General features: G+C 39.5%; 3 protein-coding genes across 6 annotated transcripts; all 3 read right to left on the bottom strand.

Annotated features, from left to right (window-relative positions):
* Positions 1–640: 640 nt before the first annotated feature.
* TMEM237 (transmembrane protein 237) lies at positions 641–21,976 on the bottom strand. Its single transcript, XM_061147982.1, has 12 exons — positions 21,609–21,976; positions 20,333–20,364; positions 18,786–18,842; positions 15,705–15,842; positions 10,753–10,873; positions 9,812–9,969; positions 7,470–7,593; positions 6,986–7,177; positions 5,604–5,677; positions 4,863–4,956; positions 4,321–4,442; positions 641–2,280 (listed from the first exon to the last, which is right to left on the bottom strand). The coding sequence occupies exons 1-12, from the start codon at positions 21,974–21,976 to the stop codon at positions 2,219–2,221; spliced, it is 1,542 nt and encodes a 513-aa protein (XP_061003965.1). The 3' UTR covers positions 641–2,218.
* Positions 21,977–24,082: 2,106 nt separating this feature from the next.
* On the bottom strand, positions 24,083–60,325 carry MPP4 (MAGUK p55 scaffold protein 4). The gene is made up of 21 exons (XM_061147947.1): positions 60,238–60,325; positions 59,080–59,201; positions 57,582–57,659; positions 54,746–54,826; positions 52,747–52,878; positions 51,399–51,480; positions 49,870–49,955; positions 48,076–48,147; positions 47,429–47,625; positions 44,242–44,306; positions 42,281–42,298; positions 41,584–41,622; positions 39,677–39,697; positions 35,688–35,702; positions 34,524–34,565; positions 33,218–33,388; positions 31,706–31,786; positions 28,110–28,203; positions 27,406–27,514; positions 26,024–26,158; positions 24,083–24,274 (listed from the first exon to the last, which is right to left on the bottom strand). The coding sequence occupies exons 1-21, from the start codon at positions 60,323–60,325 to the stop codon at positions 24,083–24,085; spliced, it is 1,920 nt and encodes a 639-aa protein (XP_061003930.1).
* An 11,147-nt stretch (positions 60,326–71,472) lies between these two features.
* Positions 71,473–130,299, bottom strand: ALS2 (alsin Rho guanine nucleotide exchange factor ALS2). Of its 4 annotated transcripts, none has more exons than XM_061149001.1 (34): positions 129,824–130,283; positions 118,859–118,934; positions 117,459–117,613; positions 113,673–114,610; positions 110,189–110,546; positions 108,665–108,833; positions 107,699–107,795; positions 104,596–104,673; positions 101,699–101,881; positions 99,828–99,999; positions 97,547–97,727; positions 95,729–95,794; positions 92,557–92,719; positions 90,993–91,124; positions 90,250–90,378; positions 89,814–89,884; positions 89,357–89,423; positions 88,818–89,020; positions 88,632–88,697; positions 87,528–87,626; positions 86,620–86,784; positions 84,947–85,058; positions 84,652–84,729; positions 82,704–82,837; positions 81,614–81,781; positions 78,106–78,223; positions 77,045–77,202; positions 76,088–76,210; positions 75,394–75,570; positions 74,640–74,685; positions 74,362–74,423; positions 73,638–73,787; positions 73,453–73,549; positions 71,473–72,801 (listed from the first exon to the last, which is right to left on the bottom strand). In XM_061149001.1, the coding sequence occupies exons 2-34, from the start codon at positions 118,876–118,878 to the stop codon at positions 72,763–72,765; spliced, it is 4,974 nt and encodes a 1,657-aa protein (XP_061004984.1). In that variant the 5' UTR covers positions 118,879–118,934; positions 129,824–130,283; the 3' UTR covers positions 71,473–72,762. The 4 variants fall into 4 exon arrangements, 3 of the variants coding, with proteins under 3 accessions (XP_061004984.1, XP_061004986.1, XP_061004987.1); XM_061149003.1 differs by having other exon boundaries at positions 81,614–81,778; XR_009693878.1 differs by lacking the exons at positions 71,473–72,801; positions 74,640–74,685.
* Positions 130,300–131,336: the final 1,037 nt, after the last annotated feature.

Here is a 131,336-nt window from a genome sequence, read left to right as displayed (position 1 = left end):
CTCCCAGGTATTTTTGTTGTTGTTCAGTCACTAAGTCTTGTCCGACTCTTTGTGACCCCATGGACTTGAGCACGCCAGACTTCCCTGTCCTTCACCATCTCCCAGAGCTTGCTCAAACTCATGTCCATTGAGTCAGTGATGCCATCCAACCATCTCATCCTCTGTCATCCCCTTCTCCTCCTGCCCTCAATCTTTCCCAGCATCAGGGTCTTTTTCGATGAGTTGGCTCTTTGCATCAGATAGCTAAAGTATTGGAGCTTCAACTTCAGCATCAGTCCTTCCAATGAATATTCTCAGTTGATTTCCTTTAGGATTGACTGGTTTGACCTTGTGAGGAGACTTGCAAGAGTCTTCTCCAGCACTCCAATTCAAAAGCATCAGTTCTTTGGTGCTCAGCTTTCTTTATGGTCCAACTCTCACATCCGTACATGACTACTGAAAAAACCATAGCTTTGACTATATGGACCTTTGTTGGCAAAGTGATGTCTCTGCTTTTTAATAGGCTAAGTTTGTCATAAACTTTCTTCCAAGGAGCAAGCATCTTTTAATTTTATGGCTGCAGTCTCTGTCCGCATTGATTTTGGAGTCCAAGAAAATAAAATCTGTAAAACTCACATTCATTCAAAAACTTATACGCAAATTTTCATAGTAGTTTTATTCATAAATAAAAAAGTGGAATCAGCTCAGATGTCCTTTGACAGGTAAATGGTTAAGCTTCAATACGTTGCAATGTAACTTTGCAATAAAAAGGGATGAACTATGGCCTTACAACATGGGTGAATCTCCAGGGGATACATTGAGCAGAGTAAAGCTAATCCCAAAAGATTACATATTGTATAATTCCACTTACTATTGAAATTATAAGATTTAAGAAATAGAAGACATTAGTAATTGCCAGGTCTTGGGGTAAGGGTTACAAGAGATTCTTACAGCTTTTAGACTTGGTAGAGACACAAACATACACAATTGATAAAACTGTATAGAACTTAATATACACACAGACATACACACACGTGACAGTGGGGGGATTCCCTTTTCAGCAGCTCCTGACAGCTGGAGAATACCTTACAGACAGGCAAGATATTCCTAGTATGGCATGTGTATCAAATTGAGACCTATTCTCAGAGCCACCCAGCTCCACCATCAGCTTCTCAGTCCTCTACTGTTCCACAGCATTCACTGGGTTGCTCATCAGGGCAGGCTCAGTTTCACTGAGGTGCCCAAGAGTCTCTGAGACATCTTTTCCCACAGTGAGCCTTAATGTCTTGAGCTCTAAGTCTCATATCAGTTGAGGCACCAATAGATACAGCTCTGAAGAGATCTCTTCCAGTGCAGGACCCACCTGAAGAGTGGGATTTCCCTGAAGGTCAAAGATCTCTCTGACAAAGAACTTGGGAACAGGTATGGTGAATTTCTACTCATACTTCTTGTCATTTAAAAAAAGAGGCAGGGGATAAGGTCTGCAGAGGTCAAATGAGTGTTAACTTAATAAGCTCACAGGCCTCTCCTTTACTCTCCCGAGCTCTTGGCCAGCTTGGCTTCTCTTTTGCTATATATGTTTCTTAAAGCTCCCTAAATGATTCTGATGTGCAAGCAGATATGGGAGCTACTGGTATAGGTCTTAAAAAAAAAATAAGCTTTTACAATTATAAAACTTCTCAAACAGAAGTTACACTTCCTTCTTATTAGCCATCTTTCAAGCTAAATTACATTTTACTTATTACATGATACACAACCACTGAACCAGTTTCAAAAATGACAAAATTCATATTTCAATTTATTCAGTCAGGAAACATGAAAAATAAATAATGAAGGTCCTTTTCCTCCCCTTCTTCTCTATTCTCTAAATTTATGTTTAAACCTGATAGATATTTTGTAACACTAAAGTTATGGCTTTTTAAAAGCACTATATTACTGCTTTTAAAGATAATGATTATAAATGCAACTAATCTGAAAAAACAGGAAATAAACACTTTCACCTTGTTGGTTTCTAGTTCATTATCTCCTTTGTCATAAAGACAATAATGCTACAGAAATTAATGTTTGGGTATAAATTGCAGATACAATTTTAACATTTTCCATAATCCTGAGAAATGTTTCAGTATTATATAATCAAAAATCAATTCCAAATACATCTGTACATATATAAAAATACATTTAAAAACAAGAATGGGAAAAATTCTAAATACGAGGTCATTCCTCAGAAGGTGAGTTGGCACTATGAAGAGGCTTTGATTCCTTTATCAGGATATTCTTCCACATCTGAGGAGAACATCAACTCTGGGAGAGAAAATGAACAAATCATACTTAAAATGATTTCCCAGCATCTCAAAAAGTTTTATAACTTACGAATGAACAGTTTTAAAATATTAACATATTATATAATAGAATTATAATTCTTTATGTTATAAATTATTGTTATAAATTCTTTATATTATATTATTATTATTATATTATATAATTCTTACTTGAGTACAAGTAAGATTTCTTGATAGTGAACTCTGAGTTTTAAAAGATGAACTATTGACAAATGTACAAGTTTTACATTTTGAGATTTACAAGTTTTTAATGCATTGTAACTTCTAAAAAATAAAATATATATAATAGAGACAATATAATAACTCATACCAGGAAGTTTAAGTCACTTAGCGAATCCAGGATCATTAAACGGCTAAAGAAGTCTAATTCTGTAGTGATCATGAAAACCTAAAATATAGGACATAGACATAGAGGAGGACCTGGAACTAAGATTAGGTGTGTGCCAGGAAAGCTTAAATATGTGACCCCATTTAATTACCATAAACTCCCTTTAAGTGAGTATTATCTTCCTCATTTTATATTTCCTTTTTTTTATCCATATGGAAATGTTATTTGACTCATATAGCCCTAAAAGAGAACAGGATTCTGGAAATATAAGTAACATACACTTTGTAATTAAGACTGAATACTGCATAAGCCAGCTGAATGTAGCTTCAATCCCAGTGGAGAATGTTATTAATTGGCATTTCGACATTTAAACTATCACTAAGCATAGTCCCATAGTTTACTAAAATACCAAGAAATATTAAAGAAAAAAAGAAAACCTTAGAAATTTAGTAAAATAAAGTCCCGATGTAAACATTAGATGAAAAAAAAAATCTTTGAATGATGAAAAACTACACCAAGTTAAAGAAAAACTACAAACTACCTAAAGCCTAAGAAGATTTTTAAAAATATTTTAAATATATCGAAAAGGAATAATTAGTAAATAACACAAGAAAAGGTACATTCATGAATGAAAACACACAGATTACATTTTTTGTCTTGGTTTTTACAAATGGAAATGTTGAAGATTCTCAGTTCCAAGATTTCTGAGACATAGGCTGTAATCAGTTGATCAAACTGTGGTTAAATGCTTTAACAAATCAAGAATAAAATAATAGCCAAAGTCCAGAAAACAGCAAAGAGATTCAAGGGTGAAACTGTAGAACATCTACCAGGAAACACAACTTACATATTAAGCTGTTCTCAGAGCAATGCTGAAAGACTGGCAGTTTGCAAAAGTGATTCTTCTTCAGGTGTTCCAAAAGGGGTCTGAGGACTACAGATTAGTAAATCTCACTTTACTCTGGGCACACTAAAGATTGCTAAACACTTCATTAGACAATGAAGGGTTAAGAATTTGTGCCAAGTAGAGGAGGAGGTAAGAATAAATTCACTTGAATATGTGTCTAGCAGAGGCTAACAGATGAAGCATATGATTTATTTCAAATTTATGGGCTTCCCAAGAGGCTCGGTGGTAAAGCATCTGCCTGCAATGCAGGAAACACAGCAGGAGCTGCAGGTTCAATCCCTGGGTCGGGAAGGTCCCCCTGCGGGAGGAAATGGTCACCCAGTCCAGTACTCTTGCTGGGAAAAGCCCACGGACAGAGGAGACTGGAGGGCTATAGTCTATAGATTTGCAAAGGGTCAGACACGACTTAGCGACTGGGCAGCAAGAGATACTTTGATCAGAAAGAGGCTAAGAGAAAGGAAGAGCAAAGACTTTCTCTAAACTACCCGAAAGGGTCCAAGAAAAGAAATATCTCCAAAATATGTGGAAACCCTCACTAAGTGCTCCAAGACTCCAGCTCTCCTACACACTCCTCTGTTTTTTGCATCATTCAGTTTCACCACTTTATTATTACACTTCTTGGGTTATTTTAAATGCATCTTTGTTATTGAAATGTTATAATACTATAAAGTATAAATGACATAATGCTATATCCATTAAAAAGAAGATTTATGAAGTCATTATAGAAGATTTTATGATGTATTTATACTATTTTTTTTCTTTAATACCTTCACTAAGATCCATGCCTGGCCTGTAAGACAAAAAAAGCCACGATAACCCAACCAGAAGGGCCACCACCAGATTCACCACAATCCATGGCTGGAGAACCTGCTCCTCAATTCCTTCTGCCCTAGAGGTACAGAAATACTCATCAGAAATGTCTTCACTGTGATCCATATATCCAGATATATCTATTTTATAAACTTAAAAAAAAATAGCCATCCTTATCTAGAGGAATAACAAGCATAAAATATAACTTCCTTATGAAATACACTATATATATCATGAGAATTTTAAAACCATAACTTAAAAGATTTAAAACATTGTTTACAAAATATCTCATTAAAAATGTAAGAGTATATAGCAATAGTTACCCATTAACCAATGGAATAGGGCGTTTTTTGGCCACAATTTTAGAAACAAAAACAAGGCCTTCATTACTACTTATAGGTGAAAACAAGTTAAAGAGTGAAAAAACAACAATAGCACCATTCCTCCTACTGTTGCTTTATTATGATCAACAGTTCCTAGTGCTGCTATGAATTCTTACCAGAGGCTGCCGTTAACAGAAGAAGGTGTGTAAAGGTGGATTCTGTCACTTGTCATTTGTTGACTCAGAGATAATATAAGAGCAGTAAAGTACACTGAGGAAAGACAAATGAATTACTAACAATGTATTTTTAACAACCCAGTTTGTTTGGAATTTATAAATAACTTTAAGGTAAAAAATAATCTGAGCTTTGAGAAATGCTGACACACAAAAAATTTCATTTGGTCAATTTCAATAGGCTGGGTAATCTTAGATTATTTTTCAGTACAGGTGGAGAAGGGTCTTTAGATACTATTTTATCATTAGACTGACAAGAATCTAGAAGATCATTTAAGAAATTAAATGATTTAAGGCCCTAAAATTAGTTTTATTAATATTCTCATAATTAGAACAAAATTTACTCCAAATTACCAAAAAGGTAAAAAAAACATAGTATTTGTTACTAAAATGCCCTATCAGCCCTATCTGTTTAATGTCAAGTGGAAAAAACACAAAAGTTAAATATTAAGTAACACAGAACAACAAATTTTAAAAAGTTAGATAACCTCTGCTGAAAAATAATTCTAAACCTCCACTGAAAAATAATTCAATCAAAATTATACCTACCATAGTTTAATTACAAATTCCACTGAATATGGATATGAAATGTTTATAAGTAGCAATAATATAAAATCATTTTTAAAATAAAATTATACTTTTTTTCTGATTCAAATTTATACAGTTATGAAATTATTCACTTACAGAAAGATGCTAAAGCTCTTGGATCCAGAGCAAGAAAATTTCGGATTGCTACTGACGTTTTAGCAAAGTCAATCCTAGAAAATACAAAAGCCTCTTGTCACAGTGTAGTTGCAAACTTCTTACAAAACTGTACAAAACTGTAGTCTCCAGACAACAGTTTCTTTCTTCTCTATTTTAATGCTACCACATGTACTGTCTATTATGAAGCTTTAAGTAGCTACAGTTAATCCTTAACACACATGAAAGAATCTTATTTACAAAGGCCACATATAACATTTAACATATAACATTTAAAAGACTGTTTTAGTCATCATTCCTTTAGCATTAAGAAGAAACAAACTTGATCAGCAATTTCATTAGATTCTACTTCCTTTTATTACTCATATTTATTGAGTGATAAGCTGTTGTTTTCTTAGTGGGTTAAATTGTGTTCCTAAAAAGACATATTGAACCCTGGGACCTGTGAATGTGACCCTATTTGGAAACAGAATCTTTACTGATGCTGTCAACTTAAGATGAGGCCGTTACAAGGGGCCCTAATCCAGTAAGACTGGTGTCTTTATAAGAAGAGACACAGATTCATGGACACACACGTACGACTGTCATCTGATAACTGAGGGAGAGGCTGGAGTAATGCATCTACAAGCCAAGGAACACCAAAGACTGCCAGAAACCACTGGAAGCTAAGAAAGAGGCAGGAACAGACCCTCCATGGAGCCCTCTAAAATGGAACCAACCTTGCCAACACCTTGGTTCTAGACTTTTAGATTCCAAAACTGTGAGAGAACACATTCCTGTTGTTTCAAGCCACCCAGTTCCGGGTACGTTTGTTACAACAGCCCTAGGAAACTAATACAATACCCAGAGTCTTGACTATACCGGATTCAGTTCATTGGAAGATGCTTGGGTCTTTTTTTAAATTAACTTTTTGCTTTGTATTGAGGTATTGCCAATTAACAATGTTGTAACAGTTTCAGGTGAATAGAGAAGGGACCCAGCCATACAGATACATGTATCCTTTCTCCCCCAAACCCCCCTCCCATCCAGGCTGCTAACACTGTGCAGAGTTCCATGGTCTATACAATAGGTCCCTGTTGGTTATAGATGCAGCAGTGTGTGTGTTTGGGACTTTTTCAGTTGATTATATTTGGATGAAATTTTGAATTTAGAGTTGATGCTGGAACGGGTTAAGACTTTGGGGTATGTTTTTGCTCACAATAGTCCTATCTCCTCCCCCCAAAAAAGAACAGAAACAGAATGGTTCTTTAATATTAATATCCTGTAATTCTATTTTGAAAATGTCATAGTTTGTCAGGGACACATTTTGCTCAACACTTCCTTCTGAAGAAAGTTAGAGGGGCCTACGGTCACAACAGTCTTACCTGTCAAAGGCTGAAACTGTACTCAGAGCCAAAAGCAAGTAGAGAAGACTCTGGAATGGATATGCTAATGTCTTGTATTGTTGCAGAAGGTTTGAGAGGTCAGAAAGCTCATCTCCTGCCAGAACATAGATCACAACAATGTTCCACACAGCACAGCCAGCGAGGAAGCCATGGGAGAAGACACCAATCATCCTGAATGGAAAACGGTTTTGTTAACATACACGAAAGACTAAAGCAAAAAGCTCATTCTTCAAATCTCTTCATGAGTAAGAATAAAATTCAACATTTCACAAAAAGCAAAAACAAGCTTTTCTTTTCTCTATACTAATAGGCAGATGATTTAACTCTAATTCAATGTTTGAAAAATATATCCACCCACCATTTTAAGTTTTGACAGTATTTTTTAACAGTATTGAACAGTCAACACTTAAAAAAAAAAACTGTGGAACATTTGTCTTAAGAAAAATCCAACAAAATCAGTCACCGGAAAGCCCGATGCACCGACAGTGCAACATCTCTGGTCGTCCAGGAAGGTTTCATGTCCATCGACACATCGATCTTTTCTGTGGTCTTAATCAACTCTGAACGATCAGCAGCTTGGAATCGCCCTAAGAACACAACACACAATTAAAAACAACTCACAACAGAGAACCCTGGTGATCTTTCTTGTTATTCCACATTTAAGAACCCTCAAGTTGAGACTGAAATTTTACTGTTTTCTTGTCTAAAAATTCTCCGATTTGGCTCCTATTTCAGAAGTCTCTTTTTTCTCAGTTGCTAAAAACATACAATATTTTAATCTTGAAGAGAAGTAAATGATGTCCACGCACTTTCTTCTCAACCCAAAACAGATGTTAAAGAAGCAGTCTTGGAAATCAATTTATTTAATGAAATACAACAATGAACTTGTAATTCAGAATGAAGTCTGGAAACCTTTAACATAATATAGTCTAAAAGATTCTAATTTAGAGATTTTTACAAGTATTAAAGTGTAAATTCTACCACTATAAAGGTAAGTCAATATTTGAAAACACTTCAAATTTCTCAGGAAAGGATGCCAACATATGTAGTATGGCGTTCTGTGATGACAGGAAAGAAACGGATTGTTTCATACACTTGTCTTAAGATTCCCATGGAAACCATCAGTTCAAGGGTCAGAACTCAATACTATGAGCAGAGCTTTATGCTTCTACTGCAGACAAGGAGGCTCCTTCTCATTCATCAGCCAATCCACAAATGGACCTCAGGAAACTGGAAAGTTTCCATTATTTTTGCCAAACCTGGTTGTCAGGCACTTTGGAGAAGGAAAGACAGAAGTGGGATACCTAATGTTCCCAAAGAAAAAGCAACTGCTGGGCAGATCACTGGTACATTTCATGGTCAGTTACTTTACTAAGAGAAGTTTCTGTGCTACAGGAGGCAAGAATAAAAATGAGGATTGAGTGACATTGCTTGAAAATCAGTTCAGTTCAGTCACTCAGTCATGTCCAACTCTTTGCAACCCCATGAACTGCAGCACTCCAGGCCTCCCTGTCCATCACCAACTCCCGAAATCCACCCAAACCCATGTCCTAGTGTCGGTGATGCCATCCAACCATCTCATCCTGTCATCCCCTTCTCCTCCTGCCCTCAATCTCTCCCAGCATCAGGGTATTTTCCAATGAGTCAGCTCTCCACATCAAGTGGCCAAAGTATTAGAGTTTCAGCTTCAACATCAGGCCCTCCAATGCTTGAAAACAGACTGAAGCAAATTAAATGGCCACATGGTATACTAGTCCTGCTGCGTGCATGCTCAGTCGTGTCTGACTCTGCAACCCCATGGACTGTAGCCTGCCAGTCTCCTCTAACAGCCCTTAACTAGAAGTCATGAAACTTTGGTTAGAGTCCCAACTCTGTACTAATCAACTGTGAGACCCTGGGTGAGTCCGCCTCTCTGGGTCACAGGTTTCTCACTGGCCAACAATGCCAAGATCCCTTAAGTGGGCTCTTAAGGAATCAGAATTCTAAAACAATTTATGCAAAATTTAAGTTGTAAATTTTAAGGGTTAACCTTTATGTTTTAGATGAGTTCTTTAGGCAGCATGTTCACAGCATATCCATGGGACTAATATATGGTTATGATCATGATTTCAGGTTTTTCTTAAACACCACAAATATAGTGTTATAACCAATGTGTGCTACATACGATGTCAGAACTATTTTTCTAAAAGAAAACATAGCTATAATGTTCTATTTCTCATTTAATATGGCAATACTATCATGTATTTTCTCTTATTTATTTTTAATGATAGAATTTATATCATTACTTGCTCCACCACCAATATTGCTACCAATTGCAGAAAACTGGTAAAGTACAGCAGAAAATAAAGAAATGGGTGAGGGAAAGGGAAGCTTTTTAAATTACCAATCATCTCAACCTAGAAACAACCAGCGTTAACATTTCAGCATATTTTCTTCTAGTCTTTTGTCCTATGCATTTCTCTATATTTCAAATCTAACTACAAGTATGTATGTTTACTTTTCATTACCATCTTCCCACGAAGTGAAAATTTCTCCCTAAACATTATTTTTGGTGGTGCAGAAGATTTCATCGTATAGATATGTCATGAACTGTCTGAATCACTCCCCTTCTGTTTTACATTTAGGTTTTTTTTCAGTTTTTTGCTCTCATTAATAACAATGTGATGATTAGCTTTATGTATAAATTTTTATCCATATTTTTACTTATTTCCTTAATTCAGATTTCCAGAAGTATAATTCCTAGGTCAAAGGATATCCCTGTATAATTCTTAAAGGGTTCATGTTCCAAAACAAGGATCTACTTACTGCTTTTCTCCACAAACACTTTGCCTACAGGCTGGCTAATGCCCGTGGGTGCAGTGAATACAGATTGTTGTTCTGGACTACTTTGCTCATCAGTAATTATGTCTTCATCTTCAACTCCTAGTTCATTGGCATAATGTAATTCCGCTGGCTGGGTTTTCCTGTAATCAAGGAGAATGTAAGAAAAATGGATGATTACTGACCTTTTATAGACCCAAATAAGGAGGTTCTTGCGGGTCTAATAGAAAGAACCCTGGATTTGGAGTCAGAAAATTTGGTTTTTACTCAAATGGATCAGTTATTAACTTCTTTGTACAGCAAGTCACTTACATTTCTGTGGGCCTCAGTTTTCTCATCTGGAAAATCAAGTGACTGAACTAGATTTGAAAGGTTCTTTATAGACTTAAAATTATATGATTCTATATAGACACTGATCACTATGTGTAGGGTCATTTCCAAATATGAACAACAGTGTTATATACCTTCCAGTACACTTCTTTAAAGTATACCATTCTATTTCACCTGGGACTTAATTTCCTATGCTGAAATAAACATTTTATGTATTGTTAGAATAATCATAATTTGAATTCTATTAATATGAGGAAATAAATAATAGCCTACCTTATTAATACCACCTTTAATCTTTAATACCTTTAATATGTAATATTTTTACTATTTATATAAAATCTTCTATTTGTGTTCCTCTTCTTTAGACACAGCTCCTAAAATATTTTATTTAAATATAATATTTTACTTTTCTCAGTGGGCTTACTCTTTTCAAAGTTATCCTTAGACTAGTTTAACTAATACCCTTGTAATTCTACTAATCCTAGAGATACACAACTGCAAATATTTAATAAGACTTAGAAGCTGCTGTTTGGGAGCTCCAAATTAAGCATCAGGGTACCTCTGCAGAATATTTAGAAGGACAAATAAATCCTTACTTCATCTTTCTTCGAGGTTTCTGAATAACTGGCTCCTCATCTGGCTCCACATTGATACCATTTTCATTTGGTAATAAAGATGGACTAGCTGTCTTCTTCTGGGTAAAGGCAGTCTCCAATTCTGAAAATAAAGCAGATTAAGTTTTTAAATAACTATGATACAAAAAAGAAAAGTAGCATGTAAGACTTCTGTAAGACAAAAGAACTTTAAGAATTCTAATTGTTCCCCAATTTTTTTCACCGTCTTACTAATCTTTAATTTTTAAAATTTTATACCTCTAAACGCTCAACAGAAAATTTGAAATCATGATGTCAAACAACATGAAAAAAGAAAAATTAAGTCATCCAACATTGAGGGTGTGTCAGAGCTCCACGATTACCTCCAAGTTCTATGATTCACTCAACAGACTCACAAGTCATTTACACTCACAGTTACAGTTTATTACAGGAAAAAGACACAAAACAAAATCAGAAGAAGGAAAAACCTCATGGAACAAAGTCCCAAAGAAACCAAGTCCAAGTTTCCAAGAGTCCTCTATCAATGAAGTCACACGGACGTGCCAATTATTCCAGTAACAAGTTGTGATGACACATGTGTTCCTTTCTCTTCTGGGGAAGCTCATCAGTCACTTAGCAGCCAGGGATTTTACTGGGGAGTGATCACAGAGGCACCTGCTGCCAAACACATACCAAAATTCTAGACTCCCAGAAGAAAAGTGGGTGCTCAGCATAAATCTCACTGTGTGCATAGGTGCAGAATGAGCCACCCTGACAGTTTATAGAGAAAGCTTTGCATCAGTGTAGAAAACTGTTTTGTACAAAGCCAGAATGTTATGTCCACAAATCAAGGCAAGTTGAAGTGGTCAAACAGCAGATGACAAGAGTGAACATTGACATTTTAGGAATCAGTGATCTAAAACAGACTGGAATGGGTGAATTTAACTCAGATGACGCTTATATTTACTACCATGGGCAAGATTCCCTTAGAAGAAATGGAGTAGCCATCACACTCAACAAAAGAGTCCGAAATGCAGTACTTGGATGCAGTCTCAAAAATGACAGAATGATCTCTGTTTGATTCCAAAGTAAATCATTCAATATCACAGTAATCCAAGTCTATGCCCCGACCAGTAATGCTGAAGAAGCTGAAGTTGAACAGTTCTAGAAAGACATACAAGACCTTTTAGAACTAACACCCAAAAGAGATGTCCTCTTCATTATAGGGGACTGAAATGCAAAAGTAGGAAGTCAAGAAATACCTGGAGTAACAGGCAAATTTGGCCTTGGACTACAAAATGAAGTAGGTCAAAGGCTAACAGAGTTTTGCCAAGAGAACACACTGGTCATAGCAAACACCCTCTTCCAACAACACAAGAGAAGACTCTACACATGGACATGAACAGATGGTCAATACCGAAATCAGATAGATTATATTCTTTGCAGCCAAAACAGAGAAGCTCTATACAGTCAGCAAAAACAAGACCGGGAGCTGACTGTGGCTCAGATCATGAACTCCTTATTGCCAAATTCAGACTTAAATTGAAGAAAGTAGGGAAAACCTTGAGACCATTCAGGTATGACCTAAATCAAATCCCTTACGATTATACAGTGGAAGTGACAAACAGATTCAAGGGAACAGATCTGATAGACCGAGTGCCTGAAGAACTACAGACAGAGGTTCATGACATTGTACAGGAGGCATTGATCAAGATGATCCCCAAGAAAAAGAAAGGCAAAAAGGCCAAATGGTTGTCTGAGGAGGCCTACAAATAGCTGAGAAAAGAAGAGACGCTAAAGGCAAAGGAGAAAAAGAAAGATATAAGCATCTGAATGCAGAGTTCCAAAGAAGAGCAAGGAGAGATAAGAAAGCCTTCCTCAGTGACCAATGTAAAGAATAGAGGAAAACAACAGAATGGGAAAGACTAGCGATCTCTTCAGGAAAATTAAGACAAGGGAACATTCCGTGCAATGATGGGCACAATAAAGGACAGAAATGGTATGGACCTAACAGAAACAGAAGATATTAAGAAGAGGTGGCAAAAATACACAGAGAACTTTACAAAAAAGATCTTCATGATCTAGATAACCACGATGGTGTGATCACTCACCTAGAGCCAGACATCCCAGAATATGAAGTAAAATGGGTGTTAGGAAGCATCACTACGAACAAAGCTAGTAAGTGATGAAATTCCAGTTGAGCCATTTCAAATCCTGAAAGATAATGCTATGAAAGTGCTGCACTCAATATGCCAGCAAATTTGGAAAACTCAGCAGTGGCCACAGGACTGGAAAAGGTCAGTTTTCATTCCAATCCCAAAGAAAGGCAATGCCAGAGAATGCTCAAACTACCACACAATTGCACTCATCTCACATGCTAGTAAAGTAATGCTCAGAATTCTCCAAGCCAGGCTTCAGCAATATGTGAACCGTGAACTTCCAGATGTTCAAGCTGGTTTTAGAAAAGGCAGAGGAACCAGAGATCAAACTGCCAACATCCACTGGATCATCAAAAAAGCAAGAGAGTTCCAGAAAAACATCTATTTTTGCTTTATTGACTATGCCAAAGCCTTCGACTGTGTGGATCACAATAAACTGTGGAAAATTCTTCAGGAGATAGGAATACCAGACCACCTGAACTGCCTCTTGAGAAACCTGTATGCAGGTCAGGAAGCAATAGTTAGAACTGGACATGGAACAACAGACTGGTTCCAAATAGGAAAAGGAGTATCTCAAGGCTGTATATTGTCACCCTGCTTATTTAATTTATATGCAGAGTACATCATGAGAAATGCTGGACTGGAGGAAGCACAAGCTGGAATCAAGATTGCCGGGAGAAATATCAATAACCTCAGATATGCAGATGACACCACCCTTAGGCCAGAAAGTGAAGAAGAACTAAAAAGCCTCTTGATGAAAGTGAAAGAGGAGAGTGAAAAAGTTGGCTTAAAGCTCAACATTCAGAAAACTAAGATCATGGCATTCGGTTCCATCACTTCATGGCAGATAGATGGGGAAACAGTGGAAACAGTGGCTGACTTTATTTTTCTGGGCTCTAAAATCACTGCAGATGGTGATTGCAGCCATGAAATTAAAAGGCGCTTACTCCTTACAAGGAAAGTTATGACCAACCTAGACAGCATATTAAAAAACAGAGACATTACTCTGCCAACAAAGGTCCATCTAGTCAAGGCTATGGTTTTTCCAGTGGTCATGTATGGATGTGAGAGTTGGACTATAAAGAAAGCTGAGTGCCAAAAATTAATGCTTTTGAACTGTGGTGTTGGAGAAGACTCTTGAGAGTCTCTTGGACTGCAAGGAGATCCAACCAGTCCATCCTAAAGGAGATCAGCCCTTGGTGTTCATTGGAAGGACTGATGCTGAAGCTGAAACTCCAATACTTTGACCATCTGACGTGAAGAGCTGACTCATTGGAAAAAACCTTGATGCTGGGAAAGATTGAAGGCAGGAGGAGAAGGGGATGACAGAGGATGAGATGGTTGGATGGCATCACCGACTCAATGGACATGGGTTTGGGTGGATTCCGGGAGTTGGTGATGGACATCGAGGCCTGGAACACTGCAGTTCATGGGGTCACAAAGAGACGAACACGACTGAGTGACTGAACTGAACTGAACTGAATGTTAATGGGAGAAAGCTAATCTTACAATCTTTGTTCCTTCTTTTTTTTAACTAATAAAATCTACTGTCATTTTTCTAATTATTATAAAAGTTACACATACAATATATGAAAATTTATTAAACATAAAGAAAGAAAATTTTTAAAAATCATCCCTAATTCCTCCTTCTAAAACTCCTACCACTGTTGACACTTTGCTATATCCTTCCATTCTTTTTACTGTATGTGTGTGTACGTGCATACATCCTGGATTGAACTGTGTCTCCTGAAAAAGATATACACAAGTCCTAATCCCCAATACCTGTGAATGAGACTTTAGAAATAGGGTCTTTGCAGATGTGATCAAGTTAATATGAGGTCATGTTGGATTAGGATGGGCCCTAAATTCAATGGCTGGTGTCCTTATAAGAAAAGCCAAATTTGGACACAGAAACACAGGGGAAAAATACAGAATGGAGTTATGCTGTTACAAGCCAAAGAATGCCAAGAACTACAAACCACCACCAGAATCTGGAGGAGGTTAGGGTGGATTCTTTCCTACAAACTCCAGAGGAAACATGGCCCTGTGGACACCTTGATTTTGGACTTCTAGCCTCCAGAACTGTCAGAGACTAAATGTCCATTGTCCATTGGCAACCACACCAAGATCTAAACTTTCTATTTTCCTTCTGAAATTGCATCCCTTCTCTCATAATCTGTACATATATTCCCTCATAGCTCAGTTGGTGGTGGCGTCCATGGTGGCTCAGACGGTAAAAGCGTCTGCCTGCAATGCAGGAGACATGAGTTCGATCCCTGGGTCGGGAAGATCCCCTGGAGAAGGAAATGGCAACTCACTCCAGTACTCTTGCCTGGAAAATCCCATGGACAGAGAAGCCTGATAGGCTACAGTCCATGGGGTCTCAAAGAGTTGAACACGACTGAGCGACTTCACTTTCACTTTTCAGCTCAGTTGGTTAAGAATCTGCCTGCAATGCAGGAGACCCTAGTTCGATACCTGGGTTGGGAAGATCCCCTGGAGGAGGGATAGGCTACCCACTCCAGTATTTGGCCTGGAGAATTCCATGGACTGTATAGTCCATGGGGTCACAAGGAGTCGGACACCACTGAGCGACTTTCACTTCACTTCACTTCATGATCAAAGAGATCCTCTAAAATATTCCTGACTTAACCTTCTAGAGTTACCCTAGCAATAAAAATTTTAAGCAAAAAAAGAAAAAACTGGATATGAGTGGGGAAAAATAGAAACAGGTTTTTAATCATATCCCTCAAAACACAACTGTTGTCACAAGCTAAGCTCGGTTTCTTTACATACCAAGAGGTAGCCTCGTTTTCTTCTGCCTCCGCTGAGCAGGAGCTTCTTGACGTTCTGTGGAGTCTTGGGCTGGTGGCTCGCTGCCCTCAGGTGGTCTGTGAGCAGCAGTCTGAACAAGACCTTCTGAAGCAGCACTGGCTACAGAGAAACAGGGTAGGGGGAAACGGGGATAACTTGAGCAGAGACTACTAACTCTCAAAAATACGGGGAAAGGGCAACTGCAATGTCTCCTATATAATATCCTCTTCTCTCACAGAACTAACTGTGCCCCAGATCTTGATTTCCTCCCTCCTCACCTGTAACTTTGGGCTTCAAGTTGAAAAAACAAAAGAAATGAGGGAACAAGGAAGACTGAGAAGGAAAAACCTGGGGACTAGAAAGAAGAACAAAAGACGGGGAGGAGGAAAATCACTTCTGAGCTTTCAAAACAGTGAAAACATGATAGAAGCCATCACCATAGGGAACTCTTACTTCTCTTATGCCTTGAGGGTTATCAGCCTCTAACTATCAACAGTTTAGTCCTTCATTTATAAATTAACACATGATAAAGTCATCATGGATAACTGCAGTTAACAGATAACTTATCAATCTCTCCCCTCATTAAATCTTTGAACAGATTTTGACACATTTTGGCAGATCTGAATTCTACTTCATAACTTCCCCTGCCAGTTTCTTCACAGAAGAATACAGATGAGTGAACAAATGAACAGATGTATTAGTGTATTAGTATTATCAATAGTACTGAGCGAAATGGAAACTAAAATAAGCTACTTTTCATCCACTATGTTAACAAAAAAAAATTTTCAAGTTGATATTTTCCAGCGTTCTCAAGGACTTAGCAAATGTGACACTCAAACTCTGTTGCTCGTACGAAGATAACTAAAGCTCTGTTAAAGGCAATTTAGTGGAAACTTGTATTAATAATGCACAGGTCCTTTCATCAATTTCACTGCTAGCAATCCACCTTATAGAAATATCTCTTCTTCCCCATCATCCACTATTTTATGTGGAAAAGCTGCAAGTTGTTGGAGTGAAAAATTTGAAATAACCTAACTGAACAACAACTTTAATAAAAGTCAGCAATATATCCCTTTGGTCGAGAGCACGGATTTTTTTTTTTTTTTTTCTTTTTTACAAGAAAAATAGTTGGTAGCTGGGACAGAGCTGTACCTCTGTTCCCTCAACTCAGTTTTTGTTGCATTCTTCACCAGTGACCTTTTTAAGTCCACAGGTAAGACATGTCTGTACTTAATTGTGAGTACACTTTTAGAGTCTAGCATTTCAGTGAGTATCTTTGTGAATCTAAGTCTCTCTGCCTCTCATTCCTTTTTGTTCCATGTCTGTATGTCTTTCTGTATACATCCATCTCCATTTTTCTCTTTTCTTACACCCACCATCTATTACTCCATTTATTGGGCAATGATAAGCTAATATAAGTTTCTGATCAGGTATAAGGTAGGACCAGCTATGAGCTTTAGGATGTTCATCCAGCAGTGGTGGACAAGACAAAGTAGGGCGGAAGGAAGCTAGAAGTCCAGAGCAATGTTGGAGGCAACTCCAATACCTCAGGTGAGAGGAAGAAAGGTGCTAGACTAACCATAGTTGTGGCAGTGGAAATGACAGCAGGAAAAATACATTAAAACTACTATATAAGAAGCAAGCTTGAGCTTCCCTGGTGGTCTAGTGGTTAAGAATCTACTTTGCAATGCAGGGAACATGGGTTCCATCCCTGGTCCAGGAAGATCCTACGTGCTGTGGAGCGACTAAGCTTGTGGACCACAACTACTGAGCCAGTGCTCTAGAGCCCACAAGCTGCAATTACTGAGCCCATGTGCTGCAATCACTGAATCCTGTGCTCCAAAACAAGAGAAGCCACCGCAATGAGAAGCCCGTGCACCGCAATGAAGAGCAGCCGCTGCTCACAGCAACTGCAGAAAGCCCATGCACAGCAACAAAACCCAGCAGAGCCAAAAACAGCTAAATAAATAAAAACAAAGGAAGAAGCAGCAAGTCTCTGAGAGGCAGAAAGTAGAGTGAAAACTGCAGAATTCAAAGGTGCCTCTGAGGTTTCCAGCCCTGGTCCCTGGGAGAGCAGGAGGGGTCCATGAACAAACCTTGTAAGTAAAAAAGTAAAGTAAGCAAGTGAGAAGTAAAACTTGGACTTCCCCGGTGGCTCAGTGGTAAAGAATCTGCCCGCCAATGCAGGGGACACAGGTTTGATCCCTGCTCCAGGAAGGTTTCACATGCTGAGGGTATTTAAGCCCGTGCTCCACAACTACTGAGTCTCTGTGCTCTAGAGCCCATGCTCCACAATAGAAGCCACAGCAATGAGAAGCCTACGCACTGCACCTAGAGAGTAGCCCCTATTTGCCACAACTCGAGAAAGCCCACATAAAGTAACAAAGACCCAGCAGAGTCAAAAAAAGAGATCCCATATGCCACAACTAAGACCCAGTGCAGTCAAATAAATTAATAAAATTTAAAAAAAAAAGAAGTAAAACTTATCATTGGAAGTAATAATAAATACTGAACATGCTGAGTTCAAGTTACGGGCAGAACATCCAAGATTATCAGTGAATAAGACAAAAAAGTTCATAGAATTTGCTCATTATTGGAGTTTTAATACCTGGATGATATGGCCCTGACTTCAGACTCATGTTCTAATGTGGATTCTCTGACTGGAATAAGGGATACAAGAACCTTGTGTCTCTAAATCCATATCTTGTTCAAGGGTCTGGAACTGACCATGGCTTAAGACAACTTATGTTATCTGGGGATAAAAGACCTCAAAGAGTCCAAGAAAGTTGTGGAAGTTAAGATCTGGGGCAGCACTACCCTTTATTCCACAAATGTTTCTACCCTTTATTCCACAAATGTTTCTAAATACTCCTCAGCCTGCCCATGGCCTTATCCCTCATGACCATCAAGAATCCCACTGCTTCAGAGTGAACTTGATTCTATCTTTAACACAGCAGCGACTTGGGACTGTTAGGGCCCTGCTTCTCCCTGATTTGTGATGTTTATCATGTCCGAGGTCCTGGAAAAACTTGTGATTCCACACAACAAAGAACAACTTCTTACCAAGTGGGGTTTTCGTTCTGGGCTTCTTTTTCTTAGGACGACTAAGTGGAATATCATCTATAAAAGAGAAAGAACACCAGAAAAGGCTGCCTAAGAATCAATGCAAGGAAGAGTCAAAAGGGAACTTTTAGTGGGGAAGACCTTTCCCTTCTCTTCCCTGGGTCCAGTCAACTTCTATACATTAGGGGAAGGTGAGAAATTGACAAAGTTAGAGGAAGCCCATAGGGTAAATACAGGTAGCTCATGGCTAGTCAGTAAAGTTATAAACTGTGACAGAAAGTGGGCTCATCAAATATTCATCTGATCCCCTACATTTCCCAGCCCCTTTGCACTGGGGCCTATGGTTCTGACCAAGAGGCTGTGAGCAGAAGTGTTCTGTGCCATTCGGGAGCCAAGACATTGGAAGAGCCAGTGAGTAACTCTTCAGTTTCCCCATCCCTTGCTGTGGCAACTGAGGGGCCTCACATTAAGATGGCAGAACTGCAGCATGGAAGTAGCTGAGATCACTGCATCATTAGTGAAGAGGGAGAGGAAGGTAACTGTCCTGGATTGTTCCTATAGCAGACTTTGCATTAACCAGAAAAAATCCCTTATGATATTAAGTAACTGAGATTTGGGGGTTAGTGTGACATAACCCAGTCTACCCTGATGAAATGAGACAAAAGAAGATGTAGTCCCTATCACAGAACTATATGCAAGACCACAGTTATGTTCTAGGTGACTCCATTCAGGGATGAATGCTTTTTAACTTTTAAGGTCAAATATCAACATATAACTAGTGTCAATGGCAGTCATAGGAGATTAATATGATAAAAAAAAATTGTGACATTATAAAGTATACTATTCAGATTCAAGTTTAAGGGAAAATTAAGGTGAAAAAACTTTCAAACATCAAATACTGTATTTAGAAAATTTTACATTAACAGAAAACTAACTCACCTTGAATAGCACTTTACATGACACCACCAAATTTAATCAGGACAGAGACAAAAAGAGAAACTCTATTAATTAGAAATCTATTAAACTTTAAGACTGTAAACTGACTTGTATCATTACAAATTTAAAATAAAATTAGCTTTCACAGAAAATCAGCTAGTTTACAAACTAGCTTATTATTTATAAGTAATAAGCTGTTTAATAAGACTAACAAAATAACCCCAATATTTTCTGAACCTACAGTTACATACTCCCTGTCTATTAATAAAGTGGATTAAACAGATTAAGAACTCTTATGTTGTCACTGATTAAAATCAGCTTAAACTCTGAGGAAACTATTCTCGCAAACAAAAGAGGATCAGAATTCTGATCAACAAGTCATTAAAACATTCAGAACGGACCCAGTATACTAATATGTGGACCTTCAGTATTTGAAACAGAACATTTAATCACAACTGTTATCTTAATGATTCAAGGATTTTTCATCTTTAAACTTGAGGAAGTCTTTTCTGAATTATTATAATTGTGTAATGGTACTAGTCAAATTTTTTCACTTTATTCATTTTGCATTTTTAAAACTAGATAATAAAATTACTGTCAATTATTTTTACCTTGGCACAGGTGGAAGGGCTCGTGGAGGACGCTATGGGAAAAAGACAGAAAATTGCTTGTAAGTAAAGGCCTGGGAGCATCTTTACTTCATGTATTTCAAATGTTTGATAACCCTGTTCATCAAATGAAACCCAAAAGATACAGATGAGAATCAGATAGGCAATTTTAATTTTTTCTATCACTTCTAAATTTCACATAAAATTCCTTCCTTCCTATATTCCTCACTATCTACATGCCAGGCACTGTTCTAAGCATTAGGGATACATTAATAAACAGAGAGATCCTTGCTTTTATGCAAATTACATCCTAATGGTTAAGTATTAGAAGGTAACATTAAGCATATATATGTTTATATATATGAATGAGGAATGCTGCTTTAATTAGGAAAAGTCTCTCTGAGGTATTTGAACTGAGACCCGAATAAGAAAGGAGCCAAAGGGGAGCAAATATACAATCTTTTACTGGAGAGTGGGCTTGGAGAGTTTCAGGTAAAAGAAGGCCAAAAAAGGTGAAGCACGGTTATCAGGGCATGGGCAAATTAATTAGGAAGACCGACAGGAAGAACTTAGATTTTGCCATAATTCATTGGGAAGCCAATGGAGGTTTTAAGTCACAGAGTAAAATACTAACATTTATATAGTAACGTTTTTAAAAGTTTACTAACACAACATAGTAATCTTTTAAAAAGTATACTCGGAATACAACGTGAAACACCCAATTTAGGGCAGAAAGAAAAAAAATTCTAAATATAGTATAAATTTTCTACTTTACATGAACAAGAAAAGTGTTCACAACATTAATTGGCTATAGGCCAATATAAAATAACACGTTTTTTAAGAAGTGCTTGCAGGTCACAGAAATTACAGTTAAGTAACGCTCTGGAATCTTTCAAAATAAAATACTAACAAATATGTCTAGTAATCAGTTTAATATTCCAAGTATCTCAAGCTCCTTGCAGAAGACATTGATTTTGAAGGGTTAAATTTTAAACAACTCAGTGCTGTTCCACAACTGTCCCCTTTAGCTATCCATTCGTTCAAAGAGTGTGTTAATAAAAATGCTACAAGATTAAGACATGGCCGGCTTTCTAAGCACTACCCAGTAGTCAAAACTGAACTGACAAAGGATAGGTACTGTTCATCAGTCTACAAAACGGTATTGTTCTAAAGATGCTATGGACCGTGTTCTAACCAAAGACTCAGTTCAGAGGACAACTCCTCATTTCAAAAGTCCCGCAAAAATGACGTGTCATCCATCCAGAAACTCAACCTCTACGTTCCTAAAAAGTAGAACGGCTCAACTAAACTGAAAGTAACTAAGGCTTGCTTACCACCTGCTTCTTCCCCATTGCGTCTAAAACTGGGCCCTCCGGAGGCGCCGGCTCCCGGGCGCGGGTAACTCACACCCCGCCCGGGTTCACACCCGCCTGGCTGGCCGCGCGCGCAGGCGCAATGCGTCATCAAGCTGCGCCGCACAGGCGGTTCTGACCCCCAGCCTCCACGCAGCAGGGTGGGAGCGAGGGGGAGCACGGAGACCCGGTGTGGCTTTTCCGGGCTCCTCTTGCGGGAAAGTGGGCGTTGAAGTCGGGGCCCCGCGGGGGTAGACTCCAGCGGGTGCGGAGTAGCAATCACGATTTTTCCCATGGTTTCCCAAGTGGTTGCAGTGATTTGTTTGAGAGAAGTGAGAGAAGATCAGGATTAAAAGTCCCTGCTGGCAAACAAATCTCTTTCCTGGGCAGCTAAAATGCTCTCCGGGAGGTGTCGATACGAAGGGCCTCGCTGGCAGCCCCCGTACCCGCAGGGGCGGGGTCGAAGTGAGTGAGCCGTCGTCATGGCAACACCCTCACACCCACCCCCGGAAACTTCAGGCCTGGCTCTCCGCCCGGCTCTTGGAGCTCGGGTCCGGCCCTGGGAAGAACTTCTAGCCCCGGCTCCCAATCCCTATCCTGTGAGCGCTGAAGGGGCGGATGCGCGAGCTTCCAGACTCGGGCTCGCCGCTTCCTGTCCCCAGCAGGTCGGCGTCGGCCCCGCCCCAGAGGTAGCGGCCGCGTCGAGGCAGGCGACACGCCCCTCACCGCTCACCCTGTGGTCCTCCTCCACCCCGAGCCTGGAGTCGGCCCTCATGGCGCTCTGCCCGCCTGGACTCCCTCGGCGCAACTGCTGCCGGCGGGAGCCTGGTTCCCCGCGACGCTGCAGCCTTCGGGACCGGCGGGAGGCGGGGGCTCTGCGGTGCCGGACTGGGCCGCCGCCCCCGGGCCAGGTCTCCGCCCGCCTCCGCTTTGGCAGCCTTCGCGTTCAGAGGCTTCGGGATTGAGAGACGCTAGCGTTTAGCCACCCGACCTAACGTTTAGGTTCGGGTATGAGTGAGTGAGTGTGTGTTGAAACAGGCAATTCTCAAATTTTCTCCAGTTACTTACCCTCCATCCAAAGACGCAGGACATAAAATCTGGGCTCACATGAGTGTTAAAAAAATGACAGTTTTCTTCGTTTTGTTTGGTTGGGTTTCTGAGAAAAATAATGCTTGGTCACTTTAAATTAAAAACTACAGATATTTTGAAGCATACACTCAGTTTGCTCAATAGTTAAGAAACAGCAGATGGATGGCACGGATATGGGGAAAGTTAGGGAATCAGCCAGTAGTCCTGTATGGATGTGAGAACTGGACCATAAAAGAAGGCTGAGCACCAAAGAATTGATGCTTTTGAACTGTGGTTTTGGAGAAGACTCTTTAGAGTCCCTTGGACTTGAAGGAGATCAAACCAGTCAGTCCTAAAGTATATCAATTCATTGAAAGGACTGATGCTGAAGTGGAAGCTGCAATACTTTGGCCACCTGATGACAAGAGCAGACTCATTGGAAAAGACCCTGGGAAAGACTGAGGGCAGGAGAAGGGGGCAACAGAGGATATAATGGTTGGATGGCATCACCGACTCAGTGGACACGAGTTTGAGGAAATTCCAGGAGATGGTGAAGGACAGGGAAACCTGGCTGTCCATGGGGTCCACATGACTGAGCGACTGAACAACACGGGAGTGATCCGAAGGTGAACATATGTAAGGGCAGGAAGAGCGACTGGAAGTCTCCGAGTTCGTGGAATAACATCCTCATCCCCTTGTTTTCTCAGATGTTTCTGTTTAGCACTAAAATTCATCGCTCTTTCCTAATTTAGGCATAAATGTAGATACTGGATTTGGGGGGAAAATTAGTGATTGCTACAGCCCTGATCAAAAGAATAATTTTTCCTTGTAGTTTAATGTGTAAAATGAGAGCAGTGCTGTTTCTCTAAGTTTTGGTGTTAGAGGTGATTTGTGTATTAATCCTTTCTTCTTGCAGTTAAACTGGGTACTTTTTGAAAAATCAACGTTTATAAAACAAGTTTCATAAGGCAAAATACAGTTTCTGAAGTTAAATAGAACTATTTTATTTAGGAAAGCTCTTTTTTATCTGAATCACACAAAGGCCATGTGAAATCTATGAAAAGTCCTCATACTCAGTGACTTAACATTGTTCCCTAACAATTGCTGCATATAAGGTAAAGGAAAACATTTTTTTCCCCTGAAATCCAAATAGATTACTCTACATAACCATACAAATTTCTTTCAAATAAGATGAACAAACTGCAGCACTTTTGCAGCTGCACATAATATAATAGAGCAAATATGACACTGACATTTTAGATTATAGCTGTTTTTCCAGCTCTAGGGAACGGATGAACATTGTTAAAACTCCAGTATTAAGCAGAAGGCCTCTTTAAGATTCCGTCTCAGAGGAAACCCATGTTGCTGGTACCCACTGGGACTCCTCCTGAGCCTTCTGAACTGCGGACAGCAACTGGGCACATGCATCTTGCAAGTTGTCATTCACAATCACATGATCAAAAAACTGGCCAAACTGAGTCTCCATTTTTTGGGCTAAATCCTCCATCTCTTGTAGATCTTCATCCTTTAGGAAAAATAGAAAAATACAAATAGCAAACTTAATGAGATGAATAGAAATAACAGGCAGTTATGCTGTTGTACTCAGAACTGTAGCTGTTTATAAAAACAGGTCATGTAAATGTTCTCCAGTCTAACCATAAAACTTATGTTTCTGTGTTTAGTCTTACTTAATGTCTCCCAGATCAAGTTTTCATAAAGTTGAGTTAATAGTTTGTAGACAACCAGTCCTCTCAACTTCCTATTCGGACTTAAATTATCTTATTCTATTATCTAAACACTTGGAGCTCTCAAACCACATACAACATAAAACCAAAGAAATTTTATCAGTTAAATATAAATAAAAATTAAACATAAATTTGAAATGAACGTTAAACTGATAAGAATGACATTATTTTGTGGACACAAATGGCCACTTTCAACATGGTGGTATGACATGGTTCTTCAAATGAGCCATTTCTAAATTACTCTTCATGATGACTGACTTAACCTATAATGTCTATTTCTACTGCTGTGAAATCATTTATTCAAGATCATTTGGCCTTCACTTGGCACTAATACATTAAATTCATTGCCATTATTTTCTTATTTGTCTACAATAATTAGTACAACTTGTCATAAATACAAATATAAACACGGGCACTGAGATCTTGTGGCAGTACTCCTTTACAAGGTGACCATACTCAAGACCTAGAAACAATTTTGTTAACTTTTCAGATTGCCATAAAACTGAGAACAGAATTTAATTAAGACTCAGAGAATATATACATAGACTCCACTGTTTGAAATGCAAACTGGAGAATCAAACTTCCATATAGTAGTCTTTGAAAAAATAATGAAGATAAAAATAATGAGAGGTAAAGGATAATACAAAGATACTTCATGCTCACTTCAGCAACACATATAAAACACATATAAATTTGGAATGATGTAGAGATTAACATGCCCCTACTCAAGGATGACATGCAAATTCATAAAGCAGTCCATCTATTTAATTTGTTTTACAAGATTAAAAAGTTCTGGAGATCTGCTTCACAATATGAAGAGAATTAACATTACTTAACTGTACACTTAAAATGGGTAAGACGGTAAGTCTTGTTTTATGTTTTATGTTTTTTACCACACCACATAAACACACACACATGCGTGCATGCAACATAAGTGGATATAACGTCTTGATCTAGATGATGGTTATCTGGGTGCATACACCCTGTAAAAATTCTTTGAACAGTACACTTAAGATTTATACACCTTACTAAATGTATGTTATGACTTAAAATATTTAAAGTATATTTAATGAAAAACATACAGATATATATGGGAAAATCACTGATTAATCCCACCTGGCCTGGCCCCTCTATTATAATTATTAATAAACATCTTTATGTTTTAATATATTTATAAAGAGATATCATATAATAGATGATATAATCGATTGGGGTATTTTAAAGTAAATTCAAATACTTTGTAAAATAAATAATCCATTTTAAGTACACACACCCAATTTCTGTGTGGTTTTGCAAATTGTGACTTGAGGGCCTTTTCTTTTAAAGCTAGACCCAAAAAGAGGAGAAAAATAAGAGTATTTATTAAACTTTAACATCTATAAATGATATTTAATAAGGATAACTCATAAGGGTAGTATTCATGAGAAACAAAAATTACATTCCTTAACATAGGAATACTGTGGAATAATACAGTAATTTTTTGACTGGGAAAAAAAGCAATATACTCATCTATCTCCTCTGTATCTTACCTTGAACTTCATGTCCACAAAATAGTCTGTAATAATCTTGGCATTTTTCCGAGATCGCTTCATACAACTCATGTTAGATGGCTTTATAAATATGACATAGGGCTTCAGTTCTTGGGTTCGAGCCACTTGAATACCCTACACAGGAAAATTAAATGCACATTTAAAACAGAGGTCCTTACATGTATATGTATGACTGAGTGCCTTCCTTGTCCATCTGCAGCTACCACAACATTGCTAATCAGCTCTACCCCGATACAAAATAAGAAGTAAAGTTTGGGGAAAAAAAAATAATGAAGAAAAAAATGAGAAAAAAGGAAGTCCTAGTAGCTGAAATATCTCGAGAGAATATTACATTGAGGATCGAAAAACATAAGTCCTAATTTTCTAGAGTCAACATGAATGTTCTCAAAATTTCTAAGACCAGAAATTAGCAGTTATTTTTAGCCAGAGTATATTCTCATATGATCCCAAGTCCTCAACTCTAAAAAACATTTTAATAATTAAGAGATGGAGTTCTGGAATCAAAATTAAGGTCAAATCCTGGCTCTTCCTCGTACTAGCCATGACACCCTTATTGAAACCTGAGAATAGGATTCTACACATGATCTCACGGGGAAAAGACAAAGACAGACTCTCCAGGCCAATCAGCTCCCTCACTTCCCTTTCCTCTTGCCATTGTCTCATAACAGATAATACTGACATCTTCATGCTGACCACAGCTTCGATCCAAGTGAGAACAACTCTCTTGTCCTCTGATTAGCACACAAGGTATTATTTTTACATAACTACAGAAAACATAAAGTAAACACAAGGTTTATAAAAATTTTGACAACACATTGTATGTTCTTTATCTCACCTTAACTCACTCACTCCTGCTCTATTCCACATATGGTCTCAGGGAGACAGCTATTGATATGATAACATAGGAACCTCATCTCCTTGCATAAAGCAACATTTTATTCCCTCCACAAGAAGTTACCTTGATGCCTTTGTAATCAAAGGCAAAGCAAGATTCTCAGTTTTAAAAAAAAAAAAAGATCCTCAGTTTTCTTTATGGCTGCCTGCCCATTTCTGGGGGTTTTTTTGCTTTGTTTTTTTTTAATTTTGTTTTTTATTTTATTTTCTGCTGTTGCTGTTGTTTTTTTGGGGGGGGGCGCGGTGGGAGAAGGTCTAAGAAACTAGATTTTTTTTTTTTTTACCAACTAAAAAGACAAGATAATGACAACTGATTTTTCAAGTAAGATCCTGGTCCTTCTATATGGGAAGTAGTCTTATCCTAACAGAATAAAGTGTCTCAACTACAGCTTAAAGCATGTGCAAAAAAATGAATGGCATGCATTCGTTACTTCGGGGAGATGGGAAGTATTGCACCACAGACCCACCTGAGGCTCTAGGTCCAAAACACAGATCTTCCCATCATCAAGGACTGCCTGAACGGCATCCACACTGGTGCCGTACAAGTGGCCTCTGTGCTCCCCATACTCCAGCATCCTGCAAGGGAGAGATCAGCAAAACAAGAACTGTTTGTACAGGTAAAATAGTATTAGCAATAACAGAAATAAATTCCAACAGAACAGAGTAAAATATGTGGATCTTGATAAATGAATTAGTGGATATTCAACAGGAAAAATATATATTAGGAGATCTAGGACTTAACTACTCCAAATTCTCTAAAAGTTGCAACTCAGTTCAGCTCCTTCTCCAAATTCAATGAGTTAGTGTACTAGTAAATCAATATACTTTTTTTTTTTTTTTAGATTTTATTTATTTTTTCTTATTTATTTATTTTTTTTTTATTAGTTGGAGGCTAATTACTTCACAACATTTCAGTGGGTTTTGTCATACATTGACATGAATCAGCCATGGATTTACACGTATTCCCCATCCCGATCCCCCCTCCCACCTCCCTCTCCACCCGATTCCTCTGGGTCTTCCCAGTGCACCAGGCCCGAGCACTTGTCTCATGCATCCCACCTGGGATAAAAAAATGTATCCCAGAAGTTTTGGACAAAGCATGAAAATAAGAGATCTATTTTAAGTATAAAACAACCAGAGGGGCGAATCAGATTCTGAATGTCTAGCTTACCTGTGACTGTACATGAGGCTTTCAAATGTTTCCTTTGACACATAGTGATACTCACGACCATCCATTTCATAACTCTTTTTGGAACGAGTAGTATCTGTCAAAATAGGAAATTTTTAATAGATTTTAGAATCTACAAAATGTTTGGACTTATTACTCATATGCATTTGGATAAAGATGATCAAAATAAATTAATTAATACATAAGCAGATAGATAAAATGCTAGAACAAAAAAAAAAGGGGGGGGGGAGCCTGATTGGTGATAAGAAAGTAGAAGTTCCCATATCAAAATAAGCTAAACATAAACCTCTGTTAAGTGTTTGTAGTATAGACTAGACCAGAATGTATCGCATTTAAGCCAAGATAAAGAGGCTCTAAAGGAACTCTTGCTGATACTTCAGGACGGGAAGTGGTAAGTTATCTGTGAGCCCTATGGTGCCTAAGGGCTTCCCAGGTGGCTCAATGGTAAGGAATCCATCTGCAGTGCAGGAGACACAGGAGACAGGGGCTCAATCCCTGAGTTGGGAAGATCCCCTGGAAGAGGAAGTGTTCACCTACTCCAGTATTCTTGACTGGAATATCCTATGGACAGAAAAGCCTGGTGGGCTATTGTCCACGGGGTCACAAAGAGTCAGACAGGACTTAGTGACTGAGCGCGCACACACACGGTGCCTAAAGGCCCTCAGGCAGCAAAACCAGCAATGTCTTATGCTTAGATAATGCATCTCCCAAGGATCTCATTTCATCCTTCGTATTCCTAGCTAGGTGAAATGCTGTTATCTGTAGTTTACTGATAAGTAACTAAAGATTTTAGAGAGTAACTAACTTGCTCATGAGAACAAAACTAATGAAAAACACAGTTGTAAACAAGCACCTAGGTGCCCTGACTCCTCCCAAACTCATCTCTTCTACCACAGCAGGTTGTGTCGGATTTGAAATAAAGCCCCTGACACTCTGTAGTCTTGCTCAGATGTATTAACATCCAAGTAAGCTGGTGATCAGTTTTAGGGATCTCCAGAAAGAAAAGATTGGTAGAGTCTAGATTCAATCTGACTCTTTGATACGACCACTTTGTTCATATATTCTTCAACCTAAACAGTACCTGGAATAGGACACAGGAGTTCACTGACTACCTAAAAGTGATCCTTGTCTGCTTACCCATTTATTCAACTAACGTATACTGAGTCCCTATTTTCCAGCTATCACGCTAATTTCTTAGAACACAAAGATGAATAAGACATGGTTCCAACTCTGTGACCTGTATAAACTATAAAGCTGCTCGTCCCTTAACCTGCATTACAATAAATTCTCCTTATTCATATAAATGTGTATTTACATTTGATAAAGTTTAAAGATGAAACAGATCGACATCTGATGATACCAACACATGGAAATGACCAAGAAGGAACTTGAAATAGGCCCTAAATGATAAAAGGAGTTCCTAACATTGCAAGATACAATACTTTGGCCACCTAATGCAAAGAACTGACTCATTTGAAAAGATCCTGATTCTGGCAAAGATTGAAGGCAGGAAGAGAAGGGGATGACAGAGGATGAGATGGTTGGATGGCATCACCAACTCAATGGATGTCAGTTTGAGTAAACTCTGGGAGTTGGCAATGGACAAGGAGGCCTGGCGTGCTGCAGTCCATGGTGTTGCAAAGAGTCGAACACGACTGAGTGACTGAACTGAATTAACTGAACATTTCAAGAAGCTCAAAAAGCAAAATTTTTTTTCTTTATTCAAGCCTCTCTTTAGATCCTCAGAGTTAGATCCTCAGAGTTCCTAAAGTTATGCTACCCTCCTATAGCTTTGTACTGAAAAAAAATCTAGTTCTCAGGTGATAGAAAATGATGTTACTATCAGCCTAAGATAACCCCTTCTCCTTGACTTGTATCCTACTATGTTATATATGATAGGCTAAGGTCTGTGAATTGGTGGATGACTTGAGGCGTTCATTCTGAGCTTAAAACCGTTCACTCAATTTAAAGAGCAAAATATGGGCAACATATTCCCATTTTGAATGATGGTTATCCAGACAACATACAATTCTACATTTTGTGGGCATTTTGTTTTCATCCAGATTATTGCAAGTGGCGATTCTTTATTAGTTTTTGCTCTGTAGTGCCCATTCTTACATAGGTAAGCAGTACTTGGAAAGCACACCCTATGGGCTGTGATCATAAAAAACAACTTCATTTGTTTGGCCCTGGATGAAATTCTCAAAGTCTTCTGATTACTCTTAGGTTTTTGTTTTTTTTTTAAGTTGCAATATAATTTACGCCTGAAACTGAGCCTCAACAATTAAGATTCTGTTTCTATGTAATAGTCAAAATTGTGAACTTTATATTTCAGGCTCCTTCTCCCCACAGCTGGCTCAGACTTGCTACACCAAGGGAAGCCTGACATCAGAGAAGTCAGAAATCAGGAGAGGGAGCTTGATTCTCTTCTCTTCCCTTTCATTGCATTCCTACTGCTCCTCCTCCAGTTTTATAGCTCTCCAAGGCTAAGTGCAGAGAAGGAGGGGGAGCCAGCAGGGCAGGAAAACTCTTACTTAATTAATGCTGATGCTGGCTTCTCATGGCTCCTTTTAGACTTAGCAGATGTTTAAATCTGGCTCTTAATCTCCCAGAGGATTCAGTGGGTTATTTTGCAAAGCCTACCCCTCTACCACTGCTACTGGGTATCTCAAATCCATCTCTATTCCACCTAGTCATCTGTGATTTCTTTCACACCCTCAGGTACCCAGGGCTTCACGTTTGATCTCCTTTCATTGAGGCCTCCTCTTGGGCAGGAGCCATGACAACCCCAGGCAGACTTTCTTCCACATTATCCACCCAGATCCGGTCTTTGGGAAAAAAAAAAATCACAACTCTTTTGCAGTGACAGACTCTGAAATGGCAGCTACCTCCCCCAAACAGCCTTTGGCCACTTCCTCTAAGCTCTCATGCTTTAGATATTCCAGATATGATTCTGAGTCCAGTCTTTCGTGTCTCCCAAATAGCACGAAACACACATTCAGCTCTTTAAGTGGTTTTTCTAACTTCTTCTCTCTTGCCCTGAGGTAAAGGGGAAGCACCCACGTCCACATGCTCCTTCATCTTGGATGGTATAATAGTTATTGGTCTTGTTCAGGCGCTCAGTCGTGTCCAACTCTTTGAGACCCCATGAACTGCAGCACACCAGGCTTGCCTGTCTATAGTTGATTTTAAAATCATATGTGCATATAGTAAAATAAACAATATGATAAAGCATTCAAAGAGCCAAGCACACTGCCAGGAGGATTGTAAATATTGAATGAATGTTAGCCATTATTGTTAAATATTTAGTTTTTCTAAAAGGTTATGTATATGATTGCTAAGCAATGGAAAAAAGAGAGTCACTTTTCAAAAGCCTAGCTAGCTAGCTACATGCTTGTAAATCAATTTCCTCTATTAAAATAAGTTTAGTTAGAAATACTGAGGACTATCTGTCTTACTTTCTCACAACAAAGATGGTATAACATAATTGAGATCAGTGCATCTGCAGATCTTTTTGCATCTGTAAAAAGAAAGTCTTATTCCAGTATGAACCCCTATGAAAGAAAAAGTAAACGTACGTGGCACGGCACTTTGAAAGCGGTTAGGATTAAGTTCAATAAGTTGTCTTCTCAGTTCATTTACTCCAACACCAGAAGGTCCTAAACACAAAACATCACATATAGAAATTATTAGAGGTAGATAAGCAGAGGTATGTGGTGAAACCATCACTTTGATCCTTCTGCTGAAGACATTTGAGCGTACATGTTTTTACGGGGAAAATAAAGTCACTTCCATTCTCGTGAATTGAAATAACCCCAGAAAATTCTTGGGAATTTTCCTGATGACCTGTGGAGTAACCCACACTTCTTCAACATTCAGAAAAGAGGTAGGGAGTTGCAGGAACATGTCACCCCAGAAAATGTTGCCTAGTATTGGCTACTCAGAGAAGTCTCTGGCCTCATGTCAGATCATTTGAGACAAGCTGCCTTTCCTCTTCCCATGAAGTTCCTATCACAGCACAACCCAGAAATCGGCTTCCACAATTATAGAATTCAGGGACACATCCCTGACAACAGGTGGAGAAGTCGACACCCCCATGTGCAACTGGAGGCAGGGCTGGCTTCGTGGGCAGAGAACTGAGCCACAAGCCCATGCTTAGGCTAATGCACTTGGCTTAATGCTCTTTCTTTGCCACACTGATAGTCTTTGTTTTTGAATAAGCGGCTTTTGGATTTTTATTTTGCTCTGTGTCCTGAAAATTCTGTAGCTGGTCCTGGTTGTGAAGTATGTTGTTCTGCTTCAAAGGGGCCTGCCTTCATCACAACTGGAACACACAGAAAAGATGACAGTAACAGGCGAGTTACTACTGCTGCTGGGAAAGCCTGAAGGCAGAAGGAGAAGGGGAGGACAGAGGAGGAGATGGTTGTGGATGGTATCGCTGATTCAATGGACATGAGTTTGAGCAAGCGCCAGGAGATGGTGAAGGACAGGGAAGCCTGGCATGCTGCAGTCCACGGGGTCGGGTCACAGAGAGGTGGACACGACTGAGTGACTGAACAGCACCTATGGCAGGGACCAGCTTTGTAGACATCTGGGTCACAACGCAGGTCATCCCAGCGCTATATGTGCCCTGTTCTTTAGCACCAAAGACACACTCCAGAAGCATTTTAGAAACTCTCCTAAAGGAGAGGGTTACACACTTCTTAGGGAAATGGATATTAAGCATTTTTATTCCTAATATAGACTAATGATCCAGTGCGGGGGCGGGGGCGGGGAACATTTCATCCATGCTTCTAAAAGAAATTCTAAACAGGACAAAAAAAAAAAATCTATTGTAACCTCATCATATCACACCTTGTTGCTACACAGGTTCATATACACCATGGCATACCGCACTCAACTGTAGACATTAAAAGTATAATTAATAACGTCCTATTTATAAGCAAACACATTAAAAAACGGTTTTGTCTTTTCAAAAAAAAATATATATGCAGGCCCACAGAGTCCTGCTTTTACTACCACGCCCAATGCAAGACTACCGAAGGCAGGGGAACCTCGCCGCGGGTGGGGAGGCTGCCCTGGGGACGTACCCACGAGCACGACGAGGCGGTGCTTGTCGGCGGGGCGTCGCTGGTACTTCACCACCTCCTCGTACGGGGCGCCCACCGCGCCGGCGCAGCTGCTGGCGCCGCACCCCTGGGCGCGCAGCTGGCTTCGGTGGGCCCTGCGGCGGCACAGGCGCATGCTGCGGCGGAAGCCCGCTGCGAGGGTGGAAACGGAGGGACCGTGAGATCCAGGGCAGGGGAACTCTCTTCCTGCCTCCTACCTGGAGAAACAGGCGGCGACTGTGATTCGAAAGAGTTCATTTTTATTTTTTTACGTGGGATCTTAGTTCTCCGAGCAGGGATGGAACACACGCCCCCCTGCAGAAGGGCAGAGTCTTAACTGAGGGACTGCCAGGGAAGTCACGCAGAGTTGACACATGTGTGTCTGAAGGTAGAAGAAAGAGACACGTGCACCCCAATGTTCACGCAGCACTGTTTATAATAGCCAGGACATGGAAGCGACCTAGATGCCCATCAGCAGACGAATGGATAAGGAAGCTATGGTACATATACACCATGGAATATTACTCAGCCATTAAAAAGAATTCATTTGAATCAGTTCTAATGAGATGGATGAAACTGGAGCCCATTATACAGAGAGAGAGATAAAGACCAATACAGTATACTAACGCATATATATGGAATTTTAAAAAATGGTAACAATAACCCTATGTGCAAAACAGAAAAAGAGACACAGATGTACAGAACAGACTTTTGGACTCTGTGGGAGAAGGCGAGGATCAGATGATCTGAGAGAATAGCATTGAAACAAGTATACTATCAAGCGTGAAACAGATCGCCAGCCCAGGTTGAATGCATAAGACAAGGGCTCAGGGCTGGTGCACTGGGAAGACCCAGCGGGAAGGGATGGGGAGGGAGGCGGGAGAGGGGTTCCGGATGGGGAACACATGTAAATCCATGGTTGATTCATGTCAATGTATGGCAAAAACCACTACAATATTGTAAAGTAATTAGCCTCCAACTAATAAAAATGAATGATAAAAAAAAGAAGAAGAAGAAGATAGGAAGCAATAGAAAGGCTGCAGGGTCTGGAAAGCAGAATGTTGGTCCCCAGGCCTGGATACATACTGAAATCATCTGCGAGCTTTAAAAAAAAAAAAAAAATGGGGCCACTGGCTGATTTAAAAAAAAAAAAAAAAAGCATAGAGAGAAACCAGCTTGAGAACACCCATCAGCAAAAGTAGCTTTCAGAAGAGCCAGGCTTATCCATAATGGTATGAATATAACTTAGCAAGTGATAAAGAACCACCTTTTATTAATCATTACCTACCAATATAGAACTTCTGACCATAGCCAACAAATTCCTCCTTGTCTGGAACACAGCAAATGTCAGGAACAGAATATGTGAAGGAGAAAGAGAAGTTTACTTAGAAGGGATACATGAAATAACCTTTAAAACCTCAAGCGACACTATTTCAACAGATGGCAGCACAGCTGAATTTATCCTTGGCAGCTTGTTGAAAACTGTCCTAAGCACTTTCCATTTTATCACATGCACTAAACTATATAGAGACACACTCCAGAAATTTAACAATACACTGAATATATTCTGTCTAGTATAGTTGGAACAAAAATCTGTTATAGGCTTCTTTAAAGTTACAAAAAATACTGAGTCATAGTGAAAACATATTTTTGGGTATACATTTTTAAATGTTCCCAAGGAAAACTGATTTTTTAAGAAGGAAACATATAAACTGGTTTTGGCTTTAACTTACAGATATGGTTTTCTGTAGGCCCAATAATTAATCTCTTTGTTAGAAATGGGTTGTTATTTTTTTTCCTTTATGAAACAGTTCATTCTGTAGAAAATTAGTATTTGCTTTATAGATGCAAATTCTTTCTGACTGTCCAGGATTCTGAGAGGCCAAAGAGTGGAAAACTGTGCCTAGTAGTAACATCTAGAGCTAGTTTAAACTTCTGTCTCTGCTCCCACTGGGGTCTCAGAAAAATTATTCAAAACTACGGGGGAAAATGTTATAAAACTGTCATTTGAAATTACTTCTTACTAACGTATTATTCTTTTTCACTTATACAACTCTGTTCTGATCATTGAAATATATAGAAAGAGCATTTATTCATAGAATGAAATGACATAGATCTTTCTTAATTTTTGTGTTTAAACACACATTTTAAAATATAAAGAAAACACACTGGTATTAATTCCATCCTCTGGTAAGTAAGCACAATTTTCTAACTGAAAATTGGCAATAAGTTTAAAAGAAAATGTTTACTTAGGGATATAGTCATAAAACTAACTACTTTCATTGTTCATTTAAATATATTTTCTATGACATTGAATATCTCATCATTGATTTCGTCCTTAAAATATCATATCTTAAAACATTTCCAGTGAAGTATTCATGTTGAGGCATGTTTGAAAGATCTGAACCATAGCTCTATTTGGCATACCAAGGACATAAAAATGAATAGTTACCTTCTGAAAGTTCCTCTGGATATTTCGGTAAGTTAAGAAACAGACATGAAAAAGTTAAGCCTTTGAGGAGATCAAGTTGGCAAACTAAAGACAAATAACAAACAATAGACACAAGTGAGGCATTCGTGTTACCCTTAGAGAAAGTTGTAAGCTGGGCAAGATGAACAGCACACAAACTAGACTCGGAAACTCACTGGACCTGTGTCTGCTGCCCAGCATATTCTAACTTTCTGAAAGCTGCTTATCTCAACTCTCCTCAAAGGCCCTCTATCCATGCAGACTTCCCTCTACCCAGCTGGCACAGGATGGGGATTGAAAGAGAGAAATTAGAGGAAGTCAACTGATGTGAGCCTTCTCTCTCTTTCTCTGCCAGAGGCCATCTGCCTGCAACCCTGTGATGTGAAGGAAGTGGAGCAAGGGGCACTGGCAGCCTTGAGCCACACCATCCTCATTCCTTACCCATCCCAGGCCCAGCTACATATTCCACCTCCAGCTGGCCCCTTGAAGATAGGTGTACCTAAACACAGAGCATACTCTTTTCTTTGTTTTCTAGGCATCTTGAAACATCTATCATCCCTGTTTTTGTTTGTCTGTTTTTGGCAGGGGAGAGAGAGAGTGTGTGTGTGTGAGTGTGTGTGTGTGTAAATTGAATTCCTAATTAGATTATACCATCCAGAGGTATTCAAAGAGGTCACATGATACTTCATTCAGAGACAAGTTGGGGACAAAATTTAAGAAACTTAACTGCCCATTAAGTGCTCAAGGAACAGAATTAAGCATCTTAGAAAAAAATGCCAGCCTGGAGCCAATTGTTCCTTAACTGAGCTCCTAAGTGAGGAGGATTCAGAATGTACTTGAGAGTTCTCACTCTTTCAACCAAGAGGAGTCCAGAAGGAGTGCTTTACCTTAACTAAGGGCAGCTGCATAGTTTCCTCTGCAGTTCTATTAGAGAACTAACTGCTGATTGCCCCTGTATTTCTTTATAATAATGCTGGCCAACCCTCAGGCACTTATGTTCTAAACATGTTTTATATATATAATTTTTCCCACTTTAGACATGGAGCACCTGAAGGATAAACTGTGGAAAATTCTTAAAAGAGATGGGAATACCAGATCACCTTACCTGTCTCTTGAGAAACCTATATGTGGGTCAAGAAGCAACAGTTAGAACCAGACATAGAACAATGGACTGGTTCAAACTTGGGAAAGGAGTACATCAAAGCTGTATATTGTCACCCTGCTTATTTAACCTATATGCAGAGTACATCATGTGAAATGCTGGGCTGGATGAATCACAAGCTGGAATCAAGATTGCTGGGAGAAATATCAACAACCTCAGATATGTAGATGATACCACTCTAATCGCAGAAAATGAAGAAAAACTAAAGAGCTTCTTGATGAGGGTGAAAGTGGAGAGTGAAAGACTAGCTTAGAACTCAACATTTAAAAAACTAAGATTGTGGCATCCAGTCCCATCACTTCATGGCAAATAGGAAGGGGAAAAGTATAAGCAATGACAGATTTTATTTTCTTGGGCTCCAAAATCACTGCAGACAGTGACTGCAAACATGAAATTAAAAGACACTTGCTCCTTGGAAGAAAAACTATGACCAACTTAGACAGCATATTAAGAGCAGAGACATTACTTTACTGACAAAGGTCCATCTAGTCAAAATTATGGTTTTTCAGTAGTCATGTACAGATGTGAGAGTTGGACCATAAAGAAGGCTGAGTGCCAAAGAATTAATGCTTTGGAGATGTGATGTTGGAGAAGACTCTTGAGAGTCCCTTGGATTGAAAGAAGATCAAATCAGTCAATCCTAAAGGAAATCAGTCCTGAATATTCATTGGAAGGACTGTTGCCAAAGCTGAAACTCCAATACTTTGGCCACTTGATGTGAAGAGCCGACTCATTAGAAAAGACCTTGATGCCTGGAAAGATGGAAGGCAAAAGGAGAAGAGGGCGACAGAGGATGAGATAGTTAGATGGCATCACCAATTCAATGGACATGAATCTGAGCAAACTTTGCAAGATAGTGGAGGACAGAGGAGCCTGACATGCTACAGTCCATGGAGTCGCAAAGAATTGGACATGACTTAGCTACTGAACAATAACAAAAATAACCTGAAGGGCAAAGAGGTTAAGTGACAGAGGAGCCCCCTGCCCCAGTTAGCGAGTAATGGGCCAGAATTCATGCTTGGACATTCTGCCTCCAGTCCATGGCTTTGACCACTGCAACACTGCCTTTCCTTTCACAGATGTCTCAAGTACCTGTAAGCCTCAGCTGCAACTTTGGCATGCAGAGTGTCTCCAGCAAAATGACGAGTTGAACAGAACAAAGAAGGATGACTATAATCCAGAGGAATTAAAAATTAAACCAATCCCAAACACTGAACCAAGTGTAGATCATTAAATCACCCCTAACAAGCCAATTATCTAATTGAAAACAGGAAATTTAGAAAGAACATAAATGGTAAATAATTTAGGTGAGTAGTTTCCCAGCATCTGCCTCGATGCTGTCTCTTCTATAACTATTATATACACAGCAATCTCTCTACTCTTATAAAGTGGAATCCATAGATCTAACCTAACACGTATCACTTTTAAAAACCAGTGCAATGCTCTGCATGCGTGTGTGCTGTCCCTTCAGCCGTGTTCGACTCTTTGAGACCCTAAGGACTGTAGCCTGCCAGGCTCCTCTGTCTGTGGGATCCTCCAGGCAAGAATCCTGGAGTGGGTTGTGCAATGCTCTAACTGGAATATAAAGAAAGTAAAAGGAAGTGATTTATATTTTAAAGGTCTGTATTTTTTTTAAGTATATATTTCAAAATATAAATCTTTGGGATGACTTCTCTATTAGACATGAGAAACTATTAGATGCTTATACCTACCTATATTGAAGGCTTCCCTAGTGGCTCAGTTGGTAAAGAATCTGCCTGCAATGCAGGAGACCAGGGTTCAATCCCTGGGTAGGGAAGATCCCCTGGAGAAGGAAATGGCAACCCACTCCAGTATTCTTATGATGCTTACACCTACCTATACTGAAGAAGCATGGCTTTAAAGGAAGTAAGAAGATCAGAAAATAGTCCTAATATGAAGTAGAGGAAAATAGAGAAGCAAAGTAACAAGTGGACACTAGAAAAAAAACATGTTCTGATAAATAATAACAGATTCAATTTATTTGTATATATGGGAAAGGGGGAAATTAAAATAGATGTAATGTGTGCCAAAGTAATTATAGCCTGATGAAGTGGAGGAAATGAAACATTATACACTAGAAGAGGGTGAGTAAGGTTAACACACTCCCAAAGGTTGCCAATCCCTAAACACTCTGTGGGACTTTTTTTTTTTTTTTTTTTTTTTACTAACAAGGTCAACAGTACTTTGAGGACCAGATACCGGATGAAACCATTTGTCATCAATAATGACAATAACATGTTAAAAAAAAAAGGAAATAATTGATTTAGTATAGATACCTCACTTTCCAGTTTATTTTGTCAGTATAGATTAGACAGAATGTGTGGAATAAATTATTCAACATGTTCAAGGCAATGTCTTTATTCTGTTTAAATGTCTGTCTCCATAATGACACTCTTCTAAACCAATGAGCTTTTCGTGTTACATCTTGTGAAAACTCACATCACTATTGTGTATTAAAGAATTACATACTCAGATTTGTAATGAATGTTGTGTGGCAGGACGTTCGGGAGATGGTGCAGGATAGTCTCACACTCAGCAGCTCACCTGGCACCCCCAACTCCCAGCAGTTGAAGGCCAGCAGTGCCCCCAGTCAATATGAAAGCCAAAACAGTGCTCCCAGAGGGTTCCAAAATGTCCCTGATGAGAAGCGCCTCTTAAGGTGAAGTTTACAATATCTCACAACCATACCGTTGATGTATTTATTCACACCCCTAAAAAGTGTTTAACGTATACCAAAATTTGGATAATACATTTATAAACCAGTACCAAATATTCACGTCTTACTTACCAGATTCAAATGTTTCTTCATCTGTCGTTTTTCCATGGAGGCAAAACAAAAGTGTAGTTATATTACTATCCATAGCAAGTCTATAGTTCAACAGTCCAATTCCCTGACCCTATATTTCTGCACATATAACACTTTTAAAATGCTTTTCCTAAATCAAGGCCAAATCAGGGGTGTGTCTGTAGCAATAAAGCCTTAAATGAGATATATAAGCAGCTGGGCTGTGATGACAAGAAGTGATACAGCAGGAGCTTAAAATAAATAAAATCATAAAATAGAAAAGGATAAATAAAATTAAAAAGAGACTCAGAGGGAAGGGAAAGGTAGAATGTCATGGTAAACTCCAATATCTGGTTGGATGTTATACAGCTTTGCTTCTGGAGGCTTGCTGGGAGCTTTGGAGGTCCATAAGCAAGGGGAGCAGGATAAGGGGAAGAAGTATATGAATAGCTTGACTGGTTAGGGTTGGTTAGGTGACTGAAAAATACCTGAGATAAAGCAAATGCCTCATCAGTTTAAAATGATTATTGTTAGTGTTTTTTAAAGAGACATTAAGCATTAAGAAGCTAGAATTTATGTGTAGAGCAATTTGAAATATATAGCAATATTACTAATACATCCTTGAATCTGGTGATGCTACACCTAAGGTCTGCTCATGTGTGAAATTGTTTATAATAGAAAATGTTGGACATAATTCAAATGTCTACCAGTAAGTGATTATATAAATGCACAACAACTTACTTAATCAATAAGCTGTTTAAAAAATATGAGGAGGCTCTTTATGTATTATGATGGAATCATCTCCAAAGATACAATTTTAAGTAAGAAAAAATACCAGGAACAGAACAGCATTATAGCATACCATCAAAGGCATGCATTTGTATTTTAAAAAGAGGTGAGAGTAAGGCATGTGGGAGAGGAAGAAAAAACATACATCATTGCATAGAATATGTCTGGAGCGATGCCAAAGAAACAGAGCATTTATTGCCTCGAGAAAGAAAATCGAGTAGGGAAACAGGAAGAGAGAGGGAATTTTACTGAATATACTTTTGTAGTTTTTTGAACTTGAAAGATGTGACTGGTTAACCTAATAAAAACTTTTCATTAAAATTATAGAAAGGAAATGAATATTACTGCTAGTTAAAAAACACATACCCAGGATGTGTACTTGGTAGAATAACTATAATGTCAACATTATTCTGTAGTTGTTCTGGGGAAATATACATAAATCTTTGAAATACTCAGTATTTAAACATTTCATGTCATTCTTTAATTTCTAAAACTAAATTAACCTGTAAAGCCAAGACACATTCACTTATCAGACTAAAGACTCTCCAATTAGTCTTCCAACAAAATCCTAGTGATTCTTGAGTCAATCTTCGTTTTGCCGCTAAATTTGAAACATCTTTTCCCAATTTTCAAAAAGTGTAAGGATAGAAATGTGAGAAGTTTTAATATATCTCTCATAAATTTGGAACCCATGAGGATTGATCATACTAGGATCTACCAGAATGATATGATATCAAACAATAACTAGATATTTTGCTTTTTAAAAATTTGGTAACTCAGTATTTCATAGTATTTCACAAAGAGCATGTGGGTTCTAGATATTTCTCCTGAATGTTGCTGAGTGTAACACTAGAGCTTTACTGTGTATTTCTATGATCACTTCCAAAATACTGCTTTCTGGAACACTTTCTAAAAGGTTGGTCTGGAGCATGGAGACATCCTTCCAGCTGTGCTTCCCTTCTGAGGGTCAGAACCACGGAAAATGCTGCAGTGGGGACTTATTTTACACACTTCTTCCAGAGAAGAAGGCCCACAGGTCTTTTGACTGACTCTGCTTCACAAAATCTGTAGTTGAGCTGCTTTGTACTTCTCCTAGTAGTAAATCTATCAAGCAACGCTACCTGCTTCCACACATTTCTCATCAATCTTCATGTCATCATCTATAAAAGAGCACAGAGAGGGGAAAAATGAAATTAAAATGTGTTACTATCACAACAAAAATCCCCTGTGTATAGGCTTATGGCAGCGAAACTCAGACCATCGTATATCATGCTATTCTTACAACAACCACTCACTCGGACAGATAAAAAGGACTCTATTGTACTAAACAAAAATATGTTGTGGGAGGCTACAGGACATCAAATGGTTAAAATTATAAAAGCATAGGCTCTTGAATGCTGGACAAATGATTTTACCTCTAAGCCTCCACTTTCTATCTATAAATGAGGGTAGTAACAATACATACTGTACTGGATAGGCTTGAGATAATGCAGGAAAAGCTCATACACATGGTAAGTGCTCAAAAAGATTTAACTGTTTTTACCTTTAGTTGGGATATATATATATGAGAATAAAAGAATATAACTTTTAAAATTGTTCAACTCAGAACTCTTTACAGTGTAACCCAAACCCTGTATATGTTGTCTTTTGACTGATATCTTTTTATAAATTAGGATATTAATGATTAGTACACTATTAGGCACACAGAAAGAGCTTATTAAATAGCTGAATTGAAATGAAGTGAATTAAGAAAGCTTCAGGAAATTTCTAGGTGGCTTTGGAAATGAGGCTTTTTTTCCCACAAATACTGTTTCCTACCTTCTTCCATAGAAATCGCTGGGTACAGATGATTGAAGCAGCAGGGGGTGGGAGGGGAAGAGAGAATATTAGCACAATATTTTATGCTATAATTTATCAGATGAATTTACCTACATTAAGAAAAGTGAAGTGCCAAAATTATTCTCTAAAAATGCAGTGGAGACTCAGTAACAAAATGCTAAGTGAATATCCTATAGAAACCAATACATTCGTGAGCCTTGATGGAAACGGAATCTATTTGCTTCTGGCAAATCCCATTCCCTTCTATCCTAATAAACTCTGCAAGAGTTGCATTCTACTCATTTTGAATTAAGGCACTTATTATTCATTCATTATATTTTTAGAATTCAAATCTTGAATGAAAAGAAGAAAGGGAGAGAAAGGAAGGGGGAAAGAGGAAGAAAAGATGGAAGGAAGAGAGAGAAAGGAGGGAGGGAAAGAGATGACAACTACAGTGCATCTTCAGTTAATAACTCTTTAGTAACTGTCTATAAACTAACACATGCTTAGAATTTTTCCATAACTCTTGAGTAATAAAGTTGTGTACACCTTCTGAATCAGTAACCTTTCCTGAGATTTTTTTTCCTATAGTAACTTTCAAGCAGAACAAAGAGATATGAAATAATATTTCATTTTGATATTTCACATTTACCAATATTTATTTGTAACATCATCTACAAAAACTAAAAAGAATGCTCGCTTCAGCAGCACATATACTAAAAACTAAAAAGAAATGACTTGATGGTTCAGATAATGATGTCCTCCGTCGTGAACATCTCTGTGAGAGATGATCCTTTAAGTCAGTGGGCTCTATACCTGGGGTTCTTGGACTCAGAAATATGTGAGGATAATAATACAGAGCTTCAAACTCTTTTCAAGATGGACTTTGCAAAAGTCTAATAGAAGTGGCACATAGCCTGTGCAAGCAACTTAAATGTGAACAAGTGGTCCTACTAGTTATCAGACACTGATTAAAGCTGAGTTAGAATTTTCATATGCCTTTGATAAACAAAATAGAAAAATGAGTTAAAGAAGTCCTTCAATCTGGTTTAGGAAACAAACAATTTTTCAAAGCACAGGGGAAATAACTAGAATATCACCATGAAGACTATATCATGACAAATGTTTCTGATAAAATGTTACATTAGGGAAAAAAGATAAAAGGTAGTATTGCAGCTGTTACTATAACCATGTCAAATATGGTTCCATAACTGGAAGGTAGTATGAAAACATTGCCAGTGTAAAGGAATTCTAAGAATTTATTTCCCAAAAAATGTCTTTATAGTTGTCATGTTTTCAAGAGAAAAAAAAAGGGATTTTTGACTTAGAGAACTGAGAAATCAAGTGGGTGAGAACTCTCTATGGGTGAATCTATGTCTATGGCCTTCTCCCTCCTCCAGGTGCCTCTTCCCCTTCTGTAACTGCTGCCGAGAGCGTATCAGAAGGGCCTTGATCAGGAGGTTCTAGCTGCACTCTGCAAGCTAACATCCCTCATTAAGGCAGCAAATCGTTCACAAGCGTTTGCCACCGTGGGTGCCTTTGCTGACCATTGCCCCACTGCCATCTGAAAACACTGTGTAGTGGACAAACTACACTCATTGAATAGTAATTCAGTCCCACGTTTACTTGTCAAAGGCACACGCACTATGCCACCACGCAGCCTTGCTTGCCAGTAGATGTACAATGCACGGACTAGCCATTGACATCTCAGGAGACTTCAAGCTGGGGAGTGATCCCTGAATGTGTCATGACACAAGGACATTTGCATTTTCACAAACTGAAAACTCATCTAAACCCCAAGGAATAAATGTTTACAGTAGGATTTCAGATGGCTGCCAGAAGGCCATTTGGGGCATGGGGACGTTTAAAGATCCTCCGTTGGGCAGGAAGCCAGTCCTGGGAGAGACGGAGGTGGCTTCCCCGTAAGGCACGTGCTGGGTTTGAGGTGTCAGCACACTCACAGATGGTGGATCTGAGGTGGTTGTAAGACTGGTACGGCTGAGACCACCAGAACTCCCGTTGCTTCCTGTGAAAAAACAAATACACCATGAGAAAAAGAAAAAAAAAGAACCCAGGTTAACCCAGGTGAGATAGATGCCCAGGACAGAAAGTTTTTAGAATTCTGTTGCCTCCAACCAAGTGAACAAGATTCCACCTCCAAAGTGTCAGTTGCTCAGTCAAGTCCAACTCTTTGTGACGCCATGGACTGTAACCCGCCAGGCTCCTCTGTCCGTGGAATTCTACAGACAAGAATACTGGAGTGGATAGCCATTCCCTTCTCCAGGGGATCTTCCTGACCCAGGGGTCGAACCTAGGTCTCTTGCATTGCAGGCAGACTCTTTACCATCTGAGCCACCAGGGAAGCCTCCACACACATTGCCAAGTACGTTCTCCAAATGTACGGTCTTTCTTATTTTGTCCTGCCTCACAGCATCTTCTCAGAGCCAAACCGACTTCGAGATAACACCCAGCCCATGACCCTAGCCCACGCCCCAGCCTTCAGTGCCTGAGCCATGGCACCCCAGCCTCCGGCATGTTAGCCTGCTCCAGCGGGTCTCAGAATATTCACCGCATGTTCTGGTTCCCCTCCCAAGCTGTGAGGCTCTCCACAGTCCCTTTAGAGCCACATGAATTTCAACTCCTTCTGTCGCCCTTTATTTGTGCACTGATCCAATGAGCCTGTCATTTCTGTGTGCTCCTTGCAAGACTCCCGCTAGAGCCTCCTCACCACTCTCTGCTCTGAGACCATGAAGACTAATCTCATTAGGCTTTTATCCCTGTGTGTGTCCTCAGCCCCCAAATTCAAGTCATTCCTTATCCTCTGCACTGTAATTCCTGTTCCATCTACCACCCGCCACTCCTTTCACACACCCTCTGGAACTGGTAGCAAACCTTTAGTGAAGCCTCTCAAAACACTTTACTTTCTTGGAGTTTCCCCAGTGGCTGAGACGATAAAGAATCTGCCTGCAATGCAGGAGACCTGGGTTCAATCCCTAGGTCAGCAAGATCCCCTGGAGAAGGGAATGACAACCCATTCCAGTATTCTTACCCAGAGAATTCCATGGACAGAGGAGCCTGGCAGGCTACAGTTCCTGGGGTCTCAAGAGTCAGACACAACTGAGTGACTAATGCTTGCACTTTCACCTTTCACCTTCTTGCCCTAACCAAACCCGGGTCTCCCAGAGGTCCCTGCTCCCAGGTGTGTGTGGGTAAATCAGCCCGCCAGGGTTGGGGGGGAGGGGAACCCTGAAGTACAACTTAACTGACTTTGCTAGTGTCAGCATTCCCACTGCGACTGATTTCAAGCTGCCACCCGATGTCACTGACCACGAGGAAGGGCGCACACGGGCTCTGAGGGCCGGCTCCAGCACACCACTGTAGGAGGCCCTCACTCCACAGGGCCTGGAGGTGGGGGGTCGCTGTCCCGCCATCTGCAGACCATTCTTCCTCTTCCCTAGAAAAGGCCCTCACTTTGAGTACCCTCCTCCTGATTCTTCTGGAAGCCATTCTCACTCCCATGCTCTTTACACTGCTCCATCATAATTCGTGATGATTTTATTTGGCACATTAATGCCTCTTCCAACACCCTGGCCTCTTGGTTCCTTGATTCATCTCTTCCAATGACCTTAGCTAATGCCTCCTACTGTCATCCCCTAGACCTTTCAGTTCCAAAACAATCTCTATAATTTTGACGTCTAGCATCCCTTTCTTCTACCAGCGACTTCTGTCTTCCCACTCCAATAATCTATCAACCTCATAGGAACCTATAATCCATTGACCTGACTTCCTTTCCACTGATCCTACACTGTCACCTCCCTCCTTAGCATAAATGTCATGATCCGTCATGAAAGACACTCTCTTCTCCCTCTCTTGATTTACTGCTAAGTCTGACTCTCTGTCTAGTCTGGATCTGTCCACCCAGGAAGCTGACCAAATTTATATAAATTTGACTATAAATTTATGGACTTGAAGCCTAAGTGGGTCCTTAATGCTGATGACACTGTATTTACTCAATCAATTTCTCTCCATTTCTCATAGAAACTTTTCAAGCTTTCTCCTCTTTCCTTCCCAAAACCTCCTACCCACGTTACTGCCAGCTATGACATTGGTTGATAAGAAAATAAGAGCAGATGAAAGAGACTGTCCATAAGCTCACAGCATATCCCTCATCCTCAGCTGTGCCCACACTCTGCATTCTCTGCTGCTGCTGTTACTGTGGGTAAACTGCTCAGAATCCTGTACAGGGCCAACCCCTCTACTTTTAGACTTCATCATATCTCCATCTGCCTCCTCAAGGACTAATAACAGCAGCAGTTCTCTCCTCTTTCTCCTGTATCAGAAAAGTTTCCCTCTCACTGGATTTCCCCCATTAGCATTATCTACCCCACCTAAAAACTCTCTCATACCACTCTGCTTTCTCCTCCAGCTATTTCTCCACTGCTCTGCTCTGCCTTATACAAAATGTTTCAGAGACTTTCCCCTGCTCATTGCTGTCAAAGTCTTCAAATCCCCTTTTACTCAGACGTTGGCCCACTCCTCCACTGACATTGCTTTTATCAAGATCACCAATGACCTCCTTTGCTAAATCCAGTGGTCAATTCTCAGTCTCCACAACAGTGGTGAACACGGTTGATCAGGACATTCAACCATCTTGATTTTCATGACCTGTCTCATTGGCGATTGCTTCTCAGTCTCTTTTGCTGGTTCCATTTTCTTCTTTGTGACCTCTTAACATTGGCTGAGTCTTGGGCCTCTTATTCTATCTTCTTTCTATCTCTAATCACTTCCTTGGACCTCAGTAGCACCAAGGTGATGGTGATGAGTTGAGATTCAGTAACTGAGCTTTTAACTTAAAAGATTAATAGAGGGAGTCAGAACTACCTTTTAAACTTTAGTTTCCCAAGTACCCTTCTCTCTTTTCCAGTTGATATGATTATCCTGGCCCCTTTGGTATTTAAGATATTTAGGGCATATTGACAAGTTGACATTTGGCTTTATAGACCAGTATGTGTTCATCTATCTGCGTGTCTCTCCTTCTCTCATCTGAACTGCAGTAACACTGCTTGTCTCCTTTAATTGCAAAAACCCGGGAAATGTCTTCTTTTCCGATGGCTTGCTCTTAGGTCCAGGAATGATGACATTTCTTACCTCTTCAGAAGTTGGCTAGAAGGGATTAGGCCAGCACAGGTACCCAGGTCAGAGACTTTCCGGGCCTGCCACCAGAGAGCATCATTCTGGTCCACAATCTGGAGGATGTCCCCCTTCTGGAAAGGCAGCCCGGCATCCATGCAAGGGATGGTGGGGTCCTCCTGGGGCCAGTACTCGATCATGGCACGGACATACACCTGATGATAGGCACACAGTGACATCATCAGGAGAATCCTTACCCCCAGCTTGCTAAGACTTAAAATCATTTCTCTCACTCTTCTACCTACTGCAGCTATCTTTCCTCTCCATCTTCACCAAGAAGAAATCCCTCCTTGAACTGAGTCTAAGAGCCAGGAAAAAAAAAAGTGACTTTGGGAATAAAATCTTTTCGCTCTGAGAAGTCTCTGCTCAAATGTTCACTATTCCTGACGTTACTTCTTAACTGCTCAATACCCCATCTCCTCTTACTGTGTTCATTTATGGATTTGTGTCTCATGTCATCAGTGTTGAAAAATATGCAATACAATATTGAACAAATGATTAACACATTACAGAGGATAGTAGTAAAATATAATTTTTTTTTTTTTTTTTGCTGTTATTGTGGAGGATTTACTGTGTGTGGGTCTGAAGGTTCAGTTAATTCTTACCGTCTTCTGGCTGTTAACAGGAGGGTCAGAAACTGGAACCACCTTGAACATGATTGTGCCACGAGACATGGCCTGGAAAATGTCAGAGGAGAGAATGGCAAATCTCAGGCTTTACTGGGTTATCAGGGTTTGGCAGGTGAAAGTTAAAAACTCAATGTGAGATCAAATGGTGACAGCTCCCACAGGGGCTTTTACAAGGGCTCAACAGCTAAATATCACCACCCAGAAATGGACATTAGAAGAACTTTAGCTTCACTTCTGTCCTGCTGCAGGGGGTCCAGGGTCCTGAGGCTGGACTCTCCTAGTACCCTCCACCTTACTCTCATCAGGACACCACACTCAGCAAGCTCTTTTTCCCCCAAGGCATGAGGAGGGAGAGGAACTCTTGATCTGACTTTCACTCCTCATGTCTCAGTCAGGAAGCCTTTCCTGAACACTTGTTTCTCCATCAGGCAGCCTCATCTGATGGGGAAGAAGATAAAGTGCTCCCAAGTCTTCTCGAGAGTACTGACAAGCCTCTAAACTAAGGGTGGAGGAGACAGAGAACCTCCTAGCTTGATGCAGGAGGTAGGAACACCCCCCTCCTCTGCTTCACCCCCCGAAACACACCATGACAGACACTGGAGATCCAGAGATGAACAAGAGAGATCTCATTCTCAGGCAGGAATCTCATGATGCCACTGTGGTGGTAACTCCACAGCTGGTACCAAAAGGACTGCAGTGGACACATGTGTATCTGTGGCTGACGGTCCTTTAAGCTCTTTTGGCAGTACATTTTGTACCACCAAGAATCTTGCATAGCAGTTTGCAAAATATTTAGGTGCTTATTATACTCCTTACTGGGGGCTTTTCAGGTAGCGCTAGTGGTAAAGAACCTGCCTGCCAATGCAGGAGATGCAAGAGACTCAGTTTCAATCCTTGGGTTGGGAAGATCCCCCGGAGAAGGAAATGGCAGTCCACTCCAGTATTCTTACCTGGAGAATCCCCATGGACAGAGGAACCTGGAGGGCTACAGCCCATGGGGTCGCACAGAGTCGGACACAACTGAAGTGACTTAGCATGCACACATACTCCTTATTATACCACTTCTCATCTCAGTCCCTAAGGCACATCTATGAAAATCTAGAGTTCTCCCGAGAACCCAGTGTGAGGACCGCTAGTATATGTAATATATAATAGTCGACCACAGGCCACACAGTGGGGCAGCGGACAGGGGAGGTGAGCAGGGCATGGCGCTCTGGCTATATTGACAGCCGAACAGTGACCCGGGCAATGGTTTGAAGGATGGGAATGAGAACCGAAAAGAAACCAAAAGCTCATATAATCAGGTCATAAATCCCCATCTCAACACAAGGACTGGCAGGGCCAGCAAAGACGTCCCCCTCCCCACATGCTGCCCTCTGGACTTCTTTTCTACCTCAAAGCTGCCTCAAAGAAACAGCATAAAAATGTTAGGGGAGCACGGGGTGGTTTGCTCAGGTCCAGACTCCTCCACAGTCTCACTCTGCCCACCCCAGGCTCCGTTTCCAACAGAGCAGCCCAGGTGATGAGGACCTGGGCCGTCTTCCTGAGGCTGAAAGAGCAGCTTGGGAAGGGCATCTCCAGCAGGGTCCAGGTCAACTGGGGGCAGGGAGCAGGTAAGGGGGACGAGATGCGTGGAAACAGACGGGTTCTAGGGTCTGGAGAGAGTAGGCTGCCGACAGGGACCAGAATCCCCCTCCAGTCACGATGCACACGCCAGGGGCTGGATGCAACGCCGCAGTGAGTCATGGGTAAGGCGAGGAGGACTGTTACCAGAATGTGGATCACTTGCTCAGGGTCCAGTCCTTCAACGGAAACTCCATTCACTTCCACCAGTTTGTCTCCGGCGTATAACAGCCCTAGGCAAACCGGAACACAAAACAAAGAGCGGCGCCAAACAACTCGCAAAAAGGGCGGTAGCCATCCCAACACTACTTAACAAACTCACTAACCTAAGCATGCTCTGACATCTTAAATTTTACTGTGAAATAATAGGAATAATAAAGCAAACTGGTTAGTTGAATTTACACCACCCCCAAAGAACATGAGAATTCCATTTTTCTACCTTTTCACCAACACTGGGCATTAACTAATGGTGATATTTTTAGTTTTGCTAATCTGATGTTGTAAAATGGAACTGGAATACTGGTACGAAGATAGCACTAAAAATAAAGATGTCTATAATTTCCTTTGCTGTGCAAAAGCTTTTAAATTTAATTAGGTCTCACTTATTTATTTATTTATTTATTTCCATTACTCTAGAAGGTAGGTCACAGAGGATATTGCTGTGATTTATGTCGTCAAGTGTTCTACCTATGTTTTCCTCTAAGAATTTTATAGTTTCTGGTCTTACATTTAGGTCTTTAATCCATTTTGAGTTTATCTTTGTGTAAGGTGTTAGGAAGTGTTCTAAGTTCATTCTTTTACAGGTAGCTGTCCAGTTTTCCCAGCACCACTTAAATTTAAAAAATAAAAATAAAGATGTCACAGTCGTGAGTAAATGTTAAATGAAAAGGAAATGGGGTGGGGGTATTCTTCAAAAGAGAAAGTGTAGAGAAACTTGGGGGTTAAGATTAAGCCTTAAGAATTATGAGGTAAGACAGTGGAGACAAGAAGCATCTTGAAAATTTCAAGAAAGCTATCTTCAACCACATCAAATGTGCTAGAGAAGTAAAAATAGAACCGAGGCTGAAGGGAAGGCCAGTGGACTTAGCAACCAGGAAGTCTCTGGGTAATTTCTCTAAGGATGTTGGCATATGAATTCTGCCCCAGGTTTCCAGGGTCAAGAGCAGTGAGGACCAGGGACGGCACATACAGAAGTGCTGGTTTCAGAAGCGCAGCAGTGAAAAGAAGGAAATTCGGTTCCCAGATAGAAAAGGCAAGCAACAATGGTTTGAAGATGTGGAAGAGCTGTGACTTTTTGAAAGCAGAAGGACCAAGTGGAGAGTGAAAGTTGGGAATATAGAGAGAGGCAGACCTAGACTTGAACCCTAACTCAAACTGTGAAACCTCAAGCAGGTTAGGTGGTTAATCTTTGTGAACTTCAGTCTCCTCATCTATACCGTAGCAGGATAATACTTAGCTTGTTAGGTTTATGTGGGAATGTAAAGTGAAAGAAAATTAATTTAATGCATAGAATGGAGGGACTCGGTGAGGAAGGGCAATAGGGTTAGTTTCTCTGGAATATTTCTGTCTTCCTTCTTAGTAACCAAGCAATGGAACTTATTAAAGGCTTGACCTTACGTAGGAGACAAGGTCCCCTGCTTTCCCGGCCACGCCTGCACACCGCTGCTCCAGCTTACCACTCCTCTCGGCCAGCCCACCATGGATGACTCTGGCCACCAGGATGTCTCCTGTCATCTCGTGGCGCTTGATGGTAGCTCCCTAGGAAGACAGTACAGTGGAGCCCATTTTTTACCTTACATGACCACTTTCCTGGGGGCTTCCCTCAATGTCACTCTGGTCTTTCAAACAAGGGAATTAGTACCAACCAGGGTAATAGATGGAGAAGGAAATGACAACCCACTCCAGTATTCTTGCCTGGAGAATTCTGTGGACAGAGGAGCCTACAGGCTGGCTACAGTCCATAGGGTCTCAGAGTCGGACACGACTGAGTGACTATCACTCACTCGTGCTCAGGGCCATACATACACCATGTCATCAAAAAGGAAAGGCCATTTCACTTGGGTCTACCAGAGTCTCTATCCAACCACATAGACATCAAATAATATTGAGATCCTTCCAGAGATAAACAGAACTTCCACAATTACAACCTAATCAAAGGAAATACACTTAGAAAATCAAATTAAGGCCTTACTTAGCTTCCCCTTAACAGAGGAAAAAACTTAGGCAAATACATTAGAACTAGGTGAAATATATGTACATGTCACAGAGTCAAATAATAAAATAATTCTTTTTTTTTCATAGCTGTTAAAAAAGAAAAACACTAAGCAGAAATCTTTCCTGGTGAAAACATTACAACCTGTAAAGTGTTTGAAATCACAGGCAAAATTGATTAAGAGATATTTTAGCCATTATTATCATAGATTCCCTCCTGCTGCCTGAGTGCCTCACACTATAGGTGACTATAGATAAGAATATCGCCCAACAGTTGTTTCAAGCTGCCTACCACACTATATTTCAAGAACTCTAAGGTGAAGCACTGATCTCTGCTAGAATCAAATGAGGAGAAAGTACAACAGCGCTGATTTTGACTGCTTTCCTCTGGCTGACTGAAGAAACAGAACAGACAAGTATTACAAAATTCTGTCGGCAACCATGCTTAGCTGGGAATAGGATTGCTGTGAAAAAGTCAGAAAGATGGGTAGGTGATTAGCAAATCAGCAGAAAAAGGGGAAAACACATAACCCTCACCAAAAGGGAGAATAATTTATAGCTCAAAGATATCCTTGACTGGATGGGGGAAGCTAATAGTTGAATAAAGAGAAATTATTAGTTTAAATAACACATGCATAAGGAAAACTGCCAGTGGTTCTATGTATGGCCTTTGAAATATTTTGCTTATTTTAAATTAAAGAAAATTTTTATTAAAAAAAAATATTGCCCAAGTAACTACTAGAGATAACTTAGCTCCCAATTAACCCTGGTGTAATCCTAAATGAAAAGATATTAGTAAGACGATTTCCTTACCAGGGGCTGCTGGTTCTTCACTAAGCAAACAATCCTCATTGCCTCCTCGCTCTCGGGGATGTTGTCTGGCAGTGGGGGAAGAAAGGGCTCAAAGTCCTTCTGAGCTACCGTATCATGGGCACTGAGCAAGGCCTGGAAACAGAGAGGGAAAAGGCAAATGACCCTCACGCATAGGATGCAGCCACCTAGCAGATGCTGCCTCAGTACCGTGGTAGACACACAGCAAGAGCCTACACGTACGTGCCAGGCTCAGTTCTAAGTGTTCTACGTGGATTAACTCAATCGTCACAGCGACTCTGAGGCAGGGATACATATATTTTTAACTTTTAAAATTTATTTTTATATGATTTTAAAGTTTACTTTCCATTTTCAGTTATTACAAAATAATGGCTATATTCCCTGCGTGTACAATCCATCCCTGTAGCCTGTCTTACACACAGTGGTTCATACTCAGCACTCCCTCACTCCTGTGTTGGTCCTCCCCACTCACACTCCACGGGTAACTGCTAGCTTGTGCTCTGTATCTGTGAGTGTGCTCCTTTTTTCTACTAGATTTCTGTATTTTTTAGGTTCCCCATATAAGTGATATCATACAGTATGTCCTTCTCTATCTGATTTATTTCATTTAGCATAATTCTTTCAAAGTGCCCATCTGTGTTGCTGCAAATAGCAAACTCGCCTTCATTTTTAAGGCTGAATGGTATTCCATTGTGTGTGTGTCATGCCGTCTTGATCCATTCGTCGGCTGATGGACACTTCCGTTGCTTTTATACCTCGGCAACTGTAAATACTGCTGCTATGTACTCTGGAGTGCATGTATTTTTTTCAAATTAGTGTTTTGGCTTTTGCGGGGGTGTGTGTATATACCCAGGAGTGGAATTGCTGAGTCAGATGGTAGCTCTATTTTTAGTTTTATGAAAAACCTCCATACAGTTTTCCACAGGGGCTGCATTAATTTACCAGGGTTGCCTTCTCTACACATCCTCATGAGGCAAGTATATTCATCGTCCCCATGTTACAGATAAGGAAACAAGGCACCCAGAGGACAAGCAACACATCATTTATTCTTTCATTTCTGATAAAATGTATTCTGTCATGATCTCATTTCCTGGAAACCCATGTAATCCATGATGCTCTTGTAAACTTGAACTACAAAATGATTATTGTAATAGTTTCCCCAGGCAAGGCAGAATGAGAGGCAGTAATGAAAACATTTTGCTTGTTGTCAAATAACACCCAAGATCTCATGTGACACAGGATGAGAAAAAGCACTCCCCTGGTTTCGGGTATGATCAAATAATTCTGGTATGTTAAAATTTCATTTCATGGGGTGGGGAAGTAGTCATTCTACAACTCTGCCTGAGATTGGTGGATAGAACTCTGTTGGAACTCAGAGAAAATTCTGTAGGTTTATCTTGTGAAATAAAACATTTTGACTCAAAAATTCCATTGCTCCAGATGCAGATATTCTTTTAAAGTTCTAATTTGTTGATAAATTGGTCTCAAAACCTGTAAGGTAGGGTTCTTTTATGCGATCAAATGTTCTTAACATACCCCCTCATACAGCTATTCATGATTACATTGTTTTTTCCAAATACCTTCAAACACTTTATCTCTGAAACTTAAAATATTTCCCAGTTGGAGTGCTCGCTTCGGCAGCACATATACTAAAATATTAAAATATTTCCCAGTTGGAAAGGATGTATGCTGCCTTAATTGTTCCCCAGAATTTTAGAGGAACGATGGCTTTTCAGGGGGTAAACAAGATGCCACGGGAAGTCCTGAATGCCTCCGTATAAACAGAGCCGGCTTGGTTCCATGACCAGTGAGATTAAGCCCCTCATCAGTCACATCTGAGTCCCACATCTTTCTGTATAATCTGTTGGTTACCTGCATATAGTAAAAGAACATCTGTTCAGAGAGCACATCTTTATTTCTTCTTCCCAACTCTGTCAATGTGCCGGATGGTTATACCTTGTCAATTTTAGCAAGCACTTGCCTTAAAGTGTGGAGCCTGGAGGATCTGTCTTAGCTCTTGGATCTCAGGGGACTTGGGGGTTTCATGTAGTATCTTCACTACCTGGTTGGTGGGAAAGCATACATGTGAATTTTTAATAATCTTTACCACCTAGTTAACATCACCCAGGCTGGATAACAGGTATATTGACATGATATTTACCTAAGAAAAGCTGTTACTAAAGCCTTCTTCTTCACCTTTAAAGTCAGGTGAAATTAGCCTTTTTTCCTTATTCACTAAACTTCATTACAGCAGGTAGAATCCAAGACTGGGGATAGATCTAAACCACAGTGCCCTTGTCCTGGCACCTCACAGACTTGGAGGAAGGACTAACTTAATTTTGTGAGATCATATGTGCCAAGGCAGTGTCCCTCAAGTGCCTCTAAAGTGACTGTTTGCTCATGTGAATGCTTTATGGGCAAGTTAAGGTATCTGAGTTCTCCAGGTACAGGCTCAGTTACCCGGAAAACCAAGTAGCTTTAATCCCATGGACTGTTCCATTTTTCAACTAAAAAAATGAGATGGTAATTTGTATTTTAGGACTTTTATCTGATTAGTAATTTTAATGTTTATTGCAACAAAAAAAAAATTGTTAGAATAAATTCTGATCCCTTTGCTTTGGTTTAAGTGTAGACCTGGCTTCTGATAGAACATAAGTGCTTTCAAGAATTTAACTCTGTAAATGCTCACCAGTCAAGCAACATCACATCCAGTCAAATGAAAACAAGAGGTTTAGCAAACTTTACCTCCACTCTCTAGGGTTACAGCTGAATAAAATCACATGTATGTGTTTCCCCATGGATAGCTAAGAACAATTTGAGTTGTTAATTACTGGAGTTTCGGCTGTAAGGTTTTTTTTCTTTTTAAAAATTTCTATTAATGTGATTTGGACAATAAATAAAAATAAAATGGATTATATTTATGCATCCAAATATTGGGCTTTCCTGGTGGCTCAGATGGTAAAGAATCCACTTGCAAGGTGCTTGCAAGGTAGGAGACCCAGGTTTGATCCCTGGGTGGGGAAGGCCCCCTGGAGGAGGGCATGGCAACTCCAGCATTCTTGCCAAGAGGAGGCGGGCCATGGTACATGGGGTCACAAAGAGTTGGATATGACTGAGCAACTTTCATTTTTCAGCAAATTTGTATTGAACATTTACTATGTGCTAGGTATTGTTTTTTGTTTGTTTGTTTTTAAATATGTATGTATTTATTTACTTGGTTGTGCTGGGTCTCAGTCGTAGCACTTGAAATCTTTGATTTTTTTCTGACATGCAGGATCTAGTTCCCTGACCAGAGATCGAACCCCGGTCCTCTGCATTGGGAGGGCAGAGTCTTAGCCCCTGGACCACCAGGGAAGTCCCTAGACACTGTTTTAAGTGATGCAAATACAGCTATGAATAGGCAGACACAAATCCCCACACTCATAGAATTTACATTTTTGTTAGGAGCCACAGATAATAAGTAAAATGTGTAAGTAAAAAAAAAAATAGTTTTATTTGACGATGAAAAGAATTAAGAAGAAAAATAAAACAAGGACGGTGGATAGGGAGTGCTATGAGGGGATTGCAATTTTAGATGGGGTGACCAGAGAAAGTCTCTGTGAGAAGCTGACATTTCAGTGGAAACTGGAAGGAGATGAAGAAGCACATCATGTGGATATATAAGCAAGAACATTACTGATGTAGGGAATAGCAAATGCAAAGGGCCTGTGGCAGGACCATACCTGATTCAAACAACCACAAGTGGTTCATGAGACTGGAGCAGAGTGAATAAGGGAGAGGATGGTAAGTCAACATCAAAGAGAGATAACACTATGTTTGGCTATATAACTTTGATGTTTACTCTGAGATGAGAAGTTGTAGGAAGAGTTTGAGCAGGGAAGTGACACATTTTGACTCATCTTTAATTCAGAATGTCTTAATGGCTGCCATGACAGGAATAGATAGTTAGGGAGCAAGAGTAGAAAGAGGCAACTAGGCAGGATGCTACATTGCAATTATCCATGTAAGAGAAAATGATGGCTATGTTCAGTGACACAGCAGAGGTGGTGTATTTCAACATATTTTGAAAGCAGAGCTGAAGGACTGGGTGTGGGTATGACAGAAAGAGAAAGTCAAAGATGATCCCAAAGATGTTGGTTTAAGCACCACAAAAAGAAAAACTGTGCTCAGTCATGTCTGACTCTTTGCGACCCTATGGACTACAGACCACCAGGCTCCTCTGTCAATGGAATGTTTCCAGGCAAGAATACTGGAGTGGGTTGCATTTCCTACTCCAGAGGATCTTCCCAACCCAGGGATCGAACCCACAACTTTTGTGCCTCCTGCCACAGGAGGCTTCTTTACCACTTGCACCACCCGGGTGCAAGAACAAAAATAGATAGAAAAGGCTGGAGAGGGGGAGCTTTGGGGTGGGGATGATCAGGAGCTCAGTTTGGGACCTGTTAAATTGGAGGGGTCCATTAAACAGTAAAATGGGCAGGAGGCAGTGGACATATGAGTATAATTTAGTGGAGAAGTCCAGACTAGAGAAGTAAAATTACAGATCATTAGTAGAAAAACATTACCCTGTTTTCATAGTATAACCGAGTTGAATTTTTAGGGAAAAAGAGAGAAACAGACACATTTCTCTAGAAATGTGTTTTATTTTAATTTGGGGAGGCAGGAGGCCAATTGTCTTTCTTCTTTTAAAGCTCAATTAGAAGCAAGGATTAGATGCATAGTCACCAATTAAACATTTAGAGCATTTAAACTAGTACTATGAGTAAAATGGCATCATGTTAAAACTACTATTCTCTGGATGAAAAAAAGCACCTCACCTCGCAGGATAACGCCTGTGCATGGGGTGTGGCAGGAACAAGCTTCTTCTCTTTGAATTCCTGGAGGCTGTCATAAACCTGCAGAGGGGCAGTGAGGAGAGAATGATGTACTGAGCAAAGGCTTGCCAAGGGGAGAATCGGCCTGGGCAACAGTGCCAGCAGGTGGGCAGCCTGTGTGCCAGCCTTTAATAAGGTTTGTTAGGTTGCCAGAACTTTTTCACCTTATAATTAGATGCTTGTACCCTTTGACCAACATCGCCCCATTTCCTTCATCCCCCAGCTCCTGGCAACCACTAATCTCTCTGTTTCTACAAGCTCCACATTTTTAGATTCCACATACAAGTGAGATAACATGGTATTTGTCTTTCTTGGACTTATTTCATTTAACATAATGCCCTGAGATCCACCCATGTTGTCGCAAAAAAGGAGGATTTCCTCCTTTTTATGGGTGAATAATATCCATTGGCCATCCCATTTCTGAGGATATAGTAAAATGAAATCACTATCTCAAAAACATATCTGCACCCCATGTTCACTGAGGCTTTATTTGTGCTAGCCAAGGGCTTCCCAAGTGGCGCTAGTGGTAAAGAACTCACCTGCTGGTGCAGGAGATATAAGAGACCCAGGTTCAATCCCTGGGTTGGGAAGATCCCCTGGAAAAGGAAATGGCAACCCACTGCAGGATTCTTACCTGAAGAATCCCATGGATAGAGGAGCCTGGCAGGCTACAGCCCATGGGGTCACAAAGAGTCAGACATAACTGAGTGACTTAGCAAGTACACAAAAGCCAAAACACGGGGGGGAAAATCTGTGTCCAACAATGGATAAAGAAATTAGGTATTTTAAAGCCTATGCTGTGAGGAGTACTTCTGTGTTCACACTAAATACATTGACACTTCCTTTAAAAATGTAATATTAACATGCACCATAAGGCTGACCACATTTCACACCTAAGTGAAAGAAACACACCCCCCAAAGATAACTTCAAAAGGATCTTTCTTAATAATAACATTTGCTTAGAAGAACAAAATTATAGTCAGATAGTAGACGCTATTGTATAGTGTGAAATTTCAGCCAACTTATAAAAGAGATCCTCAGAGTAAGAAAAACTTAAGATACCTAAACAGAACTGTGGACATCTCATTTCCTAATTTATAAAAACAAAGAGGAATGATATTTTAAAGCCTTTTTATTTGTCCTGAGTTGACCTCAAGGACAAAGGGTTGTGGACAGCTGCTTATGGGGTTGCCAATGGCCATTTGCAGTGGCTGCTTTGTGACCCTGGGGCCCCTGGAAGAAAGGGGGGGCCCCTGGGGCAGAAAAGAGAGGAGCTGCTGTATTCTTTTCCACTCAAGTAAACTCCTTCCTAAACTTGGGGTTGTGTAGGTCTTCCTTGAACTTTTTCCCTGTTGAGATTTCCTGCCATCTGACAGGCGATGTTGATGGATGAGCAGGGGCCGCTCCCAAGGCCACGGCTTCAGAGCAGAAGGGCGCTCACCTTGAGCAGAGCCTGCAGCCACGGGGAGTGGAGGAGGTCATACAGGAGACACACTCCGTTCACGTCTCGGCTGTAGAACAGGTTCAGCTCTTGTAGCACGAGCCTCAGGAGGTGCGAGATCCCTAGAAGCAGGAGAGGGCAGAGATGGGGCGGCAGATGAGGGCGGAAAGAAGGGCAGGTGTAACGTGAAGGACAATTCAGACCATGAGGAGGCTCCAGGGGCTCAAAAGGAGAGCAGTGGACACTGCATTTAAAGCCGAAAGATCTATCTTCTGGCTCTGTTATCAGTGTGTGTGCTTCAGAAAACCATCCAAGTCTCTGGGAACTAGTTCCTTATAGAAAATGAGGGTATGTTTGCTTTGCTATAGAGTTCTTGCTAATATTAGGTGAACTAATAGATCACAGTAAACAGATGAAAAATTTTATGAGAGCAGTATTGCTTTCCCCTCCCCAGTCCTAACAGCCTCTGGTTTATTCCAAAATTATATAGTTGTTTTCTGGATCCTTCAAACATGTGGTCATCTGTATTTACCCTTTATGAAAATTCTTATTGAAAAACTCTCCCAATAGGCTCTTAGAAAATATTAACTCATGTACATGCCTGCACTGGGTCTTAGGTGTGACACGCAGGATCTTTCAGTTGCAGCTTGCAGAATCTTTAGCTGCAACATGTGGGAGTTCCCCGACCAGGGATGGAACCTAGGCCTCCTACTTTGGGAGTGAGGAGTCTTAGCCACTGTAGCACCAGGGAAGTCTCTCCCAATAGGCTTTTAATACAAACCTGAGGGTTCCACTATTAAAGGGACTGGACAGATTTTAGTAAATGCTTGTTTTTATAAGTGTTTTTATAGAAATCCTATTTGTTGCAATGGTATTCTGAATGTGAACAAGTTACGAAGTTCTAAATAGAAGTAAAACTTTGTGGGATAGGAAAAAAAAGAGATTCCTAATTAACTGTATTGATTTCTTTCCTTTCTGCCTTAAAAATTGCTTGGACGTATCACTAATAGAGGCAACAGGACACTTCAAAGTGTATAACGAGTTCCATAGAGAAATCAGAATAAATCCATCAGAATTTCTGCCCCTAAATTGGATCACATTGTTAGAGGGATACTGAAAGGCCTTTCTGGCCTAGAAAAGGAACTTGGCACCACGTACCGTTCTCCGGATTGGTTCCCGTAGAGAACTTCTCATCCTTCTTGTCTTTTTCACCTGGAAGATCTGATCCTTTGTCTGACTGTATCATCCTCCTTGCCCAAGATTTCAGAGGGGATTCAGAGCTAGAGAACAGATCAACAAACAGCACAGAGCTCATTCAGTCACGCTGGCCGCGCAGCTCTTAGTACATGTAAAGGCATGTATTTCCAACAGCATTGACTGAGCAAGTCGGACACTGTGCTACATACACACCGGGATCCACATCAGATAAAATGGTCCTGCCCAGGGGTACTTCCTCTCTAAATTAACCACCACCAGCTGTGTGGACGAGAAAACTCACAAAACATTCCTTCTGTCCCCTCTTTTTTTATTTTCATTTATTTTTAAATAAATACTTTTATACTTTATTTTTTTAATATGTTTATTTAATTTATTTATTTGGCTGTGCTGGGTCTTAGTTGCACATGTGGGATATAGTTTCCTGACCAGGGACTGAACCTGGGTCACCTGCATTGGGAGCATGAAGTCTTAGCCACTGGGCCATCGGGAAAGTCCTTGTTCCCCTCTTTTTTTAAACAAGTGACCAAGTTATATTTTTTTATTTTCCACCTCTTTGCCTTGTTGATTTTACCACCATTCAGAGCTTGGAAGAGCATTTTCTGGCCTGACTCCTTCTAGCCTCTCTATCTGGCCCTGTTCTCTCTCATTGCACCAGTAGTTCTTCAATAGCACTGGTCACAGTTGCAAAAGTTATGGATTACTGCTGAAAGTACCATTAGAGTTAATTTTATATATTGCTACAAGTAAGTTTAAAGAAACAGAAACCCTAAACAATAGTGGCTGAACAGAGTAGAAGTTTATATCTTGCTCGTGTAAGAGTCCAGAGGCAGAGACAACCCAGGGCTAGTAGGACTGCCCCACTCCTGAAATTGTTAGAGAATAGGCTCCTTCCAGCTCACTGCTCTGCCACCTCAGGATGTGGTGGGATTCTTTTCTTCCTGCTCTAAGATGGTGGCGGAGCTCCGGCCATCACTTCTACATTTCAGCCATCAGGATGAGGATCAAGAAAACGAGGGCAAAGGAGACATGCTCATTGCCCTTTAAGGAAGTTTGACAGAGAAATGTTGCCCTACACGATGAGAAATCACTTCAGGCCCTGTAAATTTTCAAATGTCCCATTGGACTCTCATGTTGCTGAGAAAAACAAAATGAAAAACTTATAATTATCTGCCCCCAGGTGGTGCTAGCGGTAAAGAACCCACCTGCAAATGCAGCAGACATAAGAGACCTGTGTTCAATCCCTGGGTTGGGAAGATCCCCTGGAGAAGGAAATAGCAACCCACTCCAGTATTCTTGCCTGGAGAATCCCATGGACAGAGGAGCCTGGCGGTCTATAGTCCATAGGGTCACAAAGAGTCAGACACGGCTGAAGTGACTTAGCACACACACACCAAAACTCAACTTCTCTTTATGTATAAACACAAAGTATTTTTGCACAGTTTTAATGTACATTGAGTTTTCTGGGATGTTACTACCATAACTGAAGAATGAATTTACTTTGTTTTGCTTGGACTTTATCAAGTCCACCATTTCAGAAAAACCATGTCATTAATGGTAAAGCTGCTTACAGTATATAACACACACTACAACACACCAGGGTGTGACTGTGTCTGTCTGCATTCAAAGTCGCTGATTCCCTAGAGAATTCTTTTATAGGTGCAAACATATGTTACTTCATTACATCTTTTGGTTCCAAATAGGAAAAGGAGTACGTCAAGGCTGTATATTGTCACCCTGCTTATTTAACTTATATGCAGAGCACATCATGAGAAAAGTTGGGCTGGAGGAAGCACAAGCTGGAGTCAAGATTGCCGGGAGAAATATCAATAACCTCAGATATGCAGATGACACCACCCTTATGGCAGAAAGTGAAGAAGAACTAAAAAGCCTCTTGATGAAAGTGAAAGAGGAGAGTGAAAAAGTTGGCTTAAAGCTCAACATTCAGAAAACTAAGATCATGGCATCCAGTCCCATCACTTCATGGCAAATAGATGGGGAAACAGTGGAAACAGTGGCTGACTTTATTTTGGGGGGCTCCAAAATCACTGCAGATGGTGACTGCAGCCATGAAATTAAAAGACGCTTATTCCTTGGAAGGAAAGTTATGACCAACTTAAACAGCATATTAAATTAAAAAGCAGAAACATTCCTTTGCCAACAAAGGTCCATCTAGTCAAGGCTATGGTTTTTCCAGTGGTCATGTATGGATGTGAGAGTTGGACTATAAAGAAAGCTGAACACTGAAGAATTTATGCTTTTGAACTGTGGTGTTGGAGAAGACTCTTGAGATTCCCTTGGACTGCAAGGAGATCCAACGAGTCCATCCTAAAGGAGATCAGTCCTGGGTGTTCATTGGAAGGACTGATGCTGAAGCTGAAACTCCAATACTTTGGCCACGTGATGCGAAGAGATGACTCATTGGAAAAGACCCTGATGCTGGGAAAGATTGAAGGTGGGAGAAAGGGACGACAGAGGATGAGATGGTTGGATGGCATCACCGGCTCAATGGACATGGGTTTGGGTGAACTCCGGGAGTTGGTGATGGACAGGGAAGCCTGGCGTGCTGCGGTTCATGGGGTCGCAAAGAGTCGGACGTGACTGAGTGACTGAACTGAACTGATAATGATATCCCATTTTATACATTGAAATAGTATCTTACCAGCCACATTTACTTAATTTCTCTTTCTCATCATTACTAGGATTTTTTTTTAGTTTCATGTAAGTAAGTGCATTAGTCTGGGTTCCCCCAGAATCAAACACAGAGCAAGGGTTCTAGTGAGGTGATTTGCTTGGAAAGTGATCCAGAACATTAGTAGGGGAGTGGGGTACTAAGACGGGGCAAGGGGGAAAGACAGTAAAAAGTGTTATCAAGCAAGAAGCTGCTCTGGGTACTATGGCACTTAATCCATGGAGAGACAAGGGACAGGAAGTGGGGTTATTTATACCCCAGTGCTGCCAGATACTGGTTGAGGGCTTTCCCCAGAAAACATTACTTCTGGGCCTTCCAGCCTGCTTCATGTGTCTGTTCAGAGAGTGTAGATGTAGAATGCAATGAAAGGGATAAGGGTAGGGCACTGATAGTACTTGTTACAGGAGGATAATAATGAATAAATCAGGATTTTTTTAAAAAGGAGCATTTCCAATTAGTCGTTAAAGATGTGGGTATTGAATCAGATGAGGCTGAGAACCACTGTATAGAATCTAGACAGACTGTGGGGTTGACTCAGGGAGGATGTCTAGGAAAAGACAGATCATCATGCAGTCTCTAAATTCTAAGGCAATGAGAAGAGCAAAGCAGAAAGCTATTATGAAATCTTAGACAGACTTGCCATACACATTCTTGCCCAGTCACAATGAAGTTTTCTAGTTTGCTAGATTCTGCCAAAACTTGACATCGTAAACTTTTGCCTTGCACAGCACCACCCGCCCTACCCAGACCCAACTCGGTTTAAATCCTGCCTTGTTCCTGCATTCCAATATTTGAGCCTCTATTGAATCATTTAGCACAACAGTTGCTTATATGACTCATCTTCCTCCCTGGAGGGGAGCACTTCCAAGGTAGGTTTGAAAAGGGAGATGGAGTGTCTGCCAGACAAAATTCAGACCAAAGGGATGAGTCTAACACCAAGCCATCATACCTGGGCATCTTCTTAAAATGCTTCTCACAAATTGTATGTTCTTGGTAAGGCAGTATGAATTAAACAGTGATGCTATGTGTGTATTGTAGGCGTGCCATAGTTCTTCCATATTTAATGCCCAGATGACAGTGTGCCCGACCAGGCCTATCCATGCAGCAGATGGGGGCACTAGAGACTGTAGACTCCTGAGATGAAACTGTGAGTGAACCTTACAGACAGACTGCGGCTTCTATGTGCGTGTGTGCTAAGTCCCATCAGTCATGTCTGACTCTTTGCTACCCCGTTGCCTGTAGGCCACCAGGTTCCTCTGTCCATGGGATTGTCCAGGCAAGGATACGGAAGGGGTTGCCATGCCCTCCTCCAGGGGATCTTCCTGACCCAGGGGCGAACCTGAGTCTCTTCTGTCTCCTACATTGGCAGGAGGGTTCTTTACCACTAGTGCCCCCTGGGAAGCCCAAACATTCTCTGACGTTGTTGTTTAGTTGCTAAGTCGTGTCTGACTCCTTTGCGACCCCATGGACTGCAGCCCACCAGGCTCCTCTGTCCATGGGATTTCCCAGACAAGAATACTGGAGTGGGTTGCCATTGCCTTCTCCAGGGGATCTTCCTGACCCAGGGTTTGAACTCATGTCTCTTGGATTGGCAGGCAGATTCTTTACCACTGAGCCACCTGAGAAGCCGTGGTTTCCGGAGTGAGTTCTAATTATTAAAATGTATGTGTGCTCGGCCACTCAGTCACATCTGACTCTTGGCAACCCCAAGGACTGCAGTCTGCCAGGTTCCTCTGTCCTTGGGATTTTCCCTGCAAGAATATTGACTTCAGCCTCATTCCCTGTCAAGACTTGGATCGAGGCTGACAGATCCTTAAATGAAATCTTACAGATAAGGAATCTGACACTCAGTGGGTGTATTCAGTAGATTTCACAAGTAGTAAAGACAAACGTTATCCTCCTTTCTTCCCTATATTTACTCCTGAAACATGCTAGTTTTATGACCATCAGCTGAGACTTAATCTATTTCTGTCTTGAGGACAAGAATTCTTGATTGAGACTGTAAGTGATAGCCAACCATAGGCAATCCTAAGTAACACAGGAAGCATGGCCAGTTCTTATCATTAACTTAGAAGCTGCATTAGTGTTATTGACACATAAGAAATTTGCTTTCTTAATGTTACTAATGTTTCCTAATGTTAGTTTAAAAATCAATATTTCTGTGAACTTTTAAAAATATAGTGATTATTAATGATGGCACAATCCTTCCCCATATTATGCTTATTTTTCAAAACAGTGCTTTCCACTAGACAAAGCTGAAAAAGCACTTGAAACCTTAATGACGAGAAATGGCCTGTACAAAAATGGCTGCTTCCTCTGCGTCAAAAGGCTGTGGACTGGGACTGAGACAAATGTTCAGTTTACTTAGTCTCCACAGCAATTCATTATTCCATACTTAAGAAAGGGTTTCTCAAAGCAAAACCTGCTCTTTCAAAATCAAAAATTTCTCCATGGAATCTGGGATACGATGCATCTCAAGCACTCAAATATTACTCAGAATTTTTAGCTCTTAAACATTGACAGAAGGGCAGACATTTGTATTAATAGATCTCTTCTGGTAACTGGGGGTCATCTGGCAGGGTCTCTTACCTGCAAGACTGCAAACATGCAACGCTGCTCCTATGCAGAGAAAGCTTTAGCAGGAAATACCAGTGGGCTATTAGGTGCCAAAGTCACCTCACTGTTCTAGATAAAACCTCAGTGCATCCTCTTTGATCTAATCCACGGAAGCCTAACCCCGCCTCACCACTAAATGACTCTTAAGCCTCCCCTGTTACAAATCTTCCTACGTGTTCCTAGCACTGGTTTCTTGCACTGGAAAGTCCAACATATCATTTTCAAACCTTCACTTTAGTATTTTCTGATGGCCAGCACATATAGCTAACCAAAAAAAGATGAATATTTTTGTTGACTGTTTCAGGAAAAGACACCCCCATGATAGACAACAGCATCTTTATTGAAATCTAAGGAAAAGCTGATACTGGAGAGTAAGCTGACTTATTAATCTTATTTTCTCACATTATGGTGAGGAAAAAAAATGGAAGATTCTTCATCCAGTAATAATACCTGATTTCCTTCTGGAAGTTCAGTTCAGTTCAGTCGCTCAGTCGTCTCCAACTCTTTCCAACCCCATGGACTGCAGCACGCCAGGCCTCCCTGTCCATCACCAACTCCTATAGTTGCTCAAATTCGTGTCCATCAAGTTGGTGTTGCCATCCAACCATCTCATCTCTGTTGTCCCCTTCTCCTCCTGCCTTCAATCTCTCCCAGCATCAGGGTCTTTTCCTAGGAGTCAGCTTTTTGCATCAGGTAGCCAAAGTATTGGAGCTTCAGCTTCATCATCAGTCCTTCCAATGAATATTCAGGACTGATTTCCTTTAGGATTGACTGGTTTGATCTCATGGCAGTCCCAGGGACTCTCAAGAGTCTTCTCCAACACCACAGTTCAAAAGCATCAATTCTTTGGCGTTCAGCTTTCTTTATAGTCCAACTCTCACATCCATACATGACTACTGGAAAAACCATAGCCTTGACTAGACGGACCTTTGTTGACAAGTAATGTCTCTGCTTTTTAATATGATGTCTAGGGGTCATAGCTTTTCTTCCAAGGAGCAAGGGGCTTTTAATTTCATGGCTGCAGTCACCATCTGCAGTGATTTTGGAGCCCCCCAAAATAAAGTCTGTCACTGTTTCCATTGTTTCCCCATCTATTTGCCATGACGTGATGGGACCAGATGCCATGATCTTAGTTTTCTGAATGTTGAGCTTTAAGCCAACTTTTTCACTCTCCTCTTTCACTTTCAAGAGGCTTTTCAGTTCCTCTTCACTTTCTGGCCTAAGGGTGGTGTCATCTGCATATCTGAGGTTATTGATATTTTTCCCGGCAATCTTGATTCCAGCTTGTGCTTCATCCAGCCCAGCATTTTGTATGATGTACTCTGCATATAAGTTAAGTAAGCAGGATGACAACATTCAGCCTTGATGTACTCCTTTCCTGATTTGGAACCAGTCTCTTGTTCCATGTCCAGTTCTAACTGTAGCTTCCTGACCTGCACACAGATTTCTCAGGAGACAAGTCAGGAGGTCTGGTACTCCCATCTCTTTCAGAATTTTCCACAGTTTGTTGTGATCCACACAGTCAAAGGCTTTGGCATAGTCAATAAAGTAGATGTTTTTCTGGAACTCTTGCCTTTTCAACAATCCAACGAATATTGGCAATTTGACCTCTGGTTTCTCTGTCTTTTTAAAATTCAGCTTGAACGTCTCGAAGTACACGGTTCATATGCTGTTGAAGCCTGGCTTGGAGAATTTTGAGCATTACTTTGCTAGCCTGTGAGATGAGTGCAATTGTGCGGTAGTTTGAGCACTCTTTCACATTGCCTTTGGGATTGGAATGAAAACTGACCTTTTCCAGTCCTGTGGCCACTGCTGAGTTTTCCAAATTTGCTGGCATATTGACTGCAGCACTTTCATAGCACCATCATTTAGGATTTGAAATAGCTCAACTGGAATTCCATCACTTCCACTAGCTTTGTTCATTGTGATGCTTCCTAAGACCCACTTGACTTCACATTCCAGGATGTATGGCTGTAGGTAAGTGATCACAAAATCATGGTTACCTGGGTCATGAAGATCTTTCACATAATTTTTCTGTGTATTCTTGTCGCCTCTTCTTAATATCTTCTGCTTCTGTTAGGTCCATACCATTTCTGTCCTTTATCGTGCCCATCTTTGCATGAAATGCTCCCTTGGTATCTCTCACTTTCTTGAAGAGATGTCTAGTCCTTCCCATTCTATTGTTTTCCTCTATTTCTTTGCACTGATCACTGAAGAAGGCTCTCTTATCTCTCCTTGCTTTTCTTTGGAACTGCACATTCAGATGTTTATATCTTTTCCTTTTCTCCTTTGCCTTTAAGCGTCACTTCTTTCCTCAACTATTTGTAAGGCCTCCTCAGACAACCACTTTTGTCTTTTTGCGTTTCTTTTTCATGGGGATGGTCTTGATCACTGCCTCCTGTACAATGTCACAAACCTCTGTCGATAATTCTTCAGGCACTCTATCAGATCTATTCCCTTGAATGTATTTGTCACTTCTACTGTATCAGTTCAGTTCAGTCGCTCAGTCATGTCTGACTCTTTGCAACCCCATGAATCACAGCACGCCAGGCCTCCCTGTCCATCACCAATTCCCAGAGTTTACTCAAACTCATGTCCATCGAGTTGGTAAGGAATTTTATTTAGGCCATACCTGCATGGTCTAGTGGTTTTCCCTACTTTCTTCAATTTAAGTCTGAATTTGGCCATAAGGAGTTCATGATCTGAGCCAGTCAGCTCCCAGTCTTGTTTTTGCTGACTATATAGAGGTTCTCCATCTTTGGCTGCAAAGAATATAATCAATCTGATTTTGGTGTTGACCATCTGGTGATGTCCATGTGTAGAGTTGTCTCTTGTGTTGTTGGAAGAGGGTGTTTGCCATGACTAGTGTGTTCTCTTGGCAAAACCCTGTTAGCCTTTGACCTGCTTCGTTTTGTATTCCAAGGCCAAATTTGCCTGTTACTAAAGATATTTCTTGACTTCCTACTTTTGCATTCCAGTCCCCTATAATGAAAAGGACATCATTTTTTGGTGTTAGTTCTAGAAGGTTTTGTAGGTCTTCATAGAACCGTTCAACTTCAGCTTCTTCGGCATTACTGGTTGGCACATAGACTTGGATTATTGTGATATTGAATGGTTTTCCTTGGAAATGAACAGAGATCATTCTGTCATTTTAGAGATTGCACCCAAGTACTGCATTTCAGACTCTCTTGTTGACCATGATGGCTACTCCATTTTTCTAAGGGATTCTTGCCCACAGTAGTAGATATAATGGTCTTTTGAGTTACATGTGCCCATTCTGGTCCATTTTAGTTCACTGATTCCTAAAATGTCAATGTTCACTCTTGCCATCTCCTGTTTGACCACTTCCAATCTACCTTGATTCATGGACCTCACATCCCAATTTCCTATGTGATATTGTTCTCCCCCCCCCCAATTATTTTTATTAGTTTGGAGGCTAATTACAATATTGCATTGGTTTTGCCATACATTGACATGAATCAGCCATGGATTTACATGTGTTCCCCATCCTGAACCCCCCTCCCACCTCCCTCACCATCCCATCCCTCTGGGTCATCCCAGTGCACCAGCCCCAAGCACTTGTCTCATGCATCCAACCTGGACTGGTGATCTGTTTCACACTTGATAATATACATTTCGATGCTATTCTCTCAGATCATCCCACCCTCACCTTCTCCCATAGAGTCCAAGTCTGTTCTATACATCTGCGTCTCTTTTTCTCTCTTGCATATAGGGTTATCATTACCATCTTTCTAAATTCCATATATATGCATTAGTATACTGTATTGGTGTTTTTCTTTCTGGCTTACTTCACTCTGTATAATAGGCTCCAGTTTCATCCACCTCATTAGAACTGATTCAAATGAATTCTTTTTAATGGCTGAGTAATATTCCATTGTATATATGCACCATAGCTTGCTTATGCATTCATTTGATGATGGGCATCTAGGTTGCTTCCATGTCCTGGCTATTATAAACAGTGCTGAGATGAACATTTGGGTGCATGTGTCTCTTTCAGATCTGGTTTCCTTGGTGTGTATGCCCAGAAGTGGGATTGCTGGGTCATATGGCAGTTCTATTTCCAGTTTTTTAAGAAATCTCCACACTGTTCTCCATAGCGGCTGTACTAGTTTGCATTCCCACCAACAGTGTAAGAGGGTTCCCTTTTCTCCACACCCTCTCCAGCATTTATTATTTGTAGACTTTTGGATAGCAACCATCCTGACTGGCGTGTAATGGTACCTCATTGAGGTGCAATATTGTTCTTTACAGCATCGGACTCTACTTCCATCGCCAGTCACATCCACAGCTGGGTGTTGTTTTTGCTTTGGCTCTGTCTCTTCATTCTTTCTGGAGTCGTTTCTCCACTCTTCTCCAGGAGATACTGGGCACCTAGTGACCTGGGGAGCTCCTCTCTCAGTGTGGTATCTTTTTGCCTTTTCCGGCTGTCCATGGAAGGTCCCCAACTAAGTGACTGTTCTGATCCTAACAGTCCACTCTCTATCTCAGGTGGGAGCTACCTCTTGTTTGAAAATTTTTCAGGGAGGTGTCAGCAGGAAGAATATTTGGAGGCAGTAAGAGAGGGTACATACCCCCTGGCAGCCAGGCAAAGAGTAAAGACCAAACAGCAGCTGTTGAGGTTTATCAGCCCTTTCATCCTAAATTACACAGATGGCATTCCTTTACTCTCTGTTGTAGATGGAAGCTCAAGCTAGGAATGTGATACATTTGTGACTGCTTGAGCACAGTGCATTTTATAAAAAGCACTTAGCTTTATTAAAAATTTGCAACTGTTTTTCTACTTATGAGTAGCCCAGCTATGAAACAACATCTCTGGCATCCGCAGTAGGAAAAAGCACTGGAATTAAGAGTAGGGAAATTCCAGTTTGGAGTTCCAGTTCTGATAGCAAGAAAATTCCAGCCTTTGCTTGTCTACAAGATCAAGGGGTTAACACCTGCCCCACGGGGCTGTGGGCATATAGCATGCATGTGTCAGACCTATGTAAGCTGTTGCATCAAGGCTAGGTATTTCTACTTGCAGGCATTGGCCTGGCGACTTATCCTTGAGGTTTTCCCAAGGGAATTGAAAATTTAGTTTTAATATGCTTTCTGAAAAGTATAAATACAGTATGAAGAGTCAAGTAATGGAATAACTGGCTTTCAAGACTCCCAATAAAAGAAGGAATTGTACTCTTCTCTTAGAATTAAGATAGCCTGCTATCATTTGAGAACTTTAGTAGTAGGTTTCAAGTCTGTCAGTTTCTAGAATTATACCTCTCTCTCCCTCTAAAGGGGTCATTCAGTAAATTTGTCTTTACAAGCCAAATGTGAAACTTGTGTGTGTTTATCCCCAAATCAAAACAACTGCTAATGGAAACTAAAGTGCTTAACATAAACTAAACTTTAAGTGTTGGTCTCTTTCCAATAATGAGAGGCACATCCTGGTAAATGCTCCCCAAGAAGACATTACAACTGGTATATAATTAACTAATGCCTAATATTTTTTGCCAGAATTTTAAATCCTCCATTTTCCCTTTTCTGAATCTGTTTAGGAGGGGGAAAAATTTAACTTGTAACTATCAAAATACATCTTATTCAAAGAAATAATAGTACCATTTCTCTTAAGACCCTTGTCCTCAGTTTATTAGGGTCAGAAATTTAATTTGTTCTTGTCAGCAAAGGTCCTATAAGTTTATGTCTATTTTAAAGAAAGAGAGCTCTAAAACTCTGTGGGATCTCTGAGGCCTGTACAGAGGCATGGATTACAACGCAGGGGGCAAAGCCCCCACCCCCAAATAACTAGACTTGGATTTCTTTTAAATTTTTAGGTGGCCCAGTGTCACTTCTTTCACAATCATAAAACAACCTCATAAATACGAATGTCTTTTATTATGAAAATTGCTGTGACATTACAGCCAACATTCCAAAACAGTATTTTAATAAACACTTGTCTTGATTATAAAGTAGAGCAGAAACCATGATCCTTTTTCAAAATCAATTAACATCTGCAGATGTTACCATGAAGCAGAAGGAGGACACTCCGAATGCTCAGCCTGGTGTGGAGGAGATGAGATGGGGAAGAGCACCTATGTCATCTAGAATAGCTACTAGTGTTGTTTGTACAGTGTAAACCAACCACTTACAACAGGACATTTAAAAACGGTGAAAAGCAAAACAATAAAAGGCTGAGGTGTCACAATACTTTTGAGATGGGAAAAGCCAGAGTGAGTTTCCTTTTCCTTCCCCTCTGTGAGTTCAGTGCAAGGTACAGGGAAGAACCACAATACTAGGTCAAGGATGGATGCAGTTCTTTGCTTCCACATTTCCCAGTCTCCAGTCCTATTCTAAAAAACAGCCTGCAAGCAAAAACCCTTCAGGCTTTCACAGGTCCTGGAACACGGCATTTGCACGTGGATGAATGAGGTTCCACAGCAGCTCAAAGTCAGTGTCTGAATTCCAGTGTATCCACTCTGGAGCACTGTAAGGAATCCAAGAACACAATTCCTATGTTCTTTCTCATTGGGAGGCAGCAGACTCCTATTTGGGAGTGCTCCATGTTTGGGGTCAGGGTGTAGAAGTAGTAACTGCACAGAACCTTGCCATCACGAATAAATGCCCTGGTGGAAAAACTTAGAAAAAGTTAAAATTGCAGTTTAAAAGTTCCTCTTTCCCCTCCCCTCAGCAAAGAAGCATGGTGCACACATGATTGCAAGGAATTTTGGAAGGCATAGTGTGGCTACTATAGTTTCAAGTACAAAGTGTTCCTTGCAAAGGGGTCTGGGGTGACTGAGGGCAAACCAGAAACTCTAAAACATTCATCAACCTCTTTAATGTAAGAAGCCACACTGAGAATTTTGTCCTACAAGTTCATGAGCTGGCATACTCTTTACCACAGGAAGGGATAGCCTCGTTTTTCCAACAGCAGATGCATGACACTTGGGAAACTAATCTGACTTCTACCTCCTTTCCCGTCCTCCCTTTCCACCACACAGTCTTTTATTCTGGGCTCAGAGCTCCAACCACTAGCAAGGCTCAGAAATAACAACCACAATAATACAACATCCTAATTTCAACACTGTTCTTTTTCCTGCTACAGGAAGACACCAGATGGTGCTGGAACACTCTGAACAGATAATCCAGTTGTCAAGCTGTTCGGCAGCCTAATTAAGCTTCTCACGCTGGATCTGGTAGTAACATGCCTGAAAGAAAAGTTCAAAACCATTTAAAACTTACTTTAAAAGAAATTACATAAACATAACAATGCACATGGGACTAAGAAAGGAACTCCTTTACGAATACTGAGCGCTCAACAAAATCAGCTGCTTTCATATTTTCCCCTGTTTTCTTCCAGCCCCCCATCCTATCCCACGTCTACTTTGCCTAGTTATTAATTAGTAGAAATAAAACTTTGTAAAATTCTAATTCTAAAACAGACAAAAAAATTTTTTTCCAAGCTGTTTAACATCTGTCATTAAGCAGAAATATCTTAATTTGCTAAGCCACTTCTGACCGGACATTTAGAATATGCTGATGATCAGTATAAGGTATACAAACAAGTGTAATCAGAATCACCAATATGTTTGATAAACACACAGGTTGATATTAAGCATCATTCCAGACCTACTGAGTCAGAGGATTGGATAACTTGCTTTAGTAATTTGAGACTGACCGTTTCTACTTTTCTTTAATATAGTATATATTTTAAAATATTAACAATATGTGCTCCAAAGGCACTTAATGTTTGCATTGAAGTTTTATATAAAAGAAGGTGGTTAATGAAAGAGTCACAATATGGCAAATGAAGGAGAGATTTTAACATAATAAAGTATTAAATAATATCTATACTTTACCTTCAGAGTAGTGAACATTATACCCTGTTCTCCATGCTGAAGATATGGGTCCATTAGATCCTCGATGAGGTGTACCTCAGAGCCTAAATTCCTAATCCTGCCCCAACGAGAAAGAGATATTGAGTTACTTCTGCTTATATGTACGTCCTACTTCTGAATTTTTTAAGTCAGAAGAGATTGGTCACCTGGCCCGGAGCACCACATATAAGAAAACAGGGAATAAGTCATCCATGGACCACAGGAAGTCTTCCTGAAGTGACGCCAGGACACTCTGAGAGATCTCTTCAAAAGTCTGCTGGATGACTTTCAGTTTGTCTGATGGGGTAAACGTTGTGCTATTGTAAAAAAAAAAAAAATTAAAAACTAAAAATAAATGACAAAATATAGACTCTGGTTGTTTTCTTAGTAGAGCCATTTGATATTGTTTGACAATATACTCTAAGGGCTCACGTGCCTTAAGCTGGACACATCAGGCAGAAGGAGTCACTGGGAGGGATGACCTCTGTAAGCTTATGATTCTTTGAGGAAAGAAGCTTCCAACTATGAATGGTTCACATGAAAGAATTCACTAAGTCACAGATCACCTCCTTTTACCCACCTGGAACCTTATTGTCCTAATACATGCTCTTCGCTGAGTAAGAAGCTTAATTTCCATTTGGCTAAAGATATGATTATGTAGATAAATTTCTGGGTATGTTCTCCACCACTTCTGTAAATGCAAGGGCCTTGTAGAGTAAAAGGTAACCCAAATGTCTCAAGAGTCTTTCTGATACCCAGGCTGAGTTTGACACCATCTTGGGGGGTTGGGTGTGGGGGGACTAGAGTTTAGGTAAATATAAGATCTCATTAATATCTTAATAAACTAACCACTCCTTTGATTTACATAATTTTCAACAAAGCAGAGATCACCTGATCTGCTGCAGACATTCCACAGCTGAGGCAAAACAAGCATCTTTCGTGGTTGGCAAAACCTGCAAAAAAAAAGGACTGATAAAGGTCAAAGAAGAAAGCTGTCTTTTGCAGTGACAATAAACATAAGTGACACCAATCACAGAATGTGTTATCTTAAGTGAGTAACTTATACTTGTATACTACACTATCAAAGTAAAATGGAAATTTTTTTGCTATCTCTAATGCCCCACAGCAAACAAAAGCATATTTGCTAAGGAAACTAAAATTCACTATACCTTTTTACTCTCTCCAAGGACTGACAAGGTCACTGGCCAAAATTTCCTACAATGGAATCCATACGTTGTTAATATGTGTTTGTGTCTTATGGTAGATTAAGACCCCAAAAAACAGTTAATGACTAGATTGACTTCCCAGTCCCCGCTTAAAATAACTATTTCAGTTACTTAGTTTTTACTATTGAACCAGTCCATTGAAAAAATTTACTTTCCAATTAAGGCTCAATCACTTTTTTCTAATAGCACAAATCTATAATTATTGGATGCTGGGGTAATCAGCTTTATCATAACACTTCTAGAAAGTATAATTATTGAATGTTTCCTTGGATTACAGGAAACAACACCCTACAATAAAAAAGGGCACTTCTAAACTTTTAATTAGAAATTGAGGATGGGAAGGGAGGGAGCGAAGATAAGAGAAAAGAAGGGAAAGAAGAATGCCAGAGACTGAATACAATTAACTTTTTCTGAAAATGTGAAGGTATGTACTTGGCTTTGAAGAACTGCAAAGTATCAGTCAGGAAAAACTCAAATTATTTACATATATTCAGAAGAATAATCAGATTTCAAACTCACATCTACAGATTCTCAGAAGTAAAGATTTTTAAATATCACTATTTTGCTAAAGACAGGCAATAAGTAAATAAACTACAAATCATATATTTAATTAAATATCAAACTACCAAATTCCTGGTAATGCTGTTTGTATTTTGAGTTAAAACCACTAGATCCCATTCATAATTACTGTACTGACCTCTGCACCCCAAGGAAGCCCAAAAGAGCAAGGTCTGCCTGCTTATTTAGCCGGAGAACACATTCCCAGTAGACGTCCTCCTCACGATCATTGTCCAGGGCGTACAGCATGAACAGCGGTGGGTAGAGCCGAGGTAGGAGCACCGGAAGCAGTAACCCAGAACCTGTTACCACATAGCTACAAAACAGCACAGGGAGACGGAGAACCCTTAATATTAAAACCGAACATTGAATCAAACATGGAGCTTCATTTTCTACAAGTGGAAAGTAAAGGTAGGAAATTTTGAGTAAAGAAGCAGTTCTATTACTTCTTTTATGTAAGCAGTTAACATGAGAAGTTTACCTATGGCCCCAGAGTTTTGTCTTGGGCTATCTGTGAATTCTTTCCATGGGTTCAAAGTCTAAATGAAAGCCCACTGTGTTTCCATTTTAAGGCTGACTTCTCTGTTGAACTGGGGCAAAATGATATACTTTGCTCATCAGGCTTTGTGCCTAGTCATCTGTGGTTACAGTTTCATGGCATTTGGCTAACAAAACTTGAGACCTAAAAGAAACCTTGGAGATCGCCTAATCCAACCAAACTATTTTAAAAAGAAGGAAACAGATCTAGAGAAAAGAATTTTTCCTGGGATTCTCTGTGTAAGATCACTTGGTTCCCATCCTCTTCTTCACCATCTCCACCCAGCTCTACTCACCCTGGCTCTGGTGATTCAGATCTGGAATCTGACTTCCCAGTGCAGAAGGATTTCCTTTCAGTCGGCAGAGGGGCGGAGAGAGGAATGGTGCTGCCCTCTTCAGGAAGCTCAGGAAATAAGAACCTAAGGAAGAATAAAAAAATCATACAGTTACACCTTTAGAGTGAATAAAAAGTAAAAACACATTTCCATTATTTAATTTACTTAAGGACCAATTAAATCAAGCTTCATATCAACTATTAATGAAAATGTTAATTCCCTTAAGAGTCTTAACTAATGCTTAATTACAGAATAGAATTAGCAACATAGCTAATGAATGTGTGTGTGTGCTCAGTCGTGTCCCACTCTTTGCGACCCTGTGAACTAGAGCCTGCCAGGCTCCTCTGTCCATGGGATTCTCCAGGCAAGAATACTGGAGTAGGCTGCCAATTCCTCCTCCAGGGGATCTGCCCGACCCAGGGATTGAACCTGCATCTCTTGTATCTCCTATACTGGGAAGCAGGTTCTTTATCACTGCACCACCTGGGAAGCCTGACAGGATATAAATACTCAAGGATAAAACTTCCTATTAGACTTTGTCTTCTCCAGGTTTTAGGTTAGGCTAGGTTTTAGAGACACAACTTTGGCCTAGAGATTAAATCCAAATAAGACTCCTATACATCATACCAAAATTGGTATTAAAGATTTATTTTTAGCCTTCTATTATACTTAACGAGTAAGAAAGACATAAAGGAAATAAGTTACAATGGCTATGAACACAAAGTAAAAATGTGTTTTCACTAATCTCCTGAAGGATCTGTGGCATAAAACCATTTTCCTGATGAATAATTTCTGCAGTAAAGGGGAACCATTCATGACTCCTTGCAAAGCTGTAATCTCTAGATTCATGGTAAAGCCACCCAAGCATGAGTATAAACTAGTATTTCCACACCTTGGTGACATGAAAAGCTCTCTCACCTCACCAGTTGGAAAATTCGCTTAAGGTAGGACTTAATCTCCTTCACAGCCTCCTGCAGTAGCCGGCGGTTGGCTCCCACACCCACATATGTCATTCTATACACTGCAACCAGAGTCTCCACGAGCCTGCCCAGCGGGTGCAGAGGAGTGTCACAGGCCTGAGCAGGAAGAAAACCAACGCAGCCAGTGTGCACCAACAGCAGAAACAATCAAAATAAACAATTTCAAAAATGATAAACAATTTTCAAGGCATCAAGAGACTACTTTTTGGACCAGGAATATTTAAATGCTTCAACTTCTCTGAAAGCATTAATTCTACCCAAATTACATGGAGTAGGAACTCTTAATCAAAGAATCCTATTAACATTTTGGGAAAATAGCTTTGGATATACTGATACAGAATAACATCATTAAAAGGTTCTAAGGGCATTCCCTGGCAGTCCAGTGGTTAAGACTCTGCACTTGCACTGCACAGGTTCAATCTCTGGTCAGAGAATTGAGACCCCACATGCCGTGTGGCCTGGCCAAAGGAAAAAAGAAGAAAAAGATAACATACCTTAAATGTCAAGAAAAATACATGAAATGTTACCTTGCAGAAAACTGAATACTGAGAGTTGAAACAGTCACTGCTCAGTCCCCCTGATTTCTCCTAATACTCCTTCCTGCACCCCTACCTCCATGCACGTCATACTTTAAACTGTGGTCTGATTTCACAGGGTTGGAGAAGGCAGCAAAGGCAGTAGAACCACGGGGTGAGGGCAGAGTGCCTTCTTTACAGAACTTCTAGTTTGCCAATGTTACAAACAGAACGCCATTTTAAACTCTGACCCTAGATGTCCAGAATCCCCTTGAACCTTTACAACACTTATAAATTTCTACCACCATAATCAGCCAATCTTTAGGTGGAAATGTGCTTTTAGCAGTCAGAGAATTAACAAAAGACATATTAAAAAAGCAAAAACAGGATATGAGTAACAATAACCTGTGAGTACATTGAGTGATATACTGTGTTAGTTGTATCATTAATTAACAAGATCAGTATGGTTCCGATTCTCATTTACCTTTATTAAATATTTCTTAATGTCATCGTATTTCTCCACGGAGAAGGCACCAACATGCTGAGGAATGAATTCCAAACTCTCTAGTGTCTGAGTCTGTGAACGACTTAGTATCTCTGGGCTATAAAAAGGGAAAAGAGAGCCTATCATGTATTTTAAGAAAGCAAGATAATTTTAAGTGCACATGAAGCTCTATTAAGGATGAAATGGGGCAACCATCAGTGTTCAGCCCAAATGTGCTTACAACTTCTAACTGTCCTGTATTAGATTTATATAAGTTATTTAAAACAGTACTTAATGTTACTCCACACAAACCACAATAAATTAAAGAAAATGTTGTGTCAATATAAACCCTGGTGTTGAAAAACACTGTAGTGTTAACCTGAAGAGAAAACTGGTGACAGACTTGTTAGTGAGGATAGAAATGGAATAAAGGGGAGAGGGAGAACTAAAGAATGAAGGATGAAATGGAAATGAGCTCAAGATGTAAGGGGATAATGTGGTCACTACAACAGGTGGTGGGGTACGCACACAATGGCAAAAGGGAAGCTTCGGATGAAGAGGTTAAGACAAAACACACACTAGCCATCAACTGAACTTTTTCGTATTGGCACTCTATCATTAGATTATAATCAATGAGAAATCAGAAACAGTACACAATTAACACTGATACTATTTTAATAGTATCAATGAACAAATAAGATCTTTGTGGCAGCAATGTGGTTTTACACAAAAGTTCATTCATTCTCACTTCTTGGAAATACCCAACAAGAGTTAACCAAAGTTAACTGGAGGACTCAAGTCTCAGTGTCTTGGCCCAGGGGCTCTATCAGCGAAGGCTGACCAACTGCATCCCACAAGGACACATCCACAGCTTTAATCAATCCTGGGAGTTTCCATTTCTTTCACTACTACAGTAGGAGATAAAACTCATAAACTTCATGAATGAAACACTATTATCAATTCCCATTGATCCCCAATACAGGAAAAAACAAAACCAAACCTTCTTTCTATACTGCAGGGATTAGCAAGTTCTTTAGATTCAAATGCTAATCAGCGCTTGCAGAAGTGACTGGCCAAGTTACATACAGAAACATGAAGAATGGCAGATGGAAAAGCAGGAAAAAGAAAAAGGAAGACAATAAGAAAAAGAAAGAAATGAAAAGTACATCTATAATTTTTCTTTCAGCACTTCCAAATCATTGTACCATTTCCTTTTGGCCACCAAGGTTTCTGACAACAAAGATGCAGCCATTTGAACTGCTATTGCCATACATATGTAATGCATAATTCTTCTGTAGCTGCTTTCAAGATTTTTTCTTCCAATTTGACTATCACATGTCTGTGCATGGATATCTGGTTTTTTCTAGGATGAAGTTTGTTCAGCTTCTTGAATGTGCAGGTTTATGTGCTGGGCTTTCACCAAACTTGGGAGTTTTCAATCACTACTTATTCAACTATTTTTTCAGCTCTGCAATTTTTCTCCTTTCCTTCTGGGATTCCAAGGACACAAATGTCAGACTCTCAGGTCCTTAGAGCTCCGTTCACTTTTTTTTTCACACTCTGTTGTTCAGCTTAAATAATTTCTATTAGTCTATTTTCAAGTTTACTCACTCTTCCACTGTCATTTCCTATCTGCTCCTGAGTCCACCCAATGATTTTTAAAATTTTACTTACTGTATTTTTCATTTCAACAATTTTGATTTGGTTCTTCTTTATACCCTCTATTTCTTTGCAGGTATTTTCAATTTTAATATTTGTTTCAAGGATGTTTACAATTGCTCATCTGAATGCTTTTATAATAGCTCCTTTAAAGTTCTTGTCATATAATTCCAAAATCTAGGTTAGGGGGTCATGGATGTCTGTTGATTATCTTTCCCCTAATAAGTTGAGATTTCATGGTTCTTTGATTACCAAGTAATTCTGGTTTATTTCCTGGACATTTTGAGTATTATGCTATGAGATTCTGGGTCCTGTTTATATCCTATTGAGGATGTTGCATCCAAAACATAGTAAACATAGTAGAACTGAAACTGTTGTCTTTACAAGGACCTGCCTATGAAGCTGGCCCTTGGGTGGCACCTGGGAACCAATCCCCTATGCGAATATGAAGCATTTCCTAACTGATAAGGGTATTGTGGCACTGCCCGTATTAACAAAGTGATTTACGGTGAACATGTGCTTCCTTCTGGGACTGTGGGATTTTGGCAGCTGGTAGGCTTAAGATGCCTATGTGACTGGTCCTCAGTAAACACGGGGGGCAGTTCATCTCTGATGGGCTTTGCTGAGCAGAAATACCGTGTGTTGGGGGCTGCATTTTACTGCCTGGGGAAGAGTGTGCTGTATGTGAGCCCTCAGAGAAGCAGCGAGCACGGGAAGCGTGCACGTGGATTCCTCCAGACTCCGCGTGTGTCTTCTTCCCCCATGACCAGCTGTGGAGCCTTGCCGTGTTGCTGGAACGACTCTGACCTGTGAGCACAACTATACGCTGAGTCACACTGAGTCCCTCCAGTGAATCAATGAATGTGTGGGTGACCTAGGAGTCTCTCAAACACCTGGTATTTTGTTTCAGCTGTCTGTGGGCTATGGATTCAGTGTCAGGCCACGTCCCGTGGGCCATGCAGGCCTGTCTGGGTCTGTTCCGCGAGTGCCACTCAAGCGTTGGTCTGGGACCTAGGTGGACTGCTTAGCTAATCAGAATCAAATCCACACATGAACAGGTATGGGGTGAGTCCAGGAGTTCATAAACAACTTATCAGGGTTGGTTTCCAAAGTTCCTCTCTATGACCTCCCCAGCATTTTCTGATTCCCCCTGTAGGTAAGGCTTCCGCCTGAAACTACCCACTTCCATAAAGCAGTGGGAGGACAGAGAGAGAAGCCAACACGGCAGTGGGTCTGGCCCTGACTCCTGGCCCTGATGACCCACCAGGGAGAAGGGCCCACCCCGGGAGAGCCCTGGCTCCTCCAGGTACTCCTGGCTGCTCCAGCTGCTGCATCGCCGTCCTGCCATGTAAGTGTCTGTAGGCTGAGGCATGAGAAAGGGGAGGAGGAGAGAGAGAGAAACCAGTGTTCCTCCTCCACCCTTTCTGAGCTCTAGGAGTCTCTGGTATCTTTAGCCAGAAACAGAGGCGTTTTTCTGGATCCCTACACCACAGTGTGTGCGCCTAGTTTCAAGTTATACAGAGTTCAAGCTGAGAAACGCTGAGGTTAAAAAGCTTGTAAGCTCTCCACTGGTCGGGTGGCACGCTGAATTCAGGTGCTCTCCCCCAATAATCTGCTGACATGTGCTCTTCAGAGTTTTGAACAGCTCACCGTGTATTCTGCCTGCATTTTATATTAATAGTTGAGTTCAGCAGAAGACACGGGGAGGCGTGTTTTATCCATCCTTACCCAGAAGTACATCACTGACTTCTAAACTGTACTTAAAACCTAAATGTGGAAATCCTTAACAACCTACTCGCTTCAGGTTTCGTCTCCCACCAGGCTCTGTGCTGGGCAGGCATCCACGCACCTGTCTCTATGCTGGCGCCGACTGGTGGTCAGGGCCACAGCGATATTGTCCCACGCTTTCCAGACTTCCCCTTGGCCTGGGTTCTCACAGCCGAGCTGATGCCAGCACTCATCAAACACGGCTTTCCACTTTTCATCAGCTGGTACCGCCAGGTTTCCAAGCTTCCTGCTAATAAGGTTATGTCAGCCTTTTACTGATCACTTATTTTTGTGCAAATATCCTAAGGAATAGAAACTTTCTAATAATATACGAACTGTAAATACTTCTGTGACAAAAGCTGCCCAAGTAGATAGTGGCTCCGTTGTTTAAAGACTGAATAGAAAGTGTAAAGGGATGGTTTTTAGCTGCTTAGTGTTTATTAGATACTAAAGTGTATGAACTGTTAGGTATGAGGCACATCAGATTTGTCTCCTTTGCTTTCTACATTTCTACAAAATTAATTTTGAAAAACTGATTCCTACTAAAAAGAGAAGTTTCTGTGCCTTGCATATCTCACAGTGAGAGCTGAAACATACATTATGCACCGGCTTCTAAAAACACTCTTTAAGAATAAACATGCTACAGAAAGCGTATCACGCTCCCATGAAAACAAAGGATCTGAGATGCTATCAAAATACAAAAACAAAGCAGAAGCTGGAATCAGTAAAGGAAAATAAACGTGCCAAAAACCTAGAGAAAGAACACAATACACTTAGTGACTTTGATTTTTTCCCATATATGCAGCGTATACTATTCCACTTATTGTATTTGTAGGACTGAGCTTTACTTTTCAAAACCAAGTTGTGCAGGGCTTCCGTTTTAAAAGGTTCTCTTTCGATCAACTTGGATTCCTGTACCATTAACAGTAAGATTATTCCTGCACATAGAACTTTCATCAGTTTAAACATTTATGCTCTGAGGCTATAATCTAAGACAAGACTGTAGATTTAGCTATCTGTAGCAGTGTCAGTTTATGATTTGGAGTTATACACTGCTTACAAAAACAGATTTTAAAAACTTGTTCTACATTTGAAATATTAACCACTTTTTACAAAAGCAAGACAACTCAAAACATTCAATAATTAATACATAATTAACAGTCATTACTCACAAAGCTTTAGGTCTGTCTTTATCACTCTCATACAGACTAGGCTTGAAGTATGTTCCAGTGATTTTGATCCCAGATCCCCATTCTCCACTAAAATAACCTTCAATGTAATCTCCATTTGGCATAGTCAGTGTTCCCTAGGTAATGGCAGAGAAAATGTGGAATTACAGGAAGTATTTCCAGTCTTAAAAATCAAGCGGGGGGTGGGGGGGGAGTGGGAAAAAAAAAAACAGCACTAAATGGTTGGCATTTTCACTTTTAACTAGTCCCTAATCCTTAAAAAAAAGTGTATGTACATGCATGTGCAAAAAGAGTATATGAAAATAACCCATGGGTTAAAGAAAAAGAAATAACAAATAAAACTGTTAAAATACTTTGAGCTGCATAAAATGAATACACAACTTATCTAAATTGATGCAATGCTACAAAAGCAGTGCTTAGAGGCAAATTTAAAGCTGTAAATGTTTATATTATAAAAAGAAAAATCTGAAATCAATAATCTAAAATTCCACCTCACAAAATTAGAAAAAAGCAAACTAAACCCAAAGCAAGAAGATACTAAAGATTAGAGTAAAAATCAATGAGAATGAAAATAAGAGATAAAAAACAATGAAACCAAAAGTTGCTTCTTTGAAAAGATATGAAAACTTGACACACATTTAACTGGATTGACTAAGAAAAAAAGACCAACACTTAACTAGACTGATCAAGAAAAAGAGAAGACATAAAATAGAAAATCAAAAAACAGAGGATTTTAAAATGCAATAAGCTATAAACAAGTAAATTCTTAAAATGTCAAAATATTTGAAAATATACATTTCACCAAAGAAGACAGATGAATTGCTAGTAAGTACTTGAAGATATGCTCTATAATGAGATTATTAATCACTAGGGAAATGTTAATTAAAACCATGAGGTTTCAGTTCACATCCCCTAGAATGACAAAGAGGAAAAAAAGAAAATAATACTGGCAAAGGTGTGAAGAAATTAGAATCCTTATACATTGACTCTAGGAAAGTAAAATGATGCAGCCACTTTGGAAAATAGTTTGGCCATTTCTTAATATGTTAAACATCAATTTTCCATACAACCCAGCAACTATACTCCTAGGTATCCACCTGGGAGAAATGAGAACACATGTTCACACAAGAAGTGGAAATGGAAAACAGAAACAAACTCAGAGACAGAAAACAAACCTGTGATTTTGAAATGGGAATGGATAGGATGTGGACAAATTAGGGGTATGGGATTAACAGACACAAAGTACTATGTGCACAGTAGATAAGCAACAAGGGCACACTGTATGGCACAGGGAATTATACCCTTTATCTCGCAATAACCTATAATAGGGGCAAAATCTGCAAAAAGACTGAGTAGTCATGCTGTACATCTGAAACCAACACAGTGTTATAGATCAATAATAATTCAATTAAAAAAAGAAGAAAAGAAGTTGTAGTTAACTTCACTATACACAGTAGCCTAAAGTTGAAAACAGTCTAAATTTGAAAATAATCCAGTGCCCATCAACTGGTGAAGGGACAAAGGAAATGTGGTTTTGGAATGCTGTTATGCAATAAAAAAGTAATCAAGTATTGCGCATGCCACAATACATAAAAATCTCAGAAACATACTAAGTGTGAGAAGCCACACAAAAGAAAACCCTTGTTGTGTGATTCCAACTACATGAAAGGACCTGAAAGGGCAAATCTATAAAGTTAATCAGAGGTCGCCTGGGGCCGGAAGTGGAACCAGGGAATGATTATAACCGAGCAGGAGATGGTGTTGGAAATGATCTCAAACTGGATCGTGGTAATGGTTGTACAACTCTGCATACGTACTAAAAAATCACTGAAATGCACACTTGAAACAGTTAAATTTTATTGGAGGCTAGCTTTTTTAAAGATCAAGAAAAAAATCAGTAAAAGATTATTAAGAGAAAAAAGTTTCCAACCTTTCCACTGAGGGTCCAGTCATCTGAAAATTCCCCCTCATAGATAGTATCATCTTCAGAAAGTAAAACCCCATTTCCCTATGTGAAGAAACAAAACAAAAATCACAACACTTAAAACATGCAGCAACTTAGGGTCTCTATAGTCACATCCTCCAAAGCCTTACATAATCTTAAAAAAAAAGATAAGAAAAATTGTATTAGGGAAGGTGGAACATTAATAAAAAGATGACTTAAAAATTAAGGACTAGGAGTTTTAAAAAGTCGACCGTAACTATATGCAAAACATTCCACTCACCATCATTTTATTAAGATGGAAATTGCCTTCATAGTATAAACCAAACTGGGTAACTACTACACCATTGCCTTGGCATACATCATCTTGCCACAGTCCCATATACTTCTCCCCTCTGCAGAGAAACAGAAAAAAAAATTAAAAATAGAGATTAAACAAAAGAAGTTTAAGAATCAGTGATGATAAGGATGAGGCAGGGAAAAAACAGTGATCACATGGAAGACACCAAGCATCAGCCCTAGGTTAGTATCTGTCCCATTTCACTAATTAAAGTGCCAACGCTGTCTCCTCCAGCATGGGACAATGTGACTGCAAAACACATCCCGCTCTGAGCACTGTCCTCGCAGGACCTGGTGGCTCAGATGATAAAGAATCCGCCTGCAACGCGGGAGATCTGGGTTCAAACCCTGGGTTGGGAAGATCCCCTGGAGAAGGGAATGGCTACCCACTCCTGTGTTCTGACCTGGAGAATTCCACAGACAGAGAAGCATGGCGGGCTACAGTCCATGGGGTTGCAAAGAGTGGGACACAACCGAGTGATTAACACACATATACTATCAGACATAGATCTGTATATACTTTCAGGGCTTCCTTGAGAATTGTAAAATATTTAATTAATGCCAAGAATTCAACTCAAAACAATGTCATTCAAAAGGTGAACTTAAACCTATGCACAATTTTTCTTAACCAGAGTTCACTGACTTAAATGGGGTATATCAAAAAAGCAGGCTCAATCTTCCACCTACTCAAACTCAGAGAAATCTTACTAGTCTCCACTAAAAAAATCAAATGAGTGCAAACTACCAGTTAAATAACCGTGGATTTTAGTAACTACAACAAAAATTTTCAGTCCCACATTATGACAATAACACGTGTGTGCTGCATTGCTTCAGTCGTGTCCGACTCTGTGCGCCCCCACGGACTGTAGCTCACCAGGCTCCTCTGTCCCTGGGATTCTCCAGACAAGAATACTGGAGTGGGTTGCCATGCCCGCCCCCAGGGGACCTTCCCAGCCCAGGGATCAAACCCACGTCTCTTACGTCTCCTGCACTCACAGGCGGGTTCTTTACCACCAGCAACACCTGGGAAGCCCCGGCAATAACATGAGGGGGAGATTATACATTCAGTCTAAAAGCAAATCAGGCCGCACCAAATACAGAGGCAAAAAACTATATTCCTCCCCAAAGTTTAGTTCATTGAATTTAACCAAGTTTGATTCCTGGTGGCTGGCATGGTAACAAGTCAGAGGCTTGACAGGAACAGCTACATAGAAAGGTGTTTAGATACTATTTTATAATCCCAAAAGGGAATTTTCACTGATCTTCCTAACTTTTTATTCCTATTATCTACTGACTGCATTAAAGGTTTTTCTTTGTATAATAGTCATAGATTTGGTAGCCCCTTTGAGACATAAAAAGCTTTGTACAGGTGAAGCTTTAAGGAAAATCATACCAATGTTAATTTTGAATGATCCAGATCTTGTATAGAAGTAACCTGTTGTCTGGTTCACAACCAAATGAATAAAATGACACCTAATAACTCTATTTTCTTATTAAAAATGTTCTCAGTATTGTCCAATTAATACACTTAGCCTTCACAAAATCATCTTTTTTTAGAGACGTGTAGGAACCTTATCCCCTCAACTAAACTGAGAGAGCAGAAGCATAATACTGTACCTTGTGATATCATCAAAGACGCCGTATCCTGCTTTCTTATCCATTACCCACTGGCCAATGAACATACTGGGAGAAGAGGAAGTCAGCTTTCCGCTTCGCAGGAGACCATGACCATGACGCATATTATCTTGAAAACAGCCTTCAAACACTTCACCAGAGGCATAACTGTGGTTAGAAAGAATGGATAAAGATCACAAGCATACTGAATTCTGATGCTCATTTTTACAAAGTTTAGGAAATTCAAAATTATACTCATGTCTCACTGGTAGCTCTATTTGTTTATTTATATGACTATTTTTCACCAATCAAATATCTCATTTTTGAAAGACTGGGTTTAAGAAGTTGAAGGTGTTATGGGGGGAATTTTATGTTAACATGAGGGAAAATGTGTCCCTTATGGGAAAATGAAATAATGAGTGATCTCTGAAAGAATGACAGGTTTTATCCATAGTAGAGCTATGCAGTAAATATCAGATAAATTCATAAGCAAGATATCTAGGAGATTCTATGAGAAAACAATGATTTTACAGTTTTAAGAACTAAACAATAAGCTAATATCTTCATCCTGTGATAGATGAGAGGCTGATATTTAAAAGAAGAATCAACACATTTTCAGTCATTAGGGATAAGTAAAATTTACTGCATGGAAATAGAACATTCAAGTTTACATGATTTTTTTTTCTTTTAAATTTAATTGGAAGATAATGGCTTCAATATTGTATTGACTTCTGCCATACAGCAATGTAAATCAGCCCTAAGTATACACATGTCCCCTCCCTCCTGAACCTCTCTCCCACCTCCCGCCCCATCCAGCCCCTCAGGCTGTCAGAGAGTACTGCTGTGAGCTCCCCATGTTAAACAGCAACTTCTCATTAGCAACCAGTTAGCAACCTTTCCAATGCTATTACCTGTAGACTCCTTGACCACACATTTTTCCTTCTTTCCAATGGCCTACATAATGGTCTTCTTTGTTCAGTGCTTTGTTTGGGATTCTATATTCTCCATATCTGCCAAGGAAAATAAAAACATTTTAAGATGCATGTATGACATACTCACTTTTGGTATGAATATATTGGAAAATATAACAAGAACAGAGAAAAGATCTACCTAGAAGAGTAAATGGGTTATTGGTTTATGTGCTTACCTATTACCTAAGCTATTTGGCAAGTCTTAGAGGAATGGGACATCAACACCATTACAGAGTAATTAGGTGTTTTATCCCAAGTCCAATGAAAAACAGAAAATCTGTGTCCGAGGCCTATTTTTGCCCCCAATTAGCTGCATCACCTTGGGTAAGTCTAGGTACCCAGCTCCCTCATCTGTGCAACAAGGCGGGTAAATTAAAAGTACCTCAAGTCTCTTCTCATTCTGAAATTCTATGAAATAGAGATTAAAAGACATCAAAATTTATATTATCACACACACAAAAATCACCTACCCAATTTATATAATAATCTTTTTATATAGTAAAATAAAATTAGTTCTCTAACATGAAACAAAACACTTCACTGCCATACATTTATCATGTAAACATATTTATAGTGTTAGAAAACATGACCTGTTTATATAAAAATAACATCATTTGAATGTCATTAAGATAAACATCATTTAGAAGATTTCCCCTTCAACAGATCACAGAAATTAAAGATGAATTAAAATTATTGAAGGGAAAATTTCTCTATGTCCTTTGTGTAAAGGGGGCACTTGATCTCAACAGTCTCAACATCAACATTACCCAAGGTACTCAGTCCTTACAGCTGAGAAATGGATAGAAAAAACAGTCCTATGTCAACAGATAGAAGCTGTGTAACTTAAGGTCATCAACTGTCAAAGCAAATGATTCATTCTAGGTAAAACAAGGCTGTAGCCTGGATTCCGAGCTCTCTTCATGTTCATACCTGTGCATGATAAGTCCTAATCCATTTCCAAAAACATAAAATTCTACTGTCTTGAAAATAACTGTGAGCACAAAATAACACACTTTAAGACACTTACGTTCACAATGTACTTACCCATCTTCCAAGCCATTCCTGAACATGCCAGAATACATCTTTCCATCTGGCCACTTCAAAACCCCTCTGGAAATGCATAAGCAAAGAATAATACGTGTCAATTAAAGTTTCCGAAAATCAGTACTTTTTCAGTAGCTAGATTACCATCCTGACTCCAGACATAAATCAAATCATGAACATGCTGACCTGCCATGAGGCTTCCCTGAAAGCCAGCGTCCATCATAGGTTGCATCCTTTAGGCGAGGATCCTTGTAGAAAGTATATTTGGCACTGCGTGAAATTGGTGGTTCCTGCCTCTGAATACTGCTGCCACTCCCATAAGGTGGAAGATCAGACATCCCCCTCAAAGCCTGATCCACAGCTTGGCTTATAGCCCGGAGCCACTTTGTCTAAGAGCAAAAAGCACATGCCAGCAAGCTTAAAGCAACAACTCATCAAGCATTGCTTTACATCTTGATAGCTTTCCTTAGTGTGGAAATTTCATCTGACTCCTAACACTCTCTTTATTGAGTAACACTGATTGGCTCTTAAAATTCATTGCTTTATATTTTAAATTGTTACATTAGAACAACAACAAAAATCTATTAATTCTGGTTTAAAGAAGATTTATCAGACATAATTATGGATCATTAAGCAAGGAAGAACAATTTGTATTTCTTCCTCACTACCTTAAGAGACAGAAAACAGCCAGGCCAAAGATGGAAAGAAAATACCGTAAGACTTACCTTTTCCTGGGGTGTTGATGAAATGAGAGTGAACTGCTCCTCAGGTGTAGTTATCTTTAGGCCATTCCTAAAATGTGCACAAGGATAAAGGCCAGCAGGTATGACAACCTGTCATTATAACATCAATCCTCAAATATGAAAAGCAACTTATTTCAAGAGGATCAGAAGTCAATTAGATATAAATGCAGTCCTGCCCTGGGTTTGGTTCCCACAGTGGGAAAAGGACACAGTTTCTTTGCTCTGGGTTAAACAATGGGGATGTAAGCAGTGGAGAAGCCCTTCCAACACTCATCATGTTGGCTCTGTCATGATCTTCCCTCTAGGCCACTTACTATCTATGTGTTGGGATGGTGAGTACTCTTGTACACAACAGGGAGGCCTCTTGAGCTTTTATTTGTCTAAGGAAGCAACCTGGGTAAATAACACAAGAAGGGAATGAGATAGGAGGGACACTTACACGCCACCAGTTTCTTCAGAAAGTGGCTCAGCCCACAGTGTGGCCAAAGGGAAAACATGGTGTGTGGAGAACTGAAACAAAGAATATGGACACACGTCTGAGAAAGCCCATGTGGGCCCTGAAGTTGCTGCTGCAGAACCCCTTTCAAGTGGTTAAGTCCACCTCAGCCACAACCCCATAACACAGCTAACCCCAGTGGTCTCGCCATGTTTGTGGCTAGGACCCTTTCACATGGCTGACACTCATTTTAAATTTGGAAACTAAAAGAGCTCCTGGAAGTCTAGCCTGTGCCACCAAGCAAGCTAAACATTCTCTTTCACTCAAGTGTTTCGGGAAAATCACAACAGTTTGTAAAATAAACTGATGGTACGATTAATTAAATACTCATAGTACCGCCCCTCCCATGGCCTCTTTTGAGGTGGGGAATCTAGCCTACCTGGGCATGGACTAGGGCATCATTAAAGAGAATGAACCAGTTCACAGAAAACCTCCCCGCATGCTGCAGGGACAGGGCCCGGTTGCTGCTCTCACACAGTAACCGACGCTCGGGCTTCCGCAAGGAATCCTGGGATTGAAAACAAAAAGAAAATTAAAGTATCAAAATTATTTTATGCAAGGAGAAAAAGAAAAAAAAATACAAATCACATTTAGGAGAATTTGTTGGTCATAGCTTAGCTTGGTATTAATAAACTTAAATTCAGATGGGACCCAAATATTTCATAAAAGCAGAGCTCCAAGGAAAATAAAAAAGACAGGAAAGTGGCTCAGTTGGTAAATCTGCCTGCTATGCAGGAAACCGGAGTTCGATCCCTGGGTCGGGAAGATCCCCTAGAGAAGGAAATGGCAACCCACTCCAGTACTCTTGCCTGGAGAATTTCACAGACAGAGGAGCCAGGTAAGCCACAGTCATGGGATTGCAAGAGTTGGACATGACTATGCAACTTTCACTTTCACTTTCAGGAGCAAACAAACAGAAGAAGAGACATATTCAGAAAAGATTCCCAGTGATGAGGGAAGGTGCTGATACCCAGAACCCCCATGGCTGTGGTCCTTAGATCACCCTTAGAAAAGGGGTCACTATAGCACCATTACTGTAAATAAGTGAGGAGTCAAGAAAATTACGGCAGCTATTACACTATGCCTGCTGTCTGTGGGGTAATGACCATTGGCATGGTTTACCGTCATTTTTCCAGGAAAGGTCTTCCAGAAACTCAATGTGTATTCTGCTTCCTTCCTTTTCCTGCCGAGATGGAGAGCAAGCGACTCATAACAAGAGCTGGAATCCTGCAGCTTCTGGTATTCTGGAGATGTCTAGAGGCCAATAATTAAGAGGTGGGGGGAAAGGATATATAACAATTGTCCAGAATTTGTAGACTCATTGTGGTTTAGATATATAGTAATAAACTTAGGGAAGGAAGCCAGCCTAAGAAAAGACATGGTACACTAAAGGGAACTGAGAAAAAAGAAGACTGTCTCCAGAAAATTCTACCACATACAGTTACACATGTATCACATACAGGTACATATGAAATGGGGGAAGAACTCAAGAGGGAAAAGAAACAAACACTGGCAGTTATCAGTAAGGAGAAAAGCATAGAACTCAGGATAGGAGAGGAATTATCAATGGTTTTGGTCTCAGGATCCCTCTATTTTGCTTCTGTGGGCTATAATCTCTTGATATTTACCATACGGTAAAATAAAGTTGAAAATTTTTAAAATCTTTATTAATTCAAATATAACAAAAAATTTTAATTAAAATTAAAATTTCAAAACAAAAAAAATGTTTCATATGAAAAGTGGCATTGTCCCACATTTTTCAAATCTCTTTATTATCTGAGTTAAAAGATGACAGCTGGATTTTCATATCTGCCACTGCATTTAATCTGTTGAGATTGTTTAGTTCAAACAAATGAAGAAAATCTTCCAACTTGCTACAGTTGGAAATACAGCTGAAATTAGATCAGTTTGGGCTAACACCGAAACCAGACAAAAGAAAAGACCTACAAGACCAGGTAGGATCAAACATAAAGAGGCCACATAAATTCCTAGATCATTCTGAAGACAACATCTGTCCTAAATAAGGATCCCAAGATATAAAAAATTCTAAACTATAAGAAACCCTAGAATCATTATGGTTTCTCTAGAGCCCTTCGGAATGGAAACTAAAACAACACATTTCAGTACAATTTCAAAAGTAACTGTCTTAGGACCAGCTTTAATATATGCTAGAGTGATGCAAATTTTCTAGGACTCCACCTAACTAATTTTATACAGAAAGTGATCTAGTTAACATTTGAGAAAATCCTGTAACACTGATTTTTCACAGCATAAGCCAAAGTGACCCAAATACCTGGCATGAAGTCTACCATGAACCCAGGCCAGGTGCTAACGCCACGCCTTAGAAGGGTGTGTCATCACAGGCAGGGTTTTAACAGCTCTGTTTAACTGGTAACTTGTACTCGGTATGTACTCAAAGTTGGACAACTACTGAATGAGTAGCAAAACTGGGTCTCAGCTTTAGACGGACATAAAATGAATAAAGTGAATCTTGTCAAGGCCCTGAAAGGAAATTGAATCCATAGCAAAGAACACTAGATAAACCTACAGCCATACTTTCTTCTTTCATTTCCCTGAAGAAAAATAAATTTAGTGGAGTTCCAGATCTTGGGGTAGAATAATTCAAACAAACAACTATGATCCTTGGCTTCCCAAGTGTCCACAAGAGGTATATATGTGAGCTTACCACTTCAAAACAAGTAGCAAGTTTTAGCAAAACTTTTGCATAACCATGAAGTCGTCTGATTGGCAAGAAAAACAGAGTATTCAAAATTTCCATCAACTGGGTGTTTTCATCATCCACTTCTGATAAATCTTGCAAAAGCTCCTGGTTTTTATTTAGGAAATCACTGAAAAAAAGGGATTCAGTTAATCATTTTGATATTGACAATATGCATGATATTAAATAGAAGTATTTCACCACACACTACTTTCTTCAAAATGTACACATTTAGGTGCTATGGAAGAAAGTAACAGATGATTAATACAATGAAATAAACATGATGTAATTAAAACAATTTCCCTGCCTATAAATATGGGATTTTTTGAGTATAAAAAGTAGTAAATGGTAGGAACAGTAACACTGTAATAGATACGGTGAATCACTGACTTGTGCCTAAAGTTCTAGGAAATGAATCATACATCCCACAGTTATAGGGAATAATTGGAGACAAGCTGACACAGTTACCTGTTAATTTCCAAGTAGGAAGTCACAACAATAAATGGCAAAACCAACTGTTCTAATCACTTGTGCTAAACATAAATACTGGAAGAAAAACAAAGTTCTTTGCTCTAACAAAATTGGCATGGACTACTAAATACTGCTAATTTCTTTTTTTTCAATTTGTGATCATCTAATAAGAGCTTACTACAAAGGCATATTAAAAGGTATAGATGCCAGTACTGCAATTAACAGCGAACAGTAAAGCAAATTATATGTGCGGGGTTTAAAACCACTGAGATCATTGAAAAAACATTTCAAACTGAAACCAATATTCACTTTTTACATTCAATTATGAAGTGAAGTGAAGTGAAAGTCGCTCAGTTGTGTCTGACTCTTTGTGACTTCATGGACTATACAGTCCTTGGAATTCTCCAGGCCAGAATACTGGAGTGGGTAGCCTTTCCCTTCTCCAAGGGATCTTCCCAACCCAGGGATCAAACCCAGGTCTTCTGCATTGCAGGCAAATTCTTTACCAGCTGGGCTTCTAAGTTTAGGCTTCCCAAGTGGCACTAGTGATAAAAAATCCTCCTGCCAATACAGTAGACTCAAAAGATGGGGGTTTGATCTCTGGATCGGGAAGATCCCCTGGAATAGGAAATGGCAACCCGCTCTAGTAGTCTTGCCTGGAAAATCCCATGGACAGAGGAGCCTGGTGGGTTACAGCCCATGGGGCCACAAAGAGTTGGACACGACTGAGCAACTGAGCACATACATATATAAGTTCATGATTAAAACTTTACTGCGAATTTTAAGGCTGATCGGTAACCCACTGAGATTATCCACACCACACTAAAACACTTAAAAGATCTGTAAAAAAGTAAAAGGGTTCTTCTTTTGTGGCTCAGCTGGTAAGAATCTGCCTGCAAAGCAGGAGACTTGGGTTTGATCCCTGGGTTGGGAAGATCCCCCCAGAGAAGGGAAAGGCTACCCACTCCAGTATTCTGGCCTGGAGAACTGCATTGACTGTATAGTTCATGAGTCGGTGGAACAGAATAATAATCATTATCTGCCACTTAATGAACAATAATTATGTGCCAAGTACTGCCCTCACTGCTTTGTAAGCACGATACTGTAACTCTTAGCTAGAATGCTTCAAAAACAAAACAATGTCACACAAGACTATAAAACAAAAATGAGTAATTTTATAATCCCTTAGAGAACTATGGAACAAAGAGATGCTTAACTCAGAAATTATAAAATATTATCTTGGAAAGATGGAGAAATATGTAATAATTTCCAGGAACCTGTAAGTTCAATGTCACAAAGTGGACTGCTGTATAATGTAATTAAGAGATCTTGGAGAGTGTGCTCAGGGAACATGGCCCAGATTTTTGTTTATATCTGGCTTGTTGGGTGGTCCTACTTACTCCTCCATGTTCTGCTGGGGGAACTCGTTTAACCCTACAGAAGTATTCTGCTTTGACCAGCTCCTGAGAGATGGAGGTGGTACATGGTGAACACATACTCCCTCTGCCCACATTTCTCCTGGATGCCCAGTACTAGACCAGGAATATTCCAACTCTTGTGAACCCTATTATTTTTCTGGACTCACTGAAGTACTTGCCTATAAATTTTCCCAAAAGGAGCCCTAGTATGCTCTCAGAAAACCTGAACTACTCTGTTTAGCATATTTTCTCTTGGGAGTTTTTAATCCAATAATGCAATATTGCTCTTTCATTATATGGCTAGGTTTGCACTTGTTACCCAAAAAATATATTAAAGGTAGAAACAATGGAAGTGCCTGTCAACAGATGAATAGACAATCAAAATGTGATATATTCCTAAAATGGAGTATTATTCAGATACACAATGAGATGAAATTTTGATATATGGTATCACATGGATGGACTTTGAAAACATCAGGCTTAGGGAGATAAGTCAGACATAGAAAGACAACTACTGTATGATTCCACTTATGTGAGGTACCTAGAGCAGTGAAATTCAGAGAGACAGGAAATAGAATAGAGGTTACCAGGGGCTGGTGGAGGAGGGGAAGTCATTTTTAATGGGCACAGAATTTTTGTTGGGGATGATAAAAAGTTTTGTGTATAGATAGTGGCTTATACAACATGTGAATGTACCTGATGCCACAAAACTGTACCCTTAGGAATGGTTCAAATGATAAATATTATGCATATTTTACTACAATATTAAAAAAAAAAACTTCATGAAGATCAAACTACCATGCTAGTCTGAGGTGAGTGTCTAAGTGATAAGCCAGCTGAGTGAGGAAAATGTGGGCAGGTTCACTAACCTGCCTGTGGACCCAACTAGTTATGATCTAGAGATTCACAAATGGTTCTTTTTAAGTGAATATCTTAAAATTCTCATCTTGTAAACAGAAGTTAAAAAAGAAGTTATTACTGCCTTTAACTATGTAAAACCATGGGATTCATGAGCCACCACTTCGGAAAGGCTGCCCAAATCCAAATTTAACATCTGCTGCCATAGCTCAGAGTCACCCAGAGTTCATTAATTGCTTTCTACCCATCCAGGCTCTAGCAAGAGGCTTTCACTTATGTTATTGTGAACTTGACTCTGAAATACTAGCTTTTCCTAGGCACTCAAAAACACAGACTGCTATAAAACATGTTCTTTGGTTGTTAGAATACCTGGAAACTATGTATTTGCTTACATGGCAGGTTTAGCAAGAAGCTGGAATCCTCCCATAACCAGGAAATTTGTAATAGATGTGCAATACCTTGAGCAAAAAAGAAAACACACAGATATTAGTGTAAAAGTAAATCTGCTCTTCAGAGTTTTGAACAAGCATCTGTAATAAACACCTCTTGGTATCTAATGAGTGAGTTTCACTTCAGAACTTTGTGATGTTAACAATCATGAACTACGTGGGGCACGTTATGTGATCATCACAACAGTCAGGAGTAAAAGGCCATTTTAGTAAAGATGTTAATAGGAATTTTTTTTAAAAGTACTTTAAGCTATGCAGAAGATGCTAGAATTTATTTGGTAAGTTTTACTTTGGTAATTTAACAAATGTGAGAAAATACGATTTAAGTTGTTGGATTTTAAAAAAATTCTAATCTTCACTTTAAGTTTTCCAATTAAGTCTTCAGAAATAAACAATAAGGAAGGTAAGAATATATGCTTAAAAGAGCTTAAGCGAAAAAGTGTTAGAAACTGTTGGTAAAGTACTGATCTATAGTTAAAGAGGAAGTCGTGACATACTGCTTCGCACCACATACATTTCTTCCACACCTCTTGGCTGGCAAATAAAATCAACTGACTCTGACAAAGAAGGCAAATTCCTACTAAAAACACCCCAAGGTACTGAACACTTAAAAATAGTTACAATGGTAAATTTTATGTTATGTGTATTTTACCACAATTAAAAATAATTCTTAAAATTCATATACAAATCAAGTTTTTTTACCTGCCCAGTCTATATGAATACATTTAAAAAACCCAAGGAATCAAAATAAAAGCATGTCCAAGCATAAGTCCTGAAGTATTACAGCAGAAAAAGAGAAATACACATAAGATTTATACAAGTCAAAAAAGAAAAATTAATACCAGTAAAAGCTGAAACCTTCACATATACAAAAATCTAGTTTAAAAAAGTAAATTCATATCAAATTATGCTACTTTTTATATCTGAAAGAAGATGAGTTAGAAGACTAGCAAGGGTATTTCCTCCCAGGCAACAGCCAACAGCTTCAAATATATTCAGTTTTGTTTAGAACTAAAATCACATACATCCATCTGCACATTTATGCCTAAGTCTGTAAAGAAATACACTATTAACAATGGCTGTTTCTGATAGTAGGATTATGAGTGACTTTAAAATCAATACTTCAGATCAATAGCATAACCTAATACACATTAAAGTAACACTTAAATTATGCCTCACATCACAATGCCAAAATGAAAATGCAAAATGCAAAAGAAAAAGTGAGAAATACTGAATATTTCAAATACAGTTGGGATATTTTACTTGAAAAACATGAAAAGAACCTTGGATCACTATCCTAGGTTTTATTACAAAAAAGATCTTTATTTTTAAACCCTCCTTTACACAACAGTGAAAAGCAGGCATTGGAAGAGCTCCATATTTACAATCATTAGTTGATCTTAAAATAGTGTTTACTTATTTCTTCAAATTTTAGTATAATTTATTTAAGTACAAAATTGTTCTCTAAAGAGCCATCTTTATTATAGTACATTTTGTAAATTAAGAATACTGCTATCATTCTGCTAGAATGCAGAAGGAAATTTGAGAATGCATTATTTTTTTTAAAAAATTTCCCCTCTTAGAGCAAACTAAAATTGTAGTGATGTGGAGCTATATAGTTGTCTTAAGATTAAAGCACTGCTTTGCAATTTCTATTACCTTATAGAACTCTCCCTAATCTAGTCTCTTCTGATTAAGGAGCTGTTCTCCTTGGCAGAATAACCCTGCAGAGACTGAACATGACACGGACTGGATACTTGCTCTGTATAACTATCCAAGAAGAGACTTGCATGCTTCAGGATGACCAAACTCCTGGCTTCCTTTACCCCCTGAAGGAAGCTGCTCAGTGAGGTTCCATGCTGACCAATGAGGTAACACAGCTTGCTGAATCGGCTTGCCACTTCCTGCAACAGCTGGACTGTATTTGCAGTGCCCAGATTTTCTGGAACAAAACGATGATGATGATAACATAACCTAAAGACTCATTATATAAATACTTTCTTATGATCAAGATTATGAATTTTCCTTTACTAAAAATTCTTAACATGTTGAAATGGACTCTCAACTATGGAACCAAATAATCACAGTGCTTAAAATGCAGAGATTAGTGTCCAGTCATTTCAAGAACTTGTTAAAAACACATTCATGGAACCCCTACAGATTCTGACTCAGCGGACCAGAGTTTAGACACCAAGATGGATATTTTTTTTTAGAGCGCTTTCCAGGTAATTCTGAAGACCAGCCAATATTTGATAACCACTGTGGTAATCCAACTCTCATCTTGAAGCCAAGTCTTCTAAGGCCAAGGGAAAGGAAGTGAAATATCTACCTTTATACAACTGGTTAGTAACAGCCAGGAATTAAATTCACTTCTATAGCAATACCTCTGTCAACATTTCCCACTTTTACACTGACTTCAGTTCTGCTTGCCCCCTGGATATGCCCTGCCTTTCCATGGAAAGAAAAAGATTCCAAAAAGGTTGCCTTTGACCAAGATAGTCTAAGATTGACTTAGACTGCCTTGGTTACTCTTAACTTTATAAAGCACATCAGGAGACTACTACTTTTTCCCAGTCCAAAACACCCAATTTGCAGGACTTCTCTCTAAGCAGTGAGGCTGATAAGCAGACCACATGAAACCAATATAGAAATCAGGACTCAGAATAGGAAACAGACAGGTTTCACTTTCCTTTCAGAGCAATCCAGGAAGCTTCCAGCTTGGACTGCTTCCTATCTCTTGCCAAAGTACTAGGCCCACCCATTGGAGGAGAACTTATAGAACGGGAACTCTACAACATTTAAAAAAGCAAAACATGTTAAAAACAAAAACAAATGCTGACTGTCTCCAGCTTATGTAGAGACTGAATTCAGAAAGACTGTAAGTTAGTTGTTTGAAAAATAGATATTTTCCCATTAAAAACAATGGACTGACCTACACAAGCCAATGTCACCCTAATGTGGAAAAATGATGCATGAATAGAGCACAATTTAAGTAGTAGAGTACTGGTCTGAATTCTGTGGCCTCACAGGGGGTCAAGGAGTTCAGGTGAATGAAAGAGAAAAAAGGTCCTTTCCATTTTCTGAGAGTAGGGTCAAACCTACAAAAGCTTTTGACTAGGGGAAGTTAATCTTTAATAGCCCACCCGCCCATCTCCATTCTGTATTCCTTTATAACCTCCTGGAGACCCCAGTATTGTATTTCTAGACAGCAGGACCCCATTGAGGACCACTGTAATCTATTTTCTCCATATTATCTCCTTACCTTCAATCCCTGTTGTCACTGATTACAGCTAAGGGATAAGATTTAATCAATTTCTGCTAATGTTGGGGGTAAGATCCTTAACACTCTTACAGTTATTCACACTTTGAGATACTACTTGTAAATTCAAATGAAGTTCTACTTGATAAAATTCTAAGAAGCAGAGCAAAGAAAATGAAAATTTGGAGTAGTATATAAGCTATCTTGGGGCTTGCCTGGTGGCCTAGATGGTAAAGAATCTGCCTTCAATGCTAGAGACCCGGGTTTGACCTCTGGGACCAGAAGATCCCCTGGAGAAGTGAATGGCAACCCATTCCAGTATTCTTGCCTGTAGAATTCCATGGAGAGAGGAGCCCGGTGGGTTATAGTCCAAGGGGGCCTCAAAGAGTTGGACATGACTGAGTGACTAACACTTCCACTTTACACTTTTTTGGTATCTTAGAACTAATGCGGCTAGAAGTGTTGTTTAGAAGTCTGACTCCTAGGATCAACTGTTCCACAGTTGCTCTGCTTCTCTGCCACGGGTCTTATGAAAGCTCCATGTTTCTACTTCCACAAGTAACAGGAGCTCTAGGGGTGCCAGGATAGGGAAGCTGGGCTATCAGCAAAGACGAAATGGCTTGTAAGCTGTTGACCACTTGGGCACAAAAAGAGACTGGAAAGAAAGGAGCAGAGTACAACTCAAACAAAAAGTTTTCTTTATTTGTGATATAGGAAAAAGAGGTAAAACAAGACTCCTGATAACTGACTGGCTGGAAGAGTGGAGGGGGAAGTTCTACTTACCTAAACCAAGAAGAGGCCTGAGAATCTGGGACTTGATATCACTTAGTTTTGAATAGAAGCGTCTTTCAGTAGTAGCCAACTCATGGAGACTGGCAATATATCCCATAATGTTTTTGTCCACCAAGGCTAGATAACTGTCTTTTCCGGCTGTCACTCTGCTTATATACCCAAGCTAAAACAGGAGAAGAAAGAGATTAAAGATAAAATCTAATTTACTAGCAGTAATTTGGGCACTGAAGTTGGTTCATAACAGCTGGTGAGAGCCAACAGCTAACTACGTAGGAATTCTGCAGCAAGTTGGTTATTAAATCATTAGTAGTTTGAAAGTGGCAATACTGAAATTTACAAAAAAAAAAAACCCACAAAACTGGAAAACATTACAAATCAGAACTTTTGAGTTTACTTTGATGTTTAGGGCTGGTTTACCAGTATACTGTTGTTATATAGTTATAACACAATATATATATAACTATAAACATCTGTAGTATTATTTATTGCCACAATACCTTTTATTTCACTTTACACATAGTTAGAACCACTAATACTCTAAATATACAAAGATCCAAATGATACAAACACATGTCTCAGGACTTCTTTTCACATGAAACAGATGAGAGCAGAGACCATCTCTATGCTGTATGTCAAAATACCAAGGATCTAGGAGTTATATTTTTAAAGTACAATAGAAATAGATTTTCTTTAAAAGTGGACTTTGTCATTTATTCATGATAGCACTGAACAAAAACATTTGATGTCTTTGTCACATATCCCTATTAAACTAGGCAACCAAGTTGCAGGCTCAATACACTATTAAGAGCCCATGATAACTAAAGACACAGATTGAGCCTCACCAATTTCATCAGCCCATTTCATCCTTTACCTGGACTGTGGAATCTTTAATGAGGAATGTGGAGTCAGGGCCAAGAACTACAAAGAGTCAATTAGTATGTCTGGAATAACAGGCTATATACAGGTCAAGAGTCAAATCTTGGCCAGTGTTACCTTTAGCAAGAAAGATCTTGCCCTTATATATAGCCACAATTACATATTTAGCCAGAAAAACAAAGGGTTAAAAAAAAAAAAAGTCCATAGGATATATTATTCAGTAAGAATAAAAAACCCAGAATGCACAAGCTTTGAAGGTTAATTTCCTTGCAATGTTGTGAGGAAAAAGAAAACCAGAAACAGACCAATGGTATTAAGTTTAAGAAAAAGAGGTAAGTAGTAGGAAAGCAGATAAATTCAGATCAACAAAGGAAAAATAAGCTAACAGTAGTAAACAAAAGAAAAAGCTAAGAGACGATGGTAAGAGATGGGAAACAGCACTGTTGGTGGCCTGTCAGGTCTGCCATGAGCCCACCTCAGGCCCCTGCAATTTTCACTTTCTACTAACAGTTAAAAATTCATTATTCAACTTCTATTCTGATTCATTTCTGAGGACTCCATAAACACAGTCAGAAAACTTTGCTGTGAAATAAGTACTTTTAATATTCCTATGTGAGGGTGTTATATCAACAATTATTTATAAAAGTATTTACTTCAACAAATATTTATGAAAGGTATTTATAAAAGAGGATACAGCTGTAAATGAGAGAGCTTAAAATCCCTACTGTAATGAATTTTACAGTTAAGGAGGACAGACAGTAAACAAAATAAGTAAACTCTATAGAGGGTGAGATGATGATATGCAATGTAGAGAGAAATAAAGCAGGAAAAGGAGATGAGGAGTGAAGGGGGATGGGAAGTGGTTTGCAGTTTTAAATACATTAGTCAGGGACACTAAGTATTAGGCATACATACAAACAGCAACAGAAACAAAAGATTTCTCATGTGTTACAGGATGTGGGCCTTAGGATCTAATTCCTGTTCACCTTACTACAGGAGAGAAGGACTGGCATCTTAGTACCACTGTGATTCTCTGGAAGGCTGTCACCTTCTGTTGGGTCCTGCCGGCCACTGTAACATAACCCAGGCTGGAAGTCTTCGGTATCCACTAAAAACAGGGAATAATCCTGGCCTGCAGCCACACTCCAGACTCCATTTTCACTGTTCACCTGCAATGACAGGAAGACATGTCTGTCTGAGATGAAGGAATCAGATGCAACTCCAAGTCCACAATAACTAGAATGTTAGGTTACCTGAACAAGTGGAATAAAAGTTAGTCACATCTCAGAGGGCAAGACTTACCCAGAAATGTACCCAGAAACGTACCCAATCAACTGAAGAACAGATGCAGCAGTGAAAAGGAACCCTGTTCAACCAGTAAATGTAGAACTGGATTGTTCTATAAAAAACTGAAAAATTGGAATTCAAAAAGAAAAAAACCATACATTTGATATTTTAATTGTTCTTTTTGGAAGCTGTCATAGGACTTAGCTTGTACTACAATCAAAGACCCAGAAACTTGTAGAGTCCTATTCTGACAGCTAGGACACACCTTTGTCCATTCATATTCTGCTATGTACACAAAAATCAAGGTAAAAAGAAAACCTAACTAGGCTAAATTCCATTCTGGCCAACTAAACCCATGGGTGCTAAAACTGCTTTCTGACTTGGAACTCACTAACTCTCTCATATGACTTCACTGCGTCCCTGGATGCTGCAATAGGCAGAACCCCTTAAAAGCCCATCTACAGGGATCCCCTAGACCAATGGTGCTCAACAAGAAGCTTTTGCAGCAGCAGCAACAATCATCTAGGAACATGTGAGAAATGCAAACTCAGGCCCAGAGCCATTGAGTGGAGGGACTGGGTGGTCAGCTTCGACAAGCGCTCCAGGAGTTTCTGATACACGCAAAAGTCTGAGAATCACTGCCCTAAACCAACGGCTTCAGGTTTCCGGGATTCCAGGTAGTGATTCAGGAGCCACCATGGAAAGGCAGCTGCCTGGGTTCTATCCCCACCCACCTCCATCCTTCAACTAAGACAGCCCCACAGTTATCTGTTTTAGGTAGGGGATCCAGCACAAGGTTTCGCCTGAAGGAAGGGTCCTGCTGTGAGAACTACTGCCCCAGCAGCAGTCCTGCAGGCCCAGCTTCAGCCGTGACTCGTGGAGCAATAAAGCAAAAACTGTCTAATCTTGAGATTACGTGTCTAGATCTGGTTCACATTCTGGGCGATTAGGTGACAGTGTGTGACTGACTATCACGCACATCTCCACTACTTTACAGTTATCCTCTTCAGGCATGACATTATCTTCTCAAATTCAGGTTATCTATAAAACTGACTTCCTGCTAGTTTTCCAAAGAATGAATTAAAATTTTTGCAGGAGGAAAGAGTCATCTTCCTAGTTTCTAATCAAAACTAATTCAGGTCTCACTCTGACTTGATTTTAATTCACACATTAATTAAAATGACTTCAAAATAATTTTCTCAAATAAAAAACCAAAATAAAACCTCCCCCCAAATAAAGGCCAAAATCACGATGCTATATTTTCAGAGGTATAGGTAAAGAGTAATGAAACTAGAACCTTATAACAAACTCTATTCTCTCTTGTCCGACTCTAAAATGTTAAATAAAAATTGTATTTCCAGCATCTCCATGCTGGATTATAAAACTTTTCTTAGTAGGAATATAAGAATGTTCTAATTTATTCAAATGAACAGAAAACAAGAAACAATGATTTACCATATTTTTATTTGTAATAAAATATCAGAAATTGAATTTGTTGTTCAGTTGCCAAGTCATGTCCAACTCAACAGGATGTGCTATTCAAAACTGAATAGCTTACCACTAAAACATTTTATGCTAAAAATATTTAAGATTGGAGCTAGAAATAACAACTGTTCTGTAATGTTTCATTTAAGTCTTTCCTTCCCAGTAAAATTAGTTCACTGGAAGGAAAGGCAACAGGTAAAGGTCTTATGTAGTGATGGATGCACAGTGTACACTGAATACATGAATCACTGGAACATGTATTAACTGTAGCTTATATTTTGAATCATGTTCCTGAAACTGAAGTAAACATCCTGTTCTAGTCTCTAATACTCTCAGGGCAGAGAGCATGCATCAGGATGGAGAGGATTCAAACTACGAACACATGAGCCCCATATCCCATTCTCTTAGGCTACTGGGCTATCATCATGCCTACTCTGCCCACAACACATCCACTCCCAAAACAAACAGATCTTATATGAGGAGTCAATACTACTGATGAATTTTGCATTTCTGCAGAATGTTGTGACAGAAAAAAAAGGTTGAGAAACAGTCCTCTAAAACTGCACCCATTACATAAACTAAAACCAATTCATATAGCAGTAAAGAAATTATACTTTTAGCTTCCCTATAGAAAACAAAAAGGGTTACAAAAAGGTTTTACTACTGTGTACGTAAAAACAAAACAAACTATCAAATAGTATTATGTAAAAGTTACACTTAAAAAAAAGTCAAACTTAGGTGAGAAGTCAGAGTAGGCATTATGTGGTAGTATAAAGCTTAGAAGTTAACCTCACAGTTTAAGAAATATTTGCTTTAAAATAACCTGTTCATTTTTACTTAAAAAAAAAAAAAAAAAACCAGAACTATGAATACTTAGTGAAGTTAAGAAAAAAAGAAATATTAAAACAAACTAACACATCAAAAATGGGAACATTTTGCCTGAAAACAAGCAGCTTCAGTTTTCAAAAAATTTTAATGTATGTGATAACAAACAGGTTACAAGCATACAATTCTCCTAATTTTATAAAACAAGAATTGGAGAAATATAAAGTGTTATAACTTAGAATTCTGGAATAAGTTGCTATAAAAGTCATCAAGGTTACAAAAGTACCTTTGCAAGACGGGGAACTGTTGTTGGAAAATCAGAATGCCCAAGTTGACCAAAGGTGTTGCTCCCCCATGAGTAAACCTATTAGAAAACCACAGGAAAGTAGGTAAGAGATGTGACACTGATTTTTGCATGCCAATTCTGAACTTTTATAATAACACATATATACCAACAGTTACACACAAATTACTTATCCTAGTCTTTCAACTCTTTAGAAAATTCATTTTAACTAACATTTCTCAGGAGTTTATTACCTGCCAGGCACTGTTCTTAATATACTTTCTGTGTATTAATTAATGTTTCACTATCACACAATCTTTTTTTTTTTTAACATATAAGGGAATTGGCCCAGAGAGGTCACAAATTTTCTAGGATTTAATCCCAGGAACTATCCTTTACTGCCTCTTATAAAGAAAGTGATTTTTAAAAATAAAGCTAAGTACCATGATGGAAAAAGGAATCACAATTCTTTATTCTGTGGACACAACTCCTGTCCACAGAATAAAGTCGTTCCTATGGAACGACTAGAAAGCTTTTCATTTATGAAGAATCACTGCAGGAGAAGCACAAAGCACCTATGCTCTACTAAAGACAAAAAAAACAACCAGATTACAGTAACTATGCTTAACGCAAATGATTTTGTTTATTCTGATTATAAAAGCAATTCATAACCACCGTACAAGACTGTGACAGTACAAAGCAACAAAAAGAAAGTGAAAACAACTAATGAACCACCCACTCAGAGACAACTCTTACCTTGTTTTAGGAACATACACATATATAATTCCAGAAATTGTATTATCTACTATGTATAATGAATATACAAAATGCAAAGTGTAAAGTGGGACTCTACTATCAATGCTGCTTTGTGACCTGATGCTTTTTATGTAATGCTCTGTGCACTGACATCTTTCTAGGTCAATAAGTATAGAGCTACGGTATCATTTGTAACTATGTGAAACTCCACTGTGGGTGTTGTTTAATCAATTACCTAATGAGGTAAGTATATTTATTAATAATTTCTTTCCAATTACTTAAGGTAAAAATTCATTAAAATTCTTTATATATATATAAATATAACGTATCTATTTCCTTAGGATAAATCCCTAAGCAAAGAACTTGCCGTCAGTGAACACACACATTCTGATTTCTGCTATACACCAACAAGCTGTCTACCAGCAAAGTCCAACTTACATTCCCACCAGCAATGTGTGCACCTTTCCCCACATCCTCACCAACACTTAGCATTAAATGCAATCCCTGCTAATCTGATGGGTGAGAAAATTTTGTTTTAATTTAAATTTACTCACTGAGTAGCTGACCATCTTTTGTTGCTGGTTACTTCTATTTTTTCTTCAGTGAATGCAATATTAATGCTCTTAAACAATTTTTCTTTATGGATCAGGTCATATGTGTTACAATGTTTTTCCCCATATGCATCTTAAATTTGTTTGTGGGGTTTTTTGGTTTGTGTTTAGGTTTTTGCTGTGTGGGACTGTTGAATTATTATTGTAGACAAACATATGTATCTTTACTTTCTAATTTCTGGTTTTGATGTCATATCTTTTTCTATTCCTAAGATTACTGAAAAAATAAATCACCTAAATTTGTTCTTACACATGTAAAGTTTTATTTTTTAACATCTAGATCTTTACTCCATCCAGAATTAGAATATGTAAAGTTTTCTTAATTTTCTTCTGCAGATAAGAAGCCAGTGCTTCCAACAGTATTTATTGAACATTGTCTTGTTTCTCCACCTGATCTGAAATGCCTACTTTTTAAAATTTTTTACATTTATTTTTTAATTGAAGGATAACTGCTTTACAGAATTGTGTCGATTGCTGCCAAACACATGTACACCTATGGCTGATTCAGAATGCTGAAATGCCTACTTTTTATCACAGACTAAATTCTTATATATACTTGTGGCTATTTCTAGTCTATAGTGTATTTCTGTTACAATAATCTGTTTGTAGTTTTGTAATATGTTTTATAAGGCTAATGCTTTCTTTTTCAGAATTTTTGTGGCTCACCGCCTTTGTTTCTTCTCCTAGAATAATTTTGGGAATCATTTTATTAAGCTGTAAATATTATATTGGAATATTCTGGGGATAGTACTGAATTTACACTCCACTAATTTAATGATCTAGAAGAAATGGCATTTTTGCAATGTTCAGTCTTCTCATCTAAAAATAAAATTTTTCCCTCTTTACTATTTTCTAACTTAGAAGAGTTCTTGAATTTGTGTTATGTGGGCTCTACACTTTTCTTATTAACAATGTTCCTATTTCCTTAACACTTTTGTTGTAATTGTGAACAGCTTTTTTTTTCCTTAAGCATGCTTTCTGCTTTACTTTATGTATTTAAGAAAGCTCGCAATTTTTACGTTTATTTTGTAACTTACCAACTTTCTATTTTCTTATTTTTAAGGCTTTTTGATGATTCATCACATTAATAACAAATTATCCTTTTCTTTGCTAATATTTATATTTATTTATATGAGCTATAATGGCTTTTTGGTGAGACTATTATGTCATATTTAAAACATTTAAAGTGTTTAGGATCTTTTACTGACTTTTTATAGCAAGATAAAGAATCATTATATGAATACATTTAAGAGTTAAGTTTAAAAATCTACCTTTCTCAGAAGGATTTGTGTATGTGGGCATGGTTTTAAATGATTCTGGAGGTCACTTTCAGGTCTCACAATTTTAAGAGAGAAATGCCTTCTGTTTTCTTACTGTCTTAAATAAGTATTTTCTTCGTCAAGAAATAAAAGTTTACCAATACCTTAGAAAACTCTGAGTTCTATTTTTCCATAAGAGCACATTATAAAAAGCTTCTCTGTCAAGCAGACCAGTGTTGAATCCAAACTCTACAGTCACACATGTGACTTTAGCCAAGTTACACAATTTCTCTAGACCTCCCTTTCCTCACCTATAAAATGGAAATAATACAATGCAATGTAAAACACTAAAAAGATCAAATGAGATATAGGATTGTTGCCTGACATACAGCGGGTAAGATTCTCAACAAATGATAGTCTAATCTCATCATGCTGGTCTTTCATGAAATCAAGATCAGCTTTTAATAGTTTGCCTCCTACCTGGGATTTTGCAGTAAGTGCAAGAGAATGGTAACCACCTGCCTCCAGATGGATTACTTCTTTACCATCCAGACATTTTACACACAATGGTTGAAGCCTTAAAAAAAAACATACACACATACACACAATCTCAGAGTAAGAAGTATTCTCAGCAAGAATCATGGACTTTCTCAAATTATAAATGCTTTCAAGTAAAAGTAAATATTTCCAAAAAAAATTAAAATAAAAATACTGGATTTATATTCAATCTACTCCTAAATATAAGTAATTTTAAATGGTTTCAATTTAATCTTTGTCTATTAATCACTAATTCACCACCATAATTCAGAATCTATTAAGAATCATAAAACAACTAAATGATTCATATGGCAGAGAGTATACTTTTTAATGAATTAGGTGCTTTCACTCTGCTAAGGAGAAAAGAGACATTTATATTAACTGTTTTAGATAATCATTCTATTTACACACTTTTATAAATATTTATTGCTAATATCAAAAGAATTTCTCTTAAAACAGTTTTTCCATGATATACATGAATAGACATGGTTTAATACAGTGGTTATAGTTATTTTGGCAGCAGCAGATAGACCTCTTTCAGGTTAAGAAAACTGTTGGTTCTTTTTTATAAGTTAAAAACGTGAACCATTCACATGTTCCAGTGACATGTAATCTTATCCCGAACACCCCTTTCTGCATTCTAACATGAATAAACATCAAAGAAGAGATGGAAAAATATACCATGGATACTTCAGTCCTTTATTGTTAGGAACAAATTCAAAACTAAGAATGATTGGGGGGAGCAGGTGGTGTTTGTTTTGGTTTTTTATCAGAGTTAATGGTGTATAACAATCTAGAGCTAGAAGGGACCAGATTTCCTCCAGGAGGAAGTGGAGATCTGGAGACCTTCAAGGGAGAGAAGTTATTTGTTTAAACTAATGCCTAACAGTAAACACTGGCAGCACTCACCTGGGCAGAACATCACCATGCCCCAGCTGTCCTTCCTTCCCCTTCCCCCAGGTCCACACCTCTGTTCTCAGAGAAGGCAGGAGCGCATCTGCTTCTCCACTGTATGTCGGGGTCAGAACCACCGTTCGAGTTTTCACCCGTGCCGCTTTCCTCAGGAGTCTGGGCGAGACTGAAAACAAACCAGAAATATCATGAGGGAACAGACAGGTGAGAAGAAAGGTACCGTTTTAATAAACTGTTGATTTTCAAGAAAATATACTAACATGATATTTGTGAAGCATATTCTATAGGTTCGCTGCAAAACTGGGGATTTAGTGAGTTTGGTAAATACTGCCTACTACATTCTTTCTTCCCGCCCCTGTGGAGATTCACACACACACTTATTAGCATGCTAAAGGTACGGACAAGTCCTGCAATTAAAAGCCATGTTTAAAGTTGTTTAGTCCTACCCCACTTCCAAGCATTTGGCCACAAAATTCTTTTCGGTACATTTTTTATGTAGAATGGCTATGTGACATCTTATGTAACTGGTATTCTAAAGAACAAGCTTAACAAAGGACTACACTAAGGCTAAGAAATATTTCTTCCATGTCAAAGCAAAATTAAAAGTAAAGCTTTTCCAAATGAAGGTCTTAAGTTCAAGCATGCTATAAATATTGTAACAAAAGATTTACTTTAGACATAAAGTGTTAAAGTTTCTAACTAAGAAAATGGTTATGAATGAGAAATACTAAAAAGCTTTTGTATTTTGCCTGCTAACTTTATTTTATAGAGAACTTCATCTTTTAAAAAAGAATGCTGACATCTTTTACAGTGTTCTAAAGGAGAAGGCACTAGCACCCCACTCCAGTACTCTTGCCTGGAAAATCCCATGGACGGAGGAGCCTGGTGGGCTGCAGTCATGGGGTTACGAAGAGTCGGACACAACTGAGTGACTTCACTTTCACTTTTCACTTTCATGCACTGGAAAAGGAAATGGCCACCCACTCCAGTGTTCTTGCCTAGAGAATTCCATGGATGGGGGAGCCTGGTGGGCTGCCATCTATGGGGTCGCACAGAGTCGGACATGACTGAAGTGACTTAGCAGCAGTAGCAGCAGCAAATTATACCAAAGGCTGTTATAACACAGTGCAAATCTTGTACACCAATCTGGTGACAGACTGTTTTGAAGAAAATCATCAAGTGTCACTAAGTACAGACTCAGTCACTTGATCATTAAGTTGTGGGTCACAAAGAAAGTGATCATCACTGGCTAAGAATTACAACCTTTTCTGCTGAGTGTGCCACTAGCTTATACAAGGTTCATAAGCAGAAGCATGTATCATGAAAAAGTGAGGGTCCAAAATTATTTCTAAAGCACAGTAATATGCAACTTTAAAAAATTAATTAATGAAATAAATTTTGATATTTGAATATGCTAACTTTAGTAATTAAGAAAGCAAATTTATTATAACACAATATGTGATGTCAGGAGCATCTTGGATTCACCAGAAGTAAGCTCACAAAAGCTAGTTGTTCCCTCACCTTGTGACAACAAGCCAGGGAGAGAGAGTCTTCGGCTGCCTCCCTCAGACTCTTCTTCTCTGATATCCACAAGACTTGAACTCTTCTTTCCTTGCATTGACTCCTGTTTGACCTGTTCTTCTCTGCTATCTTTCAGACCTTCTGGGCCTATGGAACTGCTGCCTGCCAGAGCTCCAGGCTCACAAGGGGCTGCACTGTAAAAGTTCATAACTTTCTTGAGAGACAAGGCCCCAGCTTCATACGTAGCGGCCACTCTCACACCAACAGCAGATGCGCAAGAGACCACCAGGCTGTTGAGGGCGGAAGTGCTCGTGGTCGGCGGGCTGTGTAGGTTAGGGATTGCTGCTTCCACAAGAGGCTAAAAAAACACACATAAAACAGCATGTAAAAATACAATCCCTTACACAACAAATAATCAATAAAGAGAAAACGTAACATCTACCACTATTCGCAAATATAAGACTCTAAAACAGGAGGTCTTCATCTCCAACCTAAAGGTATCCCTTCTTGATCATGTACTTAACACATTTATATGGAAGAGAGTACTCGAAATACAGTTCCTTATAAAAAGTACTTCCTTTTGTTTGAGTGGGATCTTATCATGGGATTTAAAAATAAGTTCCAGCTGCTTTATAAAATAAAACACAGTGGAGGGGAGAGGGGAGGGAAGGTATGAAAACAAAGCCTTTAACATGAGGCAATTGCCCTGGATAGAAGGCCGAAAAAGTGTAAGCTTTACTATTGATCACTACTAGGAAAAATTATACAGGTTTCTACTAAGAAATTATAAGAAAAAAATTCAATTTTAAGAAAATTCTATTTTAGGCTTTTCCTAAAATACTGTATAGACAGAAATTTATATATAGCATACAAAGGCAGAGGAATAAGCTATGTCTCTAAATTATCAGCCCCCAAATTATGTTTTGGCGTTTATGCCCTCCTACTATCTCATCAGGAGTTATTTTCCATGACCCAGGCACAAGGTAAACTGAAAGATTACCTTTGCTCTCATTGCCAGTGAGTAATGTGGGAGGCTAATCATTAAACATTTGGATCCAATGTGCTCAGTGTTATTCACAGCTGTATTAGAAAGCTAACTAAAGTTTTCTGGTATCTTAGTGAAAGATCAGTTAAAATTTACTCTGAGCTGTCAAGCACCACTGCTTACTAAAAAAGATAAGCTTACTAACCCACACGAAAAGCTTTTGGTTTATGAGCACAGGTCACAGTGAAAATTTTGTTTCCTATGCTACCCAAATATCCCAGAGGTGTGGGTATGCGCACATGTGTGTGTATGTGTGTGTGTGTATAATATTTCTTCATTCGTCCTGAATTGCAAACCAAACCCCCCATTTTTAACACTGGCTTCTGCTTTTCTTACAGGAAATAATTCCTGTTCCCTGCAGTGTCTGACATGTAGTAGGCACTCAACACATTTTGGTGAATTAAATACTAAATTCAGAAGTACCACTTCTGTGTGAGTCTTTAATTAAAATATCCAACAAAATAAACAAATAGACCATATAAAAAAAGTTAAATACAAAGTCTATCACTTCCTTGGTAACACAGTTCCCATGATAACATGTTCAGAAAAACTAGTGCTGCTACTTCCACCCTCTATTTACAAACACTCATAGGTGGTGCTATCTGGTAAAAACCCGCCTGCCAATGCCAAAGCAGGAGACTGAAGAAACGCAGGTTTGATTCCCGGGTTGGGAAAATCCCCTGGAGGAGGGCGAGGTAACCCATTCCAGCACTTCTTGCCTGGAGAACCCTATGGACAGAGGAGCCTGGCGGGCCATAATCCATAGCGTCGCAAATAGTTGGGCAGACTGAAGTCACATTAACAGCATGCATATGATAGAAGCTGCAACAGTATTAGGGGTGACTGGCTTAGGGAGGTCCTAGCGTCAGGCTCAGGACAATTTAAAAAAAAACAACTCTACCTTATATAAACTTTAAACTATTGTCTTAATTTGCTCCTCTACTTAATTACATTTAACAATTCATAAAATAAGTAAATAAAAACACATGCCCAGCAATTCTGACAAAAGACACAATTTTAGTAGTCCCAGTCAGTAAAATTCAATAATGAGACATATGCGTCATTACCAAATACTTTGGCTTATTTCATAAATGTGTGATATTCTTTCAGTCACATCTGGCCAGAAGAAGAAAAGACTCATCCTAGGCTCCATAAATTCCTAAGGGTTAGCTGTGTGACTGAGACACTATTTACAAAGATGAGTGAGTTACACTTAGCTACACACACACTGCTGAAACTAGCACAGGTAACCAAAGCTTTACATGTTTAACCAAATGACTGGGTCCTAAGAAAAGTGCAATTTCAATGACAATCTATTAATCAAATAAACAGTACAAAATAAACTTTTAACTTCAATTTTAACAAATCAAATGAATGACTTCTGATGTCAAAATCTAACTTTTTTATTAGCATGCACAAGTCCTGTTAAATTATTACTTTCACTTTGTTTATACTTCCCTTTCTTTCTCCAAACAGCTTCTTAACTAAAAAAAAAAAAGAAAAAATCAAATATCTACAAGGTTCAGGAAATAGACTGAAATAAAGACTGTTTCTGAAAACACCTCTAAGCCACATTTCTATCCTGAGCCAGCAAACAGTAAGGAAGAGTCAAGAGGCAAAGTGGTTTCAAAAACCTGAAAACAATGCCACAAGGTAGCTCTTTTATTTGAGTCTTAATCACTGACTCACCAGGGAAGTCCCTATGGTTAGATGTTTCTTTCTATTTAGATTTATTTTGGAAAAGCGAAAGCCTTCTACTGAGAGTAAAAAACCAAGTATCCTTTAGAACAATTTGTTTGAAGCAGGGAGACACAGTTTACTATATGCCCCTGGTAAATAGCTTCTCTCCACTTATTACATGTTTTCCAACTAAAAATAGTTTAAACAAGTTGAAAAAAAAAATTAAAGCCTCCATCCAATGATTCCCAGTAAGGACCACTGATATAACTGAAAAGAATTCAAATATGTAATGCCAGTCAATTTTAAGCCTGCCCTCAATCGAGGGGTCCCTTGAGGTAGGGATCCCTACCACATAGCAAGCTTCCCTGATAAAGGAAAGGATTTTTCTCTAGACCCTGAAGAGTGCTGCAAGTACAGATCAGAGAATTCTTTGTGAATACACTGTCATGTCAGATCAAACTTTTTTGGGAGCCCAACTTAGCCAGGGGGGAAAAGTACTTGGACAAGAAAAATGGGATTTTGCTACTTATAAAACAAGCACAGTAATATCTTGCAACATCATAAAGGGCTGGAATTTGAACAAAAAGAGTAATTTTGAATCATTCCAGGGTTTTTCTGATCTAGGCTTGCATGATGAGATAGAATTATAGTCAAACTAAAAAAATTAAAAATGATACCAACCCTTAGGTATTTAAAGTTTCTCAAGAAAAACTCAGATGGTTCAACTCCAGAAACACCTTTACAAAATTTAGCAGGTACCTGAGATGGCATTGGCTTTTCACCGTTCTCGGAGTTTTCTCTTACTGAACGATCCGACAGTTTCTGCACATATTCATTTACTGCCTGACTGTCAGGGTATGATGGTAGACTTCTTGCAGAAGAAATTTCAGTTGTTCCCATGATATCTTGTGGGGAGGAAGTGGTCTGAACACTTGCGGTCTGAACATTTCCAACATTCAGTTCAGTAGCAGCAGGTGGCTCATTCTGCACAAGAGTGTTCTCAAACACTTCTCCCTGGCTGTCAAGGGTTTCAGAGGAGGGGCTGATGGTGGAGGTGGCCTGGATTTCTGCCTGGGACTCTGACAGTGTCACACCTAATGGACAACAGTGGCTGTCTGATATAATCACGTGGTCTTCCTTGTCAGTCATGGTAATTAAGAGCTGGCTGCACTGGTTGCATCTTTCTGGCACTGGCTTCAGATCCTGGGAAGGGAGGCACTGGACCAGCGCTAAGCTGTGGAAGGCACCGCAAGCAACCTGGAGCACTACTCGCCCAGCAAGGTGTTCCACCTTCTGTGGCTTTGTCACTGGGAAGGTGGTGGTGATGAGACCCAGCTGACAACCGGTACCCCACGCCCAGATCTCTCTGCTGAGGGACAATGCCAGAGTGTGCTCCTCACCACATGCCAGCTGCAAGATCCTGACCGCCAACAAAGGACTGCTCTCAGAGTCAGAAATGCTGACAGGCTTTGGCTCTGGAACATACGGCTGGTTAGCTACCGCACACTGGCCAGAAGAGTTCTCCCCCCACATGTACACCACACCACTGTCTGTGACCGCTCCGGTGTGGAAACTCCCTGTTGCCACGGTAACAACATACTGCCCGACCAGGGCATTCTCCAGAATGGGGCTGCTTGGACAAGTTTCTGCTGGCTCACTTCTCCAGGGGAGAGTCCCAAAGCTGTAGACCTCACCATCTGAGGGTTTAAAAACAAAACAAAACAGAAACAAAAAGTTAGTGAATTAACTAGATGTTTTCTCAGCTAACCTTTAGTACCCTCTAGGTTTAACAAAATAGACTTTCTTTTTCCTTTTCTTAATTTTCCAGAGCACAGCTATAGAAATTTGGTTCAAGCACATAGAATCCCATACTTACGAATCTTTTAACAAAGAACATCTTAGAACATTCAGAAATATGGTGACAATTTCTACAAACTGCAGGAGACAACTTCAAATGAAGGTGCTCCTCTTCTTCCGCCTCATTCTATAAACTCCTAGAACCAATCATTACTAACAGCTCTCATCGTAGGCTATTACAGAAGTGGATTCCAAGTTCAAACACAGAACATTGATCATGATAGGATCAGATAAAATTAGCAGAAGACAAAACAGACACATTCACTAATATCTACAATATTCACTACTAATGTTTAACAGAGCAGTAGATGAATATACAATGGCATAAAAAATACTAGAGATTCACTTTGGCCAAAATTATGAAATCAGCTTTATATAACACCTCCAGGTTGGACTGAAAGCAGCAATATTAATAATACATGACTGTCTTCATGTTTTGTACTATACCATGTATAATTTTTAAATATTATATATAGTATATATTGTGTACTAGACAGCCTTTCTGAGTTGCATTTAAAAAACACATCACAACAAAACAAAGTAAAACACAAACAAAGTCATTGACTAGGTAGCTTTAGACTGAAGGGTAACTGGCCAGCCCTTTAGAAATAAAAAGGAAGGCACCAGGGAGTTGGAGACATGAATGATGACAACCTATTTATGCTCACAAGTGCTATCAAGTCATAGTTTTACCGCAGGTACTGCAGGAATTTGGGGGCATGTATAAATGATCCATATTAGCTAAAAAATTTAAATGGGACAAAGATTTGGCCATGGATTTTAAAAAATATTAAACAAAGGCCACTATCCCTTCTTTCCTATATAACCAGGGACCTACCCATTTTTTTCTTAATTAATAAAGAAATGAGTACTATTCTTCCTCCACAAGCAGCGATTCAGTCACTGATGGAAAAAATGCTTATTTTATCTCAGGCCTATGATACATGGCAGATACAATTATATACTCAAATTAACCCACTACAAGATCTATGTAAAGAAAAACACAACAGCAGCTTTTGTTAGGGAATTTCTAATTTGGATAGAGTACTGAGAAAATAAGCTCACTGGTTAAGAGCTTTCAAACTTTTCTTCCCAAGTGATACACCTATCAGACTTGTTTACCAATATCACCATTCACCAAAACTTTCAATTGGTATTATTCCACTGGAATAAAAGGCTCTCTAGAGAAAACTGCAAAGAAATGAATATTTAGACATCATTTAAAAATAGTATCCCACAAAAACAGTGAGTCAATGAGGTGTCCTCACTGAATTAGGAGCTAATGGCTAACTTGAATAGAGACAAAGAAGCTTGAAATCTCTAGTATTCAATCAACACCATTTCCTCACTTAGAAAAGAAAGTATTGGAGATGTCTGTGCCATTTCAAGCTACACACTTGTGTTGAGAGGAGACTTTCTGTTACTTTGACACTTAAACCAGAATACTGCTTACACATGAACACAGGTTATTTACATATTTTTTTAAGTTTTCCCTCAGTTTTCCCAGCCTTTTAGGTTTGATTCTAGATGTTTAAAGATACCATGCTCATGAAGGATTCCTAAATAGCTTACTGAAGGGCTAAAATGACAACAGTAACAGAATTCCATTTATATATGCTTGAGAACTATAGATTTTGAAGCCCATAGTGTAGGTACTGAATATAGTTCACATTTAAAAAATAAGGCTTTTTCCAAATTTTGGCCTAATACAATAATAATGATAGTATTATGTATTATTATAATAAAAGTGACATAATAACACAGAAATTAGAAAGAAATCTATGTTTACCCCATAAAACCACCAAGGTCAGCTTTAAGCTTTGTTTCCTAAAATTTGTCTTCCCTTAGTTCCTACAAGGAAAATACCAAGGCATTATTAAATACTTAACAAATGCTTATAGAGCAGAAATTTATAAATTAGTGGGGTTGATGGCTGTCCTGACCCAAATCAAATTTACCATGACTGCGCTGGGAAAATGCCATCAAAATTAAAGGTAGCTCTCTATATAAATTATAGCCTAGGTTTCTGTTACAGATTTATAGACTGCATTATATTCTTATGAGCTGCCATTTATGCCTGAGAAAACCTGTACTAAGACAGTATAGCCAAGTGATTTTAAAAGCAGGCTTTGAAATCAGACTCTCTGGGTTCCCATCCTGACTCTGACCCTTTAAATAGCTGTGTGTGCTTGGGAAAGTGATTTAACCTCCCTGACCTTCAGGTTCCTCATCTGTGAAGTGGGGATAATAACAGCAGCTACCTCAGAGGGTGGTTGTCTGGACTCGATGAGATAATACATATAAAGTGCATAGCACAGTGCCTGGCACATATTGCTTAACAGACATTTGCTATTATTAGCATTATTACTCTGATACATTTAATGAACAAAGGTATAGCAACAGGATCTCTGAATACATAATCTTTCAAAAAATCTGATTTTTCATGTACTTATCACTACAAAAAAATTTCAGGTATAATTCTCCCTTCTTTCTAGCTAGGGAACATCTTAAATCTAAGAACTAATCTGATTTCTGATAAAGGGAGTAAGAACATATTTTGAACACAAAAAGAACACAAGCTCCAGCAAAGCCCACTCAGAGCCGCGGCACACGGGGGCTCGGCCGCCCTTGCGCTCAGACACGGCCCAGGGCCCCCGTGGGTGCTGGCTGAGCCGTCGCTCCCCGTACCTTCAGTCAGGAGCGCCCCGTGTCGCACTCCAAGGGCGGCGTGGAGGACAGTCTTTCCTCCCCAGCCTGGCAATCTCTCTGGTGCCACGGAACAGGACCCCGCCTGCCACACGTGCACCAGGCCTCTTTCTTTGGATCCTTCAGCCTCTGTGGAACTACAAACATCAAGAAAAATAGCTTAATTGTTTCTGTAGTTCAGAACTATACCTTTTGTCCTTAATACTGTCATGAAGATTTATACCTTTTACCAGTACATGGGTAACTGGGTCAAACAGGTTAGCACCTATTTTATGACTTGGTTATGACACAGAAGCAGAGGCAAAACAACTATTTATATGAGACCCTGAGGACAAACCCACAAATTACTTGTTTCTATCTAAGAAGCCAACAAAACCTGGGCTATTTTTTGAAGTTTTTTGATTGAGTAACATAAAATTTCAAAATTCTAACTTCTCAATACATTAACTCCTTAGCTATTAAAGTTATAACATATCCAAGGTTGGAGTCTTATTTTTAAATTTTTTTAATTTGGTAGGAAAAAAAAACAACAAATAGGTATCTGATGAGAAAGACAGGAGCAGTAGGGATCTTTATTTCACTTTATGCTGAATTTAAGCTCTGTAATTCCTATTTAAATTTTTGAGAGTTAAATTTATAACAGGTAAAATCCTTCATGCTTTACTCACATTTTAGCCAAAGAATTCTATCCATTTGATGACACTGGCTCAAAAATCATAAAACACACAGCTGTGTAATAATGATCATATCCTAACTGCCTCCCTTTCCAAGAAAAGGTCATATTAACATACTCCGGGTTTCTTTTATATAAAGTCTTCCTTTGTGTCACCAGTGATGGGACATTTCTTTTTTCATAATCTTTTTTCTAGAACACTGATGCCAAAATTTTAATGATATTCAGAAACTTTCTTGGACTTCTTTATTTTGTAATACCTGGGATTTTCTCTATTTGTGCTAAATAATATTCCTATAAGTTGTAATTGGGTACATCCATGGTTTTATGAAAGGGAAGCCACAAACCTAACCCCTTTTTCAAAATATCATCCATGACGAGTTTTCTAAGGATAGAATTATAATTAATAAGGCTACTTTTGAAAAACTGAAATTATGTGAGGAAAAAATGGCTTCAAAAGCTTTACAATGATGAAATGAAGACATTTTGTACCTTTAGTAAGCATAAGAAAGGGACTACTAGCAACAAAGTGAACCACTAACAAGCTTTATTGTAATTATCTTTCTCTCTTTGCCAATCAACACAAATGTCGCTATTCCTACTTAGTAACCATCGAGAAGAAAATTAAACTGAAGAGAAGCTACACATAAGTGGAACTGTTTGTTGTGTTTTCCTAGAAAGACAGAGGAGAAGGAAAAAATGGTTTTACCTTTTCTTCTTTGGGTCCATCGGTCAGTGGGAGCACTCCATCACCAAATCATTCTCTCCTTGCAAAAGGTAAAGACCTAAACAGCAAAATGCAGGTAAGCACAAAGAGCAGTAAAAAACCCTTTGCTATTTTATCAGTCAGATTTTTCAAAAAAAGAAAAAAAAAAAAAAAAGGCAGCCCTCCAACAAGCGCACATTCACTGGGCAATAAATATGCAGCAAAACTATTTAAGCTATTTCATATCCTGCCTACCAAAGTCAAATCTCTAGACTGAGCCTGCCCACCAGTTTATTAAAAATGCCCGCTGAACGTCAAATGTAATTTCAAAGCGAGAAGAGAGTACCTATGACCTTGCTGTACTCTGCCAGGCAACAGACTTTCTTCGTTTGTTTTATTATAAAGAAGTGGAATCTGAAAACTCAGCGTGTTACGTATTCACTACATACACACTAAGGCTACTTTTTAAATGCTTCTGGGACATATGTACACTGAAATACAAGTTAAATAAACAAGAACTGCTACAATCTCTCCAGTAATGTATCAGATTCAAGCAGTTTTAATTTACATTTTCCAGCGATGCCCACACACAAAATTACATCATTAGAACAAAGTTCTCCATTTATTGGAACCAGTAGTATTTCCCCCAAATCAATCTTAATTCAAAACCATAATCCAAAGGGCTGGAAGAAAGAAATCTGAATTTGAAAATATCATCTGCCATTTAATAGAAAAGAGTTACATGAAAATAACAGTACAAATATCATGATCCATCATTTCAGCAAGTCAAAGTTTAATAAAGTTAGAGCTAGCAATAGGAACAGGCAGACAGAAATGCTCAATGCATTTCAACTTAGAAATTCACATTTTTAAGGGCACCAAAGCTTATGAAAATAAGGGCAATGGGGTTTTAGATGTGTGAGTGATAAAAATACTGCGGCCAAATTTATTATTGTCTTGCAAAAGGATATGGCATGATCACAACGCTCTGCAAACAGCCCACACCGGCAGGAGAGATGTAAGATCCATCTGTTTACTCCAGGTTGCCTGTGAATTCTTACTGTTTCCCATCTGTATATCTGGAGGAAATAACTCTCTACCTAGTGCTTATTTTAGAAAGGTTCTGAATCATTCCAAGTTGGATGAAGGGTACCATGTAAATGAAAGATATATTTGAATAGATTTAGCCGATTCACTGGAAGAGACCCTAATGCTGGGAAAGATTGAAGGCGGGAGAAGAAGGGGACAACAGAGGACGAGATGGATGGATGGCATCACCAACTCAATGGACATGAGTTTGAGCAAACTCTGAGAGATAGTGAAGGACAAAGAAGCCTGGCGTGCTGCAGTCTATAGGGTCACAAAGAATCGGACACGACTTAGAGACTGAACAACATTTAATAAATATGATTACTAAGTGGTACTATGCTTTGTGTGTGACAGTAATTACCTTTTAGTAAAAGGTACAGTTCACAGCATACAGAAAAGTTCCAAAGACAGGTCTAACCTTTGCTTGTCTATCAGAGATCACAGAGTAGCTGGTCCCTTGATACAGGTGAAACAGTGCCCTGGAAGAAACCATAGAACTCCGGGAGGGCGCGGCAGTGCACAAACACACTTCATGCAACTGACTTGCTGCCTCTGAGCTGAACTGTGTCCCACTGCCTGGCAATCAAAACCGTGGAGAATCTTTTGGTAAAGTGACTAAAGCAGCCAACATTTCTTCCCTTTTGATGTCCTTTTTTTGAATACAGGGCTTTCTTAAAGTAGATTACTCCTTATGCGATATGATTTCTCACCAATAATCATTTTTTCAAATCCAAATGAAATTAAAACTCCACAAACTGTTTTGCAACATCCCTTTGTTACTTTCTATCTACGGCAGGGAGGATAATGATCCCCAAGATGTCCATGTACCCTAATGCACAGAACCTGGGAGTATGTTAGGTTACACGGCAAAGGAGAAGTAAAGCTGCTAACCAGCTGGTTTTAAGTTGGGGAGATGATTCTATTAATAGCTATCCAGGAGGACTCAGTATAATCACAGAGTCCTTAAAAATGGGAAAGGGAGGTAAAGGAGAGTTCGAGAAAGAGATATGATGATGCAAACAGGGTAAGAGAGCTGCTAAACTGCTGGCTTTGAAGATGGAAGGGAACAGCCATAAGCCAAGGAACGTAGGTGGCCTCTAGGAGCTGAAACGGGCAAGGGAATGGATTCTTTCCTAGAACCTCCAGAAAAAAAATGCTGCCCTGATGATATACTGAAACCCAGAGAGACTTGAATCTGACTTTTAACCTGAAGAGCTGTAAGATAATAAGTTAGTGTAATTTTGGGCACTAAATTTGTAGGAATGCTATAAGCAGCAACCAAACGCTAGTATACTATTTCACAGACATCTTTCTCTATCAATATTTATAGATCTAATTTTGTTAATGGTGTTTAATATACTTCTAAGAAGATATGCCCACCTGAAATTCAAATATGGCAATGAGAAAAAAGGAAATGACTGCTAAGGAAACATAACTAAAAAGGAATATTACAGCTAAAATGTGGGAAGCTTATAAAGTTTTACCTTACATACTTAAAATATGTAGCATTTACCAAATCCAGTTAACCTAGCTTTCTTCCTCAACTATGTATCTAAACAAGAAAAATAAATTTAAAAATTTTGCTTTCCTAATATTTTTATGATACCCCTCTCTGGGAAATCTATAAGACTTGCCTCAATCATTCAAATAGCATTTAGACTTGCTTATGTTCTTCCAGTGTTTAACATTTTTAATTGTTATAAAACTGCCTAATTATGAGGCTTCTTCTGAGGATATTTCTCCCCAGGTGAGTCAGGATCCCTGCACTCTGCTTTTCTTCTGTTACAGTAACTTTCTCTCCAGCCTTTATTATATTAACTAGCTCTGACCCAGAAGCTCTGTGATATTAACAGACTCAGATAATGTGGGGTCCCCTCTTTTACTTCACCTGGCCTTCAGACACCAATGGCATCTCTAAAAGAAGCAAAATAGACTCTGGCATCCCCTCCAACTACTAAGTACTATGAGCCACAGAAGAAAGCTACATTCAGTTTAAATATACCCCTGAACATTTCAAATGATCTCCTTCACAGTGAAATGTAAAGTAATCAAACTCTCAGATGACCTTTTAAAACAAAAAGCAAATTTTGGTTCTTAATGAATTGATTTCACTGTTAGATCCCAGTGGACACACAACTTCCTGTTACATTTAACAGAGAGATAAGCTAACTTGTACATGCAGAGGATATGGTTTTAGTACCATTATCTGGCAGTGCCCAAAAAAAAAATTCTGGTCTAAATGTTCTAATTATCACTAGAAAGAAGAGCTGCAAACTATCTACAGGTCCATGATACCATAACCAGAAATCCAAAGTCCAAAAAACTCCGAAAACTAAAAGCTTTTTTCATTTATGTCTTCTGGTGGTAAAATTTAATCTGACCTGAACTCACCCAAGAGCAAAACCTGACCAAAACTAACGTGAGGCTATTTAGTTTTTACCCTTTAGTGTACATCTTTATAAGTTTTGTCATAGAAGTATATGATTGTAGGGTGGTATCAAAAGCCCCATAGGAGAGATCATAAAAACTGTGAATTTCAAAACATATCTTGCAAGTAAGGCTTTACAAGGGTTACAAGTAAGGGACTGGGAACTTGTATTCTAAAACTATCATTTTGGTAGGCATCCTCAACTTTTTAATGGCAATGATTTACATCACTCGTTTCAAAAGTTTAAGTCAGTTTTATGGTGAACATAGTCACACACAGTGCCCAAATGAGTTTTGTAAGGAATACACTCCCTGAAAATACTCTCTTGCCTCATCTGAGTGGAGGAGGAAGCCTGGGCTCTTTAATTTCACACAAGACTACCCGTTTGGTGGAAAGAGGTAAACAGTGAGAGGGGCTGTGTCCTAGAACAACCAGGACTTAGTGATGCAACAGATACAAGTGGGAGATAAAGAAGAAGGAGGGATCAAAAATGACCTCTGACTTCTGCCTTGAACAACTGTGTAGTGGTACCATCTACTGAAATGAGGAAAAGTGAAGGGACAGGATTCTGAAGTAGAAGGTAAGATTCTGGTTAGACAAGATGTTTTTTTTTTTCGTAAGTTCAAGGTGCCTGTGAGAAGTCCAAGAGTACATATCAAGTGAGCAGCTGAATATATGAGTATGGTGTTCAGAAGAAAGGTCTTAACTATTGATATAAACTTGGGAAGCATATGGACAATATCTGAGATCAAGACAATGGATGGTGACAGAGGAATGCACACAAAAGAAAGGAAAGGCACAAAATCAAGCTGTGAGATGCCTGGACAGACTGAGCAACGGGCAAAGGCTGACACGGGAAGTGGCCTGAGAGGCAGAAGAAACATGAGTCTGAGGTGGGCACACGAAGCAAAGCAGAAAATGCTTCCAGCAGGAAGGACTGCTCAGCACAGCTGGGGTCTCACCTGGGGACTGAAAACCAGATTGGAGCAGCCTGACTGTAAGTGGGAGGTGAGGACATGAAAATAAAGTTGGTGCAAATGATTCTTTTAAAAAAATGTTGAAATGGCAAACAGAAAGGAGCAGTCGCTGGCGAGAAACATGAAGATCAAGAGCATATTTTGGGGGAGCAGGGTCAGATGAGAGAGAGCTGAACACGTCTGCAGGACGATGACACTGATCCTAGATAGAAGGGGGACAAGGACAGAGGGCAAAACCAAAACTCTGGACAAAGCGGGACAGGAGAGCATTCAGAACACACAGGCCATGGGACTGACCTTTCATGAGAGGAAGGGTCTACATTTCAAGAAGAAACAAAACGGCAGTATAAGCACAGGAGGATCACAGATTCCGTGGTGGGAGGCTAAGAGCCCCACGGGATAGCACCTGTGACTAGGACTTCACCGTATGTGTGCCGTGCTTTCCAATCTCACACCTGGCTCCATTCATTCCATCTCTCAACTTTATTTTGCCACATTTACAAAGTTCTGTAAACTGCCTTTTAGGAACAAAGTAGAATATAAATAAACATTTTAAATATGAAACAGAAATATGTCAATGAACTATTATCCCCAATGCAAAGAGAAAATTGAATTCTATGTATTCACATCTAGTAAACTTTATTCTCTGGACAAAGTCCATTTGCCTTAATCATTTAGTCAAAGTTAGTACACTAACTTTAAAATGCTTAAATTTCAACAACTAAAACAATATGTATTTTTCTTACCTACTATACTTCAGGTAAGGAACCAATATAAACTTCCATGGGAACCCAAAACACCGTATGTTCTATTATATCCCAGCTGCTTAAAACAGTCCTGATATACAACAAGTACTCAATAAATACCTGTAGACAAACTGTGCCGTGCTGTGCTTAGGCGTTCAGTCATTTCCGAATCTTTTCGACCCCAAGGACTGGCCTGCCAGGTTCCTCTGTCCATGGGGATTCTCTAAGCAAGAATACTGAAGTGGGTTGCCATGCCCTTCTCCAGGGGATCTTCCCAACCCAGGGATCGAACCCATGTCTCTTACATCTGCACTGGCAGGCAGGTTCTTTATCACTATCATCACATGGGAGCTGACCACCCCTTAAATCCTGACCCAGAGTTCAGGAATTCAGTAAATTAATGCATATAAATAAAGTCAGTAGGATGGCCTAGAAAGTACTTACTACTTATAATGCTGTTACTAATGGGATAATGCACTTATTAAGTCATTGATTCAAAATATATTATAAACTCCGGGAGATCAGAAACCATGACTTATTTATTGGTAAGCTCTTGTATCCATAGTAACCATTAGGTGCAAGCTGGCTACACGTCAGAGTACCCAGTGGAAGACAACCCTTGATCTTAAGTTCTTGTCCACAGACTTTCAAATGATTAGAAAGTTTCTATGCTTATATATAATTAAGTCAGTTTTAGACACGGAAGGGAAGTATCTTCTCATAATAAAAACCTTCATCCATAATTTGCTAATGATCTTCCTAATAAAGAAGATGCTTTTCTTTCATGCCACTTCACAGACGTCAGATAACCCAGGAGAGAACAGTCCCTTTCTCCTTAGCACTTGGACACTTTCCGGTGTAATCAGGAACATTAAGGCTTCACAGTCTCTCTGTTTTTACTTATTTTTATTTTTTTTATGGCCTGCTAATCTCACCCTGGGGGCTTCCCTGGAGGCTCGGTGGTAAAAAATCTGCCTGCCCAATGCAGGAGACACAGGTTTGATCCCTGGGTCAGTAAGATCCCCTAGAGATGGAAATGGCAACCCACTCCATTATCCTTGCCTGGGAAAAACCATGGACAGAGAAGTCTGGCAGGCTGCAGTCCATGGGGCTGTAAAAAAGTCCTACATGACTTAGTGACAAAACAACAACAAATCTTACCCTGAAACCTACTAAAACTGTATTCTTCTGACTGTGGAGAATCTTCTAAAATGGATATTGCTCATGGGAGGGGGGGAAACATGGTAAAATAAATATCCTGCAATACCCACTTCACTCTTTTTTGCACCCACTGCATACCTCTTTCAGAGAAGGCAATGGCACCCCACTCCAATACTCTTGTCTGGAAAATCCCATGAACGGAAGAGCCTGGTAGGCTGCAGTCCATGGGGTCATGAAGAGTCAGACACGACTGAGTGACTTCACTTTCATTTTTCACTTTCATGCATTGGAGAAGGAAATGGCAACCCACTCCAGTGTTCTTGCCTGGAGAATCCCAGGGACGGGGAAGCCCGGTGGGCTGCCGTCTATGGGGCCGCACAGAGTCGGACACGACTGACGCGACTTAGCAGCAGCAGCAGCATACCTCTTTGAAATGCATTTGCTAGAAATACTAAAATTCCCACAAAACATTCTGATAAATATTATAATTCAGCAACTGAATCTCAAATTCCCAGGTACTGCAACCATTTATGCCTATTATTACTTGACAGTGTATAACTTATGATATAAATTATTTATATATAGAAATTACTTATATTATATACTTATATATAATTATTTATTCCTTTAATAGTTTGCTACTATTCTTTCATTAAAATGGCCGCTTTTAAAAAAAAAGGCATTACAGAAACACAGTTCAAAGTATGTTGACTTATTTATTATTTTACCGATCAATAATATCCAGTGCTTAAGGTCAAAAAGGGGCCACAAAACAGGGAGTACACATACCAAAATATACTGTTCTGGAGACATACCTCACTTAGAGTATTTTGAAAGTGCCAATAACAGGTATCTTGATTAGGCCTGAAAATATTCTTTTTAAACTTATGAGTTATATTAGGGATCAGCCACTAAATTAACTATTCATAACTCAACCATTTAATACATTATCATCATGTTTACTTATTAATACCTGTAGAAAGAGAATTATTTTGTTTAAGCAATAACCAGGACACTTGCATTCACAGTATAAAACTTAGGATTACTACACTGTAATGAAATTTAACCAATGCAAACTGGAAAAAAAGTAAATGCTAATGACTATATGATATCTACAGTAACTTTGTATCTGAGTCACTGTCCAAATCCCTTTCAGGACTTCAGGATACAATGCACTCCCCTACACTCTGAGAATTCACCATCATGTACTTCTCAAGGGTTTTGAGAACTTGAATTCCCCTGCAGCCTCTTAAGAAGGATCACTCTGTATATCCTAAGGAAAGCATTTCTCCCAGGAGCTCAGGTAAAACAGCAAAATAAAATTGAATAAATAATTGGTCTGGCTCCTTTCTTTAAAAAGATTTACACAGTGGCTCTGCAATGGCACATTCTTTTCCTGCTGCAGGGAGAGAAGCTACAAAGTAAAATAAAGAGAGCATATCGGAAGAGAGCCCAATTATAAGTAAAAATTATAAGGTTCTAGTTTCACGAACTATCTTAACCATACACAAGTCTTTAAAATACAAATCCATGCACCTATCATTCCATTTTATATTTTAACACATTTTCATATCTGCTTCAGCTCTCTTTAAAACAGAAGAAAAAATTATACAGAGATCTGAAGGAGTTCTATCCAAACCTTCCTTCTCCAGGGTTACCCACTGTTCCTAAAGTTAATATGTCTTATTTCCATGTATATTCTTGTACGTTTATGTACTCTCACTAGATACACAAATAACAATAAACAGTATATGTTATATTGTTTTAAAACTCTACACAGTTGCGTAATACTGTGTGCATCTATCCTTTGGCAATTTGTTTTTTTCACTCAACATTATGTATTTGAGATGTATCCATGTTGATAAGAAAAGATCTAATTCACTCATTTTTACCAGGGGATAGTATTTCATTGCATGAATAAACCATATTTTATCCATTTCCCTACAAAAGTACAGCTGGATTGTTCTACTTATTGTTATTTTTTAAGAATTGCTATCATCATCTTTGTTAGATGTTTGCTTAGGAAATTGCCCCTAGTTAAGAATTCAGCTCAACAAAAATTCAGGTTGTGGAAGAAAATAACCCTAGAATGAAAAACCCACCCATATCACACTGACCCAGTCTTTTTTCCATAAGAGTTGAGAAAGCTACATTTTCTTCAAAACAAAAAACTCTACAATAAAAGAGTAAGTCTGCAAGATCCAACCCCCCCCCAAAGTACTCATTACCTTGCTGATTTGAATATTTGTGCTCTATCCACATGGATCAATTAATTCACCTATCTAACCAATTGCTCATCTGTTCTATCAGTTGTGTGATACAGGCAAATATCAGGACAAAATGTGAAGATAGCACCATTACATCTATAGAGGAATGGCAGGTGGGAATAGGAAACTAAATGCAGCGCTAAAAAGAATCAAGTCCAAGTTGGCTGCTTTAATTTGTGGTTCTCATGCCTGTTCTTAAGGACTGATATCCTGTTAAACCTACTGCTTTCATATAACTGATGACTGAATTACCTGGTCATCAATGAAGCATTTAAAAAAAAAAGTGCTAAAAAATAAAACTAAGTCTACCAGAATTATGTATATCTCTAACACAACCAGAATATGTGGTAGGTTTAATTTCACAAAGTAAAATCCTCACAGCATTCCCCTGAGTGTCTTGAGAAATGGGCTCAACCTCACACTTTATTAAAGCAAGGCTTCTTTTACACCAACTCAAAAAGCACCACTTGTTACTTCCTTCATAGTTTTTCAACCCACTCCTTACCTTGTCTCATGTTAATAAAGAATTACAAAAGGTTTTTACAAGTCAGTCATATTCTTTGGAAATACTTTTAGAATGGACCTAGCAATACTACACTAAACCCATGTTTTTCATGAAGAGGTAGAGGATAGTATTCTTTCCATCTAATTATATGAAAAAAATCAGTTTTCAGTGAGGTTCATATCATATCTTTTGCTTCTTTAACAGTCAAAATGTCCAAAGTAAGTCAATGATGACCTAAATTCTGTAAGGCTGAAATCTGGAGAGAGGGGATTCCAGTTCACATTATATGAATCAATTTTAAAAATAAGGGGCTTACATAATGCCACTCAAATTCTCCCTCTCAAATTACTTGCTTGGTACTTTATTTTCTGCATCATTATCTTTTCAAATTTTAATAATGTGAAACAGCTTTTAACATTTCTCCTTATAACTATGAATCTTACATCTGCCAATACTAGTCACAGTTTGCAAACTAAGTAATTAAACTAGGTATAGATTCCATCAGCATTTTCCCCGTTAGAAGGCTCTAATGGAACACCAAAGTTACTACAGACCAACTTGAAATCATATTTTCTCTAAATATACCCCTGCATCATAAAACTATCTGGAAACTAACCCTTGATACTAAAAACTATAGCTCTTTTCTAAAAGAAAAAATTCAGTTCTCTTTCACATCATTTAGAAAACAGTAAGTAAGTGGGTCATGGTGTAGTGGAAAAGAAAATGACATAAAATGGCTAATATGTATTGAATATTTACATACAATGCCAAGTTCAGTAAAGAAGAAAAAAAAATATAATACATGAACCATAACATGTAAAGGTACTGTTACGAAGAAAGTATTTTTATCCCCAGTTTAAAGATAAGGATATTCAGACAGATGAGTAACTTGCCCAAACTCAAAGATGTAAGTTGTTGAGGCTCCAGGTACGCCCAGGTCTAAAGCCTAGGATCTTCATCATTATGCTTGTATTATTAAGATTAAAACACTGTAATGTACTGCAAAAACAAATTTTCCACTCTTTTAAATTCTTAAAGTATTCACTAACTCAGAGGTCAAGTGGCCACTCCAAATCATCCCTATCTATGATAAACTGAAAAGATACTGGACCAACAGGTTTGCTGAATTTCTGTACTTGTTCAAAACAAACACACATCACACAATTTTATTTTTTTAAAGCCTTTTAAAGAACATTTACAGCCATCAACAAATCCAGAAGGCAACAGACTAAGAATGACCGTTTGCTGCTGTCATTGTTCAGTCGCCCAGTCGTGTCCAACTCTTTGCGACCCCATGGACTGCAGCACGCCATGCCTCCCTGAGCCTTACCATCTCCCGAAATTTGCCCAAGTTCATGTCCATTGAATCGGTGATGCCATGGACAAATGGTAAGCATGTGTATTCAACAGTTATTTCCTTTTCCATTCTAAATCCAAAAGAGAATACCGTACTTGGATAAGCCACTTCAGCCCGTGTGTTTTCCCTCTTCCCTCATCAACAAAGCCCTAGGCAATACACCACCACTTTAGCCAAACATACACTGAGGACCAACACCAGCGTCAGGACCATTTCCTCACGAAAACCCCGGTGTTATTTTCCTGCCTTCACTTGTCAAAAGAACTTACCACCCTCTGCTGGATCACTTGACACGCCAAAGGACTAACCTAAACTCCTAATTCTTAATATCACAGTCATTTTCTTTTTCCACGACCGCCTTTTCAAGTCAGCGAAACCCTTTTGGTCCACTGTCCACCGTGAGCTGCATCCAGGGGCAACCCCTCCCGGGACACTCACCAAGGTTCGCGGCCGGGGACCCGAGTTTATCTGGTCGGCGCCAAGAGTGGGCATTCAATAAATCCTCCAGAATGAATGGCTGGAAGGCAGCGTGGGTGGAGGCGGGAAGGGGGGACGCGAAGAATTTCAGGAGGTTGAGGTCTCCGCAGTGGCGCGCCGTCTGAGGAGGGAGGAACCGGGGCGACTGGGAGAACCTGGGGCCGTTGGGTGCTCCTCGACAGGCAGGCGCAGCGGGTCGGACGCTGGCTTGGGAAGACGGGGGCGCCGTCTCCGCGGATCCCCGCAGAGCGCTCCTGGGCCTCGGCCTGCGCCTCCGCCTTTCTCTCGGACCCCGGCCGCCCTCACGCTGGAGGCCCCGGCCGGTCAGCCTTCCGAAGCCACGGGCCAAGCCGGGCCCCGCGCTCGCTCACCTGACGCTCCCCCCGCGGCACCGCGGTCTGCATCCGGCGCGAGCCCAGCAGCTCGGCGGGCCGTGAGATCAGCTGATTCACGGGGGGCGGGGCTTCTCGGCTGGGGCTGGGCGGCCTGCGAGTCTGCAGGCGGGAGGAGATCACCCTCCGAGGAGGTGGGGTCAGATGCCAACGGCGTCTGGTAGGGATCAAAATTACTCAAGGGGCGGTGGGCACCGCGGGCAACGTCCCCGGGGGTACTTGCCTCTCCCTTAAGGCCAGGCAGAACCACCCCTCCTGAGATGCACTTGGGCAGTGACGTAACGTGGCGTCGCCGCAGCCTAACTACCCGAGCGCTTCCATGGTGACAGACAACTAGGAGGGTTGTCGGGAGCCGTGGTCATTTTGTTGCTACCTCAAACTGCTCAGGTCCGAAGGGTAAGCGCTACATTTGAAGGCGAAGAGGCTAAAATGTGAAATGTATTCAGACTGCTTTGATGGACTGTACCTACCCTAACGGGAGCCGCTTGCTCCCGCGAGAATGACGTCATCGCCATGCGGCGCGGGTGGACGCTAGTGTTCTTACTGTGTTTATGCTGTTATTTATTTAGACTCCAAAGGATGGAGTCTGGTCGGAGGGAATGAGTTGGTCTCTCCTATGATTCCCACTGGGCTCTCCAGTGTACAGTCTTAGTAAAGCCAGTCTGTTTGCCCTGCACACATTTTCACGACCGTCTGCTTCTTGCAGTCACCACCCCACCACGACTCAACTAGAGCCCCCTAAGTCCCCTCGTGAAGATTTTCCGGAGACGCCACTCTGGGCAGAGAGTGGATGCAAACTCTACGGCTAGGCAGTGTGCCATCGCTGGACCTGCAAACCTGTATTCAGACCATCAGCGAGAGATGTGCAATCAGGGTCTCACCGTCCTGTGCATAAATGGTCTGTTGCGTTCACCAGCATCTTCAACTCAGTGACCTCCTTGATCCTCCATCACCTGCAAAACCGTTCAGTTCAGTTCAGTCGCTCAGTCGTGTCCGACTCTGCGACCCCATAAATCGCAGCACGCCAGGCTGTCCATCACCAACTCCCGGAGTCCACCCAAACTCATGTCCATCGAGTCGGT

Source organism: Dama dama, chromosome 8 (genome assembly GCF_033118175.1).
Source record: "Dama dama isolate Ldn47 chromosome 8, ASM3311817v1, whole genome shotgun sequence".
Taxonomy (NCBI): domain Eukaryota; kingdom Metazoa; phylum Chordata; class Mammalia; order Artiodactyla; family Cervidae; genus Dama; species Dama dama.
Note: the sequence above shows the minus strand (reverse complement) of the source record. Positions and strands in the feature narration are given on the sequence as shown.

Excerpts from the sequence above, each read along its gene's own strand:
- TMEM237 (XM_061147982.1), bottom strand. The coding sequence starts at position 21,976 with ATGGGAAAAATCGTGATTGCTACTCCGCACCCGCTGGAGTCTACCCCC. Across the intron at positions 7,594-9,811 it reads AGTGTTTGTGGAGAAAAGCA|GGCGATTCCAAGCTGCTGAT; the intron begins GTAAGTAGATCC and ends TTGTGTTCTTAG. Across the intron at positions 2,281-4,320 it reads AGGCATGGATCTTAGTGAAG|AGTTGATGTTCTCCTCAGAT; the intron begins GTATTAAAGAAA and ends TTTCTCTCCCAG.
- MPP4 (XM_061147947.1), bottom strand. The coding sequence starts at position 60,325 with ATGATACAGTCAGACAAAGGATCAGATCTTCCAGGTGAAAAAGACAAG. Across the intron at positions 57,660-59,079 it reads GGCTGCAGGCTCTGCTCAAG|GTTTATGACAGCCTCCAGGA; the intron begins GTGAGCGCCCTT and ends GCCCCTCTGCAG. Across the intron at positions 48,148-49,869 it reads AGCAAGTGATCCACATTCTG|GCCATGTCTCGTGGCACAAT; the intron begins GTAACAGTCCTC and ends GACATTTTCCAG.
- ALS2 (XM_061149001.1), bottom strand. The coding sequence starts at position 118,878 with ATGGACCCAAAGAAGAAAAG. Across the intron at positions 82,838-84,651 it reads ACTGGACCCTCAGTGGAAAG|GGAACACTGACTATGCCAAA; the intron begins GTTGGAAACTTT and ends GCCATTACCTAG. Across the intron at positions 74,424-74,639 it reads TCCTTGGAGAGAGTAAAAAG|GTTTTGCCAACCACGAAAGA; the intron begins GTATAGTGAATT and ends TTTTTTTTGCAG.